This window comes from Abramis brama (genome assembly GCF_963993115.1).
Source record: "Abramis brama genome assembly, chromosome: 7".
NCBI classification, from domain to species: Eukaryota; Metazoa; Chordata; class Actinopteri; order Cypriniformes; family Leuciscidae; genus Abramis; species Abramis brama.
Window position 1 is genome coordinate 39,231,192 of NC_139969.1, and position 144,179 is coordinate 39,375,370.

General features: G+C 39.7%; 6 protein-coding genes and 1 pseudogene across 10 annotated transcripts; 5 read left to right on the forward strand and 2 right to left on the reverse strand.

Moving 5' to 3' along the window:
• Window positions 1-21,197: 21,197 nt before the first annotated feature.
• Window positions 21,198-26,046, forward strand: LOC311087545 (uncharacterized protein; the record flags this gene model as incomplete). The annotated part of the gene is made up of 3 exons (XM_084120870.1): window positions 21,198-21,330; window positions 21,518-21,579; window positions 25,732-26,046. Coding segments are annotated over 3 exons (510 nt in total), but the record flags the coding sequence as incomplete, so codon positions are not given.
• A 4,034-nt stretch (window positions 26,047-30,080) lies between these two features.
• Window positions 30,081-51,090, forward strand: LOC311087290 (uncharacterized protein). 2 transcript variants are annotated; one of them, XR_014607207.1, is made up of 6 exons: window positions 30,081-30,131; window positions 40,427-40,582; window positions 41,436-43,347; window positions 45,690-45,867; window positions 50,101-50,194; window positions 50,761-51,090. XR_014607207.1 is itself a non-coding variant. In XM_084120596.1 (5 exons), exons 2-4 carry the CDS (start codon window positions 40,534-40,536, stop codon window positions 50,165-50,167), a joined length of 2,028 nt encoding a protein of 675 aa, XP_083976722.1. In that variant the 5' UTR covers window positions 30,081-30,131; window positions 40,427-40,533; the 3' UTR covers window positions 50,168-50,194; window positions 50,761-51,090. The 2 variants fall into 2 exon arrangements, 1 of the variants encoding a protein (XP_083976722.1); XM_084120596.1 differs by lacking the exon at window positions 45,690-45,867.
• Window positions 51,091-51,856: 766 nt separating this feature from the next.
• LOC311087287 (sucrase-isomaltase, intestinal-like) lies at window positions 51,857-82,089 on the forward strand. 2 transcript variants are annotated; one of them, XM_084120594.1, is made up of 28 exons: window positions 51,870-51,968; window positions 56,593-56,666; window positions 57,056-57,177; window positions 57,262-57,343; window positions 59,675-59,766; window positions 59,849-59,969; window positions 60,106-60,215; window positions 60,301-60,452; window positions 62,019-62,190; window positions 64,293-64,392; window positions 64,649-64,761; window positions 65,893-66,018; window positions 66,766-66,897; window positions 67,055-67,171; window positions 68,267-68,380; window positions 69,222-69,306; window positions 69,396-69,513; window positions 71,282-71,453; window positions 71,667-71,783; window positions 72,768-72,922; window positions 73,576-73,660; window positions 74,070-74,126; window positions 74,217-74,341; window positions 75,041-75,129; window positions 76,568-76,617; window positions 76,780-76,953; window positions 81,480-81,629; window positions 81,819-82,089. In XM_084120594.1, the coding sequence occupies exons 4-27, from the start codon at window positions 57,286-57,288 to the stop codon at window positions 81,624-81,626; spliced, it is 2,781 nt and encodes a 926-aa protein (XP_083976720.1). In that variant the 5' UTR covers window positions 51,870-51,968; window positions 56,593-56,666; window positions 57,056-57,177; window positions 57,262-57,285; the 3' UTR covers window positions 81,627-81,629; window positions 81,819-82,089. The 2 variants fall into 2 exon arrangements, with proteins under 2 accessions (XP_083976719.1, XP_083976720.1); XM_084120593.1 differs by lacking the exons at window positions 56,593-56,666; window positions 57,056-57,177 and having other exon boundaries at window positions 51,857-51,968.
• LOC311087023 (frizzled-1-like) lies at window positions 57,993-59,357 on the forward strand (annotated as a pseudogene). Its single transcript has 2 exons — window positions 57,993-59,052; window positions 59,334-59,357. The product of its transcript is annotated as a frizzled-1-like (transcript).
• Window positions 82,090-82,206: 117 nt separating the features above from the next.
• On the forward strand, window positions 82,207-88,332 carry LOC311087299 (sucrase-isomaltase, intestinal-like). Its single transcript, XM_084120606.1, has 3 exons — window positions 82,207-82,340; window positions 83,364-83,476; window positions 83,760-88,332. The coding sequence occupies exons 1-3, from the start codon at window positions 82,259-82,261 to the stop codon at window positions 83,904-83,906; spliced, it is 342 nt and encodes a 113-aa protein (XP_083976732.1). The 5' UTR covers window positions 82,207-82,258; the 3' UTR covers window positions 83,907-88,332.
• Window positions 85,806-117,086, reverse strand: LOC311087285 (protein NLRC3-like). Of its 2 annotated transcripts, XM_084120588.1 has the most exons (13): window positions 116,811-117,080; window positions 115,878-116,006; window positions 115,156-115,260; window positions 114,927-115,011; window positions 113,168-113,363; window positions 111,243-113,073; window positions 109,756-109,926; window positions 107,575-107,748; window positions 105,926-106,096; window positions 94,532-94,705; window positions 94,089-94,262; window positions 93,747-93,908; window positions 85,806-91,208 (listed from the first exon to the last, which is right to left on the reverse strand). In XM_084120588.1, exons 2-13 carry the CDS (start codon window positions 115,934-115,936, stop codon window positions 91,133-91,135), a joined length of 3,378 nt encoding a protein of 1,125 aa, XP_083976714.1. In that variant the 5' UTR covers window positions 115,937-116,006; window positions 116,811-117,080; the 3' UTR covers window positions 85,806-91,132. The 2 variants fall into 2 exon arrangements, with proteins under 2 accessions (XP_083976714.1, XP_083976715.1); XM_084120589.1 differs by lacking the exons at window positions 85,806-91,208; window positions 93,747-93,908; window positions 94,089-94,262; window positions 94,532-94,705 and adding an exon at window positions 97,777-98,055 and having other exon boundaries at window positions 116,811-117,086.
• Window positions 117,087-133,965: 16,879 nt separating this feature from the next.
• On the reverse strand, window positions 133,966-143,813 carry LOC311087546 (uncharacterized protein). Its single transcript, XM_084120871.1, has 17 exons — window positions 143,718-143,813; window positions 143,470-143,605; window positions 143,360-143,389; window positions 143,006-143,131; window positions 142,438-142,827; window positions 142,124-142,225; window positions 141,212-141,444; window positions 140,908-141,086; window positions 140,581-140,674; window positions 139,770-140,126; window positions 139,553-139,670; window positions 137,921-138,012; window positions 137,716-137,830; window positions 137,431-137,532; window positions 137,059-137,223; window positions 134,844-135,002; window positions 133,966-134,087 (listed from the first exon to the last, which is right to left on the reverse strand). The coding sequence occupies exons 1-14, from the start codon at window positions 143,799-143,801 to the stop codon at window positions 137,489-137,491; spliced, it is 2,100 nt and encodes a 699-aa protein (XP_083976997.1). The 5' UTR covers window positions 143,802-143,813; the 3' UTR covers window positions 133,966-134,087; window positions 134,844-135,002; window positions 137,059-137,223; window positions 137,431-137,488.
• Window positions 143,814-144,179: the final 366 nt, after the last annotated feature.

Consider the following 144,179-nt stretch of genomic DNA (forward strand, 5'->3'; position numbering starts at 1 on the left):
GGCAAGCACGACGTGAACAGTCTCTTGTGTGGCAGGCACGACGTGAAAAGTCTCTGGTTCGGTGGCCATAACGTGATGCGTAGGCTCGGCAGGACTGACGTGAAGATCAGGCTCGGCAGGGTTGACGTGAGGTGCAGACTCGGCAGGGCTGTTGTGGAGCGCAGGCTCGGCAGAGACCTCGACGGAAAGAGACTCTGGAATGGTGGTTTTGGCAGGATGAGACCCCGTTCGGCCGATCTTCTTGGCCCTCCGTGCTGACATGAGCGGTGAGTCCATCACGCTGGACATTAATCTAGAACGTCCAGAGACTGATCCGGTGATGGGCCTGATGGGTGGCATGACGTGAAGATTCTCAGGCTTAGAGTTTCTCGTGAGTTTGCGGGGTTCTTCCTCCGCAAGGCCCACAGTAAATGATGAACCACTCAAGGAAAGGGCCAAGTCAATATACTGTTCAAGAGTCCCGTTAGGGTCATGCAATGGCATCCGGTAGTTGAGTGACTCAGATAGTCCTCCGCGAAAAAATATCATTAGACATACCTCATCCATGTAAGTCAAAGGAGCAAGCTCCAAAAAGTCCATTACATAATTCTCGATGGGTCGATCTCCTTGACGGAGAAGTATAATTTGTGCTGCTGGATTCATCGATGGGTCTGGGTCTTACTTGGCTGCTGGATCTGTGTTGGCGTAGTTTTCTGTCACAAACTGCTTGGAGACCAGAGAGTTTAGATCCAAATGCAGCTTTAATCAGAAGGGGACAATCCAGACACGTAAACAATTGAACAGGCAACAGGTCAAAGTCCAGGTAGGCAGTCCAAAAAAACAAACACACAAGGCAAATGGGTAATCCAGAGGCAGGCAGGGGACAAGGCAAACGGGTAATCCAGAGGCAGGCAGAGAGTCCAAGAAACCAAAATACAGGGAACCAAAGAAATGCTTAGAGATGAAATGCAACACATACAAAACTACGCCGTGACTGAATATGAAAACCAGGCTTATAAGGGGTGAGCTAACCAAGGTAATGACAAACAGGTGAATGTGATCAGTGAAGATGAGTCCGAGCAGTGAGTATGGGAAATGTAGTTGTGAGGGAAAATGACAATCTGAAATGGAGTGCCCTCTGGTGGTTCTCGAGGGCACTCCAGCTGATGACCGTTACAGTTTACAGTATCACATGGCATACTGTAATGTAAAATAACTTTGCTACTATTTTCAGAACCTTGATGTCATTTTTCAAAACTCTAGACACATTTAAAAACTTTTGTAACACAGGCTGTCTACTGTTCAAAACATTGCATGTGTACATCTTTAAAGAAATCTTGCACTTGCACAATCATTGGTTCAAAAAACAAATTTACTGTGAAATACCATTGAAACATAACTACTGTATAGATCACCCACACACAAGAAACCGATAGTTTCACTGTGTAATTGTTCGTACAATCATTAAATATTGTAGAACAAAATAGATGATACAGGTTTCATTATGGTACTACATGTACAGTAAATACATCTCTGTAAAAGTACTGCAGTATAGAGAGAATACTACAGACACAGTAGAATCATTGAACAAAGTTTGTAATATATTGATGCAAAACACTACAGTACAATCACAACATAGGTTTATTTGAATCAAAGCAAAAATAATTAGCTATGAAATAGAAAAGAAAAGACAGTACTGTAAAACATCAAATGCAGTGTTCCTTAACTTGCTTGCTTGTACTGTAAGAAACAAAACAGGAGTGATTATCTATACAGTGCAGTACTGTCAATACTGTAAATAGTCTGAAAAGGTGGTACAGTATTTGGTATTACAGCATTATGATAAAATATTAGGCTACATCCATGGATATTGTAGTCTAATTGGTTCATGCTCCACGCTAATTGGTGACAATGAATCTCGTTATCTTGAAACTTCCATGATTTACATAAACATGGAAGATTGTTTGTCTGTTTCCATACAACTATGCATTAAGAGTAATGCAACAGTTACTTATCATTTTGAGCAGTTGTATCAATTGATAGTTAGCTCATTGTAAGGAAATGAATAGACACTCATTTGAAATGTAATGTGTGAATTGCCTTTTGAAATAGTAGTACTTTGATGTTACAGTAAGTTGTGTCATATTGGACAGGTGATTTTTGTTGAATGAACAAATGAGCTAATTTTTATATGTATTGTATCCAAGCAATTGAGAAAAGGGTTAGAGTTTTGAAAAATGTGCATTTTGATCATTGGTTGTGAGTTTTGTGTCCAGAGTTGTGAAAATGACATCAAGGTTCTGAAAATAGTAACAAAGTGATTGTAAAAATCTGTATACTGTCATTGACTGTTTCCTCTCCCTTATACTCTATTCTGCTTTACAGTATTTTCACAAATGGCAAATTTCTCTGTATATTTCTCTCTCACACACACACAGACACACACACACATGTGTGAACATCATGGTGGTTATTATCTATAAATCACTTATGTAAAAATAAATTCATTACATTTGGTTATCCATATCGGAAATTGAAAACGAGTTCTATAGAAACTGTATATATCTATAGAAATCTATAGGTGTACCAAATGATTCATTGATTAACCATTAAGATCATTTGGATTAAATCATAGACAAATGTAGTAAACTGAACAAGAAGAGCTGCAAATCAAACATTTGATAGTAAGAGCTTTATGAAAGGCAGTGACTGTGAATGAAACATTTATGCAGATGAAACACTTATTTTGTGTTGTGAAAAGGATACTTTGTGATTTTGTGTATTGTACTTACACAATTGAAAACATAATGAAATGTTTGAAAAAAGTGCACTTTTGATGATCTGTTGTGATATTAGCACTAAGCGTTTTGAAAACTTGTGTAAAACTTGTGAAAATAGTACCAAAGCGAATTAAAAAAAACTGTCTTAAAAAGTTTTATTTTATTTATATTTATTACTTAAAAGATCAAATTTATACAAAACGAAATTTACTTTAAAGAAAGGTTTTCTACAAAACAAAACTTAATGAAGCTGGTCAAAATCATCTCTGACCCACTCCATGTCTCTCGATATATTGCGTATCCTATCTTACTCATGCTATTCACTTTCCATAATCAACATAGATGAAAAAAAAATAACATTATAATATTTTAACAAATATGAAACTAAATGTGCTTATTTAATGGCTACAACACGTATAGTAGGCCTACAGATACTCTATTTGTACAAATTGCCGCACATTGCTGTGCATTGTAAAACATATCTGCAACATTTATCAAGTTCACGGATAATTGTGCGTGCATTTAATACTCTAAAATCATAATAAAGTAGGCTATACTATGTACAAAAAATCAGATGAGCCCAGAATATGAACACAACGTTTAATTACACGTTAAACATTTTCCTCCCATAGAAAACCATTAGAAGAACGCTTAATGTGGCTTAATGCAGATTAGAATGTCCCCTTATTATGTCGAAATAACAAGATATTATGTCGATATAACGACTTATGTCGAAATAACGACTTATGTAGAAAAAAATGACTTATTATGTCGAAATAAGGAGATATTATGTTGATATAACAACGTAATATCTTGAAATAACAAGATAAGTTTTTTTTTCCTCACCATGTGGTTCAGGGCTTCCATAGAATACAGCCTGAATATAATTGCTTCCAGAAATAATTTTTGGGGGTGCTATCGGGCTGCTTTGGTCTTTCTTGGGGTGCTGAAACACCTACTGTTGCAAAGTCATTGTGAACATTTAAATTAAGATTTGGTTTATAAACCCTAAAATGCAGTGGTTTTCATTCATGGTCCTTGGGACTGAACCCTCTGCACATTTTGTCTCTCTGACCTGATTTCACCCTCTGTTGTTCCAAACCTGTTTACATTTCTTTGTACTGCTGAACACAAAGGAATATATTTTGAAGAAAGTTTGCAAACGGGCCGCCATTGACTCTCATAGTATTATTATTTTTATTTTTTTTCTACAAAGTCAATGGCTGCCCAAAGCGGCCTGTTTACAGACTTCAAAATATCTTTCTTTGTGTTCAGCAGTACAAAGAAATGTATACAGGTGTGGAACAACCTGAGTGTGTTGGGCTGGGGATTCCTTTAATGGTTATCCTTTCACTGTAATACACGAAGCATGATTACCAGCTGGTTTTGTCAGGCACATGTTGGGTTAAGGTGTGTCATATAGGTGTTTTTATTTTATTTTATTTTATTGATTTTAAGTATATTTTTTTGTTCAATTGAATTTGAGCAAGTTACCAGTACCAGTACCAACTCGACTACAGTGAGTTGATATAATTGACACTCATAGACATAATAAATACATAGACGCCCTATTGGCCGCTTTGGAACATTGCTGCGGTATATCAATAGCCGCGTTTCCACTGTCGGGCCAGTGCGAGCCAGGGCTTTAAACGGGCCGTGTCGGGCTAATAGCCTCGGGCTAATAGCACCGGGCCTGCGTTTCCACTGTCGGGCCAGAAGCTCCACAGCGCTTCACTAAAACACGCCCATAACACACCTCTCTGGAACAACGTCACACTAACCCATCATTTCACAAATTAAGTTTTATCAGAAAACTAATCAGAAATCACTGGAAACAGCGTTGAAAACAAACATGATAAAAGCGACCGTTTGCTGGCATTTTCGTTGTTTACTTGAATATTTAAAACCCAAGCATCGATGTTTTACCACAGGTTTACAATAAAAAGTGGTACATCGATCATAATGAATTAATTTATGTCAAAATTGCACATTAGTCCCTCAGAAATAAATTACCGTTAGGTCTATTTCACAAAAGAAAGAGGACACACTTACTTCTTCAGTCGCGAAAGAATGATCATTTCTACAAATATATGCCACCAAAAATACGACCTGAGGAGCTTAAGCACTCTCTCGACTCCCATGCAGATATTTTCAGTCAGACGAAGCTCCCGAAAAAAAAGTTGCTTTATTTTATGATAGTCCGGTATAAAGAGATGAGACGTAGGCTACTGACAGATAAAATAAAAACATGATTGTGATAGCCTTTATGATTTGTCTGATTTCTTCAAGCGTTCACTATGTTTTTTTACTATTCGTATTTTCAAGTGTTTACTGTGTTTACTATGGTAATGGTTAGCGCGCATAGTCTTTTGAATCACAAACATAAGGCATTCAAACATGAACGCGAGTTAAATTATTTTAAAAGTCTTTAATGCTGACAGAATCATCCGGTGCTGCCGTCTCCCGACTCAGGTGAACTCCGCCTCTGTTCGTAACCACTCCTCTAGCCCGAGCTGGCCCGCTTTGGCCCAAGGTATTCGACAGGCCAGAAATCCTGGCCGTTGGCCCCGAGTAAGCCCCGATCAAGCCCCGGAAGTGACAGTGGAAACGCGACTGGCCCTGGCACGCACTAGCACGGCCCGGCCCTGGCCCAACAGTGGAAACGCGGCTATTGCGTCCGCCATTTTGCTGAGGGCAAGACTGTGCTGTGATCAAATGCAAGAGAATGGGTGAGCTGCGGTTTTTCTGGATAAAAACAACAAAAAATTACATTTATCAACCGATTTCAGTTGTTTGTATGTGGTGTACAATAAGTTCCATCTCTTGTTATTTAAAATCTCGATAGTTAGACTTATAAAATATTTTTTTAATGAAGAATTGTCAAAGCTAGGCTTTTCATGTATTTGGCTTTTTATTCTTGGATAAGAATAGACCCCCATACTGAGATATAATTAAAATTTCACATTAAATGAAATAGTTTTCTTATTGTGGAAAGAGCATTTTCTGTCATTAGCCCAATTTTAGCAATAACAAAGATAACTGATGGATCCTTTATAGTAATACATATGATATGGTACAACTACAGTGCAATGCAAATAGTAAATATAAGATAATGTGAGAAGTAATAGTAAATAGTTTATTCAATAAAATAAACAAATAGTATACAGCAAATAAAATAGTAATGAATAGTTTAATTATATAATACAATAATATAATAATAATATATTGATAATAGCATATAGTTTATGTATAATACTATAATAATAACAATAGATTATGAAATATCAATTACAGAATAAAAAGTAAGTTAAATAGTGACTATGAATAGTACAATAATTTAACAGCATAACTATAAAAGATTGATAATTGGGTAACACTTTAGAATACTGTATCTTACTTACTGCATAACTAATAAGTAATTATTGAAGAACTAATAGGTAATTATTCATAAACTACTTCTTCACTACTGTTAACTACTAAGGAAGATGTGTTAACTAATCAGTATGTAATATATTTTTATGATTGTGTTAAGTAACAGTTAGTTAATCAATAAATAATGAATTCTGTCATAACTCTTGAAGAACTACTACTAATTATCTACTAATTAAGGTTCAAGAAAAATAACTAAGAAGTAACTACTAATGAACAGTCATACAAAACTAACCTCAGATTAGTTTTTATATTTTATATAAAGTACTGTGTGTGTCTGTTTTCCTCAGCATAGAATGCCATTGAGTAAATTCATGTTTGAGGCAATGACTGAGGGAAACTGAAAATATAGGGAACTTATTTGTAATTCATAAATAATTATCAAATAATTCTGCAGGAATTACTTAGAACCTGGAACAGTATTCTAAAGTGAGAATATAGGGAACTCATTAGTAATTAATAAATAATGATCAAATAATTATCCAGGAATTAGGCTACTTATAACCTGAAACAGTATTCTAAAGTGAACATATAAGGAAATTAATTGGTAATTAACAAATAATTATTAGATAATTCTTCAGGAATTACTTGGAACCTGGAACAGTATTCTAAAGTGAGAATATAGGGAACTCATTAGTAATTAATAAATAATTATCAAATAATTATCCAGGAATTAGGCTACTTATAACCTGAAACAGTATTCTAAAGTGAACATATAAGGAAATTAATTGGTAATTAACAAATAATTATTAGATAATTCTTCAGGAATTACTTGGAACCTGGAACAGTATTCTAAAGTGAGAATATAGGAAACTCATTAGTAATTAATACAGAATTACCACATACTTCTGACTCAAATCAAACTTACTGTAAAAAACACATTATTAACGGTATTATCTAAACCTTTGTAAAATAGATAAGTTATCATACATTATGATACATTTTGCTAATTAAATAAAAAGTTTGCTTATTTGCAGATCAATATATAGCCTAGTAAATGTCTGCACTTATCTTTCTTATTAGTGCTGAAGAATGACTAAAACTGGCTAGAAAATAAAATAAAAAACATTGATCAGTGCTTTTTACTTTTCAAGTAATTACCTTTGTACATTTACTAAGGTAATTTTGAAAATGAATAGGCCAATAGTTTATCATTTTACTGGAGTAATATTTTATTGGGTTATCTGTACTTTTACTCAAGTACTTGATTTGTGTACTTCATCCACCACTCCACTGCTAAAATAAAACGGTTTATTGTAGTAACCACTGTGTATGACTGTTCATTAGTAGTTACTTCTTAGTTATTTTTCTTGCACATTAATTAATAGATAATTAATAATAGTTCTTCAAGAGTTATGACATAATTCATTAGTTATTGATTAACTAACTGAAACTTAACACAATCATACAATTCTATTACATACTAATTAGTTAACACATCTTCCTTAGTAGTTAACAGTAGTGACTTAAGTGTTAATAAATAATTATCTATTAGTTCCTCAATAATTCCTTATTAGTTATGCAGTAAGTAAGATACAGTATTCTAAAGTGTTACCGATAATTGCAAGTGGTATAATATAATAACAGCAATAATAAGAAGAAGAACAGCAAATACAATGTAATATCAATTGCAGAATAATACAGACAATATGAAAAATATATGAAACATTATAATATTGATCATTAAACTGACATTTAACAAAAATAGATTTGTCATTTTATTTTATGTAGGCCTACATACAGTGAAGAGAATGTATATATAAAATAATATATTTTAAAATATTCTTACATAGACTAACGTTATATAAAATAAAATTACACAACCCTGTCTCTTTTTGTTAAATTTCAGTTTTATTGATCAATAATAGCCATTATAACAGTATAAGTAGCCTAAAAGGTATAAGAAGCTAGAAATAAAGCAAATGATTCAGTCGAACATTCAGTCAAACATACAGCAGGCTACAACGTTAAAGTTAAATAGCCTAAATATATAAAGTTATGAAACTTCACTTTGCCATCAGCCAAAATGATTTGCCAGGGAACAAATTATAGATTAATGAGACCAAAGATACACAAGATGAATTATATCTCATGTTTAACCACTAGACTAGAGACATCAGAGTCAGCGGCAAACGTCAGAAGCACTAGCCGAGGATAGGTTGTTCCAGGCGGGGTATATGAGCACTGAGCGCCCGGTTATCGCCTGGATCCCACAATTTTTAAATAGGCGCTTTATAAATAAACCACAGATATGAGCTTTAAACCAGCGGCCAATAGGGCATCTATGTATTTATTATGTCTATGATTGACACTGGTGATGAGTTGAGTTGATCCAATTTCCGGTTCCTGCAAATCACTTCCTTTTTGATTAATGGTGGACGAACACGAGGAGAGGAGTGTTCAAACAGGTATAATATTTTATAACCACTTAATTTTTTTTAACCAATTTTCATGTTTAGTTTAACATTTTCACCATTCAGAATAACATTTGTACATTTCTCAACATTGCCTGAGTGCTAACATTATTTCCTTTCAGATTACACAACTTTTTGGATCTCAAGGCCGTTTTGCTAACGTTAGTTCGCTGGCAAATTAAGGTAAGAGTTGCAATTTAACGCAAATAACGTAGCATCCACATTCCCCTTCTTGGGGCTCACTGTCATGATACAAAACTGGAAGCAATTGCGGGTGAACAATATATTTATTGGAACTTCAACACAGAATAAGACAATTCAGGAAGGAAGGTTCCTCTCAAGGCGTGGTCGCGATCTCGCGAGTAAACAGCAGCTCCGGACGGTCCACACAGGGGAAGACGCTCAGACTCGGACACACAGGGACTTCGATGGTCAAGTGCTCGGTGCAGAGTGCAGGTGCTCGGTGGTCTGTGCTCGGGTGCGGTGAAACAACAGGGATCCACTGTAGACACGACAACCCGGAAGACGACACGAACATGCAAGCAGGAACAGGCAAACAACGGATGGACACTGGAATGGAGAGGTGAGTGAGTATAAATAGGGAACGGTAATGTGAATCAGCTGAGGTGGAGAATGAGAAGATTGCGAGCAGCTGGAGCACTGAACAAACACGTGAGCGGGACAACGCCCACTCACGCAAACTCACAGACATGTAAACAACAATGACACGAGACACAGAGGAAACAATGAATTCACAACCGTGACAGTACCCCCTCTCCTAGGAATGCCTCACGGCATTCCCAGAACTCCTTACCTGTCGATTGTAATCATCGATAAGGGAGTGATCCAGGATGTCACGAGCAGGAACCCAACTTCTCTCCTCCGGACCGTAACCTTCCCAATCCACCAAGTACTGAAATCCGCGTCCCCTCCGCCTGGAATCCAGAATACGACGAACCGAATAGGATGGTTCCCCATCTACGAGACGCGGCGGGGGGGGAACCGGGGCTGGCGGATTAATGCGTGCAAAAAAGACGGGCTTAATTTTGGACACATGGAAAACGGGATGAATCCTCCTGTACACTGGAGGAAGATTGAGGCGGACTGTCACCGGACTAACGATCTTAGTGACAGAAAACGGGCCAATGAATTTGGGTGCCAACTTATTGGAAACGGAGCGGAGCGGAATGTCCTTAGTAGAAAGCCACACTTTGGAACCGACGACGTATACGGGAGGCCTTGACCGGTGGCGATCGGCCTTGGCCTTGGTGCGTTCCCGCACTTGGAGGAGAGTCTCACGGGCCCTCGTCCAAGTACGGTGACACCTCTGGATGAAGGCGTGGGCGGAGGAGACCGCGACTTCGGACTCAGCACTAGGAAAAACAGGTGGTTGGTACCCTACACTACACTTAAACGGAGATAGGCCCGTGGATGACACTGGTAACGTATTGTGGGCGTACTCCACCATGGAAAGTTGTTGACTCCAGGAGGAGGGATTCTTGGAGACCAAACATCGTAATGATCTTTCCAAATCTTGGTTGGCTCTCTCAGTTTGGCCATTGCTCTGGGGATGAAACCCAGAGGACAGACTGACCGTCGCCCCCAGTAACTTACAAAACTCTCGCCAAAATCTGGACACAAACTGGGGTCCCCTGTCAGAAACCACGTCTGTCGGGAGGCCATGTAACCGAAAGACGTGATCAACGACTGCCACCGCTGTCTCCTTGGCTGAAGGTAATTTGGGCAAGGGAATAAAGTGGGCTGCCTTCGAGAATCGGTCCACCACGGTCAAAACTACCGTGTTACCCTGGGAGGGTGGGAGGGCGGTGATAAAATCTAGAGCGATGTGGGACCAAGGTCTCGAAGGCACCGACAGCGGTTGAAGTAACCCAGCTGGGGGTCGATTGGACGACTTACCAATGGCACAACTAGAGCAAGCCAAAACAAAATTGCGAACATCACGAGCCATCAGGGGCCACCAGAATCGCTGCTTAACTAGAAATATGGTACGACTCACCCCTGGATGACAAGCTAGACTGGAACTATGACCCCACTGGACGACTTCTGATCGTAATTCCTCCGGCACAAATAAGCGGTTAGGTGGGCACCGGATCGGAGGCGTTACCCCTTCTAAGGCCCTCTTGACCTTCGATTCGACCTCCCATGTGAGCGAAGAGATAATCAGGTTCTCAGGAAAAATGCGCTCAGGAGTAGCTTCGTGTTCGGGACGATCAAAAATACGCGACAAAGAATCGGGTTTGACGTTTTTGGAACCCGGACGATAGGAAAGTGTAAAATCGAAACGACCGAAAAAAAGTGCCCACCGAGCCTGCCTGGAGTTCAATCTTTTAGCGGTTCTAATGTACTCCAAATTCTTGTGATCAGTCCAGACTGTAAAGGGTACCCCTGAACCCTCTAACCAGTGACGCCATTCCTCCAAAGCTAACTTGACTGCCAACAACTCCCGGTTACCAATGTCATAGTTTCGTTCGGCAGGAGATAATCGATGTGACAAAAACGCGCAGGGATGCATTCTGTCGTCTGAAGGTGAACGTTGTGAAAGCACTGCACCTACCCCCACCTCCGACGCATCGACCTCTACCACGAACTGACGTGAAGCATCAGGGGCTATGAGAATGGGAGCTGAAACAAAGCGGCTCTTGAGTTTGGCAAACGCAGCCTCAGCTGCGTCTGACCACCTGAACGCAGTTCTGGGAGAGGTCAAGGCGGTCAGAGGTGCGGCTAGTTGGCTGAAATTGCGAATAAAACACCGATAGAAGTTGGCGAATCCCAGAAACCGCTGCAGGGCCTTGCGGGAATCTGGGATTGGCCACTCTACCACAGCCTTAACCTTGTCAGGGTCCATAAGCATACCTTCAGACGACACGATGTGTCCCAGGAAAGGAACTGACTGTGCATGGAAAACGCATTTCTCCGCCTTGACAAAAAGCCCATTCTCTAGCAACCTCTGAAGTACTAGTCGTACGTGTTGCACATGTTCCTGGAGAGACGAAGAAAAAATCAATATGTCATCCAGGTAAACATATATGAACTGATCGATCATGTCTCGCAACACATCATTGACTAGTGCCTGGAAGACTGCGGGACTATTGGAAAGCCCAAAAGGCATAACCAAATATTCAAAATGCCCCCTGGGGGTGTTAAAAGCAGTCTTCCATTCGTCCCCCTCCCTGATGCGGACCAAATGATAAGCATTACGCAAGTCCAATTTAGTGAAGAGAGACGCTCCCTGCAACCTCTCGAAGGCTGAAGACATCAACGGCAAAGGATAAGTATTCTTTACCGTGATGTTATTCAGCCCTCGGTAATCAATGCAAGGTCGCAGAGAACCGTCCTTCTTCCCCACAAAAAAGAACCCCGCCCCCGCTGGAGAAGAGGAAGGGCGGATGAACCCGGTTGCTAGAGAATCAGAAATATATTTCTCCATAACCTCTCTCTCAGGAACTGAAAGTGAATAAATCTTGCCCTTAGGCGGAGACTTACCTGGCAATAAATCTATAGCACAGTCATAGGGACGATGCGGAGGGAGAGAAGCAGCTCTAGACTTACTGAACACTTCACTCAGGTCACGGTACTCCTCGGGCACGTTTGATAAATCCACCGCTTCCTCCTGTAACACAGGAACAGAAACAACAGAACAAGCAGACACAAGACACGAACTGTGACACTCAGTGCTCCAAGCTGAGATGGTACGTCTCTTCCAATCGATGCGGGGGTTGTGTAAACTGAGCCAAGGGTGTCCTAAAACTATGGGTGTGAGTTGAGAGTCAGTGATGTAAAATGATATGGTTTCAGCATGATTTCCAGAAGTGATGAGTGTAAGTTTCTCGGTGACCAAGGAGATGGGGGGTAAAGTCTGTCCGTTCAATGCGTTGACTGTGATCCTCTGGGAAAGTGTATGAAGGGGAATCTGTAATTGAAGTGCAAACTGATGATCCAAAAAGTTACCTTCTGCCCCAGAGTCAATGAGTGCAGTGCAGTGGTGATCCAGAGTTGACCATCTCAGTCTTACCGGGAGGATGGTGGAAGTGGATGAGGTCTTACCTGCGGAGATCCCACCCGATAGTAGCCTCAAACTTACTATCGGGCTGGGCCTTTTACTGGACAGCTGTAGGCATAATGTCCGTTGCCACCACAATAGAGACAAAGGCCCTGGGATCTCCGCCTTTCTTTCTCCTCCCGGGAAAGCCGAGCTCGCCCCACCTGCATGGGCTCGGGATCGTGGGAGCCGAACGTGTCCAGGCCGCTGGACCGCTGGTTCTCACTCCTACTCGGAACTGGGTTGGTGGCTGTTCTCTGCTCTATCCTGGACAGACGGGCGTCCACTCTCAGGGCCAGGTCTATGAGTCCATTGAGCGTTGAAGGAAGGTCCAGGGCGTAGATTTCTCTCTGGACACGTTCGGCCAGCCCATGCAGGAAATGGTCCCACTGCGCCTCCTCGTTCCAGCGACACCCGGCCGCCAGGGTCTTAAACTCGATGGAATAATCTGACACCGATCGGTCTCCTTGACGTAGGTCAGTCAAGACCCTGGCAGCCTCCTTCCCCTCGACGGCTCGATCGAAGACCCGTCTCATCTCCGCCGAGAGGGCTTGGAACGAGGAGCAGCACTGGTCTCGATTCTCCCACACTGCAGTTCCCCAAAGCGCCGCTCTCCCAGTCAATAGCGTCAGCACGAAGGCTACTTTCGCCTCCTCCTTTTCGAAAGTTCTGGGCTGTAATGAGAAATGCATACTGCAACGTGTCAGAAATGGACGGCAGAAATTCGGCTCACCAGAGTATAATTCAGGCGTGGGCAGTCTGGGTTCCGACTGGGAGAGAGGCACGGGTGGTGTGGGGGGAACTGCAAGTGCTGCTGGAGGTGCTGGCGCAGTGGGGGTTTGTAGCTGATGGAATCGCTGGGTGAGCTCGGACACCTGTGTGACCAGAGTCTGGATGGCGCGTCCTGTCTCCCCCTGGCTGCGCTCCTGTGCATCCATCCGGCCGATGCACACTCGAATGAAATCCTCTAAGGAAGCCGATGAATCACCCGCTGCTCCCATCGTTTGGTCCATCCGTTCTGTCATGATACAAAACTGGAAGCAATTGCGGGTGAACAATATATTTATTGGAACTTCAACACAGAATAAGACAATTCAGGAAGGAAGGTTCCTCTCAAGGCGTGGTCGCGATCTCGCGAGTAAACAGCAGCTCCGGACGGTCCACACAGGGGAAGACGCTCAGACTCGGACACACAGGGACTTCGATGGTCAAGTGCTCGGTGCAGAGTGCAGGTGCTCGGTGGTCTGTGCTCGGGTGCGGTGAAACAACAGGGATCCACTGTAGACACGACAACCCGGAAGACGACACGAACATGCAAGCAGGAACAGGCAAACAACGGATGGACACTGGAATGGAGAGGTGAGTGAGTATAAATAGGGAACGGTAATGTGAATCAGCTGAGGTGGAGAATGAGAAGATTGCGAGCAGCTGGAGCACTGAACAAACACGTGAGCGGGACAACGCCCACTCACGCAAACTCACAGACATGTAAACAACAATGACACGAGACACAGAGGAAACAATGAATTCACAACCGTGACACTCACGTTATTTGTGCTGCCAAATTAAGGCATTGTAATGCATTTTTATCTCCAATATTTTAGTATAACTGTGCATTGTTCCACAAATAATCTCTGACTGTTTAACAGCAGTAACGCGCAAATCTTTATTTATTTTATTTATTTATTTATTTTATTTTTTTTACGTGGACCTTGAACGCACAGCTTTGGATGGTCAAGTATATAGCGATTAATCTTGTCTACGGGGCTGTTTACACCTGACCACTTCATGCGTTTTCTCAGATCGGATAGCTATCCGATCGTGAAAAGACCAGGTGTAAATGCCCTCCGAAACGCATTTGAGACGGATTTGAATCCGATCACTCAAACCACTTCAGGAGGTGGTCTGGGCCGCATTCCAGACGAAACTGGACAAGTGTAAATGCATCTGGTTGTTGAAATCACATATGTAAATTGTACTCCTCCCAAAAATGCTAAAATATAAACGTGTGAGAGCGTGTTATAGGCTATATGTCGGCTGCGTCCGAAACCGCATACTCAATGAGTAGGTACTTAATTTCAATAAGTACTTACTTAACGAGCGCTAAAAGAGTAGGTACTTTATGGCCAGATCTCGTTGAGTATGAATGCGAACCGGACATCTGCCATGTTGACGTTATCATGTGACCTACGACGCGTTATCACACGCGGAACAACTTAAAAGATTTGAACGACACGTTTAATTCATCTATCTGTAAATATCTTGATATTGATTAAACTTGCTCATTTTGTGGTCTTTTTGAAGAAACTGCTGTCCATTTATTTTGTGAATACATTTAGGGTTGATTTAAGTTCTTATATTTAACCCTACTAATGTGACCCACCGTCTTATCCTTAACGATATTATTTATTTTTATTACAGAATCCCAAAATTGTCATCTCTTGAATATGTTGTTAATTTATTTATTTTATATCCAAACATTTTCATCCACAAGCAAAAGCGGCTAACTGCTTTACAGTTTTCCTCTTTTTCCTGTTGAATTTAACTCGCGTTTCATCCCTCAGGCCTATACATAACAAAAAATGCATTTTTTAAATGTATTATAATGAATTATTTAAGAAAATATATATTAAGATATTCAACCTTGTAGGTTCTTTTTTCCTGTGTAAAAAATCTCATATTATGTATGCAAACCATAGATACAAACCCATACACACACACACACCTTATAACATCAGTAACTCGACAGCCCTACCTAGAATGGTTTTCCTCAGCGTTTGTAATGTCTGCACAAAGGGCAGCTGAGCGAAAATTCGCCTTCGGAGAAAACTGTTGATTTTATACTCGAAAAATGTAAGTATAATTATTATTAAAAATTAATATTACCCCAGAATGAATTGCATTGCTATCCCACCCCAAAACATACAATAACAACAACGATAAATGCTGACCAATACTTAATTATATTACTTTTTACTGAAAATGATATAATTGAATACAACAAAATGTAATGTATGTCATATGACATAGCTATGCATGAATACTCTCTAGATGTGTATATAGTGAACATATCTACATTTTCATTCAAACAATTAAATAAAGCATTAATTAAATAATTATATTTTATTTACTGACAACAATGAGAAATATTAATAAAAGAATGAATGAAAGTCACCATCACACAATAAACAAATGCATATACAATTCAACACATGAAACAAAGCTTTATTCTGATGAATCAGCTGACCACCAGAGGTGAGCCGTTCCTTCGTGCCTGAGGTTGTTGCGTGATGTGTTGTGCTTCACAATCTGAGGCAATAAGGGCAGGTGGAGTGATGGAGGGTCTCATAAGGGCAGGTGGAGTGATTGGGGGTCTCGTAAGGACAGGTGGAGTGATGGAGGCTCTCGTCCATGGCACCATCTCCAGGATTCAGCTTTGGGCTCCTCATCCTCAGTGCTCACACAAAAATGCACAAACATAACACAAAAGCAGTCATTTTAACCGCACAATGTCATTTGATTTCAGTATTATTTAGAAGACAAAAACGCTTTTTTTCACAAATGCCGCCATCATCTTCCCTTGCAGGTCCTGCTCCACCACAAAAGATCTGCAGCAAATGCACAGAAATCAAGAATCAGAAAAGTGCTGTAATAGCTCTGTTTGAAATTACAATAATTAAATAAACTACAACTTAAGATTTAAATAGTTGTTGTTATTCATTTCTGTACTATACTCACTCAAATCCTTTGATGGCAGCATTCAGCTTCACGAGCCACTCTCCACCGGATAAACACACACATCTGTTCATCTGTCCCTGTAACATCCAGACAAGATTCACATTACCTCTGTGATATATGAGCTCAACACTACATTTACATTTTGAGGTTGTTTTAACTTTTCATCCAACATAAATGTTCCTCAATTTATCAACAGTAATGGACAAATAAAATAGATAACTTATGTTTATTACTTTAAAGATTTATTCTACATAATAGCGCACATTGATCACAGATGTCTATTTCATGTTGTGATGTGCTCTTCTGCAATACTTATTGAAGATTTTCCTGTCAGATGTAAATAGACATTTAAAATAAGCGTCTTTAAGATGTATATGGTTTATATAAATCCACTTTAGAGACATAACTTACGTGTCCTTACTGGAGCTCCCCTGTTAGCTAACGTTATACATAATAAAACGTGTTTTTACAGCAAAATCACAACTATACTATACTGTGTAACGTCTTTACACCTTCAACAATTCAACAGTTTACTCTATTAGTTCAACACATGCAATTTTAACAAAAGGAACCGTGTTTACTCACATTTGAAAGCACCCGCGTCGCTGATCTCTGCGATGTTTGATAATGACGTATCCTCTCGCGTGGCCTCCTGGGATAGAAGAGTAGCCATCGGTCGAGAGCTCGAAAATCTGGGCTGAAACAGTAAGCCATCCGGGAACTTCTCGCCTACTCTTTTATGAGTACTGAGGTTTCGGACATACTACTCCTTTCAAATACTGTTTTCCCCTACTATATAGTAGGAAAGTAGGCATATTCGGACGCACTATAAGTATACGTACGCCCGAATCTCGCGATAATTAGTACGTCACTCTGGTAATTCTCGCCTACTCTTTTATGGATACTAAGGATTCGGACATACTTATTCGCTCGCCTACTGCTTTTTCCCTACTATATAGTAGGGAAGTATGCGGTTTCGGACGCAGCCGTCATGTTATAGCCAGTTATGACGACGCTACTGGAACACGCGCGTCACCGCAGATGAGCAGCTGAGCATCTATTCATTAAGCCAACGTGCAAACCATCGCAAATCAAAGTGAAAGTAAATCGCAGACGCTTAACACACAGTCATCATCATTAAAAGTAAAGAAATGAAATGATCTTACCAGGGCTGTTACTGCTCTCTCTTATTGCGGTCTTTGATTTAGAAATTTTAGCTGATGATCAATAAAATGCAGCGCATATCTGTTGCTTTTGTGACGTGCACTCCATTAAATCTGCATATAGCGCGGGAATTGAAGATCGGATTTAAATCCGTTTCGCAAAAACACATTTAAGTGACCAGGTGTAAATGGAATCGTTTTGATAAATCAGATAGCTATCCGATCTGAGAAAACGCATGAAGTGGCCAGGTGTAAACAGCCCCGTAAGGTAAAAGGCATCGGATATAAATTGTCAGAAAATCAAGCAAGAAGCGTTTTGCTGAACTTTCTGCCAGCGTATGACTGAACTAATGTTTGCTCATCATATGAGACACGCGTTTGATGTGCACGCTTCATCTGCAATCGTATACAATTACATGATAGTAGATACAAATTAATTTGCTGCAATTTTACTTTAATGTAACATTTGTGGGGTGACAAATGGAACTTCTTACAACAGCAGCTTGCTGGAAATATTAACAACGTCATAATCTGCATTTTTCTTGACCAACAGCTTTCATCATGCTGGTTAAAGTTCAGCATCAAGGTGTAAAGAAATTTGTGAAATTGCTCAGCGATTATACGTTTCAAGATTTTCTCAATGAAGGTAAGTTAAGAAGCTTGTGCTGCTACTTAGAAATGTACTTAAGTCATATAGCAATATGCTTGAGGTATAAGCCCACTCAAGTCAACAGGTCTTGTGTATGTTAACACTTTACAATAAGGTCTCATTTGTTAACATTAATGTGTTAACTAACATGAACTAACTTTAATATTAGTTAATAAAAGTAGATCTGTTTGTTTGTTCATTATAGTTCATAGTGCATTCATTATTACTGTAACGTTACTGTAACAGATACAACTTTTGATTTTTATTATGTATTAGAAAATGTTGAGATTAACATTAACAAATGCCGTAGAAGTATTACTTAGTATATGTTAACTAATGAAACTTTATTCATATTTTTTTTCATGCTATTGTTAAAATTACTTTTCAGTTAAGAGCAAATTTGGGTTAGCAAGAACTGCAGCTCTTCAAGTCTTTGACACCGACACCAATGTGGACATCTTCCATGAATGATCAAATTCAGTCCACATTTATGCCTAACTGTAATATGTCCGGAAGAAAACATTTCTGCTGGTTTGTCTGAGGGTAAGTCTATAATAACACTTGAGACATACTTTCAAGGACTCCAGTGTAATTATCCTGGGGACAAAATGCATTTGGGTCAGAAACATATTTACCTTTAGCAGACGCTAATACAACAAGGGATTCATCATGAGCCGGCAATAACATGAGAAGTGCTAATAATGCAAACATTGTTTAAAATAGTCCAGGCTACAACATTAGCAGGATACAATTAAGTGCTCACTTATGAGTTTTTAGCAGTTTATTGAATATTGTCACAGATTTGTTTGGGTTAATATCTAAAACAGGGAACTGGAGTTTTTGAGATCCATTGATGAAAAGGTGGACAAAAGGATCTGGTGGTTAACAGTGTCAACTGCAACTAGATATACAGTAGCAGAATGAGAACTTACAAGGGTGTATCCTTAATTTTACCATTTTTATTGTTGTTTTAAAGGGTAAGTTCACCCAAAAATGAAAATGTCATTAATTACTCACCCTCATGTCGTTCCAAACCCGTAAGACCTTCGTTCATCTTCAGAACACAAATGAAGAAATTTTTGATGAAATCCGAGAGCTTTCCTTGGCAGAAACGTAATTACCACTTTCAAGGCCCAGAAAGGTAGTAAATACATCGTTAAAATAGTCCATGTGACTCCAGTGGTTCAACTTTAATGTTATGAAGTGATGAGAATACTTTCAGTGGGCAAAAACAAAACAAAAATAATGACTTTATTCAAAAATCTCTTCTCTTCCATGTCATTCTACTACGCTATCCACGTAGTAAAGGGCAGCAAAGCACTGGGCCTTGAAAGTTGCAAAGATGTTGCTGGCTATGGATGGTTCAGAAAGCTCTGATTTCATCAAAAATATCTTAATCTATCTTTCCAAAGATGAACGGAGGTCTTATGGGTTTGGAAGTAATGAGGGTGAGTAATTAATGACATCATTTTAATTTTTGCTAAACTAACCATTTAATTTGTTTTGTGATGGAAAATTCTTGCTTCAGAAGTAAAGAACATTTCGACAAAGCCCTGTTTGATTCAATGCCTTTAGAGAAAACATTCAAATGTTTTGCTTTTCTCTGTCAAGAGTTTTCACTCACAAGATCCTCAATCCCCAGCACATGCACTGATACTCTTTCACACTCTTCAACTGACCATGAAGAGACAGAGAGAGCAGTGCAAAATCAAACAGCAAAGGTCAGCAACAGTTTTAACATAGACGCTGAAAAGGCAAAACGGGTATGTATGCATGTTTTTCCTTATGGTTAACTTGTCCCTATAATAATTATATTTCGCCATTTTATTAGTCTTCATGTGTTTACCTGTATTGTGGTCATGTTTAATCAGATTGTCCAAGATGCACTGAAAAAAAAAAAAATCTGGTGGTGAGGAAGTGCTTGAAGAATACCAGATAACTAAAACTTTAAAGCACAGCACAAGACGTCAGCTTGTTAATATTGTTGTCAGTCACATGACAGAGATTCATGGGTAAGACTTCAATGCACAGATGCAAGAAATACACACAGCTGTCAATTGATGTAGAAAACAAGGTTAAGTTTACCATTAACCATATATTTTTTTTACATTGCAAGAGGATCCCCACCCGTTTTCAACAAAGGGCTATGTAAGAATCTTTTGTATGGATGTACTTAAAACATAGTCTAGTTTGACATGAAGTTATATGCTCCTTTTTTGTGTCATGTAATAGCAGTTTCTATTATTATCTATCTATGTAACATAATGACTGTTCAGATTTTACAAAAAGTGTTCTCTTGTCTTTTTGACAGGAGCATTTCTACAATACGGAAAAGGGAACAGGGTTAATCTCCTGGCGCATTAAAACTTTGTCAAGGAAGAACCCAAAACGTGTTTGCTTAGAGATGACTGAAAGTGGAGGACCAAGTCGACGAAGGAGGATAGATGATGTGCAACAGCTTGAAGGAGATGCATGCAGAGAGGCAATTTCTTTTCTTGTCCACACAGCTGATGAAGCTGAAGTTATGCAGAAGATGAAATAAACTTTTAAGCATAGACAAGAACTGGTACATAATCCTGAAAGATCAGCTGGCATCCTTGATGTCTTCCCAAGATAATTGGATGTAAGAGGATTCTTAAATAAAACGTTTATTCTACATTTCAAAGATTGTTTTAAATGTGCTATAGATATGTCTGCTTTTTATTTATTTGTTGTATCTTATAAGGTTACTCTTTAACATAATTGCTACTTTGACTCATTCGTTCATAGATGTATCACTCTTGCTCATACATGCCTTTCAGACATAGTGATAGATTTTGAAAGAATTCAAGTAAATAATACACATTCATGATTTCTTCTTAGTCTATCAAAACAACATGCACACACTATCCATTTTGGTGGTAAAGGATGAACAAGTCCCAAGTAACTTCTTAGAAATCTTGTAATATGTTTTGTCATTAGATAAATCAGGACTTTGCTGATTAAACATCCAACAAGTTTCTTAAGAGGTGGGAGACGGCATTCAAGCAAAAGATCATCAACAAAGCCAAGTCTCTTACTTCAACAGCAGAAATTTGGTGTCTTCTCAATGCAGAAGGTGGACAAGGATCTGAAAATGGTTGGCATGGTTTGTGAGGATGTCATAATTTCATATTTGCTCTGGTTTCTTGTTATTGTGAGCACTAAATCTTTGTTTTTGTTTTATCCTAAATCGCCCACCACCCCCTAAACATCTACTCATTCAGATTGGGACAGTGACATGTCATCTGTCCTGCTGCTGTTGCATCTCCTGCCTCCTCCTCCAGGGAGGAAGAAGACTAAGATCAGTCCAACAGAGGCTGTTGACGGACTTGTGCATTTCCATAAGGTAAAACTCACAGTACTGTTGCAAAGTCATTGTGAACATTTAAATTAACATTTGGTTTATAAACCCTCAAATGCAGTGGTTTTCATTCATGGTCCTTGGGACTGAACCCTCTGCACATTTTGTCTCTCTGACCTGATTTCACCCTCTGGTTGTTCCAAACCTGTTTACATTTCTTTGTATTGCTGAACACAAAGGAATATATTTTGAAGAAAGTTTGTAAACGGGCCGCCATTGACTCTAGTGTTTTTGTTTTTTTCTACAAGTCAATGGCTGCCCAAAGTCTGTTTACAGACTTAAAAATATCTTTCTTTGTGTTCAGCAGTACAAAGAAATGTACACAGGTGTGGAGTGTGTGTGTGTGTAAATGACAGAATTTAAATTTTTGGGTGAACTAACCCTTTAGTTTAGTTCATGGAGCTCTTACCTAATGAGGTGAAGGTCTGAAACAGGTTTGTTGAATAAGGGAGACATACAACATGTGCAGAGCCATTGGTCCATAGGACCGGGATTGAAAATCGCTGGCATAATGTGACTGTCTAAATGTACCTTTTATAATCTCTAACCGATTGCGTGCATTCACTTGCTTTCTTTCGACCTACAGCTTTCGGATTAGCATGTACCACTCTTTGTTCTAGGATTTCCATGTACAACTCTTTGTTCTAATGAAGTAAGTCAGTCACATAGCTTGGTTTGGCTGAGGGTGTATCAGCAAATATTTATTATTTTGTGGTGGTGGTGGGGGGGGGGGGGGGGGGTATTATTTTAATGGTTATCCTTTCATGGTTATCCTTTCACTTTAATTGTCACAGAGCGCTCAGCTACGCCCCCCTCTGGTCTCATCCGCTCCCTCTCTCCGGAATATTAGAACTGCACTTCCCATCACTCCCTCTTGCCATTATCACTCTCCAGCCCTGCCTGGTTTCCCTGATTATCCTCATCACCACCACCTGTTCTCCATCATCTCCTCTTTATCTGGACTGTCTCTTCCATTGTTCCCTTGCGAAGTCTTGTTTTGCATTGCAGACATTACCAAGCGTTTTCCCTGTATCATTCTCTGTGTTTCTCTGGACCTTTGATCTCTGCCTGGACTTTGGACTCTGTGATCCTTTTCTGCCTGCCCCGACTTCAGCCTGTGTTTCACTACGAGTACTGGATATTCCCTTTGATTCTTGCCTGTCACATTATCTGTCTGCTTACCTGTGTTTCATTGCATGTGCCAATAAATTCTGCAAATGGATCCAACCGCCTCAGCTTCAGCATTACAGAAGACTTCGCCGTCTCAGGATCCAGCAGATTTTCTCCCCCTGGCCAACGAGGTTTCTTCGCAAGCATCGTTGATCACACATCGTGAGCAGCTGGTTAAACTGACTCATCTCACTGAGGAACTGGTGAGATCTGTGCAGGCACTCACCCCGCCGATCGCGGCCGCTGATCAGGCTCAAGCACTCGCTGCACCTGCTCATCCACAGCCTGTTGAGTACCTCTTCCAGCAATCCCAAAATGTCACTCCCCGAAAAATTCAATGGATCACCCATCACTTGTAAAGGTTTTCTGATGCAGTGTGAGATTTATTTTAACCAGTCCCGGGAGCACACCACCGACGATAGTCGCATCTCCTTTGTGTGCTCGCTTCTCACTGGAAAAGCGTTGGAGTGGGCAACGGCGATGCGGTCAGGAGGTCGGCTTTCTACTTTCACTTATGATAGGTTTGTTACTCACTTCAGAGAGGTGTTCGAACACCCTGGGGATGGAAAGGATCCTGGGGAACTTCTTCTTTCATTACGCCAGGGAAACTCCACAGCGGCGGATTCCACTCTCACTTTTTGGACGCTTGCTGCAAAGACTGGTTGGGCAGAGGAACCTCTCAAGCTCTTATACCGAAAGGGTCTCATCTCGGATCTTCAAGGAGAGCTAGCTTGCCGCGATGATGGAAAGACTTTAAATCAGATTACCTCTTCATCCAGTGATATTAGGATTTCCTTGGTTGGAGAGTCACAACCCACAAATTTCTTGGTCTGAGAGGAGGATTTTCCAGTGGTCTCACTTCTGCCAGAACAACTGCATACCCGCTGTCCAAAGTCCAGAAACGAATCATGCAACAGCTATGGAACCGAATCTTCAAGACTTACCTGCAGTTTATCATGATTTAGCCCTGGCATTCAGTGAGAGTGAAGCTTCTCAATTACCACCACATCGTGCGGGCGACTGTGCTATTGAACTCCTCCCTGGGGCTGTGCCACCGCGCGGAAGAGTTTACCTTCTATCTCAACCCGAAACTGAATCCATAAAGGCATACATCGACGAACAGCTCGCCAAGGGGTTCATCACCACCTCTACCCCCCCGGCTTCTGCTGGATTCTTTTTCGTTAAGAAGAAGGACGGTGGTCTCCGGCCATGCATTGATTTTCGAGGTCTAAATGAAGTGACTGTCAAGTATCGATACCCTTTGCCGTTAGTCCCTGCTGCTCTGGAAATGCTCCGCACGGCCCGATATTTCACTAAGCTGGACTTACGGAATGCTTACAACCTCATCCGTATACGCCAAGGTGACGAGTGGAAGACGGCCTTTTCCACGACTTCCGGCCACTATGAGTATCGGGTAATGCCTTTCGGACTGTCCAATAGTCCCTCCGTGTTCCAGGCTTTCGTCAATGAGATTTTCCGAGACATTCTCAATCGAACAGTCATAGTCTATATCGATGACATCTTGATCTATTCTGAAACCCTCGAGGTGCACGTCAGGGATGTTCGAGCTGTTCTCCAGCGCTTAATCGAAAACCAGCTATATGCCAAGATCCAGAAGTTTCATCAGACCCGAATCGCTTTCCTGGGCTACATTATCAGTGCAGAGGGGGATTTTATGGATGACAGCAAGGTCAGAGTGGTGATTGACTGGCCTCAACCTTCATCAGTAAAGGAGTTACAGCGCTTTTTGGGGTTTGCGAACTTCTACCGCAGATTTATACGGAATTTCAGTATTATCGTGGCCCCTCTCACATCCCTTCTCCAGGAGGGGGGGAAGCGGTTCAGATGGTCTCCTGAGTCCACCTCGGCTTTTGAACGGTTGAAGGAGCGGTTTACCACCGCGCCCATCCTTCATCACCCCGATCCTGAGAGGGAGTTTATCGTTGAGGTGGATGCTTCAAGCACAGGAGTGGGTGCGATTCTCTCTCAACGCCACGGCAGTCCGGCAAAGATGTTCCCCTGTGCGTTCCATTCCCGTAAACTCAATTCGGCTGAACGTAATTATGATGTGGGTGACCGTGAGCTCCTGGCCATGAAGGCAGCCTTTGAAGAGTGGAGACACTGGTTGGAGGGCGCGCGTCAGCCCTTCACTGTCCTCACAGATCATAAAAATCTGGAGTACATCAGATCCGCCATGCGTTTGAACGCTCGCCAAGCTCGCTGGTCTCTATTTTTCTCCAGATTTAACTTCAAGATCACTTACAGACCGGGATCTAAGAACGGGAAGGCTGACGCTCTGTCCCGTCAGTTTGATAGTCCTAATGAGCCCTCCAAGCCAGAGTCCATTCTTCCCCATATGATTATTGTAGCACCCGTGCAGTGGGATATAATCACTGAGGATTGCTCTGCAAACTGCTGAAGCTCTCTTGAACCACGTGTTCCGCCTTTTCGGACTTCCCGAGGACATCGTTACTGACCGTGGACCTCAGTTCACCTCTCGAGTCTGGAGGGAACTTTGCTCAAAGTTACATATCAATGTGAGCCTCACCTCAGGTTATCATCCCCAGGCCAACGGTCAGGTAGAACGCCTCAATCAGGACCTCATCCGTTTTCTACGCACTTACTGTCATCAGAACCAACACGACTGGAGCCACTTCCTGGTCTGGGCAGAGTATGCTCAGAATTCACTGTTAAAAACAGCCACTGGTCTAACACCGTTTCAATGTGTTTTAGGATTCCAACCTCCCCAGCATTACAATAATACAAAAAGCATGATACCAACTGGTTTTGTCAGGCACATATTGGGTCAAGGTTTTTCATATAGCTGTTTGTTTTTTTAATGATTTTAATTCTTCTTCTTTTTTTTTTCATTTGAATGTGAGAAAGTTACCAGTGCTAGGTTTAATGCATTTATCATTTCACATTGTAATTAGATTTTTTCCTGTTTGTTTAATTTTTTCTTTTCAGTCCTGCACCAGTATTGAAGGCCATCTCAGTGGGAGGGATGGCCACAAGCCATTTATACTGGGATCAGGAAGGATCAAGGGCAAGATCGACCACTTTTACGTCGTTGTGGACAAGCACCTTATCCCTTGCTCTGGAACCAGCTCCTTAAGTGTCTTTGATGAACTTTTCAAAGTTCATTATGTCTTCAACTTGTCCTACAAGGAAGCCCTGGTCAACTTCTTTACCTTCCTGCAGACCACAATTTACAACATAGATGTTGGTCTTTCAAGTGAGTCTCCCAGAGTAAGGAAACTGCGTGCAAAGCTTTTAAATTAGTTTAAATATTAAAGTGTTTTCTCTGCAGAAGTTTGCATGCAAACATCTACTCTTTGATAGCTCATTTATGAGTCACACACAGTTTCTATCCTTCTTTAAAGTTCTCGTTCAATTGTTCAATTAAGTTAAGTTCAATTGTGGCCACAGAGTGGCTGTAGTCGGCAGTTTTGCTCATATTCTGGATTTCGAAAGCATTTGAACAGATTTCATGCTGTTGAAGGCTGTCCAGCTTTTGATTTGTCATCTGGTGAACTGTCATCTCAAAATGTTTATAATAATCAGCCAGGTTCTTTGTTTGTTGGAGAAAGTGATCCCCAAGTTGCTCTCATTGAGAATGTTACCTTTTCCAGGAGAGAGATGGCAGATATATATGCCTCAATTGTGGCCAAATTACAGTGCAGTGGCGTAGCCAATAGCTTGGTATAATCAGTTGTTTCAGACCTTGAGGACCTCACCACGGAACTGCATAGCTGTGTGATTTCTGTCATTCCTCTTAATAACCCTGCTCAGCTGTCGAAGATAGTTGAGGGCATTTTGAGAGTCCCTTTTTCATGTTTAACACTGAAACTAAAAGAACTGGTAACACTTTACAATAAGGTTCCTTTATTAAACATTAGTTAATGTATTAACTAACATGAACTAACAATGAGCAATACATTTATTACTGTTTTTGTTAATGTTTGTTAATGTTAGTTAATAAAAATAAAGCTGTTCATTGTTTGTTCATGTTAGTTCACAGTGCATTAACTAATGTTAACAAGATTTTAATAAAGTATTAGTAAATGTTGAAATTAACATTAACAAAGATGAACAAATGCTGTATAAGTGCAGTTCATTATTAGTTAATGTTAAAGGAGAAGTTCACTTTCAAAAAAACTTTTGCTGATAATTTACTCATCCCCATGTCATCCAAGATGTCCATGTCTTTCTTTCTTCAGTCGCAAAGAAATTAAGGTTTTTGATGAAAACATTCCAGGATTTCCCCCCATGTAATGGATTCTATTGGGACCCAAACGGTAGAAGGTCCAAATGACAGTTTAAGTGCAGCTTCAAAGGGCTTTAAACGATACCAGACGATGAATAAGGGTCTTATCTAGCGAAACGATCGGTCATTTCCAAAATAAATAAAAAAGTTTAAGTTTTATAAGCACAAACGCTCGCCTTGCTCTGTTCTGTGATGCGCGTTGAAGACGTCACGTAATACGCAATTACGTTGAAAAGGTCACGCTTGACGCGTTTACAAATGTGCGGAAGGAGGACCATATACACATTTTCAAATGTATTTGTGTCAGTTTATCGTTTAAAATGCCCATTTCGTGTGCGTATCCTGGGTGTTTTAATATTAAAAAGCCAAAAAGAACATTTTCTTCAGGACAGAAATTTTTCAAGCGTGACCTTTTCAACGTAATTGCGTATTACGTGACGTCACGAACGCGCATCACAGAACAGAGCAAGGCGAGCGTTTGTGCTTATAAAACTTAAACTTTTTTATTTATTTTGGAAATGACCGATCGTTTCGCTAGATAAGACCCTTATTCATCGTCTGGTATCGTTTAAAGCCCTTTGAAGCTGCACTTAAACTGTCATTTGGACCTTCTACCGTTTGGGTCCCAATAGAATCCATTACATGGGGGGAAATCCTGGAATGTTTTCATCAAAAACCTTAATTTCTTTGCGACTGAAGAAAGAAAGACATGGACATCTTGGATGACATGGGGGTGAGTAAATTATCAGCAAAAGTTTTTTTGAAAGTGAACTTCTCCTTTAACTAATGTAGTTAACTAATGAACCTTATTGTAAAGTGTTACCAAAGAACTAATTATTTCGTTGACATATTTCGTTATGGAGCTTGCTCTTTTTCATGCGCAAGATGTGAAAAAGTATGGATTTGACCCCATCTTGGAACCATTGATTCGTGACATAAAGATTCTAGAGACAGATGGTATTGAACTACCCATATCAACGAGTAGAGTTTATGGCACGATATGTCAAGTAATTGGAGACAACTTGGGGATGCACTCAATACTTGGGTTCACAGAATCATTTAGTGGACATTACTCCTGTCGTCTGTGTTTAAATGAAAAAGCTGATGTCCAGTTAGTTTACAATGAGGATGATTTTAGGGTTATTTTGCGTGATCGTTCAATTTATGAACAGCACTGCAGTGAGTTAAAATCTGACCCTCAACTCAAGTCAACGCATGGCCTCTAAAGAATAACTTTACATCTGAGGCGTTTGAAGACTCCATTTGTCCATTATTTATTTCTAAAGAAACACGACAATGTATAAAATGCTCCATTACCTTGTAGCTTATGTTATGGCCCCGTAGAAGCAGTTTTTGTAAAAATAGGCTAACGATTGCGTCATAACCACGCGACTCTCTGTCGCACAGTAGAGAGATTACCGTATGGACGGGAGGAGAAGCTCACGGGCAATCGGGGGGACGTGGAGGCAAAATGACAAAATAATTAATCAGAATGCCTAGCAAAAGTTTATCCTGCTCCTAGCTCATGGACACCTCCTACTCACACTCTCCGTCTCTGCAAGTTTCGGAAGGGAATGATTCAGATTTCTCATACCACAGCCACTAGAAGACAGACGGGTTGCTCACGTCACATCTACGTCGTCAAGCTCTGTTTGAGTCTGTGCGTCAGGAACGGAAGTCCTAAAAAATCGCTAAAAATGGGCTTCACTTGTCTCAATTGAGTTCCAATGAGATGGCTCTGTCCACTTCTTATACTGTCTATGCTTGTTTCATTACTTTTATCTTGACTGAATCCGCATTTTTTTACATTGAACAGTTTCACTCAAAGACTGTCCCTCCCTTCCCGCCACCTAGTGGCATAACAATGTAACTGGACTGAGTGACAGCCTGTCTACAATGCGTGCAAAATTATTAGGCACGTTGATTTTCTGATCATATTTTTTTTTTCAGGCACATTTTACCAATTCCAAACCACATTAATCATAATAACTACAATTAATTTTGTATTTAATCATTTATAAGTGATATATAATTGTTCATGAAGGCTGGAAATGAAAAACACCTTATATTCAGGTGTGCAGAATTATTAGGCACGTTTTCTTTTACAGATAAAATAAGCCAAAAAAAGAGATTTAACTCAGACTGAAAAGTCAAAAATTATTAAATGCCCATGAGAAGAATGCAATACTAGAAATTGCAGCCATTGGACAGTGAAATACGCATTGGGTCAGCAGGGTCAGACAAAAACAGGTGGAGAAGAAAAGACACATGTTAACAAAAGAATGAAGAATTAAGGTGAAGAATTAAGTGTGAAACCATCAGGAACCCTCTAGTCTCCAGCGCCACCATTTTCCAGAACTGCAACCTAACTGGAGTCTCCAGAAGAGCAAGGTGTCAGGATCTCAGAGACTTGGGTTAGGTAAAGATTGAACCCCCACTACTAAGAATCACAAGCTGAAGTGTAGTAAAATACATGAAGACTGTTTTTTTTTATATAGTTTTATAGACAGACAGATTGAGAGTGACTCTTGAAGGACCAGCACCACATCCTCTTCTACCACTATTTGAAGAATTAATCTTCCAGAATACGTTTTAATAAGTTTTAGGAGTTTATTTTTAGTCCATCTCCTACCCTGAAGTCCGTTTTGCTTTTTTACAGGATTAAATAGTACACTTAAAATAATAGGGAAACATGAAACTGGGTTGTGTGAGCAGTGTAATAGTAGTGAAACATTAGAACATGTAATTATTAATTGTCGTAGGTAAGCAGGAAAGGATGATTCTGAAAGATAGGCTAAGTAAAGAAAAAAAATTGATTTGAAATGAAGGAAATATAAAACTGGGCTCATTAGAAGGATATGAGTTTAATTGTTAGTAAAATTGTATTAATAATGTTGTGAATGATAATGTATTACCGTAATATTAATAATTTTATTAGATATTTATTTAATTAGTAGCGAGTAAAGTAGGCTATTTTGATCCATACTCCATTTCAGAAGGTGGCGGTAATGCACATTAAAAAGTTGTTTGCCAACCGCCATTAAAAATCAGAAGAAGAAGAAGCAACGATAGGAGCCAGCCTCCAGTCGAGTCTTCTGAGGTGAGTCGAGCAGTTCACGGTACACTTTGTACAGTTTGATTAAGCGACAGACTCATTTCGTTATTGTTTTCATCGGGCACAGCGCTACTTGTGCGTCTTTCTGGCGTCTTTCTACTGAAATAAACATTTAGTGCTGCAGCAGCAGCGAACAAGTGAGGAAAATATGTTGAGTTCATTCAGACCTCAGTGGTTTTGTGTGTTTTTTCGATGTCTTATAGTGAGAAAAACTGAATGACAAGTCAAAAGTCAAAGTTTGAGATCTGTGAGGAGGCGACTTTTTATTTATTTATTTATTTATTTATTTATTTATTTAATTTTTGGTCAAGTAAGTTTTATTGGAAGACAATTTAAAACCTTTTTTTACAATCTTACAGATGTCTCTTTACCAATAAAAAATAAATTAAAAAGAATTATATATATATATATATATATATATATATATATATATATATATATATATTAGGGATGTAACAATATCAAAATCTCACGGTACGATACAATTTCGATATTGACCTCACGGTACGATATTTATTGCGATATTGTGGAAAAGCTCACGGTATTGTTATAGCTCACGATAGTGTTTGTGATGATAATAGCGAAAAAATACTGACATTTATTCTGCTTTTGCCAGTCAACAGGCAATTTATTGTTGTATTTATGGATTATGACAACATAAAACGCTGATCACATAGTGCTTTTAAAGTGCAAGTTGTAGTCAGGAACATCAATATTCTGTATAGTAATATTTGGTTGCATAACTGATTCTTCTGTGCAATGTTCAAGTTAAGAAGCAACTAGAACAATTGTAAACAATAGGGAATTCCCTTTAAGTGCAAACAAAGATCAAGTTAAAGGGGTGGTTCAGGATTTTCGACATCGGACCTCATTTTCAAGTGAGCCTGGTTGTTATTCATCAGTGGAGACAATTTTCAAAAAAATTAATCCAGTCCTTACTTTTGGATAGTTCGCCTATGCTAGGCTAGCGCGAGTCAACGGTGCACGTTAGCCTGCCATTAAAAACAGTTTTATAAACAGTTATAATTTATTTGCTTTTGGTGTACTGTGGAGTGGGTAAAACTGTTTTTAATGGCAGGCTAACGTGCACCGTTGACTCGCGCTAGCCTAGCATAGGCGAACTATCCAAAAGTAAGGACTGGATTAATTTTTTTGAAAACTGTCTCCACTGATGAATAACAACCAGGCTCACTTAAAAAACGAGGTCCGATGTCGAAAATCCTGAACCACCCCTTTAAGTCAGGTTTAAATGTTAAAGGCAAATAAAAGCAGCCTTTTAAAACTGGTATTTAGGAACATAACTTAAACTTAAATACAATAGTCAGTCAAAAAGCCTTTTAAAAAACACTGACCTATCATTTAGCTTATGTTCACGTTTTTCATCAGAAAGATCTAAATATCTACATTGCAAGGGAGAAGAAAAAAAAACAGTAAAAAAAAATCCTTAAACAGTCTGGCAAAAAGCCTTCTGAAAAACACTGAACTATCCTTTAGCTAATGTTCAAGTTTTTCTTTAGAAAGATCAAAAGATCTACATTGCAAGGGAGAAGAAGAGACCTCTGGGCATTTCCAATATCCCCTGCTGTTGAAAATACCCTTTCACTGGGCACCGAGGTAGCGGGTATACACAGGTAGGTCTTTGCTAATGAAGACAGAATAGGATACCGCCCTGTATTGTCTCTCCACCACTTAAGAGGGCAAGCAGACAGAGAAACTAATGCTTCTTTGCAGTAAGAGTCAATTTCTGCCTGAATTCCACCTGTGACTTGATTACTGCTAAAAGAAGAGCCAAGAAGGTCCTCAAGCGCATGCTTCTTAAGAGGAGGCACAAAGCTCGCGCTGCTGTCGTCCAGATCTGCTGGATGTGGGCTCCTGGGCAGCACATCTTGGTCCTGGTTCATAAATGATAAAAATACATTATATTAGCATTTTGTTACATTTTATTGTATTTCTCTCAATTTTCTCTATGGCACAGCGTTAACATTTTTTACCTGTTGTTGCATCTCTGTGATGCTTTGAACTTTATTCTTTCAAAGACGTCCTCTCTCTCTCCACTGCCTAGATGTTGCAAGGTCCGAAAGCGTGGATCCAAAGCACTGCTCTCCTGCATGAACTTTTCATCCTCTCCTTGGTATCTGTCAGTAAGATCCTTCAGAATGGCTGCCTTCATCTGACCAATGGCATTTGAGTCGTGATTATCTGTGGCCATGCTGTCTTGAATCATTTGTTTTAGTGGTGAAATGAGAGAGATTGTTGGTTGCGACTCATCACAGAGAACAGTTGTGGCCTTTTTTATTGGTAAAAGAATATTTATAAGATCCTCTGCATTTGCAATGTCAGATGTGTCCAAAGTGTCAGTTTCACGTGACTTGTGTCTCAGTTCATCACTCAGTAGGGCTGCAGCAACAGCTTGTTGTTGTTCAAGGTAGCGCTCCACCATGTCCAGAGAGCTATTCCATCTTGTCACTACATCAATAAGGAGTTTATGTACAGGGAGATTGAGTAGTTTTTGTTTGGTGGTCAGCACGGCTGTGGCTGTAGAACTGCGGTGAAAAAAACTTGCTACACGTCTGACTCTACCGAGGAGGCGGCTCACTGCGTTGACCTTTAAACCTGCTTGGGAGGCCACAGGTTTAGTGTGTGCGCAAAGCACCGTATGTGAGGGGACAGTTCGGCTTCCTTTACTGCTACTCGCATGTTGCTTGCGTTGTCAGTAACAACAGCGATCCTTGTTCCAATCTTGTCCAGCCCCCACTCTTTGACTGCAGATTTAAGGACTTCGGCTATGTTTACGCCAGTGTGTGATTCGCTAAGCTGTCTAGTTTGTAAAACGTAACTCTACATTTCCCATTCACTCGTCAAAACATGTGCCGTAATAGTGATGTAACTGTGAGTCGCTCTGGAAGTCCACCCATCAGTGGTAATAGCAATGCACTCAGACTGTTTAAGGTTCAACATGACACGTTCTTTTGTCTCACGGTAAAGAGCAGGGAACACAGTTTGACTAAAATGAGCCCGCGACGGCATTTGATACTTCGGCTCAAGCTTGGCCACTAAGCTTTTAAATCCTTTGCCATCTACTGCAGAAAAGGGACGTAAATCACACGCTATGTATTCCGCGATGTACCTCGTGATTTCTTGAGCCCTTGCGCTGTTGTGTGGCATAGGCTAGTTGTTGAAAATGCCTCCTTCAGGGTTTTTTGACCGGACAGGACTTTCTTTGTGAGAGAATCTGCAAACTTTTCGGGATGATGGGTCGTCAGATGACTTCGCATGTTGCTTGTGTTTCCCGTGTTGTATCGCAGTTTACTGTGGCAGTGCTTGCACATAGTCCATTGTCTGTCCACCACCTTCTCTCCTTTTGCGTTTTTTGACACGGCGAAACCAAAATGTTTCCAGACATCTGATTTAAAAGCTGCAGGGGCTGGCACAATCTCAACTTCGGGGTTGTTGTTTTCATCCTTACAAGTATCGCTGTCGGCCATGCTGGCTTGCTGTGAGCTTGTGTGGACAGCGTGCAATCCTATTGGCTTAACAACGGTTGTTGTGACGACGCAGCGCAAAGGATCATGGTCTATGTAGTTAACAATGATTTGTTCCGCGGGACTGTGGTTATTCCTCTTGCTTTTTGACGGACACCTGTCCTTTTAATATTGTAACCCAACCACGACGATATCGAGACACGTTTACCACCGCGATATCGTCAATATCGTTACATCCCTAATATATATATATATAACAAACCATCCCATACCCGACCTGTTTACATTGACTTGAAGGAATGTTAAAACATTACATAATCAAAAAGATGCATTAATCCACATGGTTTCCATCTAGATAACAGCTAAAAGAGTGCCAGATTTTGTCAAACTGCTCAAGTTTTCCCTTCAAACAGTATCTGATTTGTTCCAAATGTAAAGTAGAAGACATCTCTCCAAGCCATAACTTGACAGTAGGAACTAGGGCTGTGCCGGCAAACTTGACAACCGCACCACCGCGGTGGCTGAGTACCTACCGGCGGTGGTCCCCCCCCCCCCCCCAAAAAAAAAAATTTGTTTGTGAATTCTGTTTTACATTAATATTATGACACACAAAGCTTTGTTTACAAAAGAAAAAATAGGTTAGCATTTAAATGTTATATCGCAGATTCGCAGCCATGGAAAAGTTTTAATTCATGACGAATGAGAGAGTTGTACGTGAGCCCATAAATTTAAACTGTCGGCTTTGAATTCTGGTTTGCGATCTGGTCACCCGATTATCAGCGAATTTAACAGTATTCCATTAGTTAGGCCTATTCCATATAGAAAGCTTGAATTGTCTACTTTTAAACAAAACAATTCAAAACGAAAATAAACCGACTATGCTTATTCCGTATGAAGTGTGCATCTCTCTCTATAGGCTCGTTCACTGCGAAGATGATGAATCAGCATCGTCAACTTCATCTTTGCAGCCCGACACTGACTCAAAAAAAACCCCACTTTATTAATAAACAATTCAAATGTCTCCTTGCTATATTTGACACATTCATAATCATTACTTTTGCCGGTTCTTTGTGACAGCTGTTATGTGCGTTATTGGCAGCGTCACCCTCCGGTTACATGAACGCGTCACCGCATCGCACCAGAACATGGAGATTTTATTTTAGAGAATAATCGCACAACATATTAGATATTCTATAATTAAATAAACTAATTGAATATTCAAAAATCGGGACTCATCCCTGCATGGAATCTCTTGTTTCTTTTCCCATATTTTCGTTTCGTCTCTCGTGTCTCACCCATTTCCGAAGGGGATTATAAACGTTTCTTCCTTTGTTCGCTTTTAATTAGGTCTATTATTTTCGTATTCTTTACTCTGGTAAAGTAGCCTAGAAAAACGCTGTAGGACAGATAGCCTACATTTTTACTTGTACGTCAAATTCTTTTTAACACAGTTTGTGCTTGTTATTAGACATATAATTGTAAAGGTGCGTCAAGTTTGTAAAGCGCGCGCGGGTGATTTTAGTTTGGCTTCCTCTGGCAGCGCGCAAACATAGCCTAAACGCCTTGCCCATTTGGAAGATAAAATTCGCTCTTCATACCTTTTACAACAAGTAGAAAACATGAAGATATCAGAAAAGAGATCGATGGTCTCTTTCCTGCTCGTGTTCCACATCCCTCTCAAAGCAGAGCGGTAGGCTAGGCTATATCACACGTCTTTGTGTGGAAATATTAAACGAAAGTGTTTTTTTTTTTTTTTTTTTTTTAGATTCAACTTTATTATGTAAGTTACCAGTATTTTACTGATTATTTATTTCAATGCTTTACAGGCTTAAGTGTGTTGTTTATTTATTTTTTATTTTTTTTTTATTTCAAAACAACCCCCCAACTACCGCAACACCGCTGGTAGTTGGTCCATTTACTACCGCGGTGGTAAAAAACTGCCACCGTCACAGCCCTAGTAGGAACCTCTTTTTTTCTTCCAGAACAACAGGAGTAATTAAACTAGATGCAAGCAATTTGTGCTGTGCTCCTGACAATGGATGCATATGTTCAGAAAGTCAGGCCAGAATGATGAGTGCCGGGTCTGGCTGCATTTGCACCCTAAAAATTTCTGAAAGCACATCAAAAATTCCATTCCAATAACTCTGTATCTTGGAGCAAAAAACAAAACTATGGGATAAATCAGCATCTAGTGAACTACATCTGTCACAAAGAGGCGAAACACTTTTTTTTTTGAATAATGCAGTCTGTGAATGACCTTAAACTGAATAAGGCAGTGTCTGGAACTGATATAATGTTCATTAATATCTTTTAAACTCTTCAGACAAGTTTCCTCAGAAATTTCCACTCCTAGTACTTTCTCCCAGTCCTCCTTAAGAAATTTTGTAGAGGGAGAATTAAAGGATTGCAGCAAGTTATATATAATTGATAATGCCTTTTTACTTCCTTTACACTGATCAAGACATTTATCAATAATTGAGGGTGATGTAGTGTCCAATGAAGGTGTATGAGCACGTATATAATTCCTAATCGGCAAAAATAAAAATAAATGACTCTGTGGAAGTTTAAATGTCTGTTGCAGTTGAAAATAACCCCGTCATCTGACCGACAATTAGAACCAGCGACGCGAGACAAGGTAAATTGAAAATGAACAAATTAGTATCAGAACAGCGATGAGTGATAAATTAATTCTAGAAAACACCTAACATAAATATCTTATTCGTTGACCTTCAAACAATAATCAACACAGCCCCACAATACAGAATTTCAGAAGAACATCTCAGAACAAAGAAAAATCAAAGGAAAGAAAGGAACAGATATAACGGGTCGTGGTTATGAAAATTTGACACTTATCATAACATAATTACACTCAGAGAGTGTATTGTTGGCACTTATCTCGGATGCATGACATCTTTAAAACAATCACCCGGACCCAAAGCGGTTTTCTGCAAACTTGACGGCCTAATCTGGATCCCTGAAATAATGTTTCTTGCCGTTGAATGAGATCCTTAGTTTTGCTGGGTATTGTAGACCGTACTTGACACCAGGTTTGTCTCTCAGCAGTTCCCTAGCTCATTTGTAAAGTGTGCAGCGTTTTACAGCTGCTGGCGGGTAATCCAGGAAGATGTTGATCCTTTGCCCCTTGAAAGTGACTTGCTGCATCTTGGATTGCATCTTGCATCCTTCTGCAAAATTTCTTCCATTTCGTGAGTGTAGTGTAGCTGAAGAACGAAAGCTCACGGTGGTTCATCCTCCCCGGGCCGATTTCGCAAAGCGCGATGAGCACGATCAACAAGTGGCAGATTATCTAGCGATAAAGTCTCCATCAGAAGTTGCATGGTAAAGTCCCTGGTTTCATTCCGGACTCGGCCCCTTCCTTGATGTGTAATATGAGAATGTTCTGTCTCCTACTACGTCCTTCAAGGTCCGTGCATTTGTCCGAAAGCTGCTCTACCACCTGCTTTAAATGTCCCACTTCTTGTTCAAGCTTGGTTACTGTATCCGAAGAGGTGTTCAATCTTGGAGTCTATTATCTCCCCAATATCCGATGTTGTTGAGCATATTTCACAGCGTAGAGAAGAGATTGCACTAAGAATCGCTGCATTACCCTGCGTCCTGAATACTTTCCGCCGATGCATCTTCTGTATCAGAGTCCGAGGCGGACACGGCCTGATCCGGTACTTTACAAGGTTTGGCTGGCATGTTTAACTACAAATATCCCAAATCAACAATACTAAAAAATCAATTATTATCAAAACTTTGTTCCTTTCCTAACAATAAAGATTATTAAAAGATGTTCTGAATGTAATATTATTTGGATTTATTGTGGAGCTGATGTAGAACGCGTGCTACCCGCTCATTTTGAAACCGGAAGTCCTTCGGGGGAGACATTTTAAATCTATACATGCATGATAATATATGTAATTATGAATACAGTTTGAGTCAGTAAACATTATTGTTTGAGTTGCTCTTTATTTTTTAAAGGTTTTATGATCCTTGTTAGTTTCTGTACAAAACTGTAACTGTAGTGATTGATGAAAATGAGTGTCGTTAGTGATGGTTTTTGTGTTAGTGATGTTTTACATGTGTGATATTGTGAGAAATAACAGTATGGTCTCTCAGTAGAGCAATTTTTTAGACTTACTCAAATAATCTGGTTAGGGTTAATATTATACTACAGTGTAGTATAACGTAATATATTATATATCATCATAAAGTATAATAAAGTGAGATGATCTGCTGATGATCCTGAATGGCTTGTCAATATTAACAGATCTGCTGAAAAGACCCTTTATTTCATGACAATAGTTCTTGTTTTCACCTCATTTATTACAAGTTCTCCTGTAAATTGACACTTAGGCCCCATTTACACTGCATGGTTCAAGTGACCCAATTCCGATTTTTTCCTTTTCTCATGTGGCACAGATCGGATATGACCAGTGTACGTGTAAGCAGGAAAAAACTGCATGGATTCCGATTTTCTCAGATCGGATTCAGGCCTCATTCATATGTGGTAATAAATCGGATATGAATTGGATACGTGCATTTGCGTGTGCCATGTAAGCAGACAAATCAGATATTCCCCAGTAAATGCGAGTCGTACGTCATTAAAAAAGGGACGTCAACTCAGGTGGACACCACCAACTGCGATCACATGACTTATTAATGGTGCGATGGAGGACGAAGGCTCAACACAGTGGAGTATTTTTTTTCTCCGCCTTACGAGAGCAATGTTTTGCTGATTTTTGAAAATAGTGCGGAAAGCAAAACACTGAATTATTAGAGATGCGCGGATGAGCTCCAACGTAGGGTGACCAACCGTCCTGTTTTCCCAGGACATGTCCTGTTTTCAAGTCCTGTCCTGGCCGTCCTGTCTGTTTTTTATAAAGTGATGAAAATGTCCTGGTTTTCATTATTTTTCATTGGGCCATTAAGCGTGTACTTTAAATACATGCTTGCCTTTGCAAACAAAACATATGAAACCGGCTTCGGCTTCGCCCCGTCTTGTTATAATCAGCGCGTTCCTTAATCTGCACTTCCGCAGCGGCAAGCGCACGTCAGAATCAGAATACAGAGGCCTGTGTGTGTGTGTGTGTGTGTGTGTTTTGGTTTATATTACATTGTGGGAACCAAATGTCCCCACAAGGATAGTAAAACATGAGATCACCTCCATTGTGGGGACCAGCCAGCGGTCCCCACGAGGGAAATGGGTTAATAAACATACTAAATTATATTTTTTTGAAAATGTAAAAATGCAGAAAGTTTTCTGTGATGGGTAGGTTTAGGGGTAGGGTTAGTGTAAAGAGATAGAATATACAGTTTGTACAGTATAAAAACCATTAAGTCTATGGAGAGTCCCCACAAAGATTGGGGGAAAAGCCCAAATGATTTACAGAGAAAATTCTCGTTTTTTCGTTTCGGTCGGGATCCGTGTAAAGCAGAATGCATGAAATGCAAAGCTGGAACGTACGTGTCAGTGTCAAATAAAGGTGCTAGCGACCTAGAAGCCCACATAAAGAAAGTATAGGCTACAAGAGAACATCAGGAGGATTGATTTTATTGTTTTACTAGTAGATTGAAGTAGATTTTTAACCTGCTATGGCCATGAAAAGAAATAGTGTCATGTAAAAGGTGTTAAAAGCTAAACTTTTTTTAATAGTAGGCTATTCTATTGTTGCGGGCCAAACATTAAATGGAAGGGATGTATTACTTTATGTATTAAAGTACAATAACATAGTTGCAAGGTTGTGAATGCATTTGCCAAGTATTTTTTGATGCATTCACCCCAACCACGCCCCCACCCCTTAACCACGCCTACCAAACCACGCCCCCGTCCTGTTTTCTGAAAACTAAAATATGGTCACCCTACTCCAACGTCACCCGAATCCGCAGCCAAAAACAAATCATCCACCCGCACCAATAATTTTCTCTGATTTAAGTATCCGTACCCGATGGTCAAATTATGTATTCGTATGTGTTGTTGCGCGTGAGGATAGATGATCGTCACCTTCAACAGCGGACTCGACAGTTGATGTGCGCATCTAATATGAATGAGCGCTGCTTTTAAATGAACATTTCTTTAAAACAAAATTTATTTGACAGAATTTAATTTTCTTAATGGCATAAACAGGCTTTACTCCCTTGAAACTTAAACTGGAATGGAACATACTCATATTTTAGAGAATGTAGTTAATATTTTCGTTAATAATGATTTATCATATCCACTCGCGACCCACCCGAAATTAATCAGAATGTAATTTTTATTAGCCTACTTGACCCGCCCGATCCGCGGATTATCCACAGAGCCCCCGCGGATATGACCGCGATCTGCGCATCACTATAACAATTTTGTCTGCTTCTGCATCCATTGAATATCGAGCTGTTTTACTTCATTTTCCGGGCCAGAACGTCTACATTTGGTTGTTTTGGCAGTGTATAGTGTAAATGCAAATATCGGATATGGGTCACTTTTAAAAGATGATGTAAGCGTCGTCAAAAAAATCGGATATAGTCAGCAAATCGGAATTGGGCATCAAGACCTGCAGTGTAAATGCAGCCTTAAAGCTCATTTCATTGGTGTCAACAGACTAATGGAATCTGTTTACAAATATGTAGCCTACATTTATTTCTGTTTAAGCTTTCAACTGTTTTTCTTACCATTATTTATATTTTCAATAATTGATATTACATTACTTGTATTCAATTCTATATTTCTTGATATCTGACTGTATATCATTAATCATTTACATCATTAATGATCCTATGGCAATCACATCATTAATGAAGCTTCTCCCACAGCAATTCACCAATATTTCCTGGAATATTGCCATCAGCCTACAAGTGAAGACGAGCATCAAAACATCAGGAAAAGCTGAAATCTTCAAAGACTGAGTTTATTAAAGAACATGAGTGATCCAGAACCCTGCAGAATGAAACATACTGAAGAACAAAGAGGTTGGTGTTTATTCTTCATTCAATCATGATACTGAAAAACATTCATGTTATACAGCTTAAAAACACTTCATCACATTTAGTTAAATAGGCTAGTTAAACTATCAAATGGTACAAAAATGTTCTTGTTTGTTTGTTTTCAACAAATGGTCTGTAAAGGGTGGTTCATATTTAATTGGTCACATCAAACTAAACATTGTTTTAAGGTTTGGACATTACGTCCAGGTTTGGAGAAATATTGATAGCTTCTCATATGCTTACGTTCTATAGAGATGAGTAATATTTATTACATTTTTTGTGGATTTTTTGAAGGGACAAGTAATCGAGAAATTTATTTGCCCGTCCTGACAAGTAACCTGATTAGAAAATCAATAACAAAAAAAAAAAATGACTAGCATGATTGAACATCATCAACTAGACCAACATGGATCTACTAGACATTGATTCCATACAACTGTTCAATAAACAGTTGAAATTAAGTCATACTTACATTTACAAGTTACTTACATTTTAGATGCAATATTGACTGTTTTTGTTCTGTTTTAGTCCTGCTGTAACTTCACCGGCTGGTGTCACTGTTGGACTTTTTAAAAACAAGTGAATTTTACACTTTTTAATGTCACATTTTTTAATATTTGCGTTTTTATTTTCTGTAATATCTATTATTTTCTCATCTAGTTTTCTTGAGGAAACACTGCCTTCCTTGCCTCCTCAGAGGAAACGCCCCTGATCATAACATTTTATAGCAGTTGTCTACTTTGTTACATTAGGGCTCACTTTTATGTCCTTTTACTTCATGATCCTCTTTTTGAATTGTTTTGATGTACTGAAAAGGAAATTTTCTCTTTCATTTCAGACCTGATGGAAGAGAACGAGGAGAGTGAAGTCGAGGAGGGACATCATGTCAAACCTGGAGAAAAACAGTTGAGTCGAACAAAGACTAAAAAGAAATTTTTAAAGAAAACGAGCACCAAGAAATCTTTCACCTGCACTCAGTGTGGGAAGAGTTTTTCAAGGAAATATAGTCTAGAGATTCACATGAGGATCCACAGAGGAGAGAAGCCGTTTACTTGTGATCAGTGTGGGATTAGTTTCTCAAGGAACCATAGACTAAAGCTTCACATGAGGATCCACACAGGAGAGAAGCCGTTCTCATGTGATCAGTGCGGGAAGAGATTCTCATACAAAGGAGGTCTTGAAATTCACATAAGAGTTCATACAGGAGAGAAACCGTTCATGTGTGATCAGTGTGAAAAGAGATTCTCTAGCATCCAACATCTTCATGATCACATGAGAATTCATACTGGAGTGAAGCCGTACACATGTGATCAATGTGGGAAGAGTTTTGCACAAAAACCAGGTCTTACGAAGCACATGAGGATCCACACTGGAGTGAAGCCGTATGTATGCGAACAATGTGGAAACTATTTCACACAGAAACAAAGTCTTGATTCTCACATGAAAGTTCATACTGGAGAGAAGCCTTTTAAGTGTGATCAATGTGGGAAGCGTTTCACTCGATTAAGAAACCTTAAAGAACACATGATGGTCCACAGGGGCGAGAAGCCGTTCACTTGCGATCAGTGTGGGAAGAGTTTCTCAAGGAAACGTCAACTAAATATTCACATGAGGATCCACACAGGAGAGAAGCCGTTCACATGTGATCAGTGCGGGAAGAGATTCTCAAAAAAACAAGGTCTTGAAATTCACGCAAGAGTTCATACCAGAGAGAAGCTGTTCACGTGTGATCAGTGTGAAAAAAGATTCTCACACAAACAGTGTCTTCATGTTCACATGAGAATTCATACTGGAGAGAAGCCATACACATGTGATCAATGTGGGAAGAGTTTCACACAACAATCAGGTCTTACGGGGCACATGAGGATCCACACTGGAGTGAAGCCGTATGTATGCGAACAATGTGGAAACTATTTCACACACAAACAAAGTCTTGATTCTCACATGAAAGTTCATACTGGAGAGAAGCCTTTTAAGTGTGATCAATGTGGGAAGAATTTCACCCGATCAAGAGTCCTTAAAGAACACATGATGATCCACAGGGGTGAGAAGCCGTTCACTTGTGATCAATGTGGAAAGAGTTTCAGACGCAAACATAGTCGAGAGGTTCACATGAGAGTTCACACTGGAGAGAAGCCGCATGTATGCGATCGGTGTGGGAAGAGTTTCATCCGACCAGCAAACCTTAAGAGTCACATGATGATCCACACAGGAGAGAAGTCGTTCACATGTGATCAGTGTGAAAAGAGTTTCCTACACAAAGAAAATCTTAAGAGTCACATGAGAATCCACACTGGAGAGAAGCCGTTCACATGTGAGCAATGCGGCAAAAAATTTATTAGGGCATCAGTCCTGAAGGCACACCTGGTAGTTCATACAAAGGAGAAGCCACATACATGTTCTGTATGTGGAAAGAGTTTTTCACTGCGGCAAAGTTTACAAATACACGAGAAAATACACTCTGGTGTGAGAGAGTACATGTGCTTTGAGTGTGAGAAGACTTTTATTTCAGCAAACCATTTAAAACAGCACCAGAGAATTCACACTGGAGAAAAACCTTACAAGTGTTCACACTGCGACAAGAGATTCAGTCAGTCAGCCAATCTGAAAACACATGAGAAGATCCACACTGGAGAGAAGCTGCACACGTGTGATCAGTGCGGAAAGAGTTTCACTATTAAAACTCGACTGAAACTACACATGAAGATCCATGAGGTGGAGAAACCACATCACCGCAGTCTGAGATCACGGTTAGTAGTTAATCTTTATGTGCTGAGCAAATAAATTCTCTTATGTGTAAGTTAGGCACAGACAAATCAGCCTGTAGCCCAAGACTGGTCACCCACTGAAGCTACGCAGTGTTGAGTCTGGTCAGTACCTGGATGGGAGACTCCTGTTAAAACTGGGCTGCTGCTGGAAGAGGTGTTAGTGAGGCCAGCAGGGGGCGCTGCTCACCCTGTGGTCTTTTCGGGTCCCAAAGGCTCAGTATGTTGACCGAGACATTATACTGAAACAAGCACTGTGCTTCAGATGAGACGTTTAGCCCAGGACACACCAAGTCGGCTTTAGTTTTTTCAGCACCGTCGGCCTGTCAGTGAGAGAGAGCTCCGATTGGCTGTTCATTTAAGTGAATGAGTCCATAATAGTAAAACAGTGAGCAAAGAAGTCAGAACGGTCCAGATTGAATGCATTATAATTTTACATCATCTTACCGGAGTATTCCATCACTCAAATAGTTTCATAATAATAATATGAGTGGAATGAAGAAAGTGATCGGCATGATTAATATGGTAAGCAAATGCTGCTAAGTTTACAGTTTGTGTATCTGCAGTCCTAGTTTTGGTTTTGTGTTTTGATTGACGAAAATAGACACCAGCTAATATAGAGAGCTACTTCCTTACATGAACGCACCTGCAAGTTGACAGCCGGCTGTATACCTTTCATTGTGTTTAAGCGTGTGTTTTTTGACCAACATGTTGGCCATGAGAGGCGACAACACAGTTAGCTTTCAATTCCGCTATTTCTTTGACGTCAGCTTGTTGTGTCCCCACACTTAAAGCGAGGTCCTGACTCTCTGTGGTCATTAAAAGTCTCATGGCAATTCTAGTAAAGAGTAGGAGTGTAACCCCGGTGTCCCTGCCAAATTCCCTCCATTACTGCTTATCAATCATGGTCTCCTAATAATCCCCATCCATTAAATTGGCTCTATCTCTCTCTCTTATCCACCTATAGCTTGTGTGTGGTAGGGTTGCAATGGTTCTCTGTAAAAAACCCACCCATGGATCAGCCCCCATTCTGACGACGTATCTTTATCTTTATTATGGTTTGTTGAAAATACACGTAAAACAGACAGAGTTCGGATAATGTATGTTTCTGTTGATGGTTACGCATTCTTGCTTTCCAATACGTTATGACAGCGATGATCAAAAACGTGAATAAACCATTCATTCTTTGTAAACTTTGTTCAATAGGAGTGCTGCACACTCTAATACGATCAGTCATTTAAGCCGTCATCACTCAGGTGTTGATAGCGTGCGAGCGCAGGTAAGACCAGAACAGAACAGTACGTTACTATCTGTGTGTAAACTAAGCCGAAAGATAACTTGCACGCGTTGTGAGAAGATTTGTGTGTGAACTCCTCTGAAGCGCGCACACAGAAAGCCCCATCTCAGACAGCGCGCAAATATTCTTGAATGGACAAATTCACACACAAATTATGTCAACATGCCCGTCTTGGCAAGTATTCTAGCAAACACAGTCTGTGTTTTAAGTGAACGTAAACCGTCGAGAAAGACAATGCATGTGTATCAGTATCAGTGTACTGGATCTGTGTATTAGCCTATGCCTTAAAGGGACAGCAGCCTAATATTCCTGCTGTCTGTGTTTTTAATATTAATAAAACAACAAAAGACAAGGAAATCACTCACTGCTCTTGATTAAATAGCTTTTGTAACTAATAAGGATTAATCTTTAATTTAAAGTATCTTTGCTCTATTGTGTTTGTGCTATTGCTTGTAGTTAGAATATTATTATTTTTTCCATTTTTTTTTTTGACGGTAGTCTTTTTTTTTTTTTCAGAACATAGCACATAATTTACCGTACCGAAACCGTGAACCTAAAACCATGATACAAACCGAACGGTGAGCAATGTGAACCGTTGCACCCCTAGTGCCGACGGATAGCGTCATGCGCCGCTAAAACTTGTGCCATGTGCTGACAGATTGTTTCATGTGCCACTAAAACTTGTGCCATGTGCCAACGGATGCACTTTTTTAAGCATAAAAATTAAATGAACATTAACATGGAGCCCTGAGAGTTAGAGGTATAAGTGCAGGTTTTAATGAACAGTACCTTAAATAAGAACATTAAATGCACACATAAAAACAACACAAGTAAAGCAATGTGCATGTAATAACAATACAACCATATGTAAACAAATCAAATGAACAGCAATGATTGATTGTATGTCTGTTCTCTTCTTCTAATTAGAAAAAAGTGCAGCTGACCTAACATCCTGTATCTTATAAATGCATCTTTGTTCACTTGAGATTGAAATGCAAAAATGTCAGCATATTTACTTTGTCTGGTTTAGTAGTGCTCTTTGAGGAGACGATGTGCCCGCTGGCACTGAACACTCTCTCTGATGGCACGCTGGTTGCTGGGATGCACAGAAGCTTCCTGGCAACCCTGGCAAGGTGAGGCAGCTCTGATGCATGGCCCCTCCACCACACCAGTGGATCCTCTTCTGCTAGAATTGGGGGCAGAGACAGGTAGGACTTTGATTTCTCCTTTCACACTGTCTTCTGGAGTGGTTGGAATCTGACCCTCTTCACCTCTTTGCTGCCTTGCTGTTGAAGTTATCTTTCTCAGCAACCCGGCTAGACCTTTCCCCTCCGATGCTGCTGGTGGAGGTGCTTTGTGGTTCATCCCTGACTTGTGCAGCCAGCTTCATAGCTTCCTGGACACAGTCAGTTTCAATTTCTGAAGCCTCAGACTCATCTAAAGAGCTCCTTTTGAAGCGGGGGTCAATGAAACAAGCCATGTTCATGACTCTCTTTGCCTTCTCTGAGTATCTATTTTTGAGGTCTTCTCTCATTAACTTTTTCATCTCCTTAGTCAGGGATGTATCTGTGTCCTTTTCAACCAGAACATCAGAATTCATGTGGTCCAGGACAGGCTTGATTGCTTGGCCGATATGAGGCCGATACAATACATGTGAATACAGTAAATAAGAGACATAAAGAATATTGGTGAAACTAAATGAACATTTATTGTACATAATATTTATGCAATATTCTTATTCTTAGAAATTTAAATGTAAACAAAACGGTAAGGTAACACTTCAATAAATAACGTTTTAGTGCAGCTTCTTGTCTGCTTAAATATTTACAAAAATGATATGGTGAAAAACTTGAACAAAATGCAAACAAATGCAATGAGGTACTGTAACGCTTCAATTAATAAAGTTTTAGTGCAAATGAAAGCAGCCTTGTGTTTTTTACAAAGTGCACTTATTTGGTTTACACACACTCAACTATGTTTACAAAAATAAAATGTTTCTTGTTAAAGTGCTTTTTAAAGACTAAAGTGCTCACAGCGTTACCACCAGTCCCATTAGTCAGTAGTTCCAGTTTAACAGTGGCAAGTTGTAATTCAGGAAACAAAGTTTCTCTGCATTTTCTCCAGTGAGCCTGTTCCTCTTCTTCTCATAAATTTCCCCAACTTCACTAAATACTCTCTCGCTTGGAACAGTTGAGGGCGGAGGACAGAGATATTTCCTTACCAATGGTGCAAGGAGGCTCAGTCGTGACTCATTAAGTTTCCACCATTCCAGTGATTGACCCCTCTTTCGGTCAATAAGTGGCTCCCCAAGGTAAAGATTCAGTTCCTCTGTGATGTTCACTCTCATTTCCAGAGGTGTTTGAGCTCCAAGGATGTTGGCATAAATTTGATCAACAATACCAGTGGGTTCCTCTGCCTCTCTCCTTGATTGTTTAGGAGGACTAGTTGGTCCTTGGCCACCTTCGTGTGTGGCAGTGACTTCTGGTTGTGCTGAGGCAGTAGCATGTTCCTCCACTATCCACTTTTTGGCTTTATCCAGTGTGTCTGCAGCTGTAAACATATGGCCTTTATACCGAGGATCCAGCAGTATATTGGAAAACCTTCTTTCCAAGCTCTGCACCATTGTCTGCCTCAGTGTTTGGATTCCTCGGGTTGTGGGACCCTCTACTTGAAGAATCATGTTGCAATATATCGGTCGACCACCAGTAGATACCCATCGAGTCACCACATCATGAATCAGAGCCTTCTGTGGCATGTTTAGGGCAGCTTGTTTTTCCCTCAGTTCTCGCCCTCTCTTCCAGCTCCGTGAGAAGCCCTGGACCAGATGACGGCAGGCCTTTACTGTGAGATAATTGAATATTTAATCTCTAATCAATATTGCCATGTGTCGACGGATTGATTCATGTGCCACTAAAACTTGTGCCATGTGCCGACGGATTGATTCATGTGCCACTAAAACTTGTGCCATGTGCCGACGGATTGTTTCATGTGCCACTAAATCTTGTGCCATGTGCCGACGGATTGTTTCATATGCCACTAAATCTTGTGCCATGTGCCGACGAATTGTTTCATATGCCACTAAATCTTGTGCCATGTGCCAACGGATTGTCATGTGCCACTAAATCTTGTGCCATGTGCCGACGGATTGATTCATGTGCCACTAAATCTTGTGCCATGTGCCGACAGATTGTGTCATGTGCCACTAAATCTTGTGCGCAAAAAAGATTTGTGAAAGAAATATGATTTTCACATATGATTTGGTCTGTTGTGTGTTTTGACTCCCGCTTGTTAGGGTGTAGATAAATCATCAAACAGTGTTTTCAAACAGCAGTTCATATTTTTGTATTTGCTTTGGTGCAAACAGCATCTTTATTTTCAAAAAGTTATTTTGTTTATTAAACACAACGTTTCCTCTCCCCCACCCCTATGTGATGTCACTAAAACTCGACACATGGACAATACTCAAACAAAATAGAAATAAAATACAAATATGTAAATGCACATAATAATTAAATAATAATTTCACATATAATAATAATAATAATAATAATAATAATAATAATAATTTCAATAATAATAATAAACGGATATAAACAATAAAACAAATTACTAAAAATAAACTGCTACATCAGGAATGCTTTCAGATCCTTCCTGATGTTAGAAAGGCGTTCGACTGTGCTAAAGCTAGCATACGCATAAAAAAAAAAAACGGAAGTATACTTTGGACTTTATTCGCTGTCAGTAACACAGTCTGTTAGTGAGCCACCAAGTGGTAGTTTTATGTAAGAGCAGTGGCTCTGGACATGTGACCAAAAGCACATAACTTTGGTCAGCTTTTTTCACAGTTCAATGAAAAGATTAGAACACCTCTGTAAAAAAGTCTGTCACATTAGTTACAGTTTCTGTTTTCATAAAAGTACTACGGCTGACAAAACAGCTGAAAAGCTAAATTCGAATTTCTTTCTTAAATATCGGCAAAATTCTAATTATATTCTAATTCTAAAGGCAATACTTAATATTACAGGAAAAGGGCGCAAGCAGAAAGAGGGCGAAAGCGAGCGCAATTAAGCAAATATAAACCAAATCAGGCATCGGATCTGTAATTGAAATGGAATTCACTTTTTAAAGTGCATTAACTTTTGAAACAATTGTTGTTAAATAAAATATAATTTCCTTAATGTGGATGCAAGGAAAATTAGACACAAAACGGTGTAAGTGCATCAGTAACCTGAGAAAACACATCACAAAATAGAAAACGTCCATTCAGAAACAAATTCTACTCACTACACATCTACATATTGTTTGTCATAAACACCAGACGAACACCAGACTTGATCTGCAGCGAGTGCTGAGCGCTTTTTGTTGACAATGTTTTTAGCTGATGAAAACACATGCTCATCTCTGACCGATGTACCAGGTATGGTCAAGTATGTCGTTGCGTGATTTTTGCCACCAACTGAGAGGGTTTACGTCAGTCTTTTTCCGGCCACTTTTCAAATGAACAACGCAGCCGCACCACACTGTATTCTGTATAAGCTAACAAAACACGCCGCGTCAGTTACGTCGTCATCATATCTCGTGTGCCTCTTGACACACCAAAAATTCAAATGTACGGTTTTTGCATTCGAATGTGCAGGGTTTTTTTTAAATTCGACGAATATTCGAAATTCGAATTTTTATTTGACAGCCCTAAAAAGTACATTGACTTTTTTTACATGTAGAATTTGACAACTTACACTTAAGGTCTAACAGCAAATTTATTTTTTACTCAGAATTAGAGATGCACCGATTGATCGGCTGGTGACTGGAATTGGCCGATTTTCACGTGATCGGCCATGACGGCGACTGGCCGGTCAGTCTGACTTAAGCCGATTTTATCTGCAAATTTTCATGTCTTTTTCAATTTTTTAAAAAATGTGCATGTCTAGTGTGTTTTAACAAGAACTGGAGTAGGCTATGTCAGAAAAGAAAATTAATTCAAAAATATTTATAGAAGATTTACCCATTTAAACTTTTTTTATTATTCAGTTTGGGTTAAAGTATATGGTGTTTTATAAAAAAAAGAAATCGGAATCGGCTAAGATCGGTATCGGCAGGTCAAACTGAATGAAAAATCGGAAATCGGAATCGGCCTAGAAAATTGTAATCAGTGCATCCCTACTCAAAATGATTGCTTATCGCCTGCTTGAGGTGCTGGAGCTCATTCTGTAAAGTTAAACAGAGACTCACTCGCTCTCAAGACAAACATTTAGGCAAAATGGAAAAACTCACATGACTTTCTAACATGTAAAGAGAAGTAAATAACTGTTAAAGTTATTCAATGGGAAAAACATCTCAAGCCAGAGTAAACAACTCAGGCAAACAGGACAAACTGTGTTAAACTGAAATCTGAATTATTGATTATTTATCTGTTAAATGAAACTTGTTTGTGTTTTTGGCAGAACTACCAGAAAGCATCTGGAAGGAAAGGACAGAGATAACCCCAGTGATGCAGAACCTGCAGAATGAAACATCATGATACTGAAGAACAAAGAGGTTGGTGTTTATTCTCGAGTCCTCATTCATTTATCATGCTGAAGAAAATGTTGATGCTTGCTAGATTTACATTGTTTCAGGTCTAGAATAAAAAATGACAGACTAAAGCTCATAACCCAAGTGTATTATTTTAACTTTGAACTTTTAAACATTTTATTTCTTTCAAGTGCAAGTGGCGCCCTCTATTGTACAGGCATGAATTAGCTTTAACTTCAGTAGCAACACATATTGACGTTTGGTTTGAAAGGACCATCTGTCAACAAATTCTCACATTTTTGCATAGCTTAGACGCCAATCAGCTCGTGCCGTGTAGGAAACGATGCAATTGCTTACAGATTACATGTTAAGCCTGCACCATATAGAGTTTCATGACCAAAATACTGATTTATAACACAAATCATCGTTATGACATTAAAATAGATCATAATCGTGAACCGCAGTTGTCGACCAGATTTGATGGGATTAAAATCACTGTTAATCTATCAGTGATCTTGACTTTAAACTTCACTTTTCACTTCACATTTGTCTCCCATTTGAAATCTCACATTATTTCATGTTTCTTTTAGACCGGATGGACGTGAACAAGGAAGGAAAAACAGAAGCCAAAATTCACATGAGATTCACACTGGGAAGAAGCGGCTCAGGCTTTCGCTCTGAAACCACATCCATCTTGTTCTGCAGACAGTCTACTGAAATCTGTGATTTATCCTGGACGATGAAAAGTATACGAATAATATAATGAAAATGTAGTAGTTTTGTCAGGATAGATGATGATCAAACCTGTTCCTTGACTGAGAAGTAACTTTAGACCTTCAGCAAAATGTTTTTCAGTTTTTTTACCAATGCCTGTCAGGCCTGCTCATTTTCCTATTAAATTCCTTTTGCCTTACTAAGAATTATTTACTGTGCATTGGATATTAATAATATCATTTCATTTTTAGTCATGCAATTTACAGTACATTCATGTCCCATAATATATACATCAGTGATCCTGTGCCCTTTCTCTTGGTTTGGCAACCGTCCCCTTAAAATATCTGTGCATCGCCATTGCTCTGCAAAAATGTTATTGAACTTGTTATCTGTCTCAAAGAACAAGCAGAAAATTAGCTAAATATTAACAGCAAAACAAACTGTCAAAGAGGAGTTTCTGCAAATTCACCATATGTGGGAATGTCCACATAAGAAATGAAGGGAGCTTTTACGGTTTCACACAGATTTTTTCCCACAAAACTTTATTTTAGTCTCATCTGACCATCAAACCCAGTACTATTGAAAGCTCCAGTAATGTCTGGCAAACATGAGTTTGCTGTTTGATGTCACCAAAGGCTTTTTATTGCAACCTTACCAAACACATTGTGGTTATATAGGTGAGGTCTGATCATAGTTTTGGAGACTTTCTGATCTCAAGACCCAACTAACCAATCATTTTAGCACACATATTTTGGAGAAAACCCTTTTTGTATCATCTATTACACATTTATTTGTGTAGTTTAACTGCAGTCAAAGGTAAAAAAAAATGTTTTTTATTTTTTTACCAATGACCATTATTGCCATTATTTCACATGATCAATGTTTGTATGCAATATGTAATACACAAAAAGTTTATAGCACAAAAAGTCTTAGCCAAATATGAAGAGTCTGGGTCCATGAGGGCAGAGGGCAGTTTTTCCTGAGAGTAAATATCTACAGAGATCTGCTGAGCTTCAGTCTTCAGTTGAAGACTTTACCAGAAGATTTAATCTCTAAATATACCACGGACACACAGAGACTCCAGGTAATACGTCAATTTAAAACAATATGAACAGGTAATGTTAGTGTTAATGTGCCGTTTAGAGCTCAAGCAGAATATTAATTTAAATGTGATCACATGGGTTTTACAGACATGTATTATTACAAATAAAAATATCTCTAGATTGCAAAGGAACTGAAGGAAAGAATGTCTTTTTTAGTTACTTAATATTGGGAAAACATTGAGAGAATTAATTAAATATTGTATAGTAAAGCAAGTTTTTTTTCTTTTTTTTTTTCTTTCATGGAACCAGAAGATGAAACTCAGAACTTCCTTGCTAGTCCTAAAAACGAGACCAAGCTTCCCAAAACAAATAGTTTCTGATTTAGTCTCAGTATGACGTCATATCTGCAGAAGATCAAAACCCACTTTTACATCATAGCCCCGCCCACCGATTCAATCATGTAGTTGTTTTTTATGCAGATGATCTTACTAAAGCAACAAAATGATAGAGACACCTCTGAGGATAACAAGATGTTGTGCATTCTTTGCATTGCATTAAGCGTGGATCAACGTTTTTTTTTTTTTAAACAAAGTTTCAGATCGGAACTGGTGAACGTTTCAACACTTTAATAATAAAACGAAAGTAAAAGCAGCAGACCTCAGACTGCCACACACACATAAACAAAACATAAAGTAAATGTCTTGGCCTGGCCCTCTCTTGTCCTTCACTGTCGTCGCTCCTCCTTTTTTGCTTCCGAAGCTCCTCTGTGAGAAACTCGAGACCAGTGCGGTGGGCAGGTGCTCAGCTCAAGTGTCTTGAGAATTAGCCAGCAAATAATCTAAAAAGGGGCGCCACAGTTTGTCAAAAGTCCTTAAAGAACCAGTGAGTGACAGTCTGATTTTCTACAATTTAAATGCAAGTGTACAAAACAATAGTTACAAAATGGCAGAGGCTGCGTTTGTTTGAAACAAGAGAGAGCGAATCCATGATACTGGATGGCATAATCAAATAACTGTACACAAAATATTGGGGTTTCCAGAAGCATCTGAGGTCTCTTCATTCAATTCACATCCCAGGCGTGCTCAATCGTGTAGCGTTCCTCACGACAGCCCCTCCCGGGTGTATTCCTCTGAGGAAGGACCTGCTTTCTCAGAGACGGAGCACCCTATGGCACCCGCGTCTAGACTTCTGGAAACTCCACGTCTGGTCTCTAGGAGGGGATGCGGAGGACTTTGGTGGTCTACCCCAAGCGGTTGTAGACACCATCACTTCGTTAGAGCCCCCTCTACGAGGCGCCTCTATGCGTTGAAGTGGAACTTGTTCGTTGAGTGGTGCTATTCCCACAAGGAAGACCCCCGAAGATGCCCGATCAGGACTGTGATGTCCTTCCTGCAGCACGGGTTGGAGCGAAGGCTGTCTCCTCCACCCTGAAATGTGTATGTTGCCCTATTGCTGCACATCACGATGCAGTGAAAGGTGAGTCTATAGGACAGCACGACCTGATCGTCAAGTTCCTGAGGGGTGTGAGAAGATCCTCCTCACACTCTCTATACCCTCTTGAGACTTGTCTCTAGTGCTTACGGCATTGCAGAGATCCCGCTTTGAACCTCAGCAGTCAGTTTGGTTAAAAATCCTGTCTGTGAAGACAGTTCTCTTGGTTGCATTGGCTTCCATCAAGAGGGTAGGGGAACTGAAAGCGTTTTCAGTCAAAAAATCGTGCCTGGAATTCGGGCCAGCCAACTCACATATTATCCTAAAACTCTGGCATGGATATGTGCACAAGGTTCCCACCACTCCCTTCAGGGACCAGGAGGTGAACCTGCAATCGCTACCCCCGGTGAAGGCAGACCCAGCTCTAGCTTTGCTCTGTCCCATCCATGCTTTGCGCCTGTATGTGGACCAAACGCAGAGCTTCAGGACCTCAGACCAACTCTTCATCTGTTGTGGAGGCCAGCAGAAGGGAAAGGCTGTCTCCAAGCAGAGGTTAGCCCACTGGATAGTGGATGCTATCGCCCTGGCGTATCAAACCCAAGGCGTGCCTTGCCTGCTCGGGTTGAGAGCTCACCCTTCTTAAAGTGTTGCTTCCTCCTGGGCGTTGGCACATGACGCCTCGCTGGCAGATATATGTAGAGCTGTGGGCTGGGCGACACCCAACAGGTTTGCTAGATTTTATAGCCTTCATATTCATCCGGTATCCTCCTGTGTACTCGCCTCAAGTGACCAGTAGCGCAGGGAACCCACACAATGTCGGCTTGCTGCGCCATTCCACTCCTATGGACTGGATACGTGCGCTTATTTGCTCCAGTGGAGCAGTGAACCCTGTTGAGTTCCTCCATCACTCTCGGCAGTCAGACGTGGCAGAGCGTATGATGCCAGGCCTAACACTCGTATGCATTCTTCCACAGTACGGTGTCTTTCCCCTGCCTCTGACGTGTTGTCTCCTCCCTAACTAGGCCGGAGCCACCCCAGAGACATTCAATATGTTGTATTGCCCTAAATCAGCCAGTCCATATGTGTAACTTCCTCCCAACGTGCAGGATGTGGCTTCCGCAGCGTTCCTTTTCCACTAGAAAGGGCACGCTTTCCCAGTGTTACCCAATAGCGGATTGGGAGGCTTATGCAGGACGCTGGAAGGGCCAGCAACAGTGGCGTTGAAAATAAATAAAAGAACATGACTTTTCTGTCAAAATAGGTATATTCCTGCAGGCTATTTTCTCAAAAACGGCGAATATTACCCAGAATGGATTGTTTTCTAAATGGTATGTTACTGTCAGAATTTGGCAGGTTTTTTGGTACAGGTTTTTTTTTTCTGTACTTTCTGCTACAGCCTGGAAAGTACTGCGTAATTAAAGTGATTTTAAAGTGTAACTAACTTTAATTATAGTGTACCAATAAAGTACTTACATGTAAGTATAAGGGAACAATATGTAATAGTTTGGAGAATAAAGTGGTAACAACCAGGATAATTAACAAGTAACAAGTATTATAGAACTATGGGGTACTTATTCTACTATTATGATACAACAATCTTACATTTAGGAGCAATTTAGCAAGAACATACACTGTGTACCTTTTTGTAATAATGGTTATTTAAAAAAAGTACATATCTATGCATTTATACAGTAATCTTTACAACCTTAACAAAAGTGAACTGAAATATATAAATAGTGGGGAAATATACTCTTGTTTCATGTAGTGATGCTTGTGCAATAAAAATACATACACGCAATATTATATCACTGACTCGGAAACCTTTATTTGAAAAACAACTTAATTCAATACAGGTTTACAACACTTCTTTTTCATTTAAAAGTACTAGTTTTAATCAAACTATTCTTTTAAAATGCTTAAGTCTTGACAGAAAGTAGCACGTTTTGTCCCCCCTTTTTTCTCTTGCTTGGCTTCTTCCTTTTGTTCCTCTTCTTTTTATTTCTTTCCACTGATGAATCTGAAGAAGAAATCATGTATCTTGCTATTATGTATTAAAGCAGGGCTCAGTAGTTTCGGGATTTCTTCGCTGTATTCTCACTTTTTGCTCGCAGGTTTTTCAGCTTCGGAATAGATATTTGACAACACTGTTGTAAAAACTCCTTGGCGATTCTCAGACACCAGAGGCTAGTAGATCAACGACATCAAAGCAGATGGGACATTCTTTAAAACGTCTTCTTCATTCGGGTTCGAACAGCGTGAGGGAGCGCAATAATGACAGCATTTTAGCAAATTTCTTTTGGCCGTAAAGCAATTGTTTACATCGCGAGACCTGATATCACGCGATACTTCCTGACGGGGCGGCCGCCGGCCCGCCGGCTCAAAGTTGCAAGTGCGGATTTTCCGCTCACGGGCACCAGGGGGGTGCGAAACGACCACCATTCAACCCGAAATAAGTAATATAACCATTCCAATGACTCCGAAGCTGTTCAGTTAAGGTAAAAAAGTTACTTAGAGCACCTTTAAAAGTTACAATACGCCCAGAAATACGTCCTCACCAATTACTCATCTTTTACCCTCATGCCAATCCAAGATGTATATGACTTTCCTTCTTCAGATTAACACAAATGAAGGTTTTTAGAAAAATAAAAAATGTGTTCCTAAAAGTTGAAGCATCAAACAGCACATACTGCAATAACTGCAGTAATCCATACGACCCCAATGGATGGATCAATGTCTTCTGAAGTGAAACAATAGGTGTTTGTAAGAAAAATTACAATATTTTAAACTGTAATAAATTGTTTTTCAAATAAAAAACAATAAGTTGTTTTTCAATTGTTTAAATAAAGGTTTCCGATTCAGTGATATTAGATTGTGTATGTATTTTTATTGTAATTACCCTATAATGCATAGATATGTAACATTTAAAAAGCCTATACAGTATGTATTGGTATGCCATTATTTCAAAAAGGTTCCTAAATTGCTCCCAAATGTAAGATTGTTGTATCATAATAGTATAATATGTACCTCTTAGTTCTATAATACTTAAAGTATAAATAATGTTTAATTCTCCTGGTTGTTACCCCTTTATTCCCCAAACTTTACATATTGTTCGCTTATACTTACATGCAAATACTTTATACGTAGGTACACTATAATTACCTAAAGTTACGCTGTAAATGGTACTTTCCAGACTGTAATCTAAAGCGTTACCTTTTTTTTTTTTTTTTTTTACAGCAAGATTTTACTATGCATATTTGCTGATGACAGCAACAATCCTCCATTCATTCAAGGTGACTGATATATTCAAGGTAATTTTGATTCCAGCAACTGCTCATGTTCTCTTTCTCACATGCTGTTTACACAATGCTATCACATTTGTGAAAATGCTTAAACAAAAGGTTAGTGTCACAGAAAGTACAAAGTTTCAGCATTAAAATTAACATTTCCTTTGGAAATTATGTTATCCACATAACACTGACTGAGCATCTTATAAAGGGTGTGAGAAATGTATAAACCATGCACATAAAACATTTACTGATGAAATTACAAAATTACACTACCGAATAGATGAATAATATCTATTCAGTATACATACCAAGAACACACATAAAACGGCATTAATCCACATTGTAACAATGGTACAAGTATTTTAACAGAAAGAGTGGGTACAAACTATACAAAAACATTGTTTGTACAGGAAGTGAGAACATGAGCAGGTGCTGGATGGTACTGATAAACAAACTCCCCTCCAATATATAAAAGGATAAACCAGGGCCCCACAACGCATCGTCCAGACATTGACATTGACATACTGAACTGGTTCGTGACACAAAACTACATAATTGAACCATGTAAACTTTGTAATAATTTTTTATGTATAATTCTGTTTTAAATTCAATACAGAGTTCCAGTATTCATTGAGAATCAATGGCAGTCTGGACTGTCTACCTGTCTCTCTGTCTTCTCATAGCTTTGACTGCTTCAGGTAAGACCATTATTCCACTTTTCACATCATAACTGTTATTTTAACATGAATTGTAGCACACCTGGGACACTGTAATGACTAATCAGAAGCCAGGAACGGAATGATCTAATACACTATGTGCATGCACTAAACTAAACCTAAATTTGTCTAAGTATTAAGATTACCATACAAAATTATTTCAATAACTATATAATTATACAACAATTATATCATTATATAAGCTAAAGTTATTTAGTTATTTTACATTTATTTATATTATTATTTTTGACAATAAAATACATCAACAAATATGCTTGTTAATCTGTAGTATATTATTATTATTATTATTAGCAGTAGTAGAAATAGTGCAGCTATTGTTCCTTTTATTCAATTAAATAAGTGTTTGTATGAACATTTGATGCTGATGTTAGTTCTTCATCATTTCAGAATTTGTTGTGTACCATTTTACTATCTATGTTAATGTGATTTATGCAAAGGTGTCCAATATGACCATATCTAGCCTATAATAATAAGTTATTGATATCATTAAGCACAAAATAATAGCCATATTTATTTGATGCAAAGGAAAACAACAATGTGTGTGATAGACATACAGTCTGTTCCATAGAAGAGATATACAACCAATGTCATCTAGACTAGCACGCCTGAGATGAGCGCACCCGTCAACCCGATACCACCGTACCTCAACTACCGCTTTCTGGGCAAGGAGAACTGTGGCGCGCCATGCGAACCCAAAAAACTCCACGGGATGATGTACTTCAGCGAGGACATTTGGATACATTTGGACATTTGCTCACTTGGATCGGGATTTGGTCTGTTTTGTGCTGTGTGTCCACTTTATTCACCGTCCTGACTTATTTAGTTGACATGAAGTGTTTAAGTTACCTGGAAAGACCTATTATATTCCTGTCAGGGTGTTGAACGATGGTGTTTACGCTTACATCGCCGGATTCCTGCTGGAAGACAGTGGTTTGCAATGAGCAGTTCGATAATGAGTTCAGGACAGTGGTTCAAGGCAGCAAAAAGGAAAGTTGCACCATCCTGTTCATGATGTTGTAGTTCTTCAGCATGTTCAGCTCTATCTGGTGGGTCATCCTCACTTGGTTCGTTGCGGCCGGGATGAAATGGGGTCACAAGGCCATTGACGCAAATTCGCAATATTTCCATCTCGCAGTGTGGGAAGTGGCAGCCATCAAGACCATCAGCATCCTGGCGGTGGATCAAGTGGATGGAGATGTTCTCTAAGGCGTTTGCTTCGTGGGGATTCAGCAGCGTGGAAGCGCTCGTTCATCCTGGCGCTGCTGTTCATTGGCACCTCGTTCCTCCTGGCGGGCTTCGTGTCTCTGTTCCGCATCAGGACCATCATGAAGCACGACGACACCAAGACGGAGAAGCTGATGGTGAATCCTCTACACGATTCCGGCCACCATCGTGATCACGTGTTATTACTTCTACGAACAGGTCTTTCAGAATCAGTGGGAACAGGCACGGAACTTGGTGCCGTGCACCGCATACAACCTGCGGATGAACCCGGACTTCACAGTGTTCATGATTAAATACCTAATGACCCTGATCATTGGGATCATGTCTGGATTCTGTATATGGTCCAGAAAGACGCTTAACTCATGGAGTTCTACACGAGACTGGCACACAGCAAACAAGCTACTTACTTAAGCTGGACTATGATGCTGTTTTCTTCTAGATCTGCTGTACATCAGAACAATCTTTGTTCAGTGATGGTTCATTTTTGTTGTAAAAAAGTTATTAATTTAGTTCATTTATATAGAAGCTCTGGAGAAAACCGTGATGTCATCGTCCAGCAGAATGGAGAAAAAAAACTTTTTTCTGGGTAAGAACCCAGGCTCAGTCAGGGGGCCAGTTCTCCTCTGGCCAACGAGCGAACAGTGTATGATTATGATTCCGCCAGCATTACAGGTCAGAAGTCAGATTGGAATATTCAGAATATTTATCCAGTTCCATCTGGTTGAAGATTGGAGTTATCACGCCGGTATAGGGACGAGTTTGTTGAGGATCAGTGCCACTGATGTTGTATGGTAGTAAGCCAGTGTTTGATAACTAGAAATTGTACAACAGTTAAGGGTTTAAGGAAGGTGTTAAGATTAAGTTCAGGAATGTGATTAAAGACATTACAATTTAAATAAATCTGATATTGGTCTTTTACATTTGCCATGCAACATGTAGTATTAATATATCATTTGTATGTAATACAAGGTACACAAGAATGTAAATATGTACCTTGAAATGCAATGTCTCTTTTTATCTTTTGAATTATATCACAGTGGTCATTTTTCCCTTTGTCCCCAACTTCAGATCCAGGTTCAGATGGAGACATTGTTCCAGAATGTCCCAATATTCCACATGGCGAGAGAGTGGACTGTTTCCCAGATCCCGAAGCTTCCCAGGTAAACTGCAGCAGGTAAACTGGCCTACATTCCACACAAACCCCCAGCATACTTTGCTAAATCTTACTGTACATCCTTACAGCAAAAGTGTTTGGAAAGAGCTTGCTGTTGGAGCCCCGTGAGTGAGGCTAACGTCCCTTGGTGCTTCTTTTCCAAACACCACGGCTACAGCGTGGTCAGCGAAAGCAAGCCTGACAGCACACGTGAGTTCAGCCTCAACCCAGATGTTGTGCAAATAATCTACTTTCCATTGTGCTTTGAAAAGTTTGTATTCGACCATGTAACAAGTAGAGCAAACAATTCGCAAAGACCTCATGGAAAATGTTTGTTTTGCTGTAGATATTGAGGCCAAGCTGACAAGAATGGATGCTCCATCTCTATTTGGAGCTGATATTAAAGAGTTGACCTTCTACACTGAAATGCAGACAGAAAACCGTCTTCGATTTAAGGTCTGTTTGAAAATTGACGCAAATAGGAGAGGTATCATGTCAATATAAAGATGTCTATAATGGCATGCAATGTTCTCTTTGTCAGATCACTGATACAAAGCAAGCCAGGTTTGAGGTTCCTCATGAGCATGTGCAAGCGCCTTCCATCCCTCCCACCGGACCCCTAAAATATAGACTGGAGCTGATCCAGAAGCCCTTTGGATTGAAAGTTTGGAGAACATCTCCTGAAAAACTCCTGTGAGTGGAAAGCTCTTCCTTTTCACACACAGATCATACACTATATTGCCAAAAGTATTTGGACATCCCTCCAAATCATTGAATTCAGGTGTTCCAATCACTTCCATGGCTACAGTTGTATAAAATCAAGCACCTAGGCATGCAGACGCTTATACACACATCTGTGAAAGGATGGGTGCCTCAGGAGCTCAGTGAATTCAAGTGTGGTACCAAGATAGGTTGCAACCTGTGCAATAAGTCCATTCATGAAATTTCCTCACTAATTAATATTCCACGGTCAACTGTTAGTTATAACAAAGCGGAAGCAATTGGGAACAACAGCAACAAAGTGGTAGGCCACGTAAAATCACAGAGCGGGGTCAGCGCATGCTGAGGCTCACAGTGTGCAGAAATCACCAACTTTCTACAGAGTCAATAGCTACAGACCTCCAAACCTTGTGTGGCCTTCAGATTAGCTCAAGAACAGCGAGTTTGGTGTGGAGGAACTTGACTGGCCTGCACAGAGTCCTGACCTCAGCCCGATAGAACAGCTTTGGGATGAATTGGCGGAGACTGGGAGCCAGGCCTTCAAACATCAGTGCCTGACCTCACAAATGCGCGTCTGGAAGAATGGTCAAAAATTCCCATAAACGCACTCCTAAACCATGTGGAAAGCCTTCCCAGAAGAGTTGAAGCTGTTATAGCTGCACAGGGTTGGCCAACTCCATATTAAATCCCACGGATAAGGAATGGGATGTTATTAAAGTTTATGTGCATGTTAAGGCAGACGTCCCAAAACTTTTGGCAATATGGTGTGTTGATCTTTGTGAGTTTAGTGCATTGCAGCACAGAGTGTTTAGAGGTATGTTTAAAAGACAGAAATTAGAGGTATGAATAGAATGAGGGAATCCGGCCTGAAGCAATGCAAACAGGCTTTTTCTAAATCAGTCCGTCTTCGTCTCGCTGTCTACAACGATATTGATGGAAACGGCTTTGTTTCCTTTTGCTATTGTTTGCCGTCATGTGTGTTTTTGTGCACTGCTGAAAAATGACAGGCAGGTAAAAAGTAAGTTATGATTCCTAGTGTTCAAATCTAATTTGATCATTTTTAAGTCACAATGACTATCAGCCCTGCTTCATGCATGTTGCATCTGTCACATAAACAATGCATATTCATTTCGGTGGCTTTTTTAAAGAGATATTAAAGAAAGCAATGGGCTGCTGCTTATTGGAAGCTTATGCAACAGTTTGCATCAATCTTTTTGCTAATGGAATTATGTTCAACCAACAAACTAGATTGAGTTAGAGGAACTTAATAATTGGAAGCATAAACAGTTAATTACAAAAAAAAAAAAAACTGAAGTTGGTCCTGGAATCAATTAATCTGATCTATTTCAGTTAACATCAAAAGCTAGCATAGCACATGCTAATGTAACTTATTTAGCATGTAAACTCTTTTAAATGTCAAACATAACAGTATTAAATATGTTATAAAATAAACATAAAATAAATGTTCTTGGCAGGTTTTATGACATGACAGGTTTCTTTGAGTAAACGTCCTCTCTACAACACCTCTTGCTCGGTCAGGTTTGACACAACCATTGGGCCGCTGGTTTTTGCTGATCAGTATCTTCAGCTCTCGGCTAAACTTCCCTCTCACAACATCTATGGACTTGGAGAGCACGTCCATCAGACCTTCCGCCATGACACCAACTGGAGGACCTGGCCTATCTTCACAAGAGCTGCTTTTCCCAGTGGCGTGAGTCATAGCATTTAGATCATTTGCACAAACATTTTCACTATTCCAAACCAGTATGACTTAGGGAAATGTCTCAGTGAAATATACAGTTTTAGATGCGTTTTTGAAGAATATTCTGGCGACTCTGAGGGACTGAGGATGTCAAGCTTCAAAAAGGATACAAAAGCAGTTCACAACTCATGCACCGTATTCAAAATCTTCCGGAGTCATTAAACCGGATCATTGAGTCAGTGAGCTGAACTCCAGAACTGGATCAGTCTGATTCAAGAATGAATCGTTTAGAACAACTCACTACTTAGCACTAATTTTCCGAAGAGATCTAGGGTGGATTTCAAGGTTTTCAGTGAATAACTACTTTAAAAGACTTAAAATATAGTGCATGATTAGAATGTACAGCTTTTATAATACTTTTATGTTGACTTCCTTGTCGCTTTAGAGCTCAACAGCCCCATTTCTCATTCTCTTTTGTTATCTGTTTTGTACGTATATGTATATGTGTATATATATATACACTCACCTAAAGGATTATTAGGAACACCATACTAATACTGTGTTTGACCCCCTTTCGCCTTCAGAACTGCCTTAATTCTATGTGGCATTGATTCAACAAGGTGCTGAAAGCATTCTTTAGAAATGTTGGCCCATATTGATAGGATAGCATCTTGCAGTTGATGGAGATTTGTGGGATGCACATCCAGGGCACGAAGCTCCCGTTACACCACATCCCAAAGATGCTCTATTGGGTTGAGATCTGGTGACTGTGGGGGCCATTTTAGTACAGTGAACTCATGTTCATGTTCATGTCATGTTCAAGAAACCAATTTGAAATGATTCGAGCTTTGTGACATGGTGCATTATCCTGCTGGAAGTAGCCATCAGTGGATGGGTACATGGTGGTCATAAAGGGATGGACATGGTCAGAAACAATGCTCAGGTAGGCCGTGGCATTTAAACGATGCCCAATTGGCACTAAGGGGCCTAAAGTGTGCCAAGAAAACATCCCCCACACCATTACACCACCACCACCAGCCTGCACAGTGGTAACAAGGCATGATGGATCCATGTTCTCATTCTGTTTACGCCAAATTCTGACTCTACCATCTGAATGTCTCAGACTCGAGACATCGAGACTCATCAGACCAGGCAACATTTTTCCAGTCTTCAACTGTTTAATTTTGGTGAGCTTGTGCAAATTGTAGCCCCTTTTTCCTATTTGTAGTGGAGATGAGTGGTACCCAGTGGGGTCTTCTGCTGTTGTAGCCCATCCGCCTCAAGGTTGTGCGTGTTGTGGCTTCACAAATGCTTTGCTGCATACCTCGGTTGTAACGAGTGGTTATTTCAGTCAAAGTTGCTCTTCTATCAGCTTGAATCAGTCGGCCCATTCTCCTCTGACCTCTAGCATCAACAAGGCATTTTCGCCCACAGGACTGCCCTTTTCACACCATTCTTTGTTAACCCTAGAAATGGTTGTGCGTGAAAATCCCAGTAACTGAGCAGATTGTGAAATACTCAGACCGGCCCGTCTGGCATCAACAACCATGCCACGCGCAAAATTGCTTAAATCACCTTTCTTTCCCATTCTGACATTCAGTTTGGAGTTCAGGAGATTGTCTTGACCAGGACCACACCCCTAAATGCATTGAAGCAACTGCCATGTGATTGGTTGATTAGATAATTGCATTAATGAGAAATTGAACAGGTGTTCCTAATAATCCTTTAGGTGAGTGTGTATATATATATATATTGTTTTCCAGAAAATAAATTAAATGAGTAAACGATGACAGAATGGAACTCTTCTTTTAATTCTAATTAATCTGACTCTTTTATGGTATAACCAAATGCAATCTGGTTGATTTAGTCATATTAACTAAATGTTGATGAGAATGAACCAATTAATTTAAACATTTCACATGAAGAACATTTTCAGGTTACCTAACAAAACACTTATTACAGTGCATTGCCTGTGCGATTATTTATTGTGTAGGATTATCCTGCAATTTGTGTTTCAAGATCATGACACACAAATTTCCCAAACTGTCTAATTAACTGATTAAAATGTTTAAATTTGCCATTACAAACCTTGATGTATTTTCCTACCCCAGGGCCCAGACAACCTGTACGGCCACTACCCCTATTTCACATGTCTGGAAGACGGCAGTGGCCAATCCTTTGGTGTTTTTCTCATGAACAGCAATGCTATGGGTAAACAGACCCTCTCATGAGTAGTTTTATTGTGTCATTATGATGGCTTTTTTTTTTTTTTTTTGCATTGCTGGTCAAAAACACAAGCTTTGCCGTGGACTAAATTCATAATCTTTAATAACATGGTTGGTCATGTCTGTGCACAGCATGTATAGTGCGCTGTGATGTGTTTGTGTGTTTGGAATGGCTGCTTTTGTTAAAGATTAGTAAATGAGAGCAGTTTAAGTTGTTTATGTCTGTTGTTGTCTGTGTGCAGAGGTGACTATCCAGCCGGCTCCAGCCGTAACCTACCGGACTATTGGAGGGGTTTTGGACTTCTACATCTTGCTTGGAGACACACCAGAGGCAGTGGTGGATGAGTTCACACAGGTGAGCGGAAAAAGAGACTCTTGTGGGCGAAATTGTAAAGACTTGGAAATGCCTTTTCGTGTTAGACACACAGCATGGTGGACAGTACACATGCTAGGACATGTGGCAAGAACGAATAGGGTAATTTGCTGATCTTACTGGTCATTTCTCCGCTTTCCAATCGGATTAAAAGCAAAAAACTCAGATTTTAAACAAATATTTTTAACAAAATACTATAATTTATTGTACAAAAATACTTGATTCTTATTGGTCAGTCATAGTATTCATAGTATTTTTGTAAACTGACCACAAAAAAATATTCTATTATAAATTATAAACATTTATTATATGTTTATTTTCCATTCAAATTACATCGAAAATCTGAAATGCTTTATTGTGATTCTGGTCATTTGTGGAATTATGTGGCATTCTGTTCAAAAGTTTTAGTGAAATAACCACTAAATTTTATGTTATTAATTACAAATATTATAAATTGTATTAAAATGGTCAAAATATTTGAATTTCTTATAAAAAAAATCAAATCACATCAATATTTCATGACTGTTTCAGGGTTATTTTCATTAACCCAAACTTAAAACTAAAACCATTAAAAAAGACCATTTTTACCATTTCAGCTATAGTTGACAAGACATAATTTCTCTTTTTCTTTCTAGTATTAAAATAACTAAAACTAAAATTGAAATAAATATTTATAAGAACTGTATGTAGACATTACTAAACTAGACTGTACAAACCTACTAAAAATAACAAACACAAGCAAGAAAATTACTAAAACTTATTAAATTAAAATGAAAACTGAAAACAAAAACAAAAAAACAAATTCAAAATATTAATAAAAACTAAAATAATATATCAATGATACTAAAATAACACTGGTCCATTTATGTATATTTTTTCTTCTTTTTTTCTTAGCAAATAGCAGTAATAAGCAGTCAGACGGTCATTATTGCAAAATAAACCCTGATCCTGATCTCGCCATGAACTTCTTACCAAAATTTCATCAAAGCTAACTGACATTAGCTCATGACAGGAGTTGAAGTGAACACCTATAGGCCCAGATGAAGCTTCCAGATGAGCCTGAGGAGGTCCTGTGATGTTCAGCGTCTTTAACATTGCGTTATGTCTCTGCAGCTGATCGGCAGGCCTTTCATCCCTCCGTACTGGTCTCTGGGCTTCCAGCTCTCTCGCTGGGACTACGGCAGCCTGGACGAGGTCAAGAGAGTCGTGGAGAGAAATCGACAGGCCGGCCTTCCGTATGTAAGGGCCAGGAACAGAAGGAGGCTCCTCGCTTTCTTCTGCAAAACTTGATTCCACCCAGTCCTTCAAAGCCACAGTCGAGAGCACAGAATATAGCTGACAGATTCATGAATAATAACTGCACATATACATGCATTTAGAAGCATTTGGCACCTTATGGTGGGACTCTAACTGCCGAAAGATGCACTGAAGCTCAGTGTTTAATGTAGTTCGAAACGAAGAAGGCATTAGCATGTCAGGATGGTGCATCTCCGCCTGATAAGCATTAGAAAATGACTGGCATCTGATGGAAGTCAAGCCTTCCAGAACAATCAAAACAGACAGCAGTGAATCTACAATATTAGCATGCAAAAGAGGCATTAGCCATCATAAAGGCTGAAGGACTAGACTTCAGTGTTATAGTGCATGAGCATTAACAACCTAAGAATAAAGTTTCCAAAAGCGGGTTTTCACAATTATGCCATAAAAGGACCATTTCTGGTTCCCCAAAGAACCTTTCAGTAAATAGAACCATTAGTGTCTTAATGTAAAGAACCTTTTCCACTATAAAGAACCTTTTCCGCTATAAAGAACCATATGTGCGATGGAAAGATTCCATGGATTCTTCACAGAACCATTGATGCCAATAAAGAACCTTCATGTAACTTCCATAATTATACGTTGAAGTGAAACAGGATATTCAGTGAGAGAGGGAAACTGATTTGATGTAGATTTTACAGAGACTCACATCATTATTTTGTGTTCTAGGACGTCCAGTATACTGATATTGACTACATGGAGGACAATAAGGTCTTCACCTATGACACGGTGAAATTTGCAGAGCTGCCTCAGTTTGCTGACTACATGCATGATAAAGGGCAGAAATACATCATCATATTGGTGAGCCATTGATATTGTGGTTTCGTTTATGCTGAGCTGCAGAGTTTTATAGGTTGGCACATTAGTTCTGGGTTTTGGACTGTAGTTTAGAGTCATACATTTCAACCCCTTGCTGAATTTGATTTTGTCTAGTTGAAAACCATTTTCTTCTTTGTAGGATCCTGCCGTGTCTACCAGTCGGAGGATAAACGGACCGTATGAAGCTCTCGACAGGGGTCATGCGGCTAAAGCTTGGGTCACTGAAGCGGACGGGGAAACACCTCTACTGGGAGAGGTACTATCCTCCAAACATACTCCTGATTGGGTAATCTTTAGTAGGGTTTGGGACTGAGAACTGGTTCTTCTTTATCAAAATATCTGAACTTGAATGATTTCCATGATTTTAGTAATTGTTGTTGGACATCTGCATTTACACTGATGTGGACAGATAACATATCATTGTATTGCATTGTCCTCGCTGGTTGAAATACACAGTGTGAACAGGGACTGATCTACTGTAGGAACAAATGACTAACTTATTTTTGGTGAATTGGTCAAAAAGGAGCATGTAAATATAATTTTAAAATGTATTAAAATAGAAAACGGTAAATTGTAGTAATATTTCACAATATTACTCTTTTTACAATATTTTTGACCAAATAAATGCACCCTTGGTGAGGAGAAGAGAAGAGTCTCTCTCTCTCTCTCTCTCTCTCTAGAGGTGGAGGATTGGTGCCTCTTAAAATAACTGAAAGAGTGGAATCATTAAATTAAAATAAAATCAGAGCAATGATCATCAGATCTCTTACTATTCCCATCCACATTTTTACCCATTAAACATTATTAATTGTCCAATTCTATTTTGGGATACAATTATATTATTTTTACTAACTTAGTTTAGGAATTAGTCTTGTATAGTGTGAAAAGAAAAGAAAAGAAAAGAAAAGAAAAGAAAAGAAAAGAAAAGAAAAAGTTAAGTTAAATAAGTGAATGATCTAATAAAGGACATCTGGAGTTGCCATTAAATTTACCATATGCAAACTATAAGGCCCATATCACTTGGCAAAAATATCATGTGTGGCAGATGCGGATTGCTGTGGTTTTATTTGAGGTCAGTGTTTGCATCGATTTTGCACTGGAGTTTAATGTCACACCTTCCTGCAGCTCAGAGCCATGTGAGAAGAGGGGGATAAAGGACACAAGAGGGAATGGAAATGCCAATGGCTTAAAAATAAAAATTATATATATAATTATTATAATATTATAAAAAACCTATTGTTTTGCCTATTGTTATGCTAGCGAGCGAATCATGGCTCATTCATTCATTAGTTCGTTCATTCGTTCGAATGAGAGTTCAGCCCATTCTCCTCCCCTCTCTCTCATGTCACAGGTCTGGCCAGGGGAAACCGTGTTTCCTGACTACACTAACCAGTCTTGCATTGATTGGTGGGTTGATGAAATTGTGCGCTTCCACAAAGAAGTCAAGCACGACGCTCTCTGGATTGTAAGTAACCGGCAGAGATCCTTATCCGTCACCAGATACTGAACCTGATCATTTTACGACCTGGTGGAAAGGTCATTTATAAGACACTGCATCAATATGTATTAATCATGATAATTAATCAAACACAGCAAAGCTCAATAAACATCTCATCTAGAGTACAATATAAACCACGAAAGCTTTAAAGTCAACATAATATCATAATTGACCCTACTTACAGTAGTAATTCATCAAACTCCTGTTCAAGTAAATTCACATTAATTTGTATAGCGCTTTCGCAGTACATGTTTCAAAGCAGCTTTACAGAAAATGCATGTTTCAAATATTTCAATCAAGAAGCTAGTGGCGACTGTGTTGAAGAAATGCATTTTACACCATCCAATAAATTCCCGATTGATAAAATCAAGTTCAGAAATCAATCAATATTCTGATTCAGAAATGAAAGTAAAATGGTTACAAATGCCATTATATGTTGACTGTAAAGCCTCCCTACACTGTAAAAAAGAGAAGTTGAGCTGACTTAAAAAAATAAGACAACCTATCGCACTAAACGTTTTAAGTTAAATCAATATATTTGCCCCAATTACAGTCAACTTAAATACTTTTGTTCATCTGAGTAATATTTAGTCTTCTGAACTTAAAAAAATTATTATCAAGGCAATCAAAGAATGTTTAGCATTTATCAATGCAAGCAGCTACAATTTTTCATCTCCATGTTTGATTTTCAAAGATAACTTCACGACATGAACATTGTTTGCCTCTTAAAAACTAGTGTTTGCTTTCATTTTGAGAAATTAACTGCCTGAATAAGCGAGCGCTGAACTAACTGCTGTTTTTTTCTCAGGACATGAATGAGGTGGCCAGTTTCGTGAAGGGAAGCATCAAAGGCTGCGCTGATAACAAGCTGAACTATCCTCCATTCACCCCACGTGAGTCTGAAATGCATCTACAGCTTCACATCAGCATCTCCTCACTCTCTGTAAACATCCGTCCTCTTGATTTCCATTGGACTCTAAAGGTATCCTTGATAACCTGATGTTCAGTAAGACCTTATGTATGGATGCTAAACACAGCTGGGGGAACCACTATGATGTCCACAGTCTCTATGGCTACTCTATGGTCCTGGCCACTGAGAAGTAAGTGTTGGTTTTTCCACACTCTGTGCAAATAATCTCTGTTATGATTGACTGATGCTGCGTTCCAGTCTTGTCATAATGTTTAATACGGATTAACATCACAACGATGTTGTATTTACTAGTGGATCTAGTCATATATTAATGTGCTCATGGTTGTGACATCATTACCATGATGATTTTGGGATTATGCGGGATCCGAGACGGAGCAAAACACTGACAAGTATAGGCTATTTTGGGCTTCGGGTGTCCACTTACACGAACTAATAAACACGGAAATATGGGTATTTGTCAAAATGTCTGTCTTGGCAAGTTTCAATTAAATGCAGTTAGTTATGTCTTAAAGGTGCTGTGTGTAAGTTTTTGACTGTACTAAAGTGTAAAAATACCATAATATGTTTGCAGATATTTAGGAAACATGCTGAGTTCACATTCTCGTTTCTCTGAAAAACACTTCTACAGCCAGTTATTCGACTTTGAAATGTGCGATCCGTGTCGGACTGTCTGTTTTTATTTTGGTCTGTGTGATCTCGCTCACTGCCAGTTTATCCAATAGTCTTCGCCACCACAGGTCGCCAGTTGGCGGAAAACACAGCGTAAACCAGCGAACAAAATGGGTCAGAGATCGCAGATTCTACCCGACCTAAAAAGCCTCGCCATTTGTCTAAAAATCTCTATAAATGGGAGATATTAATTCTTCATAAATCAATGAATAAACTCGTCAATTTACAGTGTGTATTATTTAGTGTGCCCTTCACTCGCTAACTTCCCTCAGTCTCGTTCACTCGGATGTACGTCATTGCATACGTTGGACGAGTGCCCACTACTGGCGGAAACTGCGGCGGGCTGAATTGGAACGTCCTAAGCCCTTGGAATCAGCTAGTTGATTTATTATTTAATTTTTTTCCCTCTAATAATTTGTTTAATTCAGCATCCAAATGTATAGGTGTATTTGGGTGGTTTTAAATTAAAAATACATATAATTAATATATCATAGAGTTGTTTCAGACATTCTCTGGTTGTTTGTTGTGGTGGTGATTAGACGAGATTTGTGGTGACGTCACAGTCGTACTGCATTGTGGGACATATATGGGTGCCTGAAGTGTACATATGAAGTAGACTCGCTCCCTCGGTCAAAATCGAGGGAACGAGGGTCTGTCCATATAAACGTCCCTCATCCACTTCATGAAGTGGAACGCACTTCAAAATGGCAGCAGGGATTCCCCTGAGGGGAAGTGCTTAGGGAAGTCCGCAAGTGCGTATCTAAAAGTGGACTGGAACGCAGCCTTAATCTGTGAATTTAGTCTTAAAGTGACAGCAGCCTAATAAACCTGTTCTCTCTGTCATTAATGTTAATCAAACAACAAAAGAAAACGAGAGAATCATTCACTTCTCTTCACTGAATAACTTTAGTAACTTTAATGAGAATCAAAGTAGGCCTATATTTAATTAATTCTGTGAAAATGATGCAGTGTTTTATTTTTTACATTTGATTGCTTTATTCAATTTCTATATAGTATTGTATTATTAATAATAGGCTAAATTGTTTATTTCATTTGTATCTTTTTTTTCTATTGCATTTGTCATTTTGTTTGTAAATTTTATTTGTTTTTATTGTATATTTCAGCTCGCTGTTGTTGGTTGACAGTGAAATTGCTCTGAAAGAACAGATTAAGGGGTTGGGGTTCACTTTGGGGGTTTTATGAACGTACTGACATCGGCAGTCTTACAAAGTTTTCCACTGTATCTAATATTGTGTTTCTGCTTCCAGGGCATCGAGAGCAGTGTTTGGGACGAACCGTTCAATGGTTTTCACCCGCTCCTCCTTCCCCGGGGTGGGCAAGTACGCTGGGCACTGGTTGGGTGACAACGCCGCCACCTGGAATGACATAAAGTGGGCGATACCCGGCATGCTGGAGTTTAACCTCTTTGGAATCCCTTACGTAAGTGGTTTGACCCCAAATTAAACGTCTTTTCCAACATGGGTAATTGATGGTAGACACCAGTCTTTCTTCATATCACAACTGATTGAGTTTACATGAAATGCAATTAGAAACGAATGGGAATGCATTTGCACTCAGTGTTCAGGATGAATATAGAGTGATTTTCCCCTCCTCAGGAGAGTCTGAACTGAATCTGATGATGTTATTCTGCAGGTCGGTGCAGACATCTGTGGGTTCTTCCTCAACTCGACGGAGGAGCTTTGCAGACGCTGGATGCAAGTCGGCGCATTTTACCCCTTCAGCCGTAACCACAATGCAAAAGGTTTCAAAGTATGTGCTGCTCTTTAAACACCCCTAAACATTCAATCTTGAAGTGTCTTGCACTTTGTAACACATCTTTCCCTCGCGGGTCAAAATGACCTGAAGCCCTAAAATTATACTTACTTTTTTTTTTGGTCCAGAAAGCTTATTTTATTTCATTTTGATAATATTTTTTCTATATTTTAATGCAAATATTTTTGGTTATTTTTTATTTACCTTTAAATTACTAGATTTGATTAATAAATAATAAATAAATAGTAATTTAAGCACATTTCTCACATTCTTTCAACTTGAATTCAAAATAACTCACAATTTCATGCATAACCCTTTTAATTCAGCTCAAAATATCTTACATTGGGCGTCTTTGCCGACCTCTTGTGGAAAACAAATAATATAACATGATATTTCATGACTCTTGCCACTAGATGGCCTTATAGCTCTATATGGAGCAAATGAGCTGTTCCTCTGGGTCCTAAAGTCAGTTTCGCTTCAGCATGCATTCAGATACACATGTAGACATTATAAAATCATTTTTTGGTAAACCTTTAGGATTTTTTTTTTCTACAGTATGTACTGAAGCATTCCTCACATTACATTCATTCTTATGGGGATCAAATTGACCCGTGAGGAAAGGATTTACTTTTTTTTAAATGTTGTGTGTATTCATGGTTCAAGTGTGACAAAAGTCCTAGGGTCTTGGACACCTCTGATGAACACTCAATTTTTTTTGAATCTTAAAAAAAAGAAGGGTTTTGGTCGAAACCTGACCCGAGGGAAGGATGAGGGTTTAAACATCTCTGCGACGTGTTTCTGGCCCGACGGCAGCACACTGAATTACAAACTCGTCCTCTCTCTTTAAATGCAATTATTTCCCTAATCATTATTGTTAGATTGGCGTGAGAGAAGCAGTGATGAATATATTATTAGGATCCACGTATCCATTTCTCTCTTTGCTCTTCCTGACTACGGTAGTTTTCTGTCTCTTTCTATCAGGACCAGGACCCTGCATCATACGGCGCTGACTCTCTCCTGGTGAACAGCTCCAGACATTACCTGGAGATCCGCTACAGCCTCCTGCCGTACCTCTACACGCTGTTCTACAAGGCCCACGTCAGCGGAGAGACTGTCGTGCGGCCCATGATGCATGAGTGAGTTCGTAAGCATGTGAAAACAGCAGTGGGACAGTTCCAGTGTTGCTTCTGTGTTTATGAACTTCATGTATTGCTGTATGAGAGCTCTCATGTAAAAACAAACAAAAAATAAGATGTTTAAAACTTAAAATAATTTCTCGAATTCAACTCAAAACCTATTTCTTCTAAGTAAATAGAATTCCGTTTAAAGTTAAGGGAAGACATTTAAAAAAAAAAAAATCATAAAAGATGCATTAAATTGATCAAAAGTGACATTTACACAGTAACAAAATATTTCTATTTCAAATAAATCCTATTCTTTTTTTAATGTTATATTCATCAAAGAATCCTTAAAAATGTATCACGGTTTCAATAATCAATATCAGTCAATAATGATAGTAATGATGCTGAAAATTCAGCTTTGATCACAGGAATAAATTACAATATATTCACATAGAAAACATTCATTTTAAAGTACTGTACTGTCTTGATCAAATAAATGCAGCCTTAGGGAGCAAAAAAAAATATATATATATATAATTATCACTTTAACTTTTTTAATAATCTAATCTTTTTTATAGTGTGCAGTGTATATGTGTGTGTGTATATATATGTATCAGCACCCTGAAACGTCAATATCTGCTTCATAAGAATTGTTTACCGCTCTGCAGGTTTTATTCCGACAGTGAAACCTGGGCAGTGCACAAACAGTTCATGTGGGGAGCACATCTCCTCATCACACCTGTGCTGGATCCTGTGAGTGAACACACACACACACACACGCGCACACACACACACTCACACACACACACACACACACACACACACACAGCTCATCAGCTCAGACTGCTTTCAGCTTGATATGAATTATATCACATTATTTGAGTGCCACCATCTGAAGTGTTCTCTCATATTTTATTTTTGTTCAGTTGCTGCTTCTCTTTCTGTCAGCTTCTTACTCTCCAATATTTCTCTCATACTCTTTTTTTTTTTCTGACTCCTGAAAAGTCATGACAGGAGGACCATATCTCTCTGAAAAATGACCACCTGTGATGGTCTGACCAGTAGTTTAATGAACAATGCTCATTATTAAACCATCAAAATAATGTTTGTCATTTAGCTGATTTCCTGTTTGTTTGTTTGTTTGTTTGTTTGTTTGTTTAAGGGTTTTGAAACTGTGGAGGCCTATATCCCAGATGCCATCTGGTATGACTTCGAGAAGGTAAGACCATCCTCTCACACCACAAATGTATATATAAACTTATATATACATATATATATTGACAATGCAATTTTTTGGATTGTTTTATAGGAGATAAGAATTACAGATCGCAAAGCAAAAGTTTCCTTGAACCTGCCCGCTGATAAACTTGGTTTACATCTGAGAGGCGGCGCCATTCTGCCTGTACAAAGACCAGACGTCACCACTACATACAGGTAATGATGGGAAAGACAAAGAACATACCTGTAGATTTCCCCTAGAAATACACATCACCAGCTCATATTAAAGCTCTGTCACTAAACTCTATCCGTGAAAATACAGTCAGTCTGCTCTCAGGGAGTCTTTCAGCGCCCTCCACTTACATTAAACACATCTAAGGCCCATTTCAAAATGTGTCTACTATTTTTTGAGATTTTTATGTATTATAGTCTTCTTTGAATTACTATAGTATTTGAATGAATTCAGAGCAGTTGTAACATGATTCAAAGTGAGTTTAATATGAGATCTTTTGTCTAGATATTTAACTTTTGTTTATTGTTCCTCTGTTTAAATTCATCTCATTCCTGTTCATCTGCATGATGCCTGAGTTTCTATTTAACATTAGGAAAATACTTTGAATTTCTCTGTGTTCAATAGCTATTTATTTTGTAGTGCGTTTATTTCCCTCTGTATATATTACACCTTCAGCAGTAGAAATGGAAATGTACCATATCTCTCAAAGTATCTTTTGGGCTGGACTAGCATTCAAAACAGGGCTGATTCACAAATGCATCACAAATACATATTTAAATCCACCCGGCTTTGCTGCACGGTGTCTGTGACGTTATTCACAAACAAGAATCCCATCTAATTCAAAGGATCCATTCTCTGTCTGCTCTTGAGTTTCTGGTGGTAAAAGTTGTTTGTTCCCTCAGCCGACTTCATCCCATGGGACTGATCGTCGCACTCGATGACAATAAGGCTGCGTCAGGCGAGCTATTTTGGGATGACGGAGAATCTCGAGGTATTTTGGAGGGACTTGCTATTGATTAAAATTGTCAAGTCAAGTCAAGTCAAGTTTATTTATATAGCGCTTTTCACAATACAGATTGTATCAAAGCAGCTTCACAGTATTAAATTAAAATAATACATCAATGTTTGTTTCTAGTGGAAAACGTCCACGTTTGGTAATGCTGATCAATAGTATTGTTGATTGATTAATTAAATTAAATATCCCAAATATCCCCAACTGAGCAAGCCAAAGGCAACAGTGGCAAGGAACCGAAAAACTCCATCAGGTGACCTAATGGAGAAAAAAAAAACCTTGGGAGAACCCAGGCTCAGTCGGGGGCCAGTTCTCCTCTGGCGTTTATGAACTAGAGGTCGGATTTAACTGTAAGATTAAAAGTATTATATGAATGCCTGACTGAAATTAAAATTGTCCAGTTCACTGTCTGAAACAAAAATCAACCTTACACATGGCTCAATAACAAGAATGACAATAATAGATGTAATTACATGCGGGTATTTTTAAAAATATAAGTACATGCAAAATTGCAAAAACATGAATGTACACAATAAGTGCATTGTATCAAATTATTAATTTAAAGTACATAGTAGTTAAAGTCACCTAATGTAAAGTGAAACCAAATGTAACATTTTACAATAAGGTTCCATTAGTTAACATTAGTTATTGTATTGACTAAAATTAACTAACAATGAGCAATACATTTGTTACAGTATTTATTAATCTTTTTTATATTAATATAATAAAATAAAAATTCAGTGTTTGGTTCCTGTTAGCTCAGCTTCATTAAATAATAATAACCGATACAACTTTTGATTTTAATTATATATTAGTTAATGTTGAAATTAACATCAACTAAGATTAATAAATGTATCAGAAGTATAACTGGAGCTCAGGTGTGCAGAGGCCTCAGCAGAACGACTCACTAAAGCGAGAGGAGACCAACCAAACCCAACCTCAAAGACAGTTTATTAAGGCGGCCTCACAGAAGGCGAACAGTTGATGTCACTGTCTGATAGCGGGCCAATGTCATTATGGCATTTGAATCACGTGCTTCAGACACTGGTCACGCTGAGGCGTTCCCCCAAAGTGTCTTTGGACGCAGTGCGAGTTCCCATTTGAAAGGTAACTTTTAAAAGGTTACCTTTAAAATTAGCAGAAATTGTAACTCCAAAATGTTCAATGAATTAAAAGAAAACAAATGTTTGCGTTTGCAAGACATAAAAACGCATAAACATTGGCAACGAACATGAGATTTAGTGATAAAACAACTATTTCAAATTGGTCTCAGGGTTATCCTTATTATTGAGCCCTATTATAGAGAATTAATGATTAGATTTACCAAAATGTTTCTTTAAAAAAAACAGACAACACTTGTGTGACTCATATATAAAGTTGATTTTTCTCTCATAACTTCTTTCTCTTTTTTTCTTAGATACGGTTTCATCCGGCTCCTACATTCGTTACCAGTTTTCCGTGGTTAATGTATGTCATCCTAATGTCCCATTTCTTTTGTTTGTTTGTTTGTAGGTGGAATTACATTGTATGTCCAAAAAGCAACGTTTAAAAAAAAAAAATATATATATTTTTAAATGGCATCTATTACTAAAATCTGTAGTGATATCTGATATTTTTCTGCTGGATCAGGATGTCTTGACAATGCATGTTGCTCACAATGGCTACACGGATCCAAACAGCTTGAAGTTTGAGAACATCACAGTGATGGGAGTGAGCGCGGCTCCCGCCTCTGTCCTCGTGTCGGACGGCGTCACTACAAACTCTCTGTCGGAGTCCCAGGTTAACTACGATTCCACCAAGAAGGTAATCATAGTTTTAATATAAAATAGTTTTCTATTCACCACCAAAGTCAATATGAAACTGTGTTTGTGACCAGTTTTACTGATTTTGATTGAAATAGGATATTCAACACCCTACAGAAATGGGTGTAATGCACACTGAGACCAGGAATATAAAGTAAATAGGGTCCATTTTTATTTAAAACACCTATGTTATCGCCTCTTCAAATATTATTGCATGATATAAAATGTAGCTAGAATAACAGAATGAGCAGATACTGTACGAATCATAGCATGTTTGCTTTGGACTCGTCAAAGTCTTCTAGTCTAAGTCAAAAGCAACAGGCATATAAATTGACAGAAACTTCAATCTAATACTTCCTTTAAACACCAAGGTTTTCTCAACAAAAAGCCATCTGAAAATAGCCGCCCTTCAATGGTGTAATGATGCAGCGGACGAAGAGGGATCCATTTGCAGCTTTATTTAGAGTGGTCAGACAGGGAGGGTAAAACAACAGCAGACAGAACAACGGAGAGAACACAGAGCAGATCGGGGTCACAGGCAGAAGTCAGGGCAGGCAGCAAAAGGCAAAGTCCAATTAACAATCCGGGTAAAGGCAGGCAGAGAACAATCAGGAGTCGAGATACACAGTCCAAGGTCAGTAAACGAGAACAGCAAACACAGGAATAAACGCTCAGAAATTGTACGCCGGGGCAATGCAATACTTCGCAGAGAAGTGGAGTGTGGAAGTGGCTTTTATGTGTGTGTGAATGAGGTGCAGGTGTGTGTGTAATCAGTGCAGTGCAGGTGTATGAAGTAATCAGTCCAGGTAGATGCAGGATGGGAAATGTAGTCTGTGAGTGAATCTGATAGTCCGGTGTGGAGTGCCCTCTGGTGGCTCTCAAGGGCACTCCAGCTGGTGACCGTTACATAGCCCCTCCCCAAAGAGCGGCTTCCAGATGCTCCAAAACTGTCCAGGTGGGAGGTGGCCCGGAGGCGGATCCGGGGGCGGGATTGAGGGCCAGGTCCGTGGAACGGAAGAGGACCTTGAGACTGCGGTAATACGGAAGGCCAGGGCGGAGCAGGCTGTGCAGGCGACCAGGGCGGGGCAGGCTGTGCAGGCGACCAGGGCGGGGCAGGCTGTGCAGGCGACCAGGGCGGGGCAGGCTGTGCAGGCGACCAGGGCGGGGCAGGCTGTGCAGGCGACCAGGCCGGGGCAGGCTGTGCAGGCGGCCAGGAAGGAGACGACCACTTGGGAGGCGACGACCCTTCGGGAGGCCAGGGAGGAGACGACCCTTCAGGCGGCCAGGGAGGTGACCATGGCACAGGAACAGACACTGGCTCAGGAACAGGAACAGACACAGAGACAGGAACAGACACCGGCTCGGCGGAGACCATCTTGTCCTGAGACACTGGCTCGGCGGTGGCCATCTTGTCCGAAGACACAGGCGTGGAGTCGGCCATCTTGTCCGAAGACACAGGCTTGGAGCCGGCCATCTTGTCCGAAGACACAGGCGTGGAGCCGGCCATCTTGTCCGAAGACACAGGCGTGGAGCCGGCCATCTTGTCCGAAGACACAGGCGTGGAGCCGGCCATCTTGTCCGAAGACACAGGCGTGGAGCCGGCCATCTTGTCCGAAGACACAGGCGTGGAGTCGGCCATCTTGTCCGAAGACACAGGTGTAGAAAGAGGAAGAGGAACAGATTCAGGCTCAGGATCAGTATCAGGATCAGATTCAGTCTCGGCGGGACGAGACTCTGGACGGGCGGACGTGACGTGAAACTCTGGCTCGGGCTCGGGCGGACCTGACGTGAAACGGCAATATTATTGCCGACAGCCGACCGCAGGCTCGGCTGGACTGGCGTGAAGTGCAGGCTCGGCTGGACTGGTGTGAAGTGCAGGCTCGGCAGGAAGATACTCAGGCAGGAAGGTCTCGGTGAAACATGATTTATGCAGGATAGTCTCGGCGGGACGAGACTCCTGCACGATGGCCCTTATGGCAACACGTACAGACCTCAGCGGGGAATCGGCCACACTGGATACCAGTCCTGGACGATAATAGACCGATCCGGTGACTAGCTTGATGGCTGGCGTGACGGGAACAGTCTCTGGAAACGCCCCCTCAACAGTAGAGGGCTCGGGGAATTCTGCTAAGACGTAACGAGGCTCTGGACGGTCTGCGGAGACGTAACGGGGCTCTCGACGAGACTCTGGACGGGCGGACGTGACGTGAAACTCTGGCTCGGGCTCGGGCGGACGTGACGTGAAACTCTGGCTCGGGCTCGGCAGGACTGACGTGAAGCTCTGGCTCTGGCTCGGCAGGACTGACGTGAAGCTCTGGCTCTGGCTCGGCAGGACTGACGTGAAGCTCTGGCTCGGCAGGACTGACGTGAAGCTCTGGCTCTGGCTCTGGCTCGGCAGGACTGACGTGAAGCTCTGGCTCTGGCTCGGCAGGACTGACGTGAAGCTCTGGCTCTGGATCAGGATCAGCGCGCTCTGAGATTGACGGGACCAGCGGCAGCGAGGGCTTTGAGCTGGGTAGGACCAGCGGCGAAGAGGACTCTGAGCTGGTTAGGACCAGCGATGAAGAGGGCTCTGAGCTGGGCAGGACCAGCGGTGAACACAGCTCTGGACTGGCGTGAAGTGCAGGCTCGACTGGACTGGCGTGAAGTGCAGGCTCGGCTGGACTGGCGTGAAGTGCAGGCTCGGCTGGACTGGCGTGAAGTGCAGGCTCGGCTGGACTGGCGTGAAGTGCAGGCTCGGCTGGACTGGCGTGAAGTGCAGGCTCGGCTGGACTGGCGTGAAGTGCAGGCTCGGCTGGACTGGCGTGAAGTGCAGGCTCGGCAGGAAGATACTCAGGCAGGAAGGTCTCGGTGAAACATGATTTATGCAGGATAGTCTCGGCGGGACGAGACTCCTGCACGATGGCCCTTATGGCAACACGTACAGACCTCAGCGGGGAATCGGCCACACTGGATACCAGTCCTGGACGATAATAGACCGATCCAGTGACTAGCTTGATGGCTGGCGTGACGGGAACAGTCTCTGGAAACGCCCCCTCAACAGTAGAGGGCTCGGGGAATTCTGCTAAGACGTAACGAGGCTCTGGACGGTCTGCGGAGACGTAACGGGGCTCTCGAAGATCTGCTGAGAAGTGACAGGGCTTTGGAAGATCTGCTGAGAAGTGACAAGGCTCTGGAAGATCTGTTGAGACGTGATAAGACTCTGGTGCGGCTGCCATTATAGGCACGGAAGTAATGGTGCATTCCTCTGCGCCTCCCACGGTGAACGCTGAACCAACAGTCAACAAGGCATAGTTCATAAACTGACTGAGAGATGAACGGGGACCCTCACGGATTAAACGTGATCTGAGCGGCAGATTAATGCCCTCACAAAAGAAATCTATGAGCACACAATCCGGCATATCAGAATAGTAGGCGAGATCTAAATACTCTTGGATATAAACCTCGAGTGATCGAGAGCCCTGCTTAAGGGTTAATAACATTAGTGCATTGTCCAAACCTGGCCGATATTCACAGGGAAAGCCACTGGATCCTTGTAGTGGCGAAGTATTCTGTAATGATGCAGCGGACGAGGAGGGATCCATTTGCAGCTTTATTTAGAGTGGTCAGACAGGCAGGGTAAAACAACAGCAGACAGAACAACAGAGAGAACACAGAGCAGATCAGGGTCACAGGCAGAAGTCAGGGCAGGCAGCAAAAGGCAAAGTCCAATTAACAATCCGGGTAAAGGCAGGCAGAGAACAATCAGGAGTCGAGATACACAGTCCAAGGTCAGTAAACGAGAACAGCAAACACAGGAATAAACGCTCAGAAATTGTACGCCGGGGCAATGCAATACTTCGCAGAGAAGTGGAGTGTGGAAGTGGCTTTTATGTGTGTGTGAATGAGGTGCAGGTGTGTGTGTAATCAGTGCAGTGCAGGTGTATGAAGTAATCAGTCCAGGTAGATGCAGGATGGGAAATGTAGTCTGTGAGTGAATCTGATAGTCCGGTGTGGAGTGCCCTCTGGTGGCTCTCAAGGGCACTCCAGCTGGTGACCGTTACAAATGGGCTTTACAGAATTCTCCGAAATGTCTTAGCTAACATTTGGAGAACATATCTAATCAAAGTGAAAAAAATCACAGCCGACGTAATGTAATTACAAAATGGAGCCTGACTTGTGTTTAATACTGAGCAGGATTCCCTCGGCTACCAGGAGAGGCCCTTTCATTCCAAGAGAGATGCTTTCAAAAGCACACACATATTAGGCTAAGATGAAGGGTGTTGCTTTCTCCCGGAGCTCAAGATCTTGGAATGACAACACAAGGTCGCACTGACTTTGGTTTTAATCTATGCATGACACATTAATGTCAGCTGCTGTAATTTATGGCATGTCCACCAACTAACACAAAAAGACTTTGTGAAACTCAACAGTATTTGTCATTTTTGTTATTTACATACTTTACCTAGAGGATAAGATTCTGACATGAATACACCTGCTGTCTTTTACGTGATATACTGTATAACATTGGGTGTTTGTGTCTGCTAGGTGATGTATCTGAAATATCTGGAGCTGGAACTGGGGAAGGACTACACAGTCAACTGGGAGGCCAAATACCCAAACTCTAGGCACTTCGACTGTCACCCTGAAGCAGGTGGAGATCAGGACAGATGTGAAGCCCGCGGCTGCATCTAGAAGGTCTGAGAGAGAAAATATTCAATATCATTGTTTTCAAAGAGGCTGTTTGATCTGAATGTTATAATGTGATTCAACACTGTGGCGAGGGGGACGTGTTTTTGCGAAGTCTGTAGCAGGAGAGAGAGGAGGAGGCAGAGCGGTGAGTAAGTAGGTCAAGTGCAGATGATGAACACCTGTGTCTGATTGCAGTAATTGGCGTGGAGAGACCGGATATAAACCGGAGAGAGACGAGAGAGAGAGAGATAGAGAGAGAGAGTTGGACTGGGACCTCACGTGCTGCTGCTGCCGTCTCGAGAAGAGATCGTCAAAAGAGACTTTGAAGTATTGTTTTGTTTTGGCTGTGCTTAGACACGGTGAATGTGCTGAAGAACGCAAAAGAACCCCTTTCTTTTGTTTTGTTTCTTTCTATGACAAATAAAGCGAGAGTCCCAGTCACGCCGACCCCTGTCTTCTTCCTTCCTACACCCACAATATTGAACCTCATCACAAACACATTGCCTTTCATAGCCTTCAGATATTCCCAAGGAGCCGTGGTGTTATTACGCCGAGACCCACGGCTACGTCACCAGCAACATGGCTGAAACAGCAAGCAGCATCATTGTAGATATAGAGCGCAATACCGATTTCCCATGTCAGCGCTCTCAATCTCGAGACGTCAGCAAGCTCCGTGTGGAAATCACATACCTAAGTGGGAAAAGCCTGTGCTGGAAGGTATGCTTTTCTAAATTTAGGATTAAGACCAAGACAATAGGGGCTTTCGCACCCGTTAGTTCCAGGAACTTGGTTTAGGGAGATAGACACCAGGGTGATTCCTCGAGAACTAATGGTTTCCTCAGGAACATTTTCCTGGTTACAATCGCACCGCCAGTAGGAACTCTGAAGTGACGTAAGCCGTGCTTGTTGTTGTGACTTTTATTTTTAATGCGTGGCGGACCTTTACTTTGACAGCGCTGAGAATGCCTAAGCACACAGTGCTCGCATTCTCAGTGTTCATTAGTTGCTTTATAAAGCAACAGGCATATAAACTGACAGAAACTTCAATCTAATACTTCAATTAAACACATCAAAACACATTTGGTTTTCTCATCAAAAAACCATCTGAAAATAGCCGCCCTTCAATGGGCTTTACAAAATTCGCCGAAATGTATTAGCATATTTGACATTTGGAGAACATATCTAATCATAGTTAAAAAAAAAGAAAAAGCTGTGTGGTTGATGTCCAGTGTTGCTAGCTGAGCAGAAATACATGATCATGTTTGGCTTGGTCCCCTCAAAGGTGCGTTGGATTTTCTCCTCAGCGAAAGGTTAAAGGAGAACTCTGGTCAATTTTTTTGTAAATTTGGAGTGCTGTCAGTACAGAGAACAACGACAAAAATCGGTGTTGCCTACACCATGTTATCCTCTTTTTAAAATTTGCACCCTGTTGACTTCAATGGGGCAAGTTTTAAACCTGCTTTTAGCCTCTTAATATCCTTGATGTGTCATTACAAGTGCACAGCCATGTGAGTGATTCCTTCAGAGTGAATGCGGGTCAATCTGACTGCAGTAGATGTGAAAGATATGTATAAAAGTGATGTTAATTCAGCCAGCGCACATACCTGTATTTACATCCTGTTTTCGGTCGAAGTCAACTGTAGTCAATTGTCGAGTTCACGCACGTGATCATAGGTAACTATATGACACATTGAGTCAGGGATGATGTAATTTTTCTTTTTTTGCTTGTTTTGCTCTTAGATGTGACCTTCCTGCCGACTCCGGCTCTGACCTACCGCACCATCGGAGGAATCTTGGACTTCTACATGGTGATGGGACCCACTCCAGAAGCTGTGGTTCAGCAGTACACTGAGGTGTGTGTGTGTGTGTGTGTTTTATTCCTGGATTGATAAGGTTTAGCAGATGGAGACTCTCTCATTGCCCTCAGTGCACTCAATCTAAGCAACATACAAAATAACATTGGAAAATTCACATGCATAAATGAAATACATGAATATTTATCTAAAGGAAGCTTGCTTGTAACAGACAGAAGGCACCATTAGATTCTCTTAAGCCACTTGAATATTTGTGTTATGAAATGTATTTGCATAAAATGTAAAATAATTTTTCTCTCGGTTTGTGTGTTTTGTTTGACAGATGATCGGCCGCCCGGTTCTTCCAGCCTATTGGTCGCTTGGATTCCAGCTTTGTCGCTACGGCTACGCCAACCATACGGAGATCGCATATCTTTACAATGACATGAAAGCTGCTAAAATTCCTTATGTAAGCGATCTCATCTTTTAGTGTGTGCATGTGTCTTTCATTCTCCGTGTGACTCAACAATAAACACAGTGTTGTAACTCTCACCGACCTTCAGGACTTGCATTAGAACTTCAGGAATATTTCATTTCTCGCTGTAAATACCTCAACCAGTTATTCTGCAGTAATGTGCAACTTCAATGATGATAACACAATGTTATGTGGCCGTATTTAAACAAGGAGTGAGTCACCGAATCATTAAGTTTATTTTTTCATAAGAATCCCATTAAAGTAGTATTTAGAATTTTCCATACTTTGAGCTGATGATTTGAACAAAGAACTAAAGTACTAATGTTGTAGAAAAATTGAAATTTTACTTTTTTTTCATTAACTTTCTTAGACATTGTGTGGTTTTAAGCATTGTTTCTCTTCTGGAATTTGTGTATGTTTGTACACCTGGCGTAAGCAAGACACACACAGTAAGACAAATGGTTAAGAACCTTTAACTCTTTAGGTATGGAAGATAATTTAGCCAAGGGGGGTTAGAGGGGTCGTTCTACTCTAAATCAGCTGGATGTGGCCATGCTGGGTGAGTGGAAAACTACAGAGGAAAGACCTTGAAGAAGGAGTATAAGAAGGGAATTTCCTGGGCTGGGAGTCAGCTCTTGCTCACGTCACGGGGTAGCTGCTGTGATTTTGTGACTAAGCCTCTTGCAAAAGAATAAATATCTTTTAAAATACAATTTGATTCTTGGTGTCTCTTATGCAGTGATGCTGATTGTTTAATTATTGTTTTTGCCACAACAATTGGTGTCAGAAGTTGGGATTCCTTGGCAGTTTCTTCTGGCCCTGAGTAAAGCGGATTGACGATTGATCATCCTGAAGCACCAGGCTTTAGTCTTACCTTGCAGAATTGAGAGAGAAGAGCCAACTGCTATCAGGGCCAGGAGGAACTCCACTGGAACCAGAAAGAACCCGGTGGCAATAGAAGCATCTCTGGTAAGAGACAGTCAAATTTATTTTGTGTGGTGGTGTAATTTTGGTATGACTGTGAGTGAACCATAGTGGCTGAGACTATTTCTTTGGTGCGGGCATAGAAAGTTACCGACGGTCCGGTAACTAGCTCGTAAAAGTGGACGGAAGAGCCACACCTGATTAATTGGGTGAACTGGAATCAATCGAGCGCTGGAAAGTGCTCACGAAAAGATTTTGAGTAAGCCGTAATTACAGGGCACTGGAAAGTGCAGACCTGGCCGATTTAAAAAATCGGATCTGTCTGAGACGTCTGACAGATTAGTAAAACGCGTGTCGAAGAAAAATCCAGGGAAAGTAGAATCAGCCAGTATGGGGTCATCTCACAGTGTGTTCGATAACTTTTATACACCAGTTTTCTGTCAAATGAAAGAATTAAGGGCAAAATGCATGCAAGAAGTTGATCAAGTACCATGGTTTTCCCAGGGAGGGAATGTTAAGTGTCACTAGGCTGACAGCGGTGAGAGACGTGTGTGTGGATTGTAAGCAAACAATCGTGTACTGGTTAGATGAGGCAGAGCGAAAAGAAAGGAAAAGGATGCAGAAGGAACTAGCATGTAGGAAAAGAGGGAAAGATGAGAAGAAATGTAGTAGGACAATGTATGTTATGAAAATAAAATTTCTGATAGAATTTATGAAACTATTTATGAGCGCCTGTTAAGTCAAATAAAGATGAGGAATGAACAAACGTTGTATTAAGCAGAATGGGGAACAATTATATATTTTAGTGGTAAAATAATGATGTCTAGAGAATTTTTCTAACGAGAGTTGAAGGAGCAAGCAGCTATAATGGCTGTCTGTGCACTTTAGGGATTGAGATATGAGTAATTTAATATTTTGGGTTTTGTGAAACAGCAGAGATAAGTGGGAGAATATAGAAAATAGAAAATAATGATAACATTAAGTTGAATATGCAGACCAGAACAAACAAACCAGTTTTAATGAAATTGATGACATATAGTACAAAGTATACTTTATGAAGAGTCCTGAAACAAACAGTCAGACAGAAGAGAGCAAACGCTGTAAGCAGCTGTGCTCTGAAGCTCTGAAGCTTTGACTTCAAAGAAATGTGATATTAAAGTCCCCCTGTGGTGAAAATCCAGCTTTTCATGTTGTTTATGTCTATGTGGTGTTTTTAATATGCTTTAAGACAAAATTCATAAGTCGACTCCATTGCTGAGTATTTCCTCCTTAAAACTGCAGTGAACCAAAGACAGTCTCAAAAACACGCTTTGAAATCGCTGGTGTTTCTGACGTCACAAACTACCTTGTAACCAATCAGATCAACGTGTGATCGTCAACCAGTGGATCTCTGAGCTGAGGGAGTGAGTGGAGGCGGGCTCATATTAGCAAGGGTGTATATGTAACAAGTTGTTTTTTAAATGAGGAAAAGTCAATCTAATTTAAGAAATCTTTTATTTTTCCTCGCAGCTCGTCGGTTATGGGGTGATGCGATAAAATTATTGCGGGCCAAATTAAGTACCGGTAAGTACTACTTACTGTCGAGTAAGGCTGCATTCACACTCATTGCCATAGAAACCAATGCAAATATTCGGGAAAACTGAGGTTGGCATGGACACAAATCGGATCTGAACAGATACGATACACAGTGTTGACGTCAATAATTTTAGATCAGATTATAATCGGATATACTCAGAATCAAAATAATCAGATTTGGACTGATCGACTGGTCTGAACGTTGCCTTACATTCAAGCTATTTTAACATATGACAAGGTTTTTTCAAGGAAAAAAAAAAAACGTTTAAATATGTTAAAGCCCTGTTTGGCACACAACTCTGTTAGCTGCCGGTTCCTAACAGATTTTAAGCAGTCGTCAACTTTTGCTTGATTGTGCTTATAACATCAGCTGAATAATCCTGATTAGCATCTGCTGTCTTTAAGTGTCATGCTGGTTCATGTTTAGAGCACTAGAGTATATGAAATATGTCCATAAAAACTTGAAACGCGCTCGGTCTGGTCTGTATATGAACGATATAATCCCTGTGGCGAGTGTTGTTAAACTCATCACGACGCTTCCTCGCAGAAACCACTCTAATGCTCCGCATGTTGTTTGAATTCTCCGCTGTAATGCGATTATCTCATGAGTAATCCAGCGCTGTGATTGGATTGGATGAGCTCTTTCTCATGAATAAATGCAGAGAGTCGCTTGAGGGCCAGCTGACGTGAATACAAACAATGAATGGCGACCGCAGAACGCAAAAGCTGAATCCCGGACATTTTGAACGATCTCGCCCGCCGGACAAGTCCGGGAAAAGGAAGATGGTTACCCCTACTTACTCAGCTTTCTCCTACTATTCAGCTTTCTCCACAGAACAAGAGCCTGCTAGCTTAGCTTCCAAAGAAAGACGGCTGACACTGTGTACATTCTGTGAGTGAGATCCCAGATCATCCCACCTCCTATGGGCGGGCTGAAAACATGCGGAACAACGCCATCTACTGGCTGTAGTCTTTAGCCTCTGGCCAGAAAATCCTCCGATGACGCAAAATGACGTTTTTTGCGTCATCGGAGGATTTTTTTCCAGACAAAAAATACATAAATCTCTTGTCTCAGGGGGATATGAGGGTGGAAAGCACGGTAATTCGAAAATACTACAGGTTTTCTACTAATACAAAGCTTAATGCTAAATCCTGAAGTATCCCTTTAACGTTCATACGGCTGTTCTGCAAAGTCTTGGATATTCTGTCTAATTAACAGCTCTTCCAAGTTAGCAATGATGTTCAATATTATGACTTGCACAACTGTTGGCACATCCCATATACATCACCATCCACACTGAGACTCAGTGCACCAGTAATGTCCCACCCAAGGAGCGTTCGGTCCACCACCCTCGCTGGTAATCACTCCAAGGATTCAAGGCTTTCTGAGCATTTACTCCAATAAATAACCCAATGCCTACATCTAATGGTGTTAAAGGGTTTAGTTCACCCAAAAATGTAAAATTCATCAATTACTCACCCTCATGTTGTTCCAAACCCATAAGACTTTCGTTCATCTTCGAATCACAAATAAAGATCTTTCTGATGAGATCTGAGAGCTTTCTGTTCCTCCATTGACAGCTACGCAACTACGGCTTTGACGCTTCACAAAGATCAGGAAGAGATCGTAAAACTAATCCACCTTTTACAGGTCATCCATTTTGGGAACGTTAATTTTGGTGACTGGGATTGTAAACATCAGGAAATGTGTCACGAACTGTCAGTTTAGTTTTCATTATCATGGTCTTTTGGTTTGATTGTCATTATTTTCTGTTGTCTTTGTTCACGTTTCCTGACACTTGTTTGTTACCATGTATCTTTATTTAATCATGGCGGCTGTTCGTATTTGTTTCTGTGTTTCCTCTGTTCATTGTCGGTTATTGTTTGTGTTAAGTACACACTATCTGAGTTTATTTTATTATTAAATACATTAGTATTGGAACCTTTTGACTCTTCTTCATCTGTGGACTCTAAACTGTGATAAAATTTCCTAACATCATTTGAGGAAACGTTGATTGGTCTTTATTTGAAGTTTACTAAATTGTCCAGGTTACTTAGGCGGGATAGGTCAGTTACATGAATTTGAAAAGCTTTACATTTTTTTGCTTTTATAAGCTTTTTGTTTTGTGATCTCGTGTTTGAAAGAGTTTCAATGTATACTGTGAGATCAATATTATAAAAGGTAATAGATGAGGGTTTCTTTTGAGTTAGTTTTGTTTTATGAATATAAAACTTTGCCAAAAGAAGAATAATATAATTTTGTTTGTCAGAAAAATTTGGATTTTGAAAACAAAGAAAAATGTCATGAGTTTCTAAATTAAAAGTTTGTCATGTCTATTTTAAAGTCAGCCCAAAAATAACTAAAAAAAGGTGCAAGACAAAAAATAAATGTTTAATATCTTCAAATGATGCGTTACAACAGTGGTTCTCAAAGTGTGGTACGCAGAGGAATCACTGAATTTCGCACGTAAGATCAAACCGGTGTGATCTTTTACTGTCTATTATTGTGTGCTCAGTCTTGGCTGGTCCCTGGAGCGCACGATACGATTACACCGGTGTGAGTAGAACGGCCAGTGCATCACGTGATCAACTGCTAAATTCAAATCATAGATACAAACACCTATGAATTCAAATGTGCTTTCGCAGTTGGCTGGCGCTGAGCCATAGACGGACGCACGCCACTCAGGCGCTGTCAAATATCACAATTATTCAGTGTTTTTAACCACATAATGTTTATTTTAGAATTTGTAAAATACACACTGATGTCTATGGAAGCGGAAATAATAATAATTTCCATTATAATTAGACGACACATTTTATTCATATCAGATTGTGTAAGTTACATGAGCGCCTTGAAAAACTCACAGGGGTCAGCCAGAATATGTTAAATGTACGTTTAAAAAGGTTAAATATCAATACACAGTCTGTGTTTTTTTTTTTTAATTAAGTACAGTACTTTTTTTTACTTAATATTTTAAGTACAGTAGGCTACAGTTTTTATTTCACTTTTAGGTGCAATACATTTGAATTGAATCATTATTCAAGTTTTTTATTTACCTGTATGTAAGCAGCACAGCAGCACACTGCAGTTAATGTTCAAACTGTGTTTTTACAATGTTTAAAGTGGCTGACAATGATAAATATTCTTATTAGAAATTAAGCTGCCTCATTTTTGAGCTGTGCATAACCTTAGCTGAATAGTTAGGCCTACTACGCTACTGTATTCATATTGGTCATTATGGTGGTACTTGGAGTGCCAAATATTTTCTGAGGTGGTACTTGGTGTAAAAAGTTTGAGAACCACTGCGTTACAAAAAGTACATTTATCAAAAACAACATGAATATATCTACTAATGGCTGCATTTACAGGATAACATCTATGAATAATTTTGTAAATTATTTCTAATAAAGTAAAATCAATAATTTACTAAATGATTCATATTTATATGGTAATGTCCAAATGCTCTGCCGAGATACAGCATACAGTGAGGTTTAAGCCATTTTGATTTACATGGAGGATTGGAGCAAGGCAGTTTTAGTGCAGATCAACGGGGCCTCTGCAACCCGCTAGTCCGAGGCCCCCCTCGGGGATCTGAGCACTTGATTATTTACTCATTTATTTAATAATATACTTTATTTCATCAAGGGAAATGACGCGTGCAAAATCTAAATATCTGTCCGTAATTTTAAAGGAAATTTTCGCACAATATTGGAAATATTTCCATTTTAAAGCATGAAGGCGAGCCAGTGGATATCACACAAGCAAGTGCAGACTTTGCTCTAGAGTTATGCCAGTGAAGAAGTCTCAAACCCCAGTCGATTATTCACTACAGAAAGTGAAAGTAAAAACATCTGACGCCGCATTAACAGTACATACTGTATATTCTCTCAGAGACGATGAGCTGAATCTACTCAACTGAATTGATAACGGGCTGATAACGGTATAACTGTCTTCATTTCTCTTCTTAATATTTCTCTTGTGGCCCATAAGTAGTGAAGAAATGAGAAGTATTTCAAGTAAAACAAGTTGTTTTTGAAATGAGGAAAAGCTAATCTAAGAAATCTTTTATTTTTCCTCGCAGCTCGTCGGTTATGGGGTGATGCGCTATAAGCTAAAATTATTGCGGGCCAAATTAATTGAAATATTAATTTGATAATAAAAGTAGTAATAATAATAATAATTTAATACATAAAATGATAATACATTAAAACGACAAACGACGCACGACAAAGCTGAAAATCGTTCCGACCCGAAAAAGATTCGCACAAGTCAGAATTCGGCTCAAAATCGGACGAAAATCGCACAGTGTAGCCTATGCCTGCCTTTAAGTGATTCATCTGTTGTTCCGGACACTAATTATGTTCAGCTGTGCACTCATCCATCACCATCATTATCACCTGCATATATTAGCGGTGTCCCAATGTGAAGGCCCATCCTTCAAAAGCCGCAGACTAACATTATATTTGCAGGCCTGATAGTGAAGATTTCTGCTGACACTCATCTGAGCTTCTTCCTCTGTTCCACCTTTAATTACAACTAAACCATCATTTGGCTGAATAATAAACCAACATGAATCATTCAATATCACATGTTTCTAATACGCATGCTAACACACACGCTGCTTTATTTAATTGTGAAGTCTGAGTCTCTTCCACCTGTATGAAACACATTTACACATTTATTTATCCTCATAGACAGTAGTGAGACTCTTCTGTGGATCACCTGATGGTTTCTGCTCCTCTCATCTCCGTTTCACAGATTTAAAACCATGACGCAACAATCCACCGCTGACGTTTGCAGATCGATCTTCATCTTCTCTGTAAAGTGGAACAGAAGAGAAAACAATCAGTGTTCAGTGGAACAAAGTGCAAATTATTATATTTCAATTACAGTTTTTTTTTTTTTTTTAGTAAAAATAAGTTAAACTGAATTCCTGTAATCAGATTAATTACTGACTTTACATGATCTTGCACAGATATTTGTGTTTTAAATATAATAGATTTAAATCATGAATCATGTTCATATGTTTGTTTGTGTGTGTGTGTGTTGGTGCGACTCCTATTGAGTCTCTGTAAAGGAGAAACTAATGAGTGTACGGCGTATGGAATAAACCACAGGGAGCAAATACAAATGTTATTTTGAGTTCAAACACAAACCTTTAGTTAAAGCCGTTTGTCCTCTAGTTTAAACATGTTTGTAGGCTCTTAGTAAATAACTGAGAGTAAAGTAAGTGTAAAGTAGTGCGACGTGTTGCTTGTCACAGTAAAAACACACTAGAGACAGAGACATTTCTCATGTGAGCTGGACACTGTGAGCTGAAGCTGGAGCTGCACTGATTTTAGCAGGAGTGCAGCGTTTTCCTACAATCTGACCAAGTCTGTTTTCACACTGAAATGATTCACTTCTACTGACACAGTTAATAAAGCAGGTGTTGATGTATAAAGCTGTGACAGTGAGCTTTTGTTCTCTTTCCTCCTCTGTGTTAAACATTTCAATAACTTCACATCTTGTTCTCACACAAACCCTTTGTTGCAATAAAGCTTAATGATAGTTTCCTTTCACAAATGTTTGAAAGGTTTGTTCACATATCAGAGGTAAATGAAGATCTCTTTAACCCTCTGGGGACCACAAACGCACCCGCGCGTTTTGCTCGTTTTTTTTTTTTAGCAATGAAAATAAACACTAAATGCTCTGTTAATTTTGATCTTTCATTTTCGTGTAATACATCAATCGATCCTGTTCAGTTTCTATTTTTTTTCTGTATACTCACAATAAAAATAAAGTGTTTTGCTTTTTGACAAATAAAGAAAAATTAACACGATGCGATTTCTGCCTTCTCTCTGTCAGTAAACTCCCATTTGAAACGCGTTCGAAAATGATCTATAACTCCGCGAAAATTCAGTCAAACAGGCAAACAGACCCACGGGCATAAAGCTTGAGATCGCATCTTTTAAATGAAGTCATTTATATAAAAAACAAATATTCTCAGCTTCTGTAATCTGTATAAAAAGAGAGCAACTCCTGTCGAGCTCATTACGAGCTAATTCACAGTAATGTGACCACTCCCCGGAGAGCGCGTGCTATTCAAACGCAAATTCTGAGAACTATTTCAGAGCTGTGAAACGCCCACATCAGCTGTAAACAAAGCGCGTCGCGACTCCTCGCGAGTGAGACATTATAGCCTACCTTATGGAGAAAAGATTCCTCAGAACAGTGCTGATGAGGAGCAATATCTCCTGAAATGAGGAGCAGATTCCGCTGAGGAGTGAGGTAGGCTGTTTTCTTTTCTCACGTGTGGAATAACGTTATGGAATAACGTTAGTGTAGGCCTATGTAAACCGCAAAAAGATGAATCGCATTTCTATAATATGACTCGCCTTTCTGTGAGATGAATGAAGGGGACATATTTGTAAAGACTGTTTAGCCTAAATATGAATCGCGCGTCTGTGTGTGAAAGAATAAACTGCTTTGCTATAGCCTACTGAGATGAGTAAAAATCGACTGGAATATGTTGAAATAAAATGTATTTGTATAAGCAACGTATTAAACTGCAAAAAAAAATTCATAGACTAAGATGTTAGATGTTCCAATGTTGGCTATATTCAAACTAATAAATACATATGATAAAATGTAGGCCTATAATCTTTTTTTTTTTTTTTTTTTTACAAAGAAAGAGTACACTTGAAATATTGTTGAAATTGTAATTATTGTTGTAATTGTAACATTTTTAATAAAATAGCAAAACATATTTACAAGAGAGATGTAAGCGAAATCTTAAATGGTCAATATAAGTCTTCTTCTAAATACATCTTTTGTCCTTGCATTGTGGCTCAGTCAGTGTCACACCTGAATGAATGGCTCATTATGCAGAGTGGGTGGGACATTGTAATCTAAGGTGTAAACTACTCCTCCCCCTCGCATATTGGCTTTCCAAGCAAAACCTGTTTTACACCATTTAAATCAATGTATTTTTTTTTTGTGAACGATAAAGCAAGACTATTTTTACATCATTTTGAAGCTATAACTCAAAGGGACAACATCCATTAGTCAAAAGTCTTGTGGACACATATTTAATATGTGTTTTGTGGTCTTAATTCAGCAACTTTCATTTTAATTTTTTCCAATAACCACGCATAAACATTATTCTCTTAAAAATACAAACATCTACATACACGTTGCTCGCATATTATGGTAGCCCTGTTTGTGCTATATAGAGTGAATTTACACCTTTGCCATTAACATGTTTATAAATAACTGAAAAAAGCACAAATGTCAAGGCATGTCAGAACATCTCAAGGACCCCAAAAACAGCTTGGTCCCCAGAGGGTTAATATCTCAAAGTGATGTTTCCTCACCTCAGGACACAGTTTGAGTCTCGTATCACGTCTCTGAGCCGCTGCTTTGAGTCTCCTATTGTATTGTAACTCAGATTAAGCTCTTTTAGAAACTGCAGTGCTTTTGAGTTAGTCAAAGACTGAGTTAAAGAAGAAACATCTGTAATGCCACAGTCAATTAATCTAGAAAAACACAAACAGAGGAAGAGAGATTATCTTACAAACAAATCATGAATGTAAAGAATTTTACACAAATATAATGTGAACTCAGACTCACTGTGAGATATTGAGTATAAAGTGTTTTAGTTTAAACTGTTGAAGTGATTTCAAGCATTTTGATTATTGTATGTGAATGTGACTGACCTCAATCTCTCCAGTTTACAGTGTGGATCCTTCAGTACGGCACATAAGTGCTTCACTCCTGTGTTTCCTAGTTCATTCCAGCTCAGGTTCAGATCTCTCAGGTGTGACGGGTTTGATTTCAGAGCTGAAGTCACATCAGAACAACCTTCATCTGTTATATCACAGCAGCTTAAACTACATTAGCAGAGAGAGAGCAGAAAATAAGACAGAAGAAAAGAAAACTCTTTATTCTGTAAAGTCACATCATCTTCATCAGCAAATAAAACAGAGGAAGAGAGATCTTCATCTTTATTTCACCAGATCACAAAATACTAAGGTGAACATATTTGCAGAAATATAATGTGAATTTAGACTCACTATGAGATATTGAGTATAAAGTGTTTTAGTTTAAACTGTTGAAGTGATTTTAAGCATTTTGATTCTTGTATGTGAATGTGACTGACCTCAATCTCTCCAGTTTACAGTGTGAATCCTTCAGTACGGCACATAAGTGCTTCACTCCTGTGTTTCCTAGTTCATTCCAGCTCAGGTTCAGCTCTCTCAGGTGTGACGGGTTTGATTTCAGAGCTGAAGTCAGGATGAGACTCTGTTTCTCTGTAATACTGCATCTATTCAGACTGAAGACAGAAAGAGAAAAGAAAATGAATCAGATTTATGATGATCAACTAACGTGTTTAGCTTCATCCAGCAGACTTTTGCTGACAAATAAACAGGGATATCCAGGTTCAGGTAACACAGAGAAAGACTACACATTGTTCATTTAAATATACTACCAACATTGTAACAATACAAAGGTTGTCTTGATCTATTTATGTTAGTTTACACATTAATTTCACATCATTTTTAAAGGGTAATGAAACCCCCTAAAACACACTTTTTGAGATGTGAACAGATATGTAAAGGCTGCACATCACTGAAAATAATAAAAGCACTCTATTTTTGTTATTTATTTTTATTTTTGTGTTTTTCTGAGCAATTTGGTTCTTCCGGGCTGAAAAGTAAAGTGGAAGTGACGTCACGGTATCTGAGGTAGAAGCGTGTGATTGGCTGAATGTGAGGTAGAAGCGTGTGATTGGCTGAATGTGAGGTGGAAGCTGATACACAGAACACAATGATGTAGACGACAAATAAAAGAACAATGGACAAAAAAGTAACTATGTCTTTATTATTTCTGTGTTAAAATGACGCGTGTCGTTTGTTCAGACTCAGAGACTATAGTGCTCATAAATGTAATGAAAATATTATTAGATATTTTAAACATTCTTCCGCAATTCTCCCTCCTTCTTCTGAGTGTGTTATATAGGGTTATATGTTTAAAATGCATCAAGGTGCCTTCAGATCCATTTATTTTTTCCCCTCTGCAGTCATATTTTAATATTCATGTCTCTGTATAATGAGTGTGTTGCAGGTCTGTGTTTTATTGGTTGTTGTCTCCCCTTTTCTCGCCCTCTACACTCCCACTTTTCCACAGCTTTACACACACATTTGCTCAGACTTTTCCAGCTCTGAGATGTGAATGACCAGCTAAAACAGGGTTTCATGACACTTTAAGGTTCTTTCGTGTCAATGTCACCTTTGGTTTGCTCACTGGGACAAATGTGGTTCATTGTGTTCAGGTGTTTCTTGTGTGCTTAATAGTGTGTGTGTGTATATTTAGCCCTCATGCAGGGCCGTACACACCATTGAGGTCCAGACCTTGGTCATTTTTCGACGTGTATAGACTTTATGCGCCAGAGAAACAAGCGCACAGCATCTTTAGAATATTGTCTTTTAACTTCTGTTTTTGCAGTCGCTCTGTATATTTCTATGGCATCGCTGTCGAGGAGTAATTAGCTGGATAAGTGGATTTACTTATGGTAGAGTTAATGAAAGTTATCATGAGCATGTGTAACAGAGTTATAGCATTTTATTCCGTTTTTATTGTGAATTCCTCCTGAATTCTAGCCTGGCTCCGCCCTCCTACGTACTTCCGCTCAATTTCATTTTCCTTCAGTAACTCCGTCTGGGATTGTGGTGTATTCTTTGGTTTTCTCCGATCAATTTTTAACCGGTCCAATCAGCGAACAGAGGGAGTGGCTGAGAACGATGACGTTGAGATTGTGCGCTAGTTTGAGTTGACATACGCCACGACCAAACGTTAGCAATTGGTTATGGCAGATCCAGAGTGACTCTGGTCAGATCCAATAGTTTTAAACTTCAACAGAGTACCCGCCTACAAGGAAGTTAACGCTTGTCAATGGAGAGAGGCCAGACTCTCTGTACAAATGAAATGTACGAGAGTCTGGTAGAACCAGGCTACCTGAATTCAGCAGCGGTTGTTAATCTCATGTTGTAGTGATGCCCTCATGTGGTTTGTTTGGGGACTGCAGGCAAAATGTTCGGTAAGACGGGAGATGATGCAACACGGCAGTTGCAATGTGTACTGCACCAACTAAACAGCTGTTTGGTTTGCTCAGTGGGACAAATATGTTTTTTGCGGTCACTCTGTATATTTCTATGGCATCGCTGTCGAGGAGTAATTAGCTGGTGAAGTGGATTTACGTATTGTAGAGTTAATGAAAGTCATCATGAGCATGTGTTAGTTAGTATTTTATTAGGGATGTCCCGATCCGATCCACGGCATCGGTATCGTGACGATACTGGCCCAAAATGCTAGATCGGATATCGGAGGGGAGAAAAAAAATTATCCGATACCTATGACCCGATACCCATTAGGGCTGGAACGGTACGTATTCGTACTGAACCTACGTTCGGTGCATGGATTTACACAGAGAATACACGGTATAAAAATGAATAAATCTCGCGTGCACATTAATTAATGTAATACGGAACTAACGTTACTGTTAGATACGCGCATATGCGGGTTCTTTAGGGACACCTAATCTGTAGCCCGCCTTAGCTCTGAACGCGCGTCTATATCGCTTCAAACACTCACTTTTATCATTATACGCGCGCGGCGCGTCCTATTCGCTTTGGACGCGCGAATGGATTCAAACTGTTCAAGCATCGAACTAGACGCGATAGACGCAAATTTGACACTCTATTTGCGTTTGGTGTGAACGCAGCAAAATGAACAGGCTGCGATGTCAAGATTGCAATGCTGGAGTGTGTGTGTGTGTGTCAGAGAGAGAGAGAGGCACGGGCACGATCGAACAGTGGAAACGAAACATAAAAAGATACTCCGTCATTTTCATACAGGACATCATTAAAACTGCAAAAAGTGTTTAGCCTACTTATATTTGTGTAAAACACAACATTGTGCTTTTGTCAAACTGTAAACTCTTGTCAAACTGTAACTGTCACCCAACCAAAATCACACACACACACACACACACACACACGCTGTTTAAAAGCAAAAATTATCTCATCGTTTGGACATTCATCATTGCATTGGTTTTCATTTCTTGTCCTAAAACAGTGCACTAATCTGTTTATTTTTAAGTTACACATTCTACATTGAATAAAAAATAAAATCAAATGCGTTTTTTAAAAAGTAGTATTATTTTATACAGAAATAAATTATTTATAATTCAGATGAGAATAAAGTTAAAGTTACTTAAAATTTTAAGGAAACAAATATATTGATCTGAAATATAGCAAATTAATTTTCAATTTATTCAGGTTACCAAACATATCTCAAGGTCTTGAATAAAGGTGTCAGGATACAGACCAGGAGACAGAGGTAAGTGAATCCAAACACAGCTTTATTTAAGGTGACAAAAGTGCAAGGTGAATATTCAATGAATTTAAGTGCAGATTCCGTGAAGATGAGTCGATGTGGGGTGAAAAGCAGGTAAGCACTTTCACTTCGGATAAGTTGATGTCAAGCAATAACAGTTCAGTAACATTAGTCTCTTCTCTTTCAGATGTGGTCGGTAGCAAGCAAGCTCGGATGAAACACTGGACACTCAAAGGAACACAGGATCTCAGGCAGCATGGACTCAGGCTACGTTTACACGGAAACGATCTGAAGAGAAAATGCAAAAGTGATCACTTTTTATTCTGCGTTTAGACGAGCGTTATCGGGGGGAAATCTGCGTGGATATGGTGATGCAAAAGTGTGTGAAATTCAATGTAGTATGCACTCCAGGCGGCTAGGTGGCAATGTGAAGCACTGATCGGTGCCTTCACTGTCTAGCAAACTTTTGCGTTTTTACCATTTAGACGGAAACGCGACGGTGGAGCGTTTTTAACCCTCTGAGGTCTGAGCTGTTTTCTGGGCCCTGGAGGTGTTCTGACATGCTCTGACATTTCTGGTTATTTCTGTTACTTGTGACATTTTCATGGCTAAAGTCTAATTACACTGTATTCAGCACAAACTCTGCTACAATAATATATCAGCAGCATGTATGTAAAAGTTTGTAGTTTTGAGATAATGACATTTATGCGTGGTTTTTGAAAATACAAAAAAAAATTCTCACTGAAATAAGGCCATGAAACCCATACTGATTATTTCTTCACAAGACTTTTGAAAATTGTATGACGTAGCCTAGAATATTTGCTGCAAAACTATGTGAAAATCACCCTGACTGCTCATTCAGATAAGACAATATATTGATTTAAAAATTTTACGACGTGTTTTGTGTGAAAAAGCCTTATGCGAGAGCTCATTAATATGTAAGCTTTTCTCACCTGAGAAAGACAAAGAACCTCCCCTAACGGCCCTATTAGGAGCTATCAGACCCCTATCATTCTGAGCAACCTTGCACAATACTGTAAATGAGGAGATTTAAAAAATAATGGCTTTTAAATTGTTTGGATTTATTTACAACACAACATAATCCAAAGATACACAACAAATGCCAAAAAAGCACTTCAAAGACAGAGACCTTTGTGCCATTCCTAAAAACATTGTACATACCTTTCATTTCCAAGATTTTCACTTTACCATGTTCACGTACTGAGACTCATGTGAATGTTGAAGTCCTCAGTGGCATCTGGGACCTGAAAAAAAAAAAAGTGAACATACTGATATCAAGAGAAAGGCCTGCATGATTTTGGAAATAAATATTAGATTTTTCTGGTTAAAATTGCTTTTTAAAATTCCTTTTTAAAATTCACAGAATACACACACACGTTTCCAACGATATATAATATAATGAACACCAGGTTTGTTGTGCCTTGTAGGCATAAGGTATATGCGCAGTGCGGATAAAATAATAATAACAATAAATAACCTATAGCAGCCTATAAATCTTCCAAAAGAAGCTAGAGAAAAATATATTGATTATCATGTTACTTCAAATGTTTCCATCCGTTATGATGATATGAAATGAGATAATAATAAAAACATGAAGCCGTTTGGTGCGTTTTGCTTTCATCCAAAATATGATACATTCAAACGCGATCGCTTGCAAAATATGATGCATTCAAACGCGATCGCTTGCAAAATATGATACATTCAAACGCGATCACTCTCAAATATAAAACATTATGGTTACCATAAACATATCTATGTTTGAGCAGATATCCACAAACACAGTAAACACATATGATACATTCAAACGCGATCGCTTGCAAAATATGATACATTCAAACGCGATCGCTTGCAAAATATGATACATTCAAACGCGATCACTCTCAAATATAAAACATTATGGTTACCATAAACATATCTATGTTTGAGCAGATATCCACAAACACAGTAAACACGGGTCTAAATATTATAATATTCCCCATATATCTAGCAACAGTTCAGCTGCAACGTGACATTTATGCAACAATAACAAACTAGGCTATGTAAGAATTTCTTACCTTATCTTTCTTGTCTTCAAATCGCGTTCTTCTTCTTCTGAGGTAGCCTAAATCCAATGTAAGCTCAGGCACGTCTTTCAAACTCGACGAAAAGTGAAGTGAAGTGTTTTGTTGTTGAGGTAACGAGCGCGTTCGCGTTCCATGTGGAGATTTGCATGTGAATATCTTTTGCGCGAGTAGGCGTGGCCAAATTAACTGTAATGAGCAAGCGTTTGAGAAGCTGGACATCTTGTTGGTTTTATACAAATTACGTAAACAGAGAATATTTGTTTTCGTTTTGAATCCGATTATTTAAAAGTACACACTTAAATGTTTATAAAGGTATATGGCTCATAAATGTGTGACAAGTATTCGCTGAGTTTTGTTTCAGTTTATAGACGTGCTCAAGAAAAAAAAGTTCACCGCGACAGAGAGGCAGAACGCACACCCTGTTTATTTTCTTTATTTTACAAAAGCACAATGTTTTGATTTGATTGTAAGTGGACACATACAAAAGGAGAAATATCACAGATTCTTTTTTTATATTTCTTTTTTCTGTATGACCATAAATGATGGAGTAATTTAAGTTTATAGTGCTACAATGTGGAGAAAATCCGGCAAAACGCGTCGGCGCGTTTGTCGACCTCAGAGGGTTAAGATTTCCACTCTGGAGGGTGGTTTCACTTTTTTGCGTTTTTAAGCCCCGAAAACGCCGTCGCCGTCTAAACGAAAGGCACATCTGATAAAATATTTTTACGTTTTCACCCGCGAGCGTTCTCGTGTAAACAGGGCCTCAGACAGGATTTCTGAAGACAGCACAACAATGACATAAAGGTGAGTGTTTCAGGTAAGTATACATACAGCTTGAAGTCTTGATGTATCAGAGACAACGGCTTATGGTCTGTTCCTGTTGGAGACTTGACAATGAACTGGGGCAATGGTGAGTGTTTTATAGAGCTTGATGAGGTTACTGATTGGAAACAGGTGCGGGTGATTAGTAATCCGGAGAGTGAGTGCAGGTGTGCCAATGAGGATCCTGGGTAATGTAGTGCAGAAACAGACGGTAAACGTGACAAAAGGCTGGCAGTCTTTCATTATCAACTGTTGTTGTGGACTATATACTGGAGAAGTATTTGTTCTCCATTTGAGTGAGATGTTTTTATGTGGCTAATTGAGCAAAGTGCTTCCATTATATTTTATTATTGTTAGTATTAGTTCAAGAATAAAATAAAAATATCGGATTGATATCGGTATCGGCAAATAGCCAAAGCTGCGGCATCGGTATCGGAAGTGAAAAAGTGGTATCGGGACATCCCTATATTTTATTCCGTGTTTATTGTGAATTCCTCCTGAAATCAGCAGCGGTTGTTAAAGGCACACTGTGAAACTTTTCAACCTTCATAATATATTTCCAAGACCCTTGTGATGGTACATCGACTTACAATAGGTTGAATGACACGTCTGCCATAGCCTGACGGGGTCTGTATCGCTTTTACTGGCACTATGTAACTTCGGGGTTCGGGTAGTAACCCAAGTACAAAAAGAACTACAAAATTTGACTGCTTTACGGCATACGTCACTTCCCCCACCACTTCGTCAAATTTGGACGTGAGAGGCCAACCAGCGTTTGTTTTCGGCTTTCGTGCGTATGTTTTTGTCATGGGGCTGTTTACACCTGGCCACTTCATGCGTTTTCTCAGATGGGATAGCTATCTGATCGTGAAAAGACCAGGTGTAAATGCCCTCCGAAACGCATTCAAGACGGATTTGAATCCGATCGCTCAAACCACTTCAGGAGGAGGTCTGTGCCACATTCCAGGCGAAACTGGACAAGTGTAAATGCATTTTGTTGTTGAAACCACATGTAAATTGTACTCCTCTCAAAAATGCTAAAAATAAAAACGTGTGAGAGCGTGTTATAGGCTATATGTTATAGACAGATATGACGACGCTCCTGGAACACACATCACCGCAGATGAGCAATTGAGCATAGTCATAAAGAGAACGTGCAAACTATCGCAAATCAAAGTGAAAGTAAGTCGCAGACGCTTAACACACAATCATCATCATTAAAAGTAAAGAAATGAAATGATCTTACCAGGGCTGTTACTGCTCTCTCTTATTGTGGTCTTTGATTTTGAAATTTTAGCTGATGATCAATAAAATGCTGTTCATATCTGTTGCTTTCGGTGACGTGCACTCCATTAAATCTGCATACAGCGCGGGAATTGAAGATCGGATTTAAATCCGTTTCGCAAAAACACATTTATGTGACCAGGTGTAAATGGAATTGTTTTGATAAATCAGATAGCTATCCGATCTGAGAAAACGCATGAAGTGGCCAGTAAATAAATCTCTTATTTGTAAACTTGTTTGCATTCTATGTTGTATGTTGTTGCGCTTGCTTGTAGTATGTTTTTTTATATGCTGTTCATTCATTTATTGCTGATAATTAGACCAGTCCAATAATTTCCACATATGTCTAGCTAGCTTTCGATTATCAGAGCTGTTAACAGACTTGCTAAAAAAACACTTGTTTCTCTTACGTGTTTTTTGCGTTATGTTTTATAGCTTGCCTCACGAACTAGTTTGCCAGCTGAACTCAGGTGTTGTGAGGTGTATTTATCACGTAGTACTGAGGGATATCAGACGACGCTGTTGACGTTGATTCTTGCGATTGTCATGAGAACAGTTTTTAATATCTCACATAATTATCAGGACATAAATAAGCCTAACGTAGAGGTTGTAAATAGTGTAAACAAGTACAATTTGCAAACTATTATGATAAATTGCAATAATCATGTCTTCGGAGTCTATCTGTGCCTATTCCATGCCCGATGCAGGTACCGGTGTACAGGGTGGGAGGTGGGGGGGTGGAGGGGTATTTACGACAGTGCAAGTATTCCATAGCGACTCTAGGGGTCACTGTTTGACAAAAACACAATTCCTTCACAGTGTGCCTTTAATTTCATGTTGTAGTGCTGCCCTCATGTGGTTTGTTTGGGGACTGCAGGCAAAATGTTCGGTAAGACGGGAGATGACGCAACACTGCCGTTGCAATGTGTACTGCACCAACTAAACAGCTGTTTTACGATAGAAGTTTTAAAAACCCACAGAAATAATCAGTTTGCAAAGACTATCAATCAAAGCTCAGCTTTGGGAAGGGAAGATATACAGGTCAAGATAAGGAGACTGAGAGAAGAAGAAAGAGAGAATGTGATGGAGATGAGAGAGGAAGAGCAGGTATTGCACACTGTGCCCAGGCTGAGATTAACATTATTACAATGGATTCATATTTAACACAGATATATGTTCTTCACTATTACAGCGGAAACTATAAGCTCAATTTAACAGCACAAGCACCTATTAAATATATTTCCATAATAGTATTATTGTATAAATATATATTTGTATACCTCAAATGTGTTTGAATATTTCACCAGTATCATCACTGGGACTTTTCACTGTATTACTCCACTTGTCTGTGTTTGTGCAACTTGCATCATTAAGCCAGAAGGGGGCGACACGTCACTGTCTTTATGAGTGAGCAATTGAACCATTACAGTTTTTAACAGTTGCTAAAACACTAAAACCCATTGGCTGAACAAAGTTCTCAGTTGCCTGAGCTCATTTAGCTAATTGTGCAGTCTGTTGTCGATACCTTAAACCATTTCACATGGTAAAACACAATTTGCAGATCTCACTTAGACTTTTCAGCAAAACTCTAAACACATTATCACTCTCAAAACACATCCTGCACTGTAATGCACATGTCATCCACACTGGTAAACATAAGAGGCAACAATCAAACACAAATAGAGAACACATGTCATTGATTGAACACAACCTCTCAAAACTGATTTAACCTGTTTCAAAGGATGCCCAAAGACAAGAAGAAGCACACTGATCACATCTTTACTCCTTTGATTTTAGTATTGTATGCTGTAGTACAGTGGATTGTAGGCTGTATACTGTACAATGAACAAACTGTACGGCCCTGAACATTGTGCTTTCCATTTGTTAACAGTACTGACTGCTCAGTAGATTTTGACTGCTCGCAGGTTCATATCAACAAAGAACAGAATTACAGTATCACAGAGACAAAGGACAAGTGTGTGAGATGCAGGGTACAGTACTGTAAGAATAGGGGTACAAGGAGGAGGACGAACAAAAGAAATTGCAAAGAGCAAAGCAGAATAGTAATTTCTGATCAATTTTGAGCTACTATGATAGAACATGTTTTCGTTCATCAAAAGACAATGATGGAAAAATATGAAATTTGTTTTGAGATTAAAAATTTACTTCTCCCTGAGAACTATATGTTTTGAACAATGTGTTTTCTATTTTTTGGTGTATTGTCTACTGACTGCTTGATAGTGTATATCATTTTGATCACTTTGTTTATGATTTGAGAGCAGTGTTTGATTTTGAACACAGATAAAACTGTTTTGAGGCGAAAGTTTCATTTTGCAAGAGGAGTCAGAGGTTTTGTAAATAGTGCTTGAAGATGAGGTTTTGTGTTTAATGTTTTCAGAAAATGGAGCAAGGTTTCAGAAATTGTGTTTTAGCAATTGAGAAAAACTGTAATTGAACTGATGAATAATAAGCATAAAATTTCTGCATTTTCATTTTGTAGTGTGGATCATTCATTGCAACATTTAACCTGATTCTCATGTTTAAGAATCTGTTTTCTGCTTGACAAATAATTTATGCTATATGCAATTCACTGACATGCTTTTAAAGCTGTTGATATCCAATTGTTTTTGTCCTTCAAACACCTTAAATTGCACATGTGTAGATCAGGAAAATCTAAATTTCCCCCGAACCCCCCTAGCAACATCAATTCTGGGACCTCAGTTTTTATAAAACCCTGCGTACGGCCCTGCCTTCATGTTACCATTGTCTTCTGTCTGGCTTTGTTCCCTGTAACTGCTGTTGGTGACCTTCATGTTTCTCAGTCAAGTCTTTTTTTTTTTTTTTTTTGTTCACGTTTATTTGAATAAAGCTGCACTTGCGTTCAGTAGAGATGGGAGAAACAAAGCTTTTCAAAGCTTCAAATCAATTAAACCAATTTCTTCACAAAATGATTCACTGTTTTGAAGAGTTAGTCTAAGCGTATATTTTCGAAATGACACACTGGCTAAAAACTGCATAAAAACACCTTCTACAAACCCATTACAAATGTTTTATTGAAAGTAAAATCTATCAAATGCAATTAACTAATCATCTAATATGATTAAATATCAAGTGTCTGTATAATATGTGCTCTTTTATCAATTTTCAGTGCTTGTTTTGTTTATTTTATGGATGGCTCAGCTAAACAGGCCAATAAGAAACTATTAACTACTATTATTCCTTTTAATTATACTAATGTCTAATTATAACGTCTACAAATGTATAAAACTGATCAGAGATCAGGTTAAACCCACAGACACTTGTTCAATCTCAGTAAATCTGCATGATTCATGGGTTCACAGAGATCATCGCCCCCCAGTGGTGAACCATTGACATTTCCAAACGTTTCGAAAGTTATGACGTAACTAAGCCTCGTTTACTGAAATCATGTGACTTTGGTAGTTTGATACACACTCCGAACCACTGATTCGAAACAAAAGATTCGTAAAGGTTTCGTAGCTTCATGAAGCGTGTTTTGAAAACGCCCATCACTAGCGTTCAGTGGATCTTATTACAGGCAGATACTGATCACAGACTTTTAAAATGCACTTGTTCAATTTTTACAAGTTACAGTATATGCTGCACCAAAATTAGACATTTTACATTTTGGGAAATACAAACATTGAATTGAAAGCAGTTATGAACATTTCTGATTCTGATGTCACAAAAAACATTGTTCTGCCTTTACAGAAACTGAAATAATTATTGACCCATGATCAAACTGTCTGTCTTAACCAAATATTTAAAGATATCACGTTTTAATTGTGTATTTTTAATTTACTGTTTAATGTTATTACTTTAAATTGTTGTGGCTCTGTGTGACTCTGAGGAAAAAACTGCTCTGACTCAAACAAGTGAGGAAATATTATCATCAGCTAACATTACAACTAAAAGTAAAGTAATATTATAAATAAATGAGCAATACTCACATCAGTGTGTTGAGTTGACAGTGTTTATCCTGCAGTAGAGCAGCGATCTGATTCACTCCTGTGTCTCCTAGTTTATGTCCACTCAGATTCAGCTCTTTCTGGAGTAACGGGTTTTTACCCACAACTCTATTCACATACTGACAGGCTTCCTCTGCAGCAGGACTCAAAAACCTGCAGAAGAGTCAATTCAGTTCTCAAATAAAGGTCTGTTGCATTACAAAAAAGATTGATACGATACATTTTATTTTACTTTGAACATTAAAAATACACAAATAAATATAAATTTAAAAGAAACTAGAGCGACACTCAGTCCTAAAGCAAACTTATAAGAACAGAAGCGTCTCACAGAGCAGAAGGGCAAAAGCTCACTAGATCATGGTTTTCAGTATGAACACAGAGTGTGAAATTAAGATCTTTCTGGCTTTTAAGCAGGAGAAGTGAGAAACGTCAGCACAGAGAAAACTGGCTTGTGAAACTGCATGTTTGTGAACATCTGGAGACTCATAGACCTGCTGTAGAGAGATGCAGTGAATCTGGGCTTGATGGAAAACTATTGTGTTCAGAAAACTATTTCACTAAAAGGTTATTCTAGAATAAAATTGTGCATTTCAATTATCAAGGTATACTCCAGAATAGCAGCCCATATACTGACCCATAATGTCTATTTGACCTTTAGCTCGTATCACAACTAAACTGTGTTGACGTTTATCATCATCATGACAGAACCTGCAGCATCTGATCTGATCTTGATCATTTTGATGCAACAAATTGTCAATCTAATTGTATAGCTAAAATAATATATTAGTTATGAATATTTAGCCTCCATATAACTAATTTAGTTAATGGGTTAGTTCACCCAAAAATGAAAATTCTGTCAGTAATTACTCACCCTCATGATGTTCCAACCGCGTAAGACCTTCGTTCATCTTCGGAACACAAATTAAGATATTTTTGATTAAATCTGAGAGTTGTCTCACTCCTCCATAGGCTGCTATGTGACCGAAACTTGCTGGCCCAGAAAAGTTATTAAAGAGATCGTTAATATAGTCCAAGTGACTCCAGTGGCTCAATCTTAAGTATATCAAGCGACGAGAATACTTTTTGTGCGCAAAAACAAACAAAAATAACGACTTTATTCCACTTTTCATTTCCTTCTCTCTGGGCCTCGTAGTGTTTTTGCGCTGCGCGTCTGTGTTGCACGTCATCACGCATCACACACATGACCGGCGTCGGCCAATAGTGAGCCTACGTGGTGACGTGTAACACAGACGCGCTGCACAAAAACACTACGCGAACCAACTAGAGGTCCAGAGAGAAGGAAATGAATAGTGGAATAAAGTTGTTATTTTTGTTTGTTTTTGCGCACAAAAAGTATTCTCGTCGCTTGATATACTTAAGATTGAGCCACTGGAGTCACTTGGACTATATTAACAATCTCTTTAATAACTTTTCTGGGCCAGCAAGTTTCGGTCACATAGCAGCCTATGGAGGAGTGAGACAACTCTCAGATTTAATCAAAAATATCTTAATTTGTGTTCCGAAGATGAACGAAGGTCTTACGCGGTTGGAACAACATGAGGGTGAGTAATTACTGACAGAATTTTCATTTTTGGGTGAACTAACCCTTTAATTATTTGATCCTGTCTCACCTCAGTGTCTTCAGTTGACAGGCTGGATCCTGTAGTAAATCATTGAGCTCCTTCACTCCTGATTGTCCAGGATCATTTCCTGTGAGATCCAGCTCTATCAGGTGTGAAGGGTTTGATCTCAGAGCTGAAGCCAGAGCTTTATAACCTTCTTCTGTCACACTGCAGTTAGAGAGTCTAGAACAGGAATGAAAGCATTCAGCTGATTAATCAGTTAAACCAGAACAATATAAATCCTTAAACTTGAATTTTATTTTGTTCTTTGTACAAATGCATTGAAAGTTAGTTGAAAAATCTGACAACTGAATATGGAGGCAAACAAAAGGCACAGAAATCTTTAATATGTTAGACATCAACATCACTTTCGAGATTACAATTATCTAAAACTGTGTAAGCCCGTTTATCGGTCCAAATGGGGGTTTCCGCCAGAATGGGTGAAGGTCTCTGCGTGTTACTGTCTTTCCGCATGGCAAAGTAATTTAATTCCATTTAAGCTTTTATCTGACTTCATTTTATATCTGACTCCATTTTATATCTGACTCCATTTGATCACAACCTCGAATTTAAGTTTTGGTATAGCCCCCGTGATTGCACACACTTGAAATTAAAGTAGCGTTTACTTCATTAAATTAAAACAGAGGTAAGACACACCCAGATTTAGGTTGGTCAAGCAGCACTTTTGCTGCCCTAAACGCAAATTCACTTCTTGTCTTTACAAAACACGTACACTTGAATTAGCGCCAAAATATTAGTCATCACTAATCTGATGCAAAACTTGCGGTAACATACGAATCCGTTTAATCTACTTGAGAAAACTATTTCAGAGTCAGTCGGAATAAAATCAAATGTAACGTCAGGTAAATGTATCATGCCAATTACATAATCATGTAAAAGGTAATAAATACAAAACATCAAATGCTCTGGAATAAAGAGAGAAGTTGCGAACCTGACATTATAAAATACATGATGGGGAGTGCCTGCATACACTCTGCATCACGGGCTAATATGAGTTACAAATCGCCACGAGCCTTCTTCAGCATCTCCCTAAATACTCAGACCAAATACTCAGACTCAGACCTAAATACTTTGGGAATGGCCTAATTAAAGACCAGACTACAACTCCAATGAAATGCTGTGGAAGTACGTGAAACACAGCTCATGCTGGAAAGTCTGCAAATGTCAATGAGCTGAAGCAGCTTTGTAAGGAGGAGTGGGAAATATGGACCAAAATACCTTCACAGTGGTGTAAAACACTCATAAACTAGAGGAAGTGTTCAGTCGAGACTAGCTGCAAAGCTGAAAGCAGAATCAAAGATACACAGCTCCCTCAAAAGCACTAAAATACATTAATCCTGTCACATAAAACATTAAGAAAAGTGATTTCTACCAGATATCACCCTCCATTCTGTGGCAGATTTACCAGATCAAACAGAATCATCTGAATTCTGACTCAACACTAGGTATGCAAGTAATGATTACATCACTAAAGTATAAATTATAAACAAAAACAGCACAATTTAAGTGTTAACTTATAAGAAGTAGAATATACATATATAGAAAATACTTTATCCACTAAATATTATAATCCTTTGCAATTATTTGCATTACAGTGCAGTACCAGGTGTTAAAGGGATAGTTCACCCAAAAATGAAAATTAGGCCATGATTTACTCACCCTTAAGTCATCCTAGGTGTATATGACTTTATACTTTCAGACGAAAATAATCTGAATTATATTAAAAAAATAATAAAGGCCTTCTAAAGGCCTTCTGGAGTGAAGCGATGCGTTCGTGTAAGAAAAATATCCTTATTTAAAACTTAATCGACTAAAATAACTAGCTTCCGGCCTTTATTAACCTCCAGAGCCGTGTGGAGCACTTATTTTATAAGAAAATATATTTGCCAATGACCCTCAGGATCTGTAGCTCTTATTCTGATATTTAATGTTAGATCTTTCCTTTTCTTGGAAAAAAATGAATGCTTAATGTCACTTCAATATTACTCGATGAAAAAACACAACACCAGTAATATTGCTCAATGACAGGATTGATATGGTATACCCACGTTGTTACAAATAAAGATCTTTGAATTTTTCACAAAAGTTGTCTTGCACTTTTGCCTCCGGCATCGTCCTGTCAGTCATCGCTCCTCACTCTAGTCATGCGACTCCTGTGGCTCAACTTACCTCAGTATCTCCAATTTACACTTTATATTCTTTAGTCCAGTGCAGAGCAGCTTCACTCCTGAATCCTGCAGATTATTACTGTTCATGTTCAACTCTTTCAGATTGGTATCTGATCCAAGAACTGCAGCCAGAGCTGAACAGCTTTTGTCTGTTAAGTTACAATCATTTAAGCTACAATAAATCACAACACAGAGTTAGATGGAACACATACAATACATTTTCTATATACAAATATTAAACACATTTTTCATTTATTTTTTACATAAACAGCACATACAGCAAAGTGGCTGAGTTAAACTAACATTCATCTTCAAAAACTACTATTTCCAGTACATTAGTGTTTTTTATTCAGTGACAAATAACATCAAAATGTAGATAAAATGAAGTGTTTTTGAAAAAATATTTGTGTAAAGCTTTTATAGCTATAGGATTTTTTCTCTATTTATGTCACCTGATGGAGTTTAGGTTCTTGCCACTGTTGCCTCTGTCTTGCTTAGTTGGGGACACTTAATATTCAACAATATTATTGACTTGACTGCACCGACACCATTATATGAGACAGTTCACACTTTTATGGCAAGTTAAAGGCCTTTCACTATAATTCTAAAAATGCCTCCATTCACATATACGTCTTTTTGACATGAAAAGCTAAGATTACTTAAAACTAAGAACCTAAGCTACAAGCTGATGCCGATATCTTAGAGAGCAGGGTGGCCAACGGGTGATATATCATTAATTTAAAGATAGTAAAAAAGCATCCATAACAATTGCTGAAATTAAATTTATAGTTATTTTACTTAATTACTAAATTAGAAAAATATATTTAAAAAAAATTATATGTAAAAAAGAAATTTTGAACGATAAAAAAATTTAAACTTTTTTTGTAGAAAAAAACATCTTAAAATGTGTACATCAAAAATGATACAACAGGCTTATTTGTAAATCTCATGATCTACATACTGCATTACATTATTATTACATTAAACTACAGAATTACTCATAGAAATAAGCATTTAAAATATCTAATAAATGATGTAGTAATATATATGTACTTTATTTAAGTAGCCTGTTTTATAAAAATCTCAATGTTTTATACTATAACCTTTCAGAATTTCATCATACTTTTTGGCAATAAAAATAACATCTGTACCAAATTACATTCTTTCCCCTCAGTTTGGGTATATGAATAAAATGTATTTTTTTTTTTTCTTCCTCAAGTAGCTAATATATATAATTCTATATAAGTCATACAACTCTGGTGTATCATATGATACAAAACAAACATGCAAACATTTTTACATGGTATTTTATATTTTGTCTTAAGGTTTGATAAACTGTCTCCACACACACACACACACACACACACACACACAAAAGCTTTACAGGTATAGGTTCATGTTTATGATAGGGAATCACTATGGAGTAATGTAGATAAATGCATTTTTCAGATGAGAGCTAAACATGACAAAATATATTAAAAGACTTACAGGGCTCTTCTGGAGGTTTTGATGACTGCCGATAATCTAATGAGACACTCGTCTGATTTCTTGAATTTCTGAAGCTCAAACTCCTCCAGCTCTTCCTCTGATGTCAACAACACAAAGACTAAAGCAGACCACTGGGCAGGTGAAAGGTCACCAGATGCGAGACTTCCTTTGCTAAGGTGGGTCTGAATCTCTTTCACCAGAGTTTGGTCGTTCAGTTCATTCAGACAGTAGAACAGATTGATGGATCTCTCTGCAGGAAGATTATCTTCTAATTTCTGCTTGATGTACTTAACTATTTCCTTGTTGCTCTGGTCATTGCCGTCTTGCTGTGTCAACAGACCTCGTAAGAGTCGTCGATTGGACTGGAGTGACAGACCGAGGAGGAAACGAAGGAAAAGGTCCAGGTGTCCATTGTCAGTCTCAAGCGCCTTGTCCACTGCAGTCTTGAGTAAATCAATCAAGGATTCATTTCTGTTTTCCTGTTCTGTAGACTCATGATCAAACACACTTGTCTTGTTGATGTCTAGAAACAGATGTGCATAAAGGGCTGCAATAAACTCTTGAATGCTCAAGTGAACAAAGCAGTACATGGTACCAAGAATGATCCCTGTTTCCTCCTTAAAGATCTGGGTACACACGCCTGAGTACACTGATGCCTTATAGACATCAATACCACAGGCTTCCAGGTCTGTGTCATAGAAGATCAGGTTGTTTCTTTCCAGCTGATGAAATGCCAGTTTCCCCAGTGAAAGGATGGCGTCTTTATCCCAGGAAACATCTGGTGTGTATTCTCCATCATACTTTCGGCGGCTCTGCTGGATCTGAAAGCGGAGAAAGTGTGTGTACATTTGTGTCAGAGTCTTGGGAGTGTCTTCAGTGTTTGATTCCTGCAGTGTTTTAGAGATCTCATCAGCCTGAGTGTTTTTCACATCATTATTTATTTTCTCCTCCAGAATGTTCTGGAGAACAGTGGCTGAAATCCAGCAGAAGACTGGGATGTGGCACATGATAAAGAGACTCTTTGATTGTTTAATATGATCTAGGATTGTGTTGGCCTGATTCTGATCAGTGAATCTTTTTTTGAAGTACTCTTGCTTTTGTGCGTCGCTGAATCCTCGTATCTCTGTCAGCCGGTCGATACAGTCAGGAGGAATCTTACTGGCAGCTGCTGGTCTGGTGGTGATCCAGATGAGAGCAGAGGGAAGCAGATTTCCCTTCATGAGGTTCGTTAGGAGAACATCCAGAGAGGCTGGTGACGATACATCACGCCACGTCTCATTACAGTCAAACTTCAGAGGAAGGCGACATTCGTCCAGTCCATCAAGGATGAACAGCACTTTGAACTGATTCCTTCTTGTAAGGTTCAGTCCTTTTGTCTCTGGGAAAAATTGAGTTATAAGGTCCATCAAACTTAGTTTTTCTTGCTCCTTTAAGTTCATCTCTCTGAATGGAAGAGGAAATATGAAGCTGATATCTTGATTTTCTTTTCCTTCAGCCCAGTCCAGAACAAACTTTTGCACAGAGACTGATTTCCCGATGCCAGCGACTCCTTTTGTCAGTACAGTTCGGATCTCCTTGTCTTGTTCAGGTGCTTCAAACAAATTTTTGCATTCAACCTGTATCTCTTGTGCTTCATGACGTCTGGAAGCAACTTCAATCTGTCTCACCTCATGTTCAGTATTGACCTGTTCACTGCCGCCCTGAGTGATATAGAGATCTGTGTAGATGTTATTCAGAAGTGTGGAGTCACCTTTCCTCGCAATTCCTTCAAACACATATTGATACTTCTTCCCTAGGCCACATTTCAGCTGATGAATGAAGAACAGCTCATCTAAACACAGGAACAGACAATAGATAGTTTTAGTCTTCATTTTCTCTCCTACATTTATAAGAGACAATCTGACAGATGATCATGAGTCTCTTACCTTCTAGAGCATCAGCGGCTTCATCTTGCTTCATCTCTCTCAGGTAATGTAGTGTGATATCAAGAGCTGCTGATTTGATACTGGATCTGTTCTCATTAAAGTCCTTCACAAAGTGTTGTGTGTTCTCTTTTTGTAATATTTTCTTTAACTTCTCCAGCTCATTCTTCAGAAATGTGATTATTTTGTTCTCAAGATCCTACAAACAAAAGTAAGAGAAAAGACAGAATAACACAATTTAATCTACATTTGGTCAACACTATTTATTCAATAATTATAATTAGTGCTGTCAAACGATTAAAATATTTTATCGCGATTAATCGCATTAATGTAATTATATTAATAATATAATATTAGTAATTATAAATAATTATAATTAGTGCTGTCAAACGATTAAAATATTTTATCGCGATTAATCGCATTAATGTCATAGTTAACTCACAGTTAATCGCACATTTTTATCTATTCTAAATGTCACATTATTTTTTTCTCATTTTAATGCTCTTATCAACATGGAAAAGTGGATCGGCTTGCTTTGTGCAAATGTTTTTTTATTGAAAACAACATTGTCATATAGTGTAGTGTTCAATTTCACACTAACATTCTCACTCGGAGCAAATAATCGCATCAGAGAATTCGCATTCGTGTCAAGTGGTATTTCAGACTGGACGTGCTGCGCTGATAACTCGGTTCACAACGACAAAACACACAGATCACTTTGGTCTTGTCAATGGAACCATTTGGCAAGTTTTTAAAAGTAAACTTTCCATTCAGAATCTTATTGGCATCCATTTCGGCGTTTCGCGCTCGCCATCCACTCAAAACGTAGCGTTAAGGGGGTCGCACACCAGACGAGAAGCGCAGCGCCGCGTCTAGGACAACTCGAGGTATCGCACACCGGACGCGCACTTTCTCAGTTTATAGCCAGCAATATTGTTATGTTTATGGACATCATGGAATTAAAATAATGTCTGTACTATGTTATGATTGTACTGTACAATTAAATACAATCGTTGCTAAGTCTGCAGTCTGAACACTTTACCTCAGAGCGTCCGTTAACTGAATGAATTGAGAATATCTCCTGAAAATCCGATAACAGCAGTTTTCATCCACGCAGCTGATTTCTGTAAATGAATGTAAAACTAAATGTATATTGCAGCACAGGGTGAAGTCAGTATATACATTAATGACGATTTGAGACAAATAAATGTAAATTTAATATAAAACTATGTAGCTGGGCACCGTGGACAGACACCGAATGGCGCCGCCGGTGTGTGTACACTGATAGAGAATAATGTGCTCGAATTTTAAAGACGAACACATTATGCTGCGCTGGGCTTCTCGTCCAGTGTGCGACCCCCTTTAGCCTACTACTCTTTGGCCTACTACTGTTTTGTTTCCGGTCTAGCTAGATCCGGTGTGGTGTTGTAGTTTTTCTAACGTTACTAGTTGTTGCAACAGCATGTGAAAAAAACTACAAAGTTTGCTAGGCCAAAAATAACGTTAGTCTCGCGATAAAAACATTAACGCCGTTAAAATGGGTTTGCGTTAACGCCGTTAATACCACGTTTAACTGACAGCACTAATTATAATACATGTCCATAAAAAAATACAGTTAAAAGACTAACATGCTAACCATGTTGTGCTAAAATGTGTTTAAAAGGAAAAATAAGTGATCAAGAAAAAAATATTACATTTCTTTGTTCAATAACATATTTGTTAGTTAGAAATATTAAACATTTATAAAAATGTGTTTTCCTACCTGGAAGATCCCTAGAAGATTGTCTTTGAAATGATCATGGTTCCTGTGAGCCTGAACGTCTGAGTCTAATGTCTCATATTGAAGCCTGTAATCAAATTAGTCAAATAAAATAAACTCATATTTTACAGAAAGAGAAATACTTTTGACAAATATTTGATCTAAACATGTTTCATGATTGGTATTCACTGATACAACTTTTAAACACAGAAAAATTTGTAACACAAAATACCTTTTATTAGATGATGGTGTTTTCTCACTGAACTCTGGTGGAAACTCTTTAGACCGATCACTCTTCAGAGACACAGAGCTGGACACATGTGAGCCTGATCTTACACTGATGACACAAAGAATAGAGAGAGAGAGAAAACACTTTAGTAAAGGAGGATCAACTGTGTCTGAAACACATCTGTGTGTCTATCTAATCCTCCACAGAAATACACACTCACACAATTTACAGTTTTATAGTTAACCATCATTTTATTTACTGGCTCACATTAGTTTAACAATTTATTTAATATACATGAGTGAGATTAAATATGTTGAGGATTTAAAAGATACTTGACCATAATTTAAGAGAACATGTCAAGTTTTTGTTTATTGACAGAAATAGAGAGCAGAAACATCTGTGCGACAATTTTGTTAGCATACTTTAATTAAATTAAGTATATATAGTTGTTTTCTAATGTCTATCAATAATTTTATGATCTAAAAGCTAAAGTCATTTATTTGGATTAATTCAGCGTATAGAAGGTTATTAACAAATTATTAACTGTGATATTTTCTATAGAGTAAACAGGGCTTTATAGACAATGTCAGTGTTAATTTAAGAAGTTCAAAAGTTAAGTTGTGCAAAGCATTTGCAAATATAAAACAATGCTTAAAGTTTTGTTACTAACAGGGAAACACAAAGTCCAGTCGAGTTTAAACTGATGAAAACAGACGCAGTCTTACCCGTGTTTCTCTGAGAGACTCGTCTGAGAGAGAGAGTCCTTTCCTCTTTCCTCTGACATACTGCAGCTAAACTGACACTGAAAACTGATCAGCACTGCTTTCTGAAAACACTCAATCCTTCAGCATCACCTGGAAATGACACCATTTTACACAGATGAAGAACAGCTTATTCAAGACAATAATGAAGAATGCTGAGTTATCATCAACATCAACAACAGCAAAAACAATGTATAAAATAAAGTGATTTACAAACAAATATATTGCCATGTAAAATAACCGAATGGTCTTAATCCTTTCTGATTGTTTAATGAGTTTAACTCTAAATATACATTCATTGGGGAACAGAAATGTACAGTGCTGGGAAAACTGAACACAATTTGTTGAATTCTCTATAGTAAATATCATTTTACAATCATATTTACCCAATCTTTATTCATTGTTGAATCGTTTGTCATTTAATCATTACTTCAAGTTCACAATGATTTCATTACTTTCAAATGATCCTAAAATAACTGATTAAGTAAAAGTAACCAGGATTATAAAAGAAATACTGTATCATAATTGCTATATGAACTGAAATATTCAGTTTAATAACAGCAGATTGTTGTTCATTGACGTTAGGCTTCATCTGTCTGTCTACTGTAAATGTCTGCTTCAAAAATACTTTCGATTTCACATCACAAAAACAACAGCCTAAAACGGAAGAGGAAATGGGAGTACACTTTCAGAAACATATTTGTTTTTAATAACCCTTTATCAATAAAACGTTTTGTGTTTTAGCTTCAAAAGATTGTAATTTCTGGCAGATTCTTCGTCTGTTCGGAGTAGCAGAAGAACAGCCTTCTGTAACTTCACATTTAAATCACGCTTAATATACAATATGAAGTTCCTAAAAATTACAAATGACTTTAATGGAGAATGTATTAAACTTACTTGCAGTCTTGTCCACTAAGAAGAGAATGTATCAGTATTTTAAACTCAGTAACGCTTGTTGTCAGTCCGCGCGCGTCGTTCTCAGAATCTCTTGCTGGTCTCGAAGGATTGTGGATTAAACTCATAAATGGCCGCGAGTGTTATTAGTGAGAAACAGAGCATGTGAGCGAAGCGGAGCGGTGTGACGCTCAGCTCAATATTCCGCTCTATGCGCGTGCGCTCCACTCAGTCGCTCGCGTCCCAAGCGAACGCTCCACGTTCTCATTCCCGGGGCGTAATATACTTACGCTTTTGACACGTCCGTCAGCGTATACTTTCAACGCACATGGCAGCCATTAGCGTCAAAAGAGACGCACAGAGCCACTAACTCCAATGTAAACCCATACGCGGTACTATTGAACGCCCAGGGCACGGCGAACTGAGTGTTGATATAACACCCGGGAAGTGTCCTTGTCAATTCAAATGTTTTTTTTTTTAGATTTTAATATATACTTATATTCATTGTTTTGACAATTTCACCATTAATAATCAATTAATCTCGATAAAATATTTGGCAGACGGAGCCAGTGGATTCACCCTTCACCCAATCAATTCAAATGTGTTTTTGTTTTTTTTCAGATTTTAAACATATATAATTTTATTTTTATATATTTCAACACAAAAATGTGATTGATAATTCTACAATATGAAAATGTTATGGTCTTTTTTTTTTTTTTTACTTTACAACAGAGTCATGAATATTGATTGGTTTAAAGATTATTTTATTGTTAATATTAATATTTATATTCAGCCTACTATTAGACACAAACGTTACCATTTCACCATTAATAATAAATTAATCTCGATAAAATCTTTGGCAGAAGAGAACTACCCATAATCCGTTGCTATGGAGACACTGACGGGGTCGGAGTTTGATGGGAGTTTTTTCTAGTTCGTGAGCATTTTGTGACGCAGGTAACGTTAAGTAAAACTTTGGCTATTATTTAAGTTCTGAAGGTGATATTATACAGCTGTTTTAGAAAGACAACGTGTCTGGTTTGATTTGCTAAAATCTCGCAAACCTTTTTCAAATAGTAAAAAAATACTTTGACTCGTTCTCAAAGTAGTTTAAGCCAATTTATAGCTAACTATTATTTAAGTTTTATTAAGGTATATTAAGATTTACACTAAATACATAACTTTCAAAAGCCAGGACTAATTGGATGTAATTGAGGATACCAGGGCTAACATTTCATGTAACGTTAGGGTAAATTTACACCTTGCATTGATGGTGTTACGAACTGCTCAGAGACACAAAGTAGGAGATCCAAATGCAGCTTTATTGGCTGGGGCAATCCAGAGGCGTAATCCAAAGTACAGGCTAGGGTCATACACAGGCAGGTAGTCAAAACAAAGAAACAAACAAAACAAACAAAACAGGCAGGGACCAGAGGCAAGAGAGTAATCCAGGGACCAGAGGCAAGAGAGTAATCCAGGGAACAGGGCAAGATATCAAAAACCAAGAAACAAGAAAACCAGGGAAACGCTCAGAAATGCAGTGTAACACTTAACAAGACTTCGCAGTGAGTGAATGAATGAACATGGTATAAATAGACAGACTAACAGGATGAGACAGGTGAATGCAATCAGTGAATGAGGTACAGGTGAATGTGATCAGTGATAAGTGATGAGTCCAGGCAGTGAGTTATGGGAACTGTAGTTTGTGAGTGAATAGGAGAGTCTTATGTGGAGTGCCCTCTGGTGGCTCTCAAGGGCACTCCAGCTGGTGATCGTTACATAGCCCCCCCTTTAAGGAGCGGATTCCAGACGCTCCTAAACTGTCCAGGAGGGAGGTGGAGCGGAGGTGGACCTGGGGGCGGGATGGAGGGCCAGGCCCGTGGAGCGGCAGAGGACCTGGATACTGCAGCAGGATGGGAGGCCAGGGCGGATCAGGCTGTGCAGGTGACCAGGGCGGAGCAGGCTGTGCAGGTGACCAGGGCGGAGCAGGCTGTGCAGGCGACCAGGGCGGAGCAGGCTGTGCAGGCGACCAGGGCGGAGCAGGCTGTGCAGGCGACCAGGGCGGAGCAGGCTGTGCAGGCGACCAGGGCGGAGCAGGCTGTGCAGGCGACCAGGGCGGAGACAACCCTTCAGGCGGCCAGGGAGGAGAGGAACCTTCAGGCGGCCAGGGAGGAGACGACCATTCAGGCGGCCAGGGAGGAGACGAACCTTCAGGCGGCCAGGGCATAGACGACCATTCAGGTGGCCTGGGCGGAGACTTTCCCTCGGGCGGCCAGGGCGGAGTCAACAGTCCATCGGACGACCAAGGCAGAGACAACAGTTCATCGGGCGGCCAGAGCGGAGACTTTCCCTCGGGCAGCCACGGCGGTGAAGACCCCTTGGGCGGCCACGGCGGTGAAGACCCCTCGGGCGACCACGGCGGTGAAGACCCCTCGGGCGACCACGGCGGAGGAACTGGAACAGACACCAACGGCTCAGGAACTGGAACTGGCACCACCGGAACTGGCACTGGAACCGACACCACCGACTCAGGTTCAGAAACAGACACAGACACTGGCTCTGGCTCAGGAACTGGAACAGACACAGACACAGACAAAGGCAATGGCTCTGGCTCAGGAACTGGAACAGACACCGGCTCAGGACCAGACACCGGCTCAGCGGAGACCATCTTGTCCGGAGACACTGGTTCGGCGGTGGCCATCTTGTCCGAAGACACAGGCGTGGTTTCGGCCATCTTGTCCGAAGACACAGGCGTGGAGTCGGCCATCTTGTCCAAAGACACAGGCGTGGATTCGGCCATCTTGTCCAAAGACACAGGCGTGGAGTCGGCCATCTTGTCCAAAGACACAGGCGTGGATTCGGCCATCTTGTCCGAAGACACAGGCGTGGAGTCGGCCATCTTGTCCAAAGACACAGGCGTGGAGTCGGCCATCTTGTCCAAAGACACAGGCGTGGATTCGGCCATCTTGTCCAAAGACACAGGCGTTGAAAGAGGAAGAGGAACAGATTCAAGCTCAGTATCCAGATCAGTTTCAGGCTCAGGAACAGATTCAGTCTCGGCGGGACGAGACACTTGACGGGCGGACGTGACGTGAAGCTCAGTCTCTGGATCGGCAGAAGTGACATGAAGCTCAGTCTCTGGATCGGCAGAAGTGACGTGAACAGTCTCTGGATCAGCAGAAGTGACGTGAAGCTCACTCTCTGGATCGGCAGAAGTGACGTGAACAGTCTCTGGATCAGCAGAAGCGACGTGAACAGTCTCTGGATCAGCAGAAGTGACGTGAACAGTCTCTGCATCAGCAGAAGCGACATGAACAGTCTCTGGATCAGCAGAAGCGACGTGAACAGTCTCTGGATCAGCAGAAGCGACGTGAACAGTCTCTGGATCAGCAGAAGCGACGTGAACAGTCTCTGGATCAGCAGAAGCGCACTCTGAGCTTGACGGGACCAGCGGCGGCGAGGGCTTTGAGCTGGGTAGGACCAGCGGCGAAGAGGACTCTGAGCTGGTTAGGACCAGCGATGAAGGCGGCTTTGAGCTGGACAGAACCAGCGGCGAAGAGGGCTCTGAGCTGGGCGGGACCAGCGGCGAAGAGGGCTCTGAGCTGGACGGGACCAGCAGTGAAGGCTTTGTGCTGGACGGGACCAGCAGTGAAGGCTCTGTGCTGGACGGGACCAGCGGTGAAGAGGGCTCTGTGCTGGACGGGACCAGCAGTGAAGAGGGCTCTGTGCTGGACGGGACCAGCGGTGAAGAGGGCTCTGTGCTGGACGGGACCAGCGGTGAAGACTCTAGCTTGGCGGGCATGTCGCTTGCTGTCTTGGCTTCGGCAGATCTGGCGTGAAGTGCAGGCTCGGCTGGACGGGGGTGCCACGGAAGGAAGTTCTCCAGACATCTGGAGAGTGCCTCTCTCCAATCCAGACCAGAGAGATCGGGGAGCTCCCTCGGGTCGACCTCCTTAGCTCCCAGCCGGTAACACAACTTAATTGCCTCGTCACCCAGAGAGCAAGAGGCAGCGAGAGGAACAAACCCCCAGGTGTACTGGAACAGATCGAGGCTATCCAGGGCCAAGGCCGCAATCTGTCCAGCGAACTCCCGGCTCATGCTGGGAAGATCAGGCGAGATCTGTACTGCTGGATTCCTGGAGGTCATAGCTGCTGGATCTGGGTGTGGCGAAGTCTTCTGTTATGAACTGCTCAGAGACACAAAGTAGGAGATCCAAATGCAGCTTTATTGGCTGGGGCAATCCAGAGGCGTAATCCAAAGTACAGGCTAGGGTCATACACAGGCAGGTAGTCAAAACAAAGAAACAAACAAAACAAACAAAACAGGCAGGGACCAGAGGCAAGAGAGTAATCCAGGGACCAGAGGCAAGAGAGTAATCCAGGGAACAGGGCAAGATATCAAAAACCAAGAAACAAGAAAACCAGGGAAACGCTCAGAAATGCAGTGTAACACTTAACAAGACTTCGCAGTGAGTGAATGAATGAACATGGTATAAATAGACAGACTAACAGGATGAGACAGGTGAATGCAATCAGTGAATGAGGTACAGGTGAATGTGATCAGTGATAAGTGATGAGTCCAGGCAGTGAGTTATGGGAACTGTAGTTTGTGAGTGAATAGGAGAGTCTTATGTGGAGTGCCCTCTGGTGGCTCTCAAGGGCACTCCAGCTGGTGATCGTTACAGATGGCATAGCTGCTAACTTACATGCCTGTTAGCCTGTTGGTTATTTACTTTCTCCTGTCCCACTATCATGTGGTGCTATACCTTAATTTTCTACAGTGAATTGAATTTGATATTAGCCTCTGAAGATTTCCTTCTGCCTTTGTCTATTGCAGTCCATTCCAGCACTGTGATGTGTAATTAGCATTAAAAGTAGATTTCCTAATATGTTGAGATTTTAGCAGTTGGTTAAGTGCTGGAAGAGCAAGAGAGTAAATGGTTTACTGAAAAAAAAGTGTGAGGTGTTTGATATTTGTTGCACTAAGTAGAAAATCTCAAAATATTGCATTTGTGTAATACACATGCGGTTGTTAAAAGACTTAACATTAGCTCAGATACTATATTTTCTCTAGGGAGCAGGGTGGCTTAAGTATGATATTTCCAATTCCTGCCACAGATGAATTACAAATGAATGATCAGGCTTCTCAGTTTATTTAAACGTGTTTATATAAGGTTATTATTGACTGTTCAAACTTTATCTTCTTTGCATTTAAGTCTACTCTTACTGAGTATGAATAAATGAACATCAGCTGCAGATGTCACTTAGTGTTGCTTGCTTGCTGTTGTTAACAAGTAATGCATCATTTTAATATGATATTGATAATCCTGACATGATTAATTTTCATTTGCAGAAATGACAAATCCCAAAAAAAAACATGCCCTTCATGCCAGACTCTTAACAGGCTTAACAGAAAGACCTGCATTGCCTGCCTGTGCTGTCTCCAAATCAATCTGAGAAAAAAACAAGAAAAGGTCAAGAACAGCAACTGGGCTGCTTCAGTCAAAAAGAACCGCAATTTCAGTAAAATTTTAAATTCTGCCCAGCTGTCGGTAAGTTTTCATAATCCTGATTTAACAAGAGGTAGGCCTACTAGATAATTATATAATCATCACAGTTGTGAATATTTTTAATATCATTAAGAGTTAAAAGGTTTGTGTTTTGGTTGCCAGAAGGGCGAGACAAATATAGGTGGGGTTTAAGACTATTTTAGAACAGACTTCTAAAGCTGAAAGCATCCACACTTATACAGTCTACATTGACCTGTCAGAGGATTTGCAAACTGTGATCTATCCAACCATTTTTGCTTTCACATAAGTGAATCTGCCTACTTCTTTGCCACCATCAGGGCTGCATTGAACCACGATTCTTTAACAATGTCTACACTGTACCGTCCATAATCTTCTGTCATGATCCTAATTTGTCAAACCAGAGGATACAAATATTTGTCTTCATTGTTGTTCTTGCAGGTTTTGAAACTCAACGAACTTGGTAACAAGGCAATTCTTTTTCTGGGCCATCAAGACCGCAATGGCCAAATGATTGGTGACATGATACACTTTCTTGAGCCCTCTGGGACTGCTCAAGATATCATCATCAAGATGAGCCAGTTGTATGAGCATCTGCTGAGAAGTAAGTTGTCCTTAGTTTAAAATGAAAATATATACTGTATTTATTAAAAGATGTATATACTTTCATTTTCCCCATACAGAGTATTTAGACTGTATTTAGTGGTATTTATACGTATGCCACATCCAACCATATACTATCCATATCATTCAAGTGCCTTAGTAAAAACAGTGCACCTGTAGCTCACCTGATAGAGCACGAGCATCATGTACTAAGGTTACCGCAGTTGCCCAGGTTTGATTTGAGCCAATACCCTTTGCAGCTTGTCATCCCCTCTTCTCCCTGATTCTGTCATTCTTTGATTGTCCCTATGCCTTTATTTATAAAAGTAAAAAGAAATCGATTACACTCCTTCAAAACCACATATTAGACAACCTGTCCATTCTAATAAAATCTCTTTAGGGCAGGGGTCGGCAAATAAGTCTGGCATCAGGCCAACTTTTTTTCAAGTCATTAGATCATTTATATTCTGACATTTGCCGTCTGTGCACCCTATGGCCGCTTAATCAATCACTTAAGAGGAAGTGATTATTTAAAGGGATAGTTAACTTTAAAATGAAAATTATGTCATCATACACTCACCTAGCCTGGTAATACCAGACTCTGCTACTTCGCTTTGCTTCGTAGAGAGAGTCTGGACGTTTGGTTATGACGTATGTTATGCGCCGTCTCAGCCGCATCAAATTTCCACTGTATGATGCGAAAACAAAACTATCGCGCTAAATACCAGTGAACATGGCTGAGAATGACTTTTGTGAAGATTATGTGAAGTAAATATATGCATCCACGGTAGAATCAGGGCCTCTAAACTAATATTTGACAGTAGAGAGAATTGAGAAAATATTTGTAGCCAACTGTCAAAGTTAGGATTAGTACTGTTAAACACAGCTCTTAGTTCTTCTCGAGTCTGTCGGAAATGCAGCAACTTAATTGCAAGATTACAGCATGACATGGAAATATTTAAGGACTGGAAAAGAAAGGAGACACTGACCTGTCAAAAGGGTGCCAGTTCGAGCTCGACAGATAAAACTCCAAGGACCATAAAAAAGCCAAGGAAGTCCATGGACTTGCCATCACAGAGCAGCGTCACCGAGGTGGGTTAAACTCTACAATGCTAAGTTTGAAATAGGTTCAAACACTCTTCTTGTTCGGGCTTCAGTTTGCAAATGCCGGGAATATTCTCCACAACAGAGCGAATTGCATCCCGTGTCTCCATATCCGCGATCGTTTTACAGAAGCGAACTGAAATTGCGCAGAAGTATGAAGTCTGACGTAGTCAGGCTAACACTCACCCTCAAGTTGTTTCAAACCTGTATGAATTTCTTTGCTGAACACAAAGGAAGATATTTTGAAGAATGTTGGCAGCCAAATAGTTAACTGGAGCCATTGACTTTCATAGTATATATTTTTTCTTACTATGGAAGTCAATGGCTCCAGTTAACCGTTTGGTTACTGACATTTTTCAAAATATCTTCCTTTGTGTTCAGCAGAAGAAAGAAATTCATACAGGTTTGAAACTACTTGAGGGTGAATGTATGATGACAGAATTTAAATTTTAAAGTGAACTATCCCTTTAAGTAACTTTTGCTTTCATGACTGAGATCTGTTTCAGCACCCGCCTTTATAATTAAAAAAAAAAAAAAAAATTATCGAAGTAATCCTGCCGCTTATTACCGACCACTGCTTTAGGGGCTATGGCCTCAACAGGCTCATGTATTTTACCGTTTTAGATCTCAATAGAAGAAAGCCTAAATGAGTTTTAAAACAATTGAGTCTCCACTTTCATTTCATTTCAGGTTTATTGAGCAATGCACACTTATAATACATAAATAAATGTGTAATGTGCCATAAGGTTTAGGTTTGTGGTGCTGTGTTTACAAAGTCGCTCAATAGAGGAGGAGCTAAGAAACTTAAAAGGGCATACCGGTTTATGTTTTGGGGATAATCTTGGTCAAACACTATGTCTTCAGTTTCCTTTATGTTTAACATCCACGTTGTGGTGGTTTGCAAAACACCAATGAACAAAATTCATAACCAGACTACTTGGTAGATGTATCAGTCTTTGTAAAATAAACAAAGTTTTCTAATGTCATTAGAGGATGTACGTTTGTAGTCATAAAGGTGTATGCTCAAACCCTTATACGTGTCAAATGTGAAAACTAATATTGACTAGCATAAATATAATTTATCACTGCTTCACCTTTTGTATTGTCCAGCAACTGGAATATTAATTGAGGTATATAGTTGATCGCTGGGAGGAAATTGTCTGATTTGATTAGAAAGAGGGGCTTTGCATTGACTGTGCAATAAAAAACAATAAGCTGACATAATCTTCATAGTGGATTATCTAGCTCAAACTGTTTTAAGTGCCAGCAACTATATTAACATGGTGTTTTAAAAATGGGAATAATATTAAGAAATCTAAATCACAGTGTTATGTCTGGAAAATGTAATTAGGGTAAAGGGGGCCAAGACACAAAGACACTTAAAACACTCTGTGTTATGTTAGTCTAATTACGTTCACAGTGGGGAAAAACCTAAATAACGACAAAACTGTGTATTACAATATTTACAACTAGTAATTGTTCGACAACCTATTTAACATAAAATGTGCTGCTATGTAAGCTGCAAAAAAGCATCTTATTTAATATGTATAATGTGTATATTTATATTTCACCCAGTTTTACTTGCATTTAATATTCAAAATTTGCAGATTTATGTGCACATCAACCAGCTTCAGGGGGACAGCAGCCCAGCAGCAGCCCAGTGGAACCAGTTCCACCAGTGCAGGAGGACTCAGCAGCTGGAGTAGCTCCAGTGACTGAAGAATATGTGCTTCATCTTGTGCCTGTGTCACCTTCTCCCCTCTTTCATCCTCCTGCTCCCCTTTCTGCCTCCTCTCATCCTCCTGCTCCCCTTTCTGCCTCCTCTCATCCTCCTGCTCCCTTTTCTGCCTCCTCTCATCCTCCTGCTCCCCTTTCTGCCTCCTCTCATCCTCCTGCTCCCTTTTCTGCCTCCTCTCATCCTCCTGCTCCCCTTTCTGCCTCCTCTCATCCTCCTGCTCCCTTTTCTGCCTCCTCTCATCCTCCTGCTCCCCTTTCTGCCTCCTCTCATCCTCCTGCTCCCTTTTCTGCCTCCTCTCATCCTCCTGCTCCCCTTTCTGCCTCCTCTCATCCTCCTGCTCCCCTTTCTTTCTCCTCTCATCCTCCTGCTCCCTTTTCTGCCTCCTCTCATCCTCCTGCTCCCCTTTCTGCCTCCTCTCATCCTCCTGCTCCCTTTTCTGCCTCCTCTCATCCTCCTGCTCCCCTTTCTTTCTCCTCTCATCCTCCTGCTCCCTTTTCTGCCTCCTCTCATCCTCCTGCTCCCCTTTCTTTCTCCTCTCATCCTCCTGCTCCATTTTCTGCCTCCTCTCATCCTCCTGCTCCCTTTTCTGCCTCCTCTCATCCTCCTGCTCCCTTTTCTGCCTCCTCTCATCCTCCTGCTCCCCTTTCTTTCTCCTCTCATCCTCCTGCTCCCCTTTCTGCCTCCTCTCATCCTCCTGCTCCCTCTTTGTCCTTCTTGCAGCCTACTTCTGGCCTCTCAGGAGAAGGTGCCACAAGACCCCCAAAACGTCAAATAAAAGGTTAGTAATCAAAAGACTGTACAAATGTAACGGGGTAACCTGAGTTGTGACATGTTGTGAGTGGTCAAAGTGGGAATTGGTGGAGGAACCCTAACATCTAGTAGCCTGATGTTGTCATACTCATATTCTAGTCAGAAAGTGAGTCTGATACTGCTCCATTGGGCTGTGATTATGGGGCGTGTTTTAACCGAACCAGGAAATGCTCTGCACTCAATTGGATAGACCTACAACCAATCAGAGCAATGGAGTAAATGACTGGCAACGCCCACTGATTATGTCCACCTTGAGTTGATGCCCATTTTGATGCCCATTTTGGTTGCTTCTTTCATGTGGTCCTCCATGAGTGCGACCAAAGGAGAAACAACAATGACCATAGGGTTTTCATTCCTCTTTTAAAATGAATGCGCTGTCTACATCTTCTATAACAGACGCGATGGCAGAATCTACACATCTGAGTTCTCCAGCAGCAGCAATTCTTTGTTGTAAACGAATTCAACAAGTTCAGGCATACCTGCTTCTCAACGGATAAAGTCCAGACCGAACTTCCCCACCGTCAAAGTTCGGTTGGCATCCAGGCTAAGTTAGTTTGGGGGGGAAAAGTTTCCGTTGATGACAACATCAAGCATGCTTAAATACGTGTTAATTACAGTTTAAATAGAGCCCAGGTTGAAATTAACAAAAGTTTCCCCGTAATGCCCAGTTTGACTAGAAATGATGGTGGACCAGAAGTGGGGTGTTGACCAAAATTCACTGATTATAAACCCATTAATCTTAAATTCATTTTCAGCACTGCACAATTAACTATAGTTCTGTTTAACATTTTAATTAGTGCTTTTGTATTATTGTACTGTATATTGACTGCTATGTTGCAGAAGGGAGTTACAAACTGCCTGCCTGCCAACCTGTTGTAATGTTACAAATAAATCTACCTTGTACCTTGTATATCTTGCTAAACTTTTGATATCTCTGTAGGAACACTGGCCCAAAACTAATGCAGTCTACTACAAACCAAATATAATTTTTCATTTGTCATTTTTCAGAATGCAGAAAACATCGTGCCCAGAAAATCTTCCCATACCAAGGCATTGGACAGAGTTATAAATGTGAGTAATTTTCCCTTTGTTCCTCTTGGTCTTTTGCCTTTGTGTCAGCAAAAGCCATGGCAGGAGACATTATGTCTCCACTTCCACGCCACTGTACATGAATGAAGCCAAAACATCCAGAATACTGCCACTGATATTATTTTGAACCCGAGTCTGTGCAGATTAGGAGTGTAGCCGTAGTATCAATATCATGCCAATATACCTATCCAAATAATTCGCTCGCAGAGTTTAGCTGTGATAAGGTGAAACCCACTTTATATAGCTGACTGATTTATACCAAACTTATCAGATGAAATGAACATTTGAACATAAGCGTGATGACAACTACCTAAAATGACAGAAACCATCTTTGTGAGAAATGTATCTGGCTTGTACTCTGGTTTTTTTTTTGGCCCTTGTCCCATTCGCTAACATGAGCCATTTTTACGATCTCAATGTCCGGAGAATCCAGTCCAGGAGCTGAGTCCGAAATCACCCACTACTCACTACATAGTTGACTATATAGTCAGCTTGCCATTTTGTAGGGCTGTTCGAATATATAAGGATTATTATACCCTATATAGTCCACTCAAAGTATCCCAAAATGCAATTGGAAAAGTAGTGTACAACCGATGCCGTATATACCAGCATGCATTGTGCTGATAGAAAAAACAGTCCACCAACTGATTATCGAACAGCAATGAGGTCATTAACGGCGCCAAGATAATGATCGGAGTAATGTCCGAAAGTGCTTTCGTTTTGCTGGTGTGGTCACTATATAGCCCTGTCCATACAACTCTCTAGATAGGGAGTAGTGAATGAGGGGTGATTTTGGACACAGCTTTCATAAATGTAGCACACAACAGGAAATTGTCTATGTGAGATGTATTCTCATCTGCTGGAACTACCGCTTTGTTTAGGCAAGGAGTGGCACATCCTTAAAGCTGCAATAAGTAGAAAGCTGGTGAAAGATAATTTATTTTTGAGTCTCATAGAATGTTAAATACTGATGTTTAGAAATAAAAAATGTCTGTACTTGCATGCTTGGCCAAACTGGCCAACAAAACACACATTATGCTCAGGTTTCAACAAACACAGAAGGAGTGTGACATTAACCTCTGCTCAGTTATTGAGGAGTTACTGCGTAACATTATTCCACTATATTTGCTGGTATATTAATGTTTAAAATCTTTTATGTGAGTAGAAAAGACTATAAAGTGGCTAAACGTGCAATGTCATTAGCCCCTGCTCACTGTGAATCTTATGGATTAACTTTATAACAGAGTGACATAGTAGACAAATATGCTTTTTCATAAATCGTCTTACAAAAGCTCTAAATGCAACTCTTGCTGCTTTTTTAACTAACTGCAACTTCTGTCTATGTCTTGGGTTTCAGGGAAAAGAAGAAGTCAAAGTAATGTGGACTCCTTGCTCAAAATGGTAGGTCCTAACCCTCCTAGATGAAATAAAGTGGTGTTATGGACTGGAACCAGGTTTATAAATTGACAATACAGTAGTAACCGCCATATTTTGAATGAGGTTATTTGATCAATCATGTTAAGACACAGATTTTCATTGTTTTTAAGATATAATTATGTGCATGTCTAGTATGACATAGGAAGACAGAGGGCATGTTTCACATGTCATAGCTGAGGTTATTCTTTTAACTTTTATTGTGTGTATTCTTCCTTTCGTTCCTGGACAGTGGCAAAGTGTGGAATGACACCTGGGAGCCAGCACAACAATATGCATGACTCCAGCAGCACATGCAGAAACTGGTGGCTCCGACAGTTTTGGCAAAGTTTCTACTTGTAATAGAGCATGCTGTCATTTATAAAAAAATTCTTGATAATTTCAATGTTCATTTTTGAAATAAAGTTGTTTTTTCATTAGAGTCGACATGTGCTATTATCAATTTTGATAAGAATGCCAATCATGATAAAACACTGCCTGTCCCTTTTATAAGCAACTGCCAGTTTGAAAACAGTCTACAAACACCCTGTAATATTTTTTAGAAAATATGTTACATGTTACATCTACCGCATTCCAGAGTTTAAGTGTTAATTTTTGTTAATTTTGTACATGCAGGTAAATGGCTGTAAATGTATTTGGTAATGATTACACTGCACTGTAAGAAGAAAACTGACATTTTCAGTTTACCCTATCTGATTGGGTCTCTTTAGGATAGAGTGAGACTTTAAATTCAATTTTACTTATATAGTGTTATATACAATTAAGTTTTCCCAACACACTTTACAGAGCCTTAACACTGTATAACAACTTGGTAGGCAATAGGGCAAGGGAAAAACTTCCTATTTGACATAAAGAAACCTTAAGTACTTACCAGATTCAAAGGAGGTACCCATCTGCTTGTGACTGGCTGGGTATAACAATGAACATAATAAGTCATGTAGCTGATGCTTTTATCCATTAGGACTTACAATTGGCACACATTGCCTTCCAATATACCAGAGGATGCACGTCTCTGGAGCAACTAGGTGTCTCACTCAAGGACACAATGTTGGACACGAAATTGAGAAGAAATGGAATGCCAATGATCCTGCATCAACGATTTTGTACCTCCAGCTCTTTGGAGAGATCCATTGTCAACCTACTTCAAACTGACTCACAGATTGGATGATTGAAGGTCAGGTATATTTGCTTTACAACATTATATCAACCTCTTTTAGCAACATTGAGGTAATGGATCATAAGCCTCATCTTTGAGAGCAAGTGGGCACATAGTATGTCAATGCAGCACATGCAGAGGGGAGCGTGCCTATGTTCCATCATTTCCAAGGTTGTTTTTCTTTATCCCTAAACCTAAACCCAATATAAACAGGACTGTGGGAACATAGGGCCTAATTTTCTAAAATTTTTGTAAAAAAGAATTTCTTAGAAATGTGGGAACATAGGGCTGACCCCATGCAGGGCAGGGTCTTTGTGCAGCAGGATGATGGGAATAGGCAGCTATAAGCATAGGGCCTCTATAATTACTGTAGATTAGATAGAAAGACTGCAGCAGCAGCATGCCAAAAGGGAATCTTAAAGTTAGAAATAAATAAAATATCATGGGTATTGTAAAAAGTAGCCTATAAGCCAACAAACTGCAAAGGTAAATGGGTTGCCCCTTAAACCTGTGGTAATTCCATATACTTATTTATTATTATTGTAGCCCTGTTGAAATTATCTATAATATTTTCTTCAAAACTTATCTTTATATTGTTTTGTTTATTTGATTTATGTTGTATTTTTGTTTTTTTCATGTGTATTGAAAATGATTTTATATTGTTAGCAGTGTATAAAGTTTGTCTAGGTTCTGATTGGGTATTTCACATGTCAGTTTGGTTTGGAGAGCAATGTGATAGGCCAGAGGGGGCGGGAGGAGAGAGCGGGAAGAGAGAGGGGACGAAGAAGAGGAGATAGAAGGAAAAAATAACCACGTCGACACAGAGTGTGACGCAGTTACAATTTGAGTGTTCTTTTGTTTTATTAATAGTAGTGAGTCAATATAATTTCGTACAGAAGTTAAAGTGTTGATCTCCTACTTTATTCATCATGAGTGCATGTAAGTTAGTACATACTCGCGAATGTGACGCACTTGTTATTCACGAGTGATTTGGATGAACCGGAGACTGAGCTCCTCCGGCCACGTTGGATTTCATCACCAGGTAGCGCTTCAGGTACCCTGGATTGCCTGTACGTTCCCCTGGCCTCGTTGGATTCCCTGATCGGGACCGCACGGCGAGTGTTGAACGTTTTGCTCGGTGCAGCAGTCTTTGTCCTTCCTGTCGCTCTCTTTGTTGATCCATTTGTCGTGGGACTATGATGATGTGAGCATGACGACCGTGAGTAGTAACGTTACTTTACATTATTGTTGGCTCTAGTAAGAGTGAAGCGGCGATTTGTATTTTTTCCGCCCCACCGCACACGAGCATCGTTCAGGCCTGCAACTCTTTTATTTTGTTTACTTTATTGGGACTATTTTTGTCAGTTTTATTTTTATTTTTCAAAAGTCTGGGCCCAGTGAAAATTAATAACTGTCTGAAAAGAAATGTAAAGTGGTGTGAAAGTTTTGAATATAGCCTACTCCATCCATTTCAATGTGAGTGATGTAAAGTTATTTCCTGTGTTTGATAACTGGTTTTGGAGGTTCGTTTCCCAACTTTAGTTAATCTTCAAGTAACAGGGAAACAATTGAGTATTTCAAATTGAGTATTTATTCCTGTTTTCTTATTACACTTACATTCTGTGATTTTAAAAGCTTTCATTCACTTTCCCTTCAATATAATATATATATACCACAGTAACGAACCCAGAGCACTCTAGATAACGTTATTAGAACATAGCCTATAGAGTGCTACATTATTATAATTGTTACATGAAGCTGACTCATTTTGCTCACATAAAAAAAGATAAAAACAAACAAACAAACAAAAAAAAAAACAAGCAAAACCCTTCATTGTATCTTCAAAGTGCTCTTTGAAGCGTGGCCCTAGATATCATATGGACCTAGAATGCCAAAATTAAGACTATGGATTAGAGCCAAACCAAGTACATCGTTGGAAAGGTCTCGCCCCGGAGAGTAACATATGTCAGTAAAAAGATTATTCATGGCTCCTGCTTTGATACATTGGCCTTTGAACCCTGAGCTCGGTGGATATATTAAGTTCTATAATTAAAAAAAAAATTATAATACAGACATGGGACCAACTGTTATGGAAAGCTCTTGACCTCATCTAACAGTCAGTGTGGTCAATTACAGGGGGCGCAATTACATATAGGTAAAATATAGGTAAAATAGATTTTCACCCATTTTACAATTATATATTTAAAATCTGATTTCACACATGAGTGTATCATGCCCTTAAATATCACAATAAACTCTCAAATCAGTATTTACAACTTCCAATTCTAGGAAGAACAGTAATGTAGTTTAAAAACTACAATTCCCTACAGCCGCGCTATGCAGCTTGATAAAATAAGCGCCATATATGTAGTTTTTCTGGTTTGTAAACCCTAGTTTATACCAATTAGGGTTGTAAAAACATATATCAGCTTAATATATAAAAAAAATATTACAGTCAAACTAGTGATTACACTGCATCTATCGAAATAGCACGATTGCTGTTAACTTAAAGTAAATATCGCGGTTAATTTAAGTTATTTAGCAAAAACACAAACTTCCGCATGACGTAAGTGAATATCAGCCAATGGGAAGAGTGAAAAAGTCCCCGCGCCATGGGGTACGCATGACGTAAGTGAATATCAGCCAATGGGAAGAGTGAAAAAGTCCCCGCGCCATGGGGTACGCATGACGTAAGTGAATATCAGCCAATGGGAAGAGTGAAAAAGTCCCCGCGCCATGGGGTACGCATGACGTAAGTGAATATCAGCCAATGGGAAGAGTGAAAAACTCCCCGCGCCATGGGGTACGCATGACGTAAGTGAGTATCAGCCAATGGGAAGAGTGAAAAAGTCCCCGCGCCATGGGGTACGCATGACGTAAGTGAATATCAGCCAATGGGAAGAGTGAAAAAGTCCCCGCGCCATGGGGTACGCATGACGTAAGTGAATATCAGCCAATGGGAAGAGTGAAAAACTCCCCGCGCCATGGGGTACGTCTGCGCGCGTCGCGCATGCGCGGGGTGAAACTGCTGGGGTGAAACTGTGGCTCTGCAGTCAGACCCTTCTCCGCCGCCGCAACATGGTTATATTTTTTTGTGAAGGTGCACGTCAGGCTACAGCATGGCATATACTCGACTCAGAAGTATTATCAGAGATTGAACGTGCCCCCGGACCACTGACAATCACAAATCACTGACATCCCAAAATAAACTATGTGGCACAGTCATAGACTGTAGACAGTACGCCTGCTTTATTATGTTAATTTCAGTTATTATTTTGATTGTAAAATATTTGAACTATCCTTACCTATTTAGTAACTAATTTCCAATAGATAGTGTGCTGTGAAAATAACTAAAAACATGGTCAGATATCATTGTGGGTACAGTAACTTCCCCATTATTTTTTACAAATTAAAAATAGTAGCAGTACCCCTCATTTAAACATTTTGAACCCAAACATTGTTTTCAAATGTGTCCTTTCAAAAACATGGTAACAGAAACAATTATATAGAAAATGTTTCCCACAGTTAGCTAAAAGCCAGAGATAACATCTAGAGAAAGTGTTTATTGTTCAATAACATACATCAAACATAAACATAGTGCATTTAGTCTTCATCAGAAGTGCTGGAATCCAAGTCAGCTGCATCATCTTCTGACATCTCCTCCGACGACGAGTCCATTTCCAGAAGTGGTTGATGGCTGAGGATTCTCCTGTAAAAGCCCTTGACTTTTACCATTTCTGCTTTTAGTTCAGTTTGTTTCTGAAGAACCAGACACTGTAGTCCTCTCTGTGCATCCTCAGGCTGGTCAGCAAACGAGGCTGTAAAAACAAAAGATTTTCATATTATCATAAACACACTATTCTTAAAGGTCCCCTATTATGCAAAATTCACTTTTGCATGCTGTTTGGACATAAATGTGTGTTGGCAGTGTGTGTACACAACCAGCCAGCCAATAGTGATAAAAATCCACTCACTCCTTTTACAAACAGCGCGTTTTTCTGAGCCCCAAAAAATGACAATTTAAACATACTGTAAAAAATGATCTGTTGGGTATTTTGAGGTAAACCTTCACATACACACTCTGGGGACATCAGAGACTTATTTTACATCTTGTGAAAAGGGGCATAATACGGGAACCTTTAAAGTCAATAATGACACTTTAATAAGTATTTACAAAGTAGGTTTCAATAGTCATATTACAACAGGGTTGTGAAATGAAATTTAGATACAAGCTTCAGGAGGCAGTTTTTATAAATAAATAAAAAACTGTCAACAGTCAACACTTGTTGGTGCAAGCTATTGCTCTCTGTTCTTTCCGCTCAGTACTGGAGGTTGAGTACTTTGGGCGGTGACATTTGCTAGACAGTGACAGCCTGTTGTGTTTATTACGTATCTAATCTAGTTTGCCTGGTTTATGTTTAAATTTCAGATTTCAGGAAAGTAAGCAGTCATTTCCCTTTCAGTAGAAGAATGTGGAAAAGAAAAACTCTAGTGACAAATTTTGCACAGATACAAATTAGTATAGTCCAGATCTGATATTTCAGGAGACATACATAGACAAAAATAGTGCTTACAGTTTGAGGAGAGAGTTGCCAGCATCATAGATTGTGCCTTCATTGCTGTCCAGTGTTGCTGCATTTCTTTAGAGATAATCATTTCCTCCTCCTTCAGGCGTCGCACAGCCATAACCTTCTCAAACACTGTTCTTTTGGTGTGAAGGTCAGCAGCAGCAGCTTCAATTCATCAACATCAAAACAGAAGACATTAGAGTTAGAAGTTTTGTTCTTTGGATTAATACACATTAAAATTATGCAAGAAGTGCTCAGATATAGATTTTATTTAAAGGGATAGTTCGCTTTGAAATTAAATTTAGGTATGTTTTAGCTTACCTCAAGGGCATCCAAGATGTAGGTGTCTTTTTTTCCGCAGTAGTTTCAATTTTGATATTTTTAGGTCAAGCCGTTCTTGTCCGTCAGTCATATAATGCAGGTCTATGGTCACTGTCTCAAAGAGCATGCACAGAGAAGTCCACTTTTTTTTTTTTACCTCACACTTGGAAGCACGCACGTCCTCAGATCACTTGGACGTGGTTGTGTACAAGAGGTAAAAACAATATAAATACTGTTTGTTTTCTCACACAAACCGCTCGTTTCATGTCTTAGGCCATCAATGTGTACTTACGATGGGGAATTGTTAAATTTGGACGATGGGGAATTGTTTAATTTGGACTTCTCTGTGCATGCTCTTTGAGACCGTGACCATAGACCTGCATGATATGACTGACAGACAAGAACGGTTTGACCTAAAAATATCAAAATTGAAACTACTGTGGAAACAAAGACACCTACATCTTGGATGCCCTTGAGGTAAGCTAAAACATACCAAAATTCACTTTGAAATAAAATGATCCCTTTAAAGGTGCCTTGTGTAAAAATTGAGGTAAAAATATCCAAAAAATGAGCTACATGCATCAAAAGAATGAGAAGAAATAAGGGCGATGATGTCATTAAAAAAATGTCAAGTTATAGTGCTGCAGAGATATCAACCTGAATTAGCATTAGCATTAATAGCCACGGCCCGACAGGTGTCGTAATACCAGTTTCGGCCATGGGAGGCGGTATGCCGGCAACATAACCACCAGCCAAACATGCAATACACGAATAACTCGCACGGCTTGTGGGCGTACTTGAACCTGATGTCAATCGTGTGGAAAGTAGCCTACTGCCCACTACTACATTCAAATAAAATCTGATAAAAAAGGAACAGAACCAGAGTAAACATTGGCACTGCTTTCCATCGCTGGAGACAACTAATGGACATGAAAAAAATGAGGTTTGACTTCGAACTTGCAACATTTCTTTTGGATTGGTAAGTAAGATGCTGTTAGTATTTCGTTAGAAGTTTGTTTTATATGTTTGTGTAGATTTTCGGGAAGTTATAACATAGAAATGTATCGAAGGCTGTTCGATAAACGTATATAACGTTCATAAATACAGTATTGTAATATAGTACACATAGCACAATCTCTATTGCTCTTTTTTTCTTGCCAACTACGTGACCTATATTATGTATATTAAATGGCTTTCCTGAGGTAAATCTGACATAATTGTTCTCCAGCTGTGTTATTGACCTCTTCACGCTGATAAAAAACACTGATTGGTCGATATTATGTATGAGGAATACATTTTGGTAAGTTGTAGCCTAACGTTACTGTATCTTTCAGTGTTCGTGATTTTTTTACTATTAGCTAGTAGAGATGATCGGTTCACATGCGCTAGGGATCTGTCGTGTAACATTTACAAGCGCCAAAACGGTATTTATTGTTTGAATTGCGTAATAAAATTGACAGAATCTGAGAGCTGAGATTTTTTTATATCATAACTAACCTGCTCTGTCTAGTCTGTCGGTCTCCATGTCCTCTTTGCCTCGCGATTTTTCTGTGCGTGAGAAAATTGATGTGTGGCGTGAGAGTGTGTGAAAAGTGTTTGCGTGTGTCTCACGGTGAATGCGTGAGAGTTGGAAGCTCTGGTTACGTTGGCGCTAGCTTGGTCAACATCAGCGAATGATGTCTGTCAAATTAATGTAATTCAAACTAACAATAAAAATGTAATATGAACAAAATGAATATGAACATATTCACTGGTAAAGGTGAAGGGGAGTAGCTTGAAGATATTCATACTCTAGAGTAGACCAACTCACTTTCTGGAGGTATACTGCCCCCATCTGGTATGGAATGTGGAGTATGAATTTATTTATTTTTACACAAGGCACCTTTAATGGGGAACTTACTTTCACTTATGTTGTTCCAAGGCCATGCATCAGTCAGGACACTGGCATCAGTGGACACAATTTGCTTAGATGGTTCAGCCAAGTTGTTGTACGAAATGGTCGCTGCCAAGCGTTTCTTCTCATCAAGAATGACTTTTCTGATCTTGTGACGCCTCTTGTTGCTATCTGCAAAAAAAAAATAAAAAATTCTGAGTATGTATGTATTTAAAATCAAATCCCGATTGTGACACTTTTAGCAGAGTTTTGGAAAATGTGCATTTTATTCCTTTAACCACCCTGGATAAGATTTTGTTGGGTTTTCTGAACTCCTGTATAGGTTACCATGTGCATTTTCTAACTAGGCAATGTCAAATGTCTGCAACTGTGACCTACCAGTTTGTTTGTAAAGGTTTTGGGTTCGCACTTTGATGATGACTGCTAGCTCTTCAATTCATGCCTGCAATGCCCCAAGGCTGCCATCACCTGGATCAGTTTCTAAATCAGAGTCATATTATTGAGTATACACATAACCACAATCATTCTATTACATTCAGCAATCATTCTTTAAGCATAATTAGGGTTAACCAATGGTTCACGTTCGCTCTGTTGTGTAACCCCAGGTATTTCAATGTCAAGATCATTGTTGATTGATCAACAATGATCAATAAGCCATCTCACCCTCAGCCCATTGCTGCACATCAGACACCCACAGCTGCAGTGTGTCGTCATCTACACCAAGCTCATCTTTGGTAGCATTCAGGATGTCCACTTGTTCTTTGAGCATCCTTACAGTCTACAATAACAAATGTCCTTTCATGTATGCATGTACATTATTTGTGTTTATTTTTCATTATGATATCAACATCACTGTAGAAAAATGTACCTTGGTGTATCTCTGGCTTAAAGTGCGGCCCATATTCTTGACTTTCTTTTTATTCCACCCAGAAGCCAGAAGGGTCAGCATGTTTGTTCTTCCTGAATTCAATGTCAGTACAAATTAATAATCACCTCCTAGACACAGACATACAGAGACACAGACATACAGAGACACAGACATACAGAGAGACACACACACACACACACACACACACACACACACAGAGAAACACACACACACACACACACACACACACAGAGAGACACACACACACACACACACACAGAGACTGACACCCAGACACACCAAGACACACACAGAGACACACAGACAGACACACACACACACACACACACACAGAGAGAGACACAGACAGACACACACACAGACACAGATACTGACACACAGACAGACACAGAGAGAGACACAGACACACACACACACACACAGACACAGATACTGACACACAGACAGACAGAGACACACATACACACAGAGACTGACACCCAGATACACACACACACACACACACAAACAGACACAGACACACACAGACACACACACAGACAGACACACACAGACAGACACAGACACACACAAACACACAGACACACACACACACACACAGACACAGATACTGACACACAGACAGACAGAGACACACATACACACACAGAGAGAGACACAGACACACACACACACACACACACAGACACAGATACTGACACACAGACAGACAGACACACACATACACACAGAGACTGACACCCAGATACACACACACACACACAAACACACACAGACACACAGAGACACACACACACAAACACACAGACAGACACACACAGACAGACACAGACAGACACACACAGACAGACAGACACACAAACACACAGACACACAGAGACACACACACACAAACACACAGACAGACACACACAGACAGACACAGACAGACACACACAGACAGACAGACACACAAACAGACACAGACACACACAGACACACACACAGACAGACACACACAGACAGACACAGACACACACAAACACACAGACACACACACACACACACAGACACAGATACTGACACACAGACAGACAGAGACACACATACACACACAGAGAGAGACACAGACACACACACACACACACACACACAGACACAGATACTGACACACAGACAGACAGACACACACATACACACAGAGACTGACACCCAGATACACACACACACACACAAACACACACAGACACACAGAGACACACACACACAAACACACAGACAGACACACACACACAGACAGACACAGACAGACACAGACAGACACACAGAGACACACAGAGACACACACACAGACAGACACAGACAGACAGACACAGACAGACACACACACACACACACACACACACACACACACACAGACAGACACACACACAGACACACAGAGACACACACACAGACAGACACACACAGACACACACACACACACACACAGACAGACACACAGAGACACACACACAGACAGACACACACAGACACACACACACACACACACACACACACACAAACAAACACACAGACAGACACACACACAGACACACACAGACAGACACAGGCACACAGACACAAACACACCTGCTTTGGACATGTACTTGGTCGTGATTGCTGCCCTGGACAAGAAACTGTTCACTTGCTCAACCTCTTCTCCAATTGTTGAGCCTGCACCTTCCTGAAATGCGCCTCCCCATTTGATCTAATAAGAAGTGCGTACAATAATCATAAAATAATGATATTTCTAAATTACTCAATGACTCAAATGACTTCTAACTTAGTCATTAAAGTTGCAATGTACCTCGCATTTCCCAGTGTGAGCCTTTGCGTGCATTACAGACAGGAAAGGACGCATGGACAGGAGCTTCCTCATCTCAGGGCATTGCTGAGCCACCTTGGACAAATATGGGAAATATTTGCATGCCACATCGGAGCAAAGGAATGTGATGTTTCCTGGGGCTTTGTCTGCCAACATCTTTTGGAGGAAAAGAGGGTAGGCAAAGATCTCCCCTCGAAACATGTTCAGTGCTCCAAGGAGGACTCCATGGCGACAGACAGCAATTTCAAGCCCTTCCTCATCCAATTTGCTGGTGTTTTTCCTGGAAGACTCCTTAGCTGCTCTCCAACTTGAAGATCCACACGACCCTTTTCCTGAGATCTATAAATTCAAAGATTATAACTTAACTAAATGAATTTTTAAACCCTCTAAGAATTGTGACTGTCAACAGGTTCTCAAAGTTACAGGACTGGATGATGTGTTCTGTTTGCAGAACTACTGTAGGATAAACTAGTTTAACACGTATGGAACCTCCAAATGTATGGATATAAAAAGCCTTTACTGTCCTTTTAAAATAGATAGAGAAATTAAATCTGAGCTTCATAAAATTTTCTAGATATGCCTTTCCTACCTTAAAGTAATCTTAATAAGACATTAAACCCTGGAGAAGCCTAAACCAAGCAAGTCTAATAAATATCATTAATTTCCTGCACAGGTTACACTTTCTTAGGTTAAAGACTCTTTCATTAAAAATAAGTCTCTATGATTATGTTATTTTACTCAAAGTAAATAATGTCAAGACAGCAATGAGACAAAAACAAATATTGAAACTTGCATGATTTGTTTGTCTGTGGATGTTGTCAACAAACTCAGCAACCTCCTCATCTTTCTGAATAAAGACACCTTCAAAGTTGCCTGGCTCTGAAGTGCTGAAACAATACAGTGAGAGCTGTTCAAACAAATAATGTCCATTTTCCATACACTGTTGACATGGGCTACAAGTTAATTTAACCCATATCTAACGCATAATGTAAAAAATATAATTTCATATGGAAAATTCTACGTTTTGGCTCCTTAACCTGATTTGGCTACAAAACATTTGAAGTGTAGGAACCAATAGTTAGGAATACTTTTTTGGTCTAAAACCCTAAATTTTAAATACCTTGCATTTGATTTGAAGCGATAAAGCTTGCGGTTTCCATCAACTGACACTGCAAGCATCTCTGGAGTGCAGGCAGGGCAGTCAAATGATTTCTCGTGGAATATCTTCTCCACCTCGTATGTCACAGCAACCCACTCAGAAAAGCTTTTGCTGAAGGTATCAGCTGATATTTTGCCCACCTTTTAGATTTAGGACAAACATAGGAAAAACTCTAAGGAAAGTAATATTTGTGTAACTCACCATAACCACTAACTAATAAACATTGCATGCATCTTCATTAAGCTTGGCAAAATTGAAAACTCACTCTTCCGAAGCGCTCTGTTCTTTCATCAAGCATTTTGATGTACGCCTTAAGTGATACACCTGGTGCAGCCATCTTAAGGTCATAGAAAGACTGAAAGACATCAGTGGTATACAGGGTGCAGAAATTCATGGAGCCAGGCCAGTATCCATCACGCTGGATGTCCTCAATGGTGGGGGACCATGTTAGGCAACAGCTGGTGCAACTCACAGCTGGCAATACAAGGTTGTAGCGGCCTGTAGGGAGCATTAATTTAAATGAATAAATGAAGTAATATTGTTAATTTACCTCAACAGAAGAAGGAAAACAGGCCGTTGTTTTTTTTTAAATTCCATCTTTAAATGGTTATAGGAAAAGATTGCAAGAAGATGTTGCGGAAAACACATGATAATGCACTGTAAATGTAGGTACTGCCACCTTGTCATTCTCGTGCATTACAAAAAAATACCGCTTGGATAATAACACACATACACCCACAGTGAAATTGGGCAAAACCCCTTGCATGATGAGTAATCATGAACAATAAGAAGGAAGGGAGATCAGTGCGTATGTGTGGGTGTAGTGTGTGTGACAGAAGTAAAAGAGAGACGGAGCACCAGCTGTGTCGGTGTTGTGCAGAGGTTTCCGCACCTCACGGGATGGTTGAATCATTTATCAACATTGATGAACTGCGCAAAGAATATTATATAGTTTTTAAACAGTACTTAGAATATACCCGTGAGGAACCGTGATGTGCATGAAATTCTCAGCGGGCACAACTCGGCACAAGACTGGCAAGCGAGTAGAGCAGATAGAAAAATGTCAACAATATGCCTCAGTTTAGCTGTAAGTGTACAGGGTAAGTTACATTGACTAAATAATAGAAACTGCAACTTCTCAAGAGGCGAAGCTACCATGTGTAAAATGTCCACTTACCATTTATGGTAATGACAGCCACATTTCTGCCAGGTGACGCATGAATGTTGCCTGTTGAACAGCCACACACACGATCTGGTCTCTGTATAGGTAACAGCCGTGCTATCAAAAAAATGAAATTGTGTATTGTTTAGATACCAAAAAAAAGCACACACACTAACTTGTTATGCAAATATTAACTATTTCTTCAACTAAAAAGATGCATTGCATAGAGAATTTGAAAAACATCAACATTTGGTTTCTTAATGTGAATCCAGTTACAAGAATAGCACGTTTCATCCATAGTAAGGCATAATACTTGGAAATGTTCTTACCCATTTGCTGGCGCAACTCTGACAAAGGCTGCCGAAATCCTCCAGTTAGTGACTCTCTGTTGTGCAGGACAAAGCGTGAATGAACAGCAGTATCACAGTCCTCACAAAGGAACGGGAAAGGCAGGCAGTCCAGACACCTCACTACAGCTTGTTTGCCACACTGGCACCCACAATGTGGATGTGGATCTTGGGTAGCCAGCATATTTTTAAGAAGAAATGGTCTGGCCTCTTTCCACTTTTGTGAGGACACTTTGTTTCTGATCTCCCACTCAGTAGCAGCTGACTCGGATGACGCCTCACAAATCACTGCTGTGTCCTCCAATACTTCATCGTCTACTACATCCTCAAGCAGCTCAAGGAGCTCCTGACGAAGCACCTCAGTTTCAGATCCTAACACAAAAAGAATGAAATAAATAAACTTAGCCAATAAACCAACTCTATTGTTTCAAATTGACAACAGCTCATACAATTCTACCTAAACCAAAACGGTCAAGAAATACCATCTAAACTAATAATAAAAGTATAATCTATCCAGGCAATTACAATACACTATGCTTTAATTATGTACCTTTTGTTAGGTTGACACTGGAAACAACATCAGTAGGTGCCACACATCTGGGATGTTCTGTGTTAACAATATTTATTTTTTTAAGGAAATACAGGTGGCAAAGACAGGCCGGCTTTATCAGAGAGACTATCAGTTTTCAGTACAATTCTGACAATAACATTTGGTCTGTTTTATTAATTGATGGTATTGCTGCTGAGACTCCAACCCCTTCAACATGACATAAGGAGAGAAGAAAGACAATCTGGAACATTGAAACTCCTTTTCACAGACTTTAATAAGGTTATGGAGATTAAAACCATGTACATATCCATCTTTTTTAGTTTTTCATAATCACAAAATGTGTTTTGGCTTTACCTGTGCGTTGATCTTGCTTGGTAGTTGGCGCTGAAAATGACATTGAGACCAATTTAGTAATGGAAATTGTTAAGTAAACAGAAAGGAGAAATATAAGTAGGACTACTAACCAGATGGCATTCCACTGGATTTCTTACTGGATGAAGGCCTTTTAGGAATAACAAACCCATGCCTGTCACGCTTCTTCCATCGAACAGGGGTTGGGGTTTGTTCCCTCTGTGCCTTGAGTTCCTTCTGAGCCTCACTCTGTGTAATTCAACAAGACACAAAAAAAGCAACACTCCAAATAATGAATATATAATTTAGGTGTAAAATAATTTTCTTTGAACATTTTGCCATAATGCAACACTTAACTTACCTCCAAAACCTGAAGAAATCTGTTAACATCCTGAAGCTTATCCTCTAACTCCAAATCTTCAGCATCAAAATTAAAACCACTCATTTTTCAACAAACTAAACAGGAGAGATAATATTGACAGAACACAAAATAAACAGATAGCTTACTTAATAAAAACCTACAATCAAATGCATCTTCATAGTTTGTATTCGGGTGAAAATGTAAAGTAGCCTAAAACAAATATGAAAATACATGCAAAGTTATAAAGTGAGGTTATATTGTCATAATTAGCCACGTTGTTGTTGTTTTTTACATAAATACCTGAATTTTAATTTTACACACTATTAAATTATATTGTAATTATATTAACACTTTAATAACGCAATTTAGCAATTTTAGCTAGCAAGCCCGTTAGCTAGTTTAAATTGGCTTATGAGAACGAGTCAACGATTTACATTTAAATGTTTTACTTCTTGAAAAAGG

What these genes read in the sequence shown, in the direction of transcription:
- LOC311087290 (XM_084120596.1), top strand. Translation starts at nt 40,534, where the DNA reads ATGAGTGATCCAGAACCCTGCAGAATGAAACATACTGAAGAACAAAGA. An exon ending in ACATACTGAAGAACAAAGAG is followed by an intron (nt 40,583 to 41,435) that starts GTTGGTGTTTAT and finishes CTTTCATTTCAG; the next exon opens with ACCTGATGGAAGAGAACGAG. An exon ending in CACCGCAGTCTGAGATCACG is followed by an intron (nt 43,348 to 50,100) that starts GTTAGTAGTTAA and finishes TGTTTTTGGCAG; the next exon opens with AACTACCAGAAAGCATCTGG.
- LOC311087546 (XM_084120871.1), bottom strand. Translation starts at nt 143,801, where the DNA reads ATGAGTGGTTTTAATTTTGATGCTGAAGATTTGGAGTTAGAGGATAAG. An exon ending in CAAGCAAGATCAACGCACAG is followed by an intron (nt 143,132 to 143,359) that starts GTAAAGCCAAAA and finishes GAAAACTGATAG; the next exon opens with TCTCTCTGATAAAGCCGGCC. An exon ending in GAACAGAGCGCTTCGGAAGA is followed by an intron (nt 141,087 to 141,211) that starts GTGAGTTTTCAA and finishes TAAATCTAAAAG; the next exon opens with GTGGGCAAAATATCAGCTGA.
- LOC311087299 (XM_084120606.1), top strand. Translation starts at nt 82,259, where the DNA reads ATGTCAGCGCTCTCAATCTCGAGACGTCAGCAAGCTCCGTGTGGAAAT. An exon ending in GGAAAAGCCTGTGCTGGAAG is followed by an intron (nt 82,341 to 83,363) that starts GTATGCTTTTCT and finishes TTTTGCTCTTAG; the next exon opens with ATGTGACCTTCCTGCCGACT. An exon ending in TGGTTCAGCAGTACACTGAG is followed by an intron (nt 83,477 to 83,759) that starts GTGTGTGTGTGT and finishes TTTGTTTGACAG; the next exon opens with ATGATCGGCCGCCCGGTTCT.
- LOC311087285 (XM_084120588.1), bottom strand. Translation starts at nt 115,936, where the DNA reads ATGTCAGAGGAAAGAGGAAAGGACTCTCTCTCTCAGACGAGTCTCTCA. An exon ending in AAAACCTCCAGAAGAGCCCT is followed by an intron (nt 109,927 to 111,242) that starts GTAAGTCTTTTA and finishes GATTTATTGTAG; the next exon opens with CTTAAATGATTGTAACTTAA. An exon ending in GACTCAAACTGTGTCCTGAG is followed by an intron (nt 91,209 to 93,746) that starts GTGAGGAAACAT and finishes TCCACTTTACAG; the next exon opens with AGAAGATGAAGATCGATCTG.
- LOC311087287 (XM_084120593.1), top strand. Translation starts at nt 57,286, where the DNA reads ATGGCAGTCTGGACTGTCTACCTGTCTCTCTGTCTTCTCATAGCTTTG. An exon ending in CATGAACAGCAATGCTATGG is followed by an intron (nt 64,393 to 64,648) that starts GTAAACAGACCC and finishes GTCTGTGTGCAG; the next exon opens with AGGTGACTATCCAGCCGGCT. An exon ending in TGGTGGATGAGTTCACACAG is followed by an intron (nt 64,762 to 65,892) that starts GTGAGCGGAAAA and finishes ATGTCTCTGCAG; the next exon opens with CTGATCGGCAGGCCTTTCAT.